This window comes from Psammomys obesus, unplaced genomic scaffold (genome assembly GCF_907164565.1).
Source record: "Psammomys obesus unplaced genomic scaffold, mPsaObe1.curated_primary_1811, whole genome shotgun sequence".
Taxonomy (NCBI): domain Eukaryota; kingdom Metazoa; phylum Chordata; class Mammalia; order Rodentia; family Muridae; genus Psammomys; species Psammomys obesus.
The window spans coordinates 12,969,158-13,102,529 of NW_026596125.1; the positions used below are offsets into that span (position 1 = coordinate 12,969,158).

Genomic DNA, 133,372 nt, shown 5'->3' on the forward strand with positions numbered 1-133,372 from the left:
GAAGGAAGGAAGGAAGGAAGGAAGGAAGGAAGGAAGGAAGGAAGGAAGGAAGAAATTAAAGACTTAAATAAATGGAAAGCCATTCTGTGGCTACAAATTTGAAGACTCAGTACAAACACCCCATGGGAAGGAACTGGGAGATGGCAAAGTTCCAAGCTGGTATACCTTATAAGTTCAATGCAAACTTACACCTGACTTCTTTGCAGTCATAAGCTGGTCCTGACATTGATGTGGAAATGCAAGTTGGAGTAAACACAGAGGACACCCACTTCCCACGTGTAAAGCTTAAGTGGAGGTGCTGGCTACCGGCACAGTGTGAACTGGCCTGGGGGTGGCTGCACAGATCCTCGGATCGATGCCATGCAGTGGGCAGCCAGAAATCAGCCTCACAGCTGGGGCAACTGCTTCTTCCGGGAGACAGGGCTCTCCAGGAAGGAAAGCACATCTTTTAACAAGCAAACTGGGCAACCTGGAGACTCAGGTGCTGAGGCCTGAAACCCTATCTAGCTTTGCACCATATGAAAAATTAACTCGGGTGATCAAAGCTCTCAGCGTAAGAGCTGGCTCAAGAAAACTCCACAAGAAAACACAGGGATAAGCTTGTGTTGCCAGCTGCATGGCCCCAGCACTTCGGAGGTGGAGGAAGGAAGAGTGGCCATTGGAGGCTAATCTATACAGCAGGCCCTGCTTCAGAAACCAGAAAAACAGAGGCTTAAGATTGCAAACATTAACAATATATCAGGCACTACCACTAACGTAGATATGATTACAGTGAACGGGAGTGGGCTATACACAGCGTAGATGCAGAGTCTATCCCATTTTCCATGAGTGTCCACGAGTTTGGATAAGTGTCTGCAGGGTCCTGCAATGGTCCTCCCCACCCCTGCATCCATGTGCCATGTCTGGGCAGGGAAGGAGCTACAGGAGGAGGAGTGGCAGCCAGAGCAAGGAGAGTGCAGGGGTAGAGGGTGATGCTGACGGACATGGGGTTTCGTCTGGGGTGAGGGGAAGTAGGACTACGTGGTGGTGGTGGCTCTGCAGCCTCCTGAGTATACTAAAATCCACCAAAAGGCACACATTAAGGCGTAACTTACACACATTTGGAGTGCCATCTCTTATTTTGCAACAGAAAAATTACATATTTGCCGCTCACTTATTAAAGCCTGTCTTAAAACTTTTTATTAAAAACATTTAAAATTGTTTTGGTTTTTTTTTTTGTTTTGTTTTGTTTTTTTAAACAAGATACTGTCATGTGGCCCCAGTTATACTCAGTTGGGCTCATCATGTGATCCAGGTTGGTCTTGAACCTGCTCTCATTCTGCTCCCTCTACTAAGATTACTGGTGTACACCAGCACACCTAGCCCACGGCCCACTTTTTAAAAAGAGCAAGTTCAGCATGAGATTGAGCAGAAGGCCCCGTGGTTTCGCACACGTCCCCTGCACAGCCTGGCACTGTCAACGTCCCAGCCAGGCTGCCCATTCCTTAAACCTGATGGCGTTCACGGACACACCATCGCCCACCAAAGTCTGAGGCTCGTGCTTGGTGCTCTAAAGTCTCTGAGCTTTGGTGACTGACAGCTGTCCTCCATCGGAACATTGCGGATGACAGTTTCACAGCCACAGGCCTGCTCTGTGCTTCATGCATTCCTGTGTCCCCTGACCCCTGGCAACCACGATGACTCCCCCACCGATCCAATAACCCTGCCTTTCCCAGGAGGCTGCATGGTTGGAGGCATGGTGTGGAGCCTTTTCAGACTGACACCTTTCACTTAGCGCCGTAAACACACGTTCCCTCCACCTCTTTTCACAGCCAAATAGCTCGTTTCTTTCAGAGCTGAGCACTACTCCATTTTCTGGATATGCCATGGTTTCTTTTCCAGCCCGTTTACTGATGGACACTTAGTTTTCTTCCAAGTTTGGACAATGAGGACTAAAGTTGCTATAAGCATGGGTATGCAAGCTTTCATGTGGACATAAATTTTTAGTTCATTTGAGAAAATAACCAAGAGAAGTGATTGCTGGTCTGTGATAAAAAGAATAATGTCTTACTTTTGCCAGAAACTGCCAGGTTGGGTGTAATGGCAAAGATAATGTAGCAGTCAAGTCGGTGTGGTGGTATATGCCTGCCATAGCTGTCATCTCAGCACTAGGGAGGCTGAGCCAGGAGGACCATGAGTTCAAAGCCAGCTTGGGTACATCAAAGACTTTGGGAAAAAAAAAGGCCGGGCATGGGGGCACACACCTTTAATCCCAGTACTTAGGGAGGCAAAGGCAGGTGAGTTCCAGGCCAGCCTGGTCTACAACTTGAGTCTAGGACAGCCAAGGCTACACAGAGAAGCCATGTCTTGAAAAAATTAAAAGAAAGAAAGAAAGAGAGAGAGAGAGAGAGAGAGAGAGAGAGAGAGAGAGAAAGAAAGAAAGAAAGAAAGAAAGAAAGAAAGAAAGAAAGAAAGAGAGAAAGAAAGAAAAAAGGCTTCAGAAAGCCCTTACTCATTTCTGGAAAAGCTGGTGACAACACAGCAGAACTGTAGGGCTCAAAGCCCAAATTTTACAGAAAACACTTGGGCATGGAAATTAGCTGAGGTCAAACAGTTGTTGGGGGAGGGGTAAAAATTTACTTGCTTTTAACTTTTTTTTTTGAGAACTTCATAGATAAACACTGCCTGTATATCAGTCCCACTTCTCCCTCTTCTCCCTCCAATTCCTCCCATGACCCCTCTAAGTTTATGACCTTTTCTTTTTTAATTTATACAGACACACACACACACACACACACACATACACATATGTATATAAAACCTGCTGAGCCCGTTCATATGCTGCTCACATGCATATGTGCCAGGCTGGCCACTTGGAATTGGACAGTTGTGTGGGAGCTTGTCTCTGGAGGAAACCGTTTCTCTCAGCAACCACTGATGACGTCAAACAGCTGTTTGAAGAGACAGCGGCCGAGCACTCCGTGTTTCCTGAGTTCTGGGTCAATGTGTGAAGTCGGTTGGGATTAAACATCAAACAAGGAAGATCTCCTCTTGAGATCCCAGCGGGACCTCAGAGGGTCACCGGACAGTGACCCTGCGGTTCTAAGGACGTGCTGAGCTTTGGGCCGGCAGCTAGGGAGTCATGTCACGTTCACACTTGCGACTTCAGTAGCTTCGATGCGCTGTTAATCACTGCAGCCTCCTCTCTGGCAGGAACCGTGGACACAGCTTGAGTCATCACTGGGTGCCTAGCCACGTGTGTATGACACATCCACAACGGGCTACAGCTTATACAGCAGTAGTGAGAAAACTGTGTACAAACAGGAAGTCATTCTAAGAGCCATCATCTAGCTAAAATGTAAGGAGTGGCCAGGCCCACCAGGCCTGCTGACTCGGCTGCTTGGGAGGCTGAGGCAGGAGAATTGTAAACATCAGATCAGACCAAGTTGAAAACCAGTCCGGGCAATTTGGTGACTCTGACTCAAAAAGTGGAACTGGAGAATGTAAATCAGTGATGAACCTGCCTATCGAGCAAGAGGCCCTGGGCTCAACTACTAGTCCCAAAAGACTTGTATCTGGAGGCTGGGAATTCGAGGGACAGGAGTGGGAGGGCTTGGGGCAGAGAGCTCAGAAACTGGAGTGATTGGCTGACCCTTCGAACGGACTGGGTGATCAGGCAGCGGGGAAAGGAGAGGGGCGTATTCCTGCTTGTGTACAGCTAGAGAAGAGAACCGTATGTACAGAATAAAGGAGGTAAGTCGGGAGAGCTGCTTGGCAAGTCCAAGCACAAGTTTCTTGGCCACGTTTGGCCTGAGCCACAGCAGGTGCTGGAAGTTGTTGTGAGTGAGTGGTGTGACCGCTGCTCTGGAGTGGAGGGAAATGAACATGTCCAGCTAGATAAGGCTCTAAGATCCTTCGCGCTGAGATTTGGAGTCTAGGCACTTGGAGGTAGCTCAGAAGGATGGCTGCTGTCTTGAGGAACTCAGCTCTCACAACAAGGTCAGGGCAAGGTCAGGGGTCACTGACTGTGAGAGCCCTGAGCCACCCATCCGAAAGGAGAGGGGAGGAGGCTCTCTCTGGGGACTTGCTGTGGGAAGTAATGTCTGTCTCAGCTGCCCTCCCTGGACTCACAGCGGCAGGGTGGCATGACAATGGAGGAAGTAAAACACCCTGACCCTGACTGGCCATGTTCTCACGAGAACACCAGGGTTCCCACAGGGAAGGGAGCGAGGGCAGACCTTGAACCTTGGGGAGGCTGAGGACACTTGAGACAGCATGTGTTGTATCGTTTCCCAAATGTACTCGACCACAGAACCACTGTGGGGAGCACGGGCACACTTCGAGAAATGCTGGGTAGCAAAGGTAAGTGAACACAATGAAATTCACAAGTGTGACACGAATCTGCTACCCAAACCGGGCCCGGTACACTTGTGTTGTTGTTTGGGTGGGTTTTTTCACCATGAATCATAAACTATTGATGGGCGGTGAAATCAATTTAGTGGGTCACAGGCAGCTCTGAAACAGAAGATGTGGATAGAACAGAAAGTGACAGGATGCCTGGGCTGTGGTAACAGTTGGCTCCCTCGGGGTTCAGGGGTCCAGGCCTGGAATCGGCGCGTCCAGGACAATCACTGACTTCAAGGCCAGCTTAAACTACATCGTGAGTTCAAGGCCAGGCAAGGCTACAAAGCCTGGCTTTTGGATTTTTGTTTGTTTGGTTGACTTGGTTTTTGTTTCTTTGGTTTTGGTTTTTGTGTTGTTGTGGTGGCAATTTTTAAAGTGGGGGTTGGGAAGGAAGATATTTTTCTTATTGTGGGCTATAATGGAAAAGTTGGAAAGACTCTGCCCTTGCTTGGAAAAATGTGCTTGTGTGCGCGTGTGCATGTGAGTGTGTGAGTGTGTATTTGTCAGGGGGAGTGGGGAGAGTCCTCCTTTTCCAAGTGTCCATGTGCCACTGTCTGCCATTGGTTTGGGACCTTCTTGTTGGTGGCAGGAGGACTGAGTAGACGTTAGGATTAGCAGTGTCACTGCACTGGACCCAGGGAGTGACGGACTCGCCTCCGCCTCTGCTGATGGTGTCCCCAGAAAAGCAACTGACCTTTCGTTCCTCTGTCCCTTGCTGTATGTTCTCCCTGATCAAAAGTCACTGCCTGGGCAAGACAGGATTGTGCAGCAAGGCAGGAGAACCCCAAATTCCTTAGTCCTCCCTGACTGTGGGGAACGTAGCTCCAGAGCCTTCGACCCTGAAAGCTCATTCTGACTTTGTGCTTGGTGTCATCCCATTAACAATTAGCTCTTCTTTCTCTGGTTTTTTTGTTTTAGGAAGTGAGGATCTCTTAAGCACCCAGGCAGCCTTCCTTGGGGTTATAAAGTGTGGCTTTGAATTTTGATTTGTTTTGTTCTATTTTTCAAGTACATTTTTAAACTACATTTTTTTTTTTTTATTTTGTGTGGCCTTGTGTGAGTATAGACAGGAGAGGCGACTGCCAGGAGGGAGTCGGTTTTCTACTTTTCCACATGGGGCTCAAGGGCTTTGAACTCAGGTTGTCCGGCCTGGGGACAAGCACCCTTACTGACCATGCCATTGTGCCAGCCTGGACCTTTCCTTTAAAAATACTTCGTAGAGGCAAAACCACCTCCTTGTGCTGGGCCCTCCTCCATGGGATGGGTGAATATTCTTCATTTAAACCTGGAGGAGTTTCATGCTGATTGACTGGACACAGCCCTGCAGAGCCTCCAGATCCTTCTGTGAAGCTGAGTGTTATAGCCATTTGCTGGGTGTGTGACTTTGGGTAGGTGGCCTCCTCCCTCTGTGCCTACCTACTCTCTCATCTGTCCAATAGAGACAATAAAATCTGCCTCACAGGGCAGTTGTGGGATATTAGAGGAGACAGCCTATTGAGACATTTATCACGGTCCCTGTACAAAGCCAAGAGCTCAGTGAATGTACTCACCTGTCCTTGCAAGGCTGTGTGGGCGGATAGTCCATCTGTGCACATGGACCACAGGTGATTGGGTCCAGCCCTCGACGTTCCTCAGGGAGCTCTGGGGCCTGGGGAGGCAGCTCAGCCGATAAAGTGCCTTGAGAGTGTGAGCACCTGACTTTGATGCCCCAAACCCAAAGAAAACTAACCACTTAGCATGCGCTCCGTCTCCAGCGCTAGGGAGACAGAGACAGCACGCACCATGTGTTCACATGGGCCCTTCTGTGTATGGAGAGTGACTATCCCCGGCCTGTGGCAGATGAACACAACCGCCTGTCCTTTCTCCATCCGAGGCAATACACACATCCATTTGGGAGAACCAAGCTCTTTATTCCCACACTCCCAGGGTCCCCTGAGTGTCCCCACACAGCACTCCCTGCCACTGTGGAATTCCTTCCTGCTGTGATGTGCTGTTTCCATCCCTGGCAATGCTTAGACTCCTCATTCCCTGGTTTCAAATGCTCCAGGTTCAGCGACATTTCTCACTGAACTGTCCATTTCCTCACCTAGACCCCAGGCCTCCTGTAGCCAGGGACTGTGTCTTGTTATGACAGATCTGGTCATAACACACAGCATTGTCATAACACAGACTGAGGCTCAGGAAAGGGCAGTGGGCAGCCGCAGAGCAGGGAGGGAGGTTCATCTGGCCGAATTCTGGGAACCTCTCAGGATCTGGGGGCCACAGCCAGCACACTGCTCCTAGGGCCTGCCTTCCTCACGACCCACTGACTAGGTCCACGCCCCTCTATCCCCTTGGGACACTCACACACCAAATGTGAGGGATTAACCAAGAGGCTTTTTGACTCTAACTATGAGCAGGAGGTCTGTAGCCTTTGTCCATGAGTCATGCTATCAGGAACTCTTAAGACCTTTGTTAAAAACAGTCCCGGGTTGCCTTTCCTCTACACTCAGTCAGCGGGGCCAAGGAATGTGCTTTTGAACAGGGAACTAATATAAATTAAAAGTTCAGAATTCAATTGTCCTGGTCCCACCTGCAGGTCCCTTCCCTAGATTCAAACTCAGGCTCCCAGCTTAGCAAAAGGGCAAACGTTGGACCAGTGATTACGAGACAGGAGACCGTGCATTGCCCACCAGCAGGGTGAGTTAGAAAAGACGAGCAGCATGCCTGACTCTTTCCTTAGCCTGCACCAGCTGGGATCTGAAACTGGAAGTCTGGGTTTTCCTGGGCATAGCAAGCCAAATCTTTGGCATTGTAACGTATAAAAACAATAAACTAAGCTTTGGGTATTCACCCGGAACTGGACCTCAAAAAGAGGCCTGAAGAGAGCCTAAATCTCTTGAAATAGAACCCACACTTCACACACACACACACACACACACACACACACACACACACACACACACGTACCTCTATGCTTCTCTGTTTTGAAATAACATAGAACAGTGACTAATGGCGTCAACTATGGAGTCAGGGTGGCCAGTGTGAAACCAGACTGCAGTTTCCAACGGCTCTGGCAGCCACGCAGCCAGCCTCCCAAGGTTGCTGTCTCAGTTACAGCAACCTTGAGCCGCACCCCAGACGACTGTCCCATCAGTACATGCAGAGGACCTAGAACATTTCTTACATTCTGGCCATGACAAATATTCCCAATTGCCAGCTAATAATAGCTTTAGGCATTAAAATAAGCAGGCAATACCTGGAACCTCCTACCTCCGTGTGCCCACTATCAAGAGGACAATGGAGGAAGATCCTGAGTTTGAGGCCAGCCTGGTTTTCGTGGTGAAACAACACAAACAAAATCCCCTCAAAACTCTTAGCAATCCAAATGGAAGTTATGAAATGACATTCTCTACAGCCCAAGGGGCTGGATGGTGGCTTGTTAAGCCTGGCCCCCTCGTCAAGGTCTGATGGCCTCTGTCATTTGAAGTGGCAGTGTGGTCCTGAGGGTGAGTAATTTTGCCTCTTTGAGCCTTTTAGGTCATCTGTAGAATGAGCGAAATCATGGTGCTTACTTTAGGAAACTTACATGAGGATTGATGGGGGGCTGTAGTGAGGGTGAGGGGATACAGTCCTTGACACAGAGCAGCCTCACTGGGGGTTCAGCAACTGCCGCTCCAGGAGAGACAGGACTGCAGGCTCCACCTTTTTCCCAAAAACCATCCCCCAGCCACCAAAGCAGCAGGGCCACATAATCTCCCTCTCTTCACCCACATGCTTCACTAAGGGCAGAGAGGGCTACAAGCAAGCAGGCAGGCAAGCACAGACTCCCCCCCTGCTGTGGGCCTCAGGGTATCAGAATCGCTGAACCTTCTCAGAAGTAGAACCAGAAATGAAAGCACACGTGTCCATCCTCCCCCGCCAGCATGTGGCCCTCCCTTCCCTTCCATGGCTCCTCCCAGCCCTGCTCCAGGTATCTCTGGGACATCAGGGCGGCTCCTAAGACAGCCCAGGTGCCTTGGAGCCCGTCAGAAGGTGCCAGAAAGTCTGACACAGTGTCTCAGGAAGGACGCACCTAAAAATAGAATCTCAAAATCTCAGGCCACCCAGGAGTTAGGAACCCTGAGAGGGCATCGGGAAGAGCAGCTCTCAGGCTTCTCTGGCTTGCGGCTTGCGCTAGGTAACCGCAGATTCTGAGGCCCTCCCTGGAGGCTCAGCGCCTGCTCAGAGGGCAAGCATGGGGACTGGAATACTGAGGAGCGTCTCAGGTAATTTCTATAGCCAGGCAAGTTACAGTATCTCTTGACTGCCTGGGAGAATGGGGACCTCATCATTGCTTCTGGAGGGTAGCAGGGAAGATGGAGTTAACGGTTAAGAATGCAGAGTTTGGATCCAGATGTGGGCAGGGGCCTTGGCTCTCCCAGCTGCTTGGTCAGCCACATTTATCCAGTTACTTACTGGTCTCTCCTCTGTGATGTGGGATGGTAATTAATTGCAGGCACCCCCTTCCCAGATGGTCAGTAGGCTTAACGATGGCGGCGCAGGTAAAAGTGCTTAGTGTGGGCTTGACACTGTCCTCAATAAATGACTGCTGCAAAAAGAGGAAAGTTGTCGCACAGTCTCTCCCGGGTTGAGTTGGCGTCTGTAGCCTGGGGTGTGTGTACTGGAAGCCATGGGCACTGCTTCCTCAGCCTCACATGAGCATCTCTCTCTGCCACGGTCCTCCCGGCATCTGGAGGCGGATATGACACCTCCCTTTTCACCACCACCACCACCCAGCACAGCAAAATATGCTCTCTCCCTTCTCCTGGACTGTGAGGATCCCTGAAGCAGGGCAGGAAGTCAAGCAGTAGTCAAAAGATAGGATGCCTCAGCCGCCATCCCAGACCATCCACAGTGTCCCAGAGGGCCCCATCACAGCGTATCTGAGCCCAAGGAGAGAACAGGTGAGCCAGTGGCACTCAGCAGCTCACTAGCATGAAACAGCAGTGAAGATGCTGGAGAGGAGGCAAGATGTGCATTGCTCCCTTGCAGACCCATGTGCTGCCTGAGTCAGCAGCTAGGAGGCCGTCCGAGACTGGCTGGCACCCTAGCCAAGGTCTTCTGCTGACCAGCCCCAGGCCCCTCCTTCCTTCCATGGAATGCATGCCCCACAAACTGGAGTGACTGCTCCCTGTCCTTCCCAGAGGAAAAGGGCCCCCTGAAAGTATCCTGTGGCCCAGCCATGCAGGATGATGGGACTTGGCCTGTCTTTAAGGCCACTTCCCTCACTGTGGTGACTGAGGGAGGGCTCAAGCCCTGGATGAGGCTGTCTTGGTCTACTGGCCTCTCCCATGGAGTTCCCACGAGCCTCCACTTGTTATCTGTGAAAAGGGAAGAAACTTTAGTATCCATTTCACATGGTTTCTGTGGTACAGCTATTGTGACAGTACCATGGCTAAGTGACCTACGTGAGCCGTGTGGAATGGGCGGTGCCTTTTTTTTTTTTTTTTTTTTTTTTGTCTTTTACTTTGTTCCCAGTAGTGACAGTAGCCACAGGCCAGGAGCCTGTTTCCACAGCTGTGAAATATTTAGTCTAAGTTCTGGGAGTCAGAGCATTCCAGAAGGGCTTCGTAGAGCCTACAGGCAGGCTGGAAAGACTGGAATAGCCACAGAAAGAGGTAAATGGTTCTGTTCCAAGGGTTGGGACTCTGCCACCAATGTGCTCAACCCTGAGCAGCTGATTATAGGAGAGAGTTGATAGGCTCTTTTTAGAGGTGCCCGTGCCACCTTTGTGATCCTGGGCTCTGTAACTGTTGCCCCGGGCAGGGGAAGGGCAGTATCCATGTCCTATTTTCTGCACTTGAGGTAGACACTTTGAAGGCCCATGGGGGCTGTCCTGAGGACAGAATCGGGTGTGTCCTTGAAGACTAAGAAGTTTTCTGGTATCCCAGAACTTGAGAGGGAATCCTTTCTCCTCCTGACAGGCATGTGTCAAGGATAGGAAATAGGCCAGAGTCAGGTTTCTGGTGTGTGGTCCTCCCAAGCTTTCCCAAGATTCCCCGCCCTTTGCCTTCTTCCTAAATCATTTATTGTACAGGGACAGTAGAGCTACCTGTGGCCAAAAGCACTTTTATTACTCTGCGTGTGTGTGAGTGTGTGTGCGCAGGTCATGTGGAGGTCAGAGGACAAGTTGTAGTGGTTGGTTCTCTCCTCCTATCGTATGTGTTCTGAATCTTGAACTTGGGTCATCAGTCTTGGCGGCAGGCACCCTTATCGCTCAGACCTCTCCTCAGCCTAGTGCACTGTTTTAAGCAGCTAACAAAGAACACCTTCTCCAGTCCACACTGCGCTTAGCAAGCGCAAGCTTTCTCACAGACAAAGCAGATAGGGAGTCCCAAGACAAAATGAGGAGCAGATCTCAGCCTGCTTTAGCCACTGGATTCGCTCCAACTTGCACAAAGGCCTAGATCCTGTCAACAAACAGGACATTCTTTGGAAGTCTACTGTCCTTCTTAGAGAGTAAGACACAATGACTCACCAATGATTTCTCCGTATTTAAGAATCCTTAAGCTCCGAGAAGCCTCCAGGTGTCAAGATGGGAACCCCAGCTCTGCTTCTGTAGACAAGGAACCTGAAGGGAAGTGACTCACCCAGAGGGCACCTGGGAGAATCTTAGCCTCCTTCACTCAGGAGGGGAAAACCCTGCCCCGTGGTTCGGAGTCAGCCAGACCCACTTGAAGTCACCCTTACGTGATGCCGCGCACAGCAGCGGAAGCTCCTGGCGGCACACTCATCTACAGAAAATAACACCTCTCTGCAGGGGTTTGTGAGGATGTAATTGCTGCCTGCACCCTGCCTGGTAGGTCATCACCCACTCATCCCCAAGCTCGGCCCTCCTCCTCCCTCACACAGTCCTTAGTCACTCCCCCTCTGCCTTGGCTCCCATAATATTTACATGTCTGCTTCAGAGTGTTTCTCTTTATTTTATTAGAGTGATTGATTTAAGCCAGTCCACTTCTTTCACTGTGAGCACTCAGAGAGACGGAGCATCAGGAAGGGCCACACTTCGCTCCTCGTCCTCCGGTTTCTGTTGGTCTGAGCCAGTCAGCTCAGAACAACACGTCAAAGGTCTGAGGCAAGAGCTCATGTTGGCCGAGATCGCATCACAAAATCAGTCGGAAGCATTAGGAAAAGAAACCTGTCCACTGGAGGCCTAATGCGCTCCTCTTGTCTTCAATTTCCCTTTTAAAATATGCGAGCGACCCACATAGCTTCCAGGGGCACAAGGGCAGAGAAGAGCCAGGTTAAGATTTAAACTTCAAAATAAATTATAGGCATTTTGCTCAGTGTTTCTTGACGTATAGGACCACAGGCACAAGTAATCCCTGGCAGCCTTGTTGACAAATAGTCCCTCCTCAGAAGCAGGATCAAGGGGTGGGGCCCAGGAATCTGCATGCTGTACATTTCAGACTAAAGAAAAGTCTGAGGAGAGATGGGTTGCATTTCTGGATGTGTAATTTAAAGTCCTGGATGAAAAAGGGACACTACTCTCCCCTTGGCCCTAGAAGCATCCTGCATTGAGCTTCCTCAGGTTTGTCTGCAAAGCAAATGGAGGCACAGACCACCTCCCTGCCCTCTCTCTTTCACACACGCACATGTGCACACATAGACGATAAACACAGAAACTCTTACATTATTGCTAGTTTTACAGGCCTGGGAGCTAGCTCACTTTCACGTGTGAAGACCTGAGTTTGGATCACCAGAAACCCCCATCAAAAGCTGGCTGTGGGGATGCTTGTTTGTGACATAGATAGGAGGATCCATGGACACTCAGGGTTGCCCTCTGACCTCCACGCCCACATGCATACATGTATGTGCATATACCCACATGTGCATGGAGATGGATGACCTGTCTTTCTCAAGAGGAATAAGCTCCTCACTTGCTGATGTAATTGAGAGATGCAAGAAGCCCTCCTTGCCTTCTAACTTCTCCCAGCATGTTGGCTTGCTCTGTTCTGGGCATGGAATTCTGTCATAGATGTTTCTGGTTGTTCTTTGGATTGTTTGTATATCCGGGGTCCTTAGAGGTGTCCCCTAAATTGCCAACTCAGCGCTGGTACAGCTTTAGGCTCCTGAAAGCCCAGGTTTTTATTTTCTTGCAGTGTGCGTGATTAGACTCAGAGCTATGCGAGCTCTGCCACTGAGCTGCATTCTCGGGGCCTTAAAGTTCAGCACTGAAATAACCACAACTCATTTCCTCACTAGTGTGAACTCATGTTCTTTTCACTTACATGGTTCTGAAAGCCGGACAGCATATGTCTCTCTCACTATCTATCTTTTCAATTTTTTTGGCCACATATTAACCAAACATGATTAAAAATCATAACAATGCTCATTACCCTAAAAAAACAAAACAAAAACCACTGTGCTTCTATTTTACAGTGCCTTCCCTGGCATATAAGATCCCACACAGGCGCGGTGAAGGCTGGGACACAGCTTTGCATGCTCACTTGTCGAAAGTTGTTCCCTGTGCACTTTTCCATGGACCTACCTAAACTTCACTATTGACCCTAATGTGAGGTAAAATAATAGCACACCGATTTGAGAAAGCACAGCGTACTCCACCAAGCTTTTTGTTGAGTGGCGGGGCAATTCCCAAGCCTTATCACGCTGTTAAATCTCTAAACAAGTAGCTTTTTTACTCTTGACCGATGCCTCAGTGATGGCTTTCCAAGAACACAGGGGAATGGAAGGCCCATCCATTCCCTTGGATTTTGATGTCCTCGCATGAAAGGGTCACCGCTGCAGTTTTTGTGCACACTTCATGCCTCCTGTGCCTTCCTTCAGCCCCTGTCCTCACCTGGTCCAACATGAGAGCCGCAGGCATGCCTTGACTGGCAATGCTGGAAAGCAGTCCTGGCTTTCTTATGGTCTTCCTAGAAAAGGGCTGACAATCCTCCCAGGAAATACCACAGCCCTTGAATGATTTGCTGCCAAAGCACATCAGGCAAGGTCTGTGGGGAGGACCTTCTCAGTTGTAGAGGAAGCTCTCCGTATGCAGGCTGGCTTCCATCATGCCGGGGCATGAGAATTGCTGTGAGAGTGATGAAGATGAAGCCCCGGTTGTGTACCAAAGAGCAAGCCTCTTATATCCGCAACAGCTTCCTTGGGGTTTGTACAGGGGGTAACACTGATTCTTAGGGACCCTGTAAAGCTATAGTAAAATTTAACAATGTAATATATGTGCAAACACATGGAACGGTACAAACAAGAACACGGCTTTCCAAGATTGCCATTTGACTCTCATCAGCTAACAGGAGAATGCTTCCTTTGTGCTTCGAATTGGGGGCCATGAGGAGTGTCCTCTTCAGTGCCAGGTGACCAAGCTTAGCAGCTACACACACATACACACACACACAGAGAGAGAGAGAGAGAGAGAGAGAGAGAGAGAGCGAGAGCCGTGATCTCAGTCATCATGTGAAAGAGAAAAGATAAAATTTGTGGGTGTCAAACTTTTCCCCCACCACCTATTTTATTCAACATTGTATGAGAGTTATTACTATTCCCATGGAAGAGAAATAACTTGTTAGTGTATGCTAGAGCTGAGATTTGGACTCAGTCTGTCTGACTCTAAGACCAGTGTTCTTGTTCTGACAACTTGCTTATCTATGTCCTTATTCAACACGGTCAGTAGGTCAGGAGACAGGCAGGAAGTGGAAGGAAAAGCTACATGAATCGCCTCCTATGAACATCAGCTAGCTGCTGGTGCCTAACAGGCCAGGTGGAAATGCAGAGGCTTAAACATGACACGTGCACTTAGCTCGCCAGGCTGTCTTTGACCTGCGGGTTCTTCTGGTCTGGAATAGCCCTGTGCATGCTCTTGTGGCCATCTGTGGTTGAGCTGTGGGTTGATTTGTTCATCTTGGCCAGGCTTTCTTACTTGTCTGGGACTGACTCAGCTATGCCTCACCTACTCTCTTATCATCCAGCAGGCTAGCCTGAGCTTGTCCTCAGAGCTGAGTACAGAGGTGGGCAAGACCTTCTGGTGCCTGAGCTCAGAAGCAGCCCATTGTTGCTCTTGCTGGTGAAGGAAAGAAGCATATTTCTGTTACACATGCTTGTCTTAAACTAAAACTTCTAATCCCCTTAATACTTCTATGGGGAGAAAATACCAAGAGCCCCGTATTTACAGACAGGGATATTGAGTTACAGATATTAGAAGTATTAGTATTACCCAAAGGGGCAGAACTGCTCGGTGGTGGGAGCATGATTAGAACCCAGAACCCACTCCCTCAACTACGAGTCCTTACAGTCAGGTGTGTGTGATAAAGCGCTGCTCGGGGACGGACAGCCAGGGAAACTGGGCCAGGTTACACAGCCCTGAGTGTCTGTCTGTATAACAGTAGCAGGTAGCCAAGTTAACCAATTCCTGTCACCTCCCTCTTGAAAGAGGATCCAAGAGAAGAGACGGAAAGGACCTTGAAGGGCGGCATGGTCTAGCCTGGGCCTCTGGCCCCACATCCCTGGAAATGTTTGCTTGTTTACATCTGCGTTTTCTAGAGAGGACTCAAGCTGAGACTTCCCATGACTGGCTCAGTGACAGAAAGCTGTTTGGAGAGATCTGGGAAGCCCTTGGACTTCAGAACCAAACTGCTTTGTCAGCTCAGCACTGTCACAAAAATAGCCCTCTTCAAGGAAGGCAGGTACTCCCTCCCAGCATTTCCCCCAGCCCTGCCTGGCCTCTAAAGAAAATGACACAGGCTGACTGCACGTGGGACAGGGATGTGGCTGGGAAAAGGGCTTTATGGGGACTCACCAGCAACAAAGGGAGGAAATGAATATGCAGTATTAGTAATTACACTGTACATGTCCCAATTTGTATTTCAATATGTCATTTCCATAATAAAACTGCTGAAGCGAGTAGCTAATGACACTGGCTCATGTCGGGGAGTTGGGGGAGGAGAGGGTGGACCCCCACCCCAATAACAAAATTGCCTTCAGTGAGGAACTCCTTCATGGCAGACTGGCTGTTTACAAGACAGGAGGGGAGGACGGCAGCCCAAGGCGTTTATGGAAAAAGGAGTCAGGCTTGACTGGCCAACTGCTGTAATGCCTGAGTTCCACAGCTGTGTGGAGTTATGCTCCAGGGTGAAGATACAGCCTGTGGGACCCCCAGACCAGATCAGAAGAAACAGAGGTGTGCTCTGGGCTCGGGGAACCCACACGGGAAGGTGTAAATTAGTGACAGAGTTATGCTGTCTGCTCTAAAGCCCACAAATCCACTACTGCAAACCTCCACACTTGTGCATAAGCGCTTCCCGCCCTCTCTCCTTTGTTCATCTGCATGTTTGGACTTCGAATTATATCAGGGTTAGTTCCAGGAACTAACTAACCCTGACCACACTTGCCAGCAACTCGTGCTCTCTTTGGGGGAGCCTGCTCTCCGAGGCTCTGGTTTGGCACCTCAACACTAACCACACCACAGGGTGATTGTTGGTTCCCTTGTCCTCTGACCTTTACCCCACCAGTGAGTCCCCTCAAAGTAAAAGAGGTCTTTCAGGGCCCCTCTGAGGGAGGAAGAAGAGCCACTAAGAAAACTTTCTCCACTTTCTTGGCCCCAGATATGGTCAGACTCATGCAGCTTCATCCAAAGCCCATTTCCCAGCTTTTAGGTGGAATAGAATGGAGCCCTCTGGAAAAATAACAGAATCAGTGTCTGGGCATGAGAAAAATAATAATAGTGCTGTCATAATTGCATGGTGCTTTACCAATTACACAGCCCTTTGTGGACACTGTCAACTGGTTCTCACCTCACAGCACTGTGAGGTGAGCGCACAGGTATTATAATGAAGCCAAGGCCCCAGGAGCAAGCCATCTGGACCTGCCCAGGTTCAGCTCTGTGCCAACATGTTGGGAACTGAGACTTGAACCCAGGTCTCTAGTTCCACTTCCAGGATCCTTTGCACTCGGAACCTGTCAGCTGCATATCTGTTGAGTGACACAGATCAGCGGCAGGCTCTGATGTCCCTGTCCCCAGGACCAATGAACCTGAGTTATCTCACTTGTTTTGGTTTTTTGTTTTATTTTGTTTTGTTTGGGTTTGTTGTTGTTTTGTTTTGGTTTTTTTTTTTGAGAAGCCAATAAAAAATATTAAAAACATCATAGACAAAAAGAACTTGGATTATCTGAAACTGGGGCTAGATGGATGGTCTTTTTTTTTTTTTTTTTTTTTTTTTTTTTTAAATACCCTCTAAAGAATTTTGATATTAGAGCTAGAAGTTTGGGGGTAGAATGAAGTTCGCTAGCTGGGAGGCCTGGAACACAAATATTTTCAGTTGGAGAATTTTACAACATAGTTCAATCTGTTAATTCCTCAAAATCTTGTTTTCCATCCACTGTCCTATCCACCCAACCAAAAATCAATTTAAGCTTTACCTTCATAAAGAGAATCAAGTCAAGGACCAAGGGACGATAATGAGAGTGTGGAACAAAATGCCATGTTTTCTCTGATATGCAGAACCTATCTTATACATTCACACACATGCACACACACACACATATACATGTACAAACATACATACGCACATGCATACACACATTTGGCACACACACACCCATGACATTAAAGCAGCAGGGAGCTATTTGCAGGAAGAAAGAAGAAAGACAAGTGTGAGCAAGGGATAATGTTTACATGCATAATATGTCATAATCAACCCGTTGTTTTGTATGCTAACTAAAAACAAAAGACAGAGGGAAAAGAGCTGATTCTGATGTACTGCTTGCCACAGCAGACACCATTCTAGGCACTCAATAGATTTCACTCATTTAATTATAAAGATAAATAGGGAGGGTTAGCACTATACCTGATACCATTTCTTCAACAGAAGAGCTTGAAGAAAAAAAAAAGCCAACCTCAATCAACAAGCACATAAGAGAATCTTCCTCCCGCCCCCCTCTTTTTCCCTGAGTCCCAGCTTCAGCGCTTTCTCAGCATCTCCACATCCTGGGCTGAGGGTTGTCGGGTTGGTAAGGAGCTTGCCACAAGTGTGAGCAGCAGAGTTTCATCCCCAGCACCGGAGTGAAAAGCTGGGCATGGCGGCCCATCATCTCTGTGCTGGGAAGGCAGAGGCAGGAAGATCTCCAGGCTCACTGGACAGCCCAGGCCCAAGGAGAGACCTGTCGCAAGACAGGAAGTGGTCAACTCCTGAGGAAAAACACCTGAGGTTGTCTTCTGGCAAGTTACCTCTGAAAGACGTGGGAGGCTCCCCTCCCCTCTCACGCCCACTCAACTCTTTGCACCTGGTTTTACTGTTTGTTCATGGGATGGCCAGTCCCCCAGTCCTCATGGGGGGGTGACCTCCTCCAAAAAGCTTGGCCCCTACTCATCTTTATGAGAAGAAAAGAGGGAGAATAAAAGAAGGGAGAAAAGGAGCTGCTGGGGGTTATATTTAAGGCAGAAACTAGACTGACAAATGCACTTGAGTGTACATAAAATTCCTTTGAAGCGTTCACATGAAACCAAGTAGCTAGGTGGTGGGGTCCAGGACTGGGGGCGTGTTTTGTGTCTCAGTACTAGAGACAGATCAATGGGCAAGATGGACACAGACTATTCTCCTCTGCACTATCTGAATTGTTGCATGTACTCATCCTCTTTCAAAATCAAAATGGCCTTCTTAAAGAGTAAAAGAGAGAGGAGAAGGAAGATGCAGCCACACTATTGAATGTTATGCCTTATTCAAAAGATGCACTTATTCAAAAGAAGGAACAAACACAAAGTTAAATTTTCATAGGCGAGAAAATGCAAATCACAATATGTATGTGCCACATTATTTTCTCTGTGTAAAAAGTGCACATCTTCAAAAATCCATATGTCTGTGTTTGCATAAATGAATGCAAACATATGAAGAAAAATCTGGAAAGATTGTGTGTGTGCGCCTGCTTGTGTGTGTCTCTCTGTGTGATAGGACACATGAGAATTGCACTTTTACACTATTTTATATGTTTATATCCTTTCAACTGATTATGTACAAAAATATTAACTTATTAGATTTGAGACCATATCTGCTCTCAAAGAGATGAGCTTCTTTGGGCCTTTGGCCCAGATTTGGATGGGATTACCAAATCTACTCAAAGACTACAAGTTCCTCTTCTTTGCAAGTAAGCAAGCCTGCTGGCTTTGAAACCCCAAGAACTCTGGACCCAAAGATAAGGCAGGAGGCTTCAGCAAGGCTGGTTGGGTGGGAGGGCCATGGAGGCTGAAACAAACCAGTGTTGATGCTGTCACCAGGGCCCTTGCTCCAGAAAGCAACAATGAAAAGATATTGGCAACTTTGACAGGGAGGAAATTGCTTTCTTCTGTAGGAAGGGGGAGTTCTATGTAGAGGACAAAGAGCCACTTGCCCTCACAAAATGCTTAATTAGAAGATAGGCCAGGAAGCAGTGGGCGGGGCATCACTTGTTGGGGGGGAGGTGTTGGGGGACTTTGCGCAGGCACACAAGCACACACGGTCTGTCTGCTGGGTTCTGTGCTCAGGGCTGACCAGGGCTGTGTGCCCCTGGAGAAGCAGTGTGGGAACAATTACAGTCAGGGCTGTCCTGGCCCCAGAAAACCTGCCAAAGCTGCCAGGACCCTAGTTTACTCCTGACTAACCTGGGACCCTAGTGGGAGAGAGGACTAGGTGAGGCCGCTGCTTAGTGACCTGCTGGTGAAGTGACTGTGATTTATCACTCAGGTAGTTTGCACAATGTTAAAGACATGCGTTCCTGGGCCAAATCCCATGGGTGAGATCCCAGGTCCTCTGCCTCTTAGGTGATCTCCTGAGCTCTGGTCTTGGTGTACCCGCTCAGCAAAATGAAGATGCAAATGCTGTCTCATTCACCTTCTAGACCCTTGCTGAGATTAATTGAGGTGATACCCATTCTCATCTGCCTGGCCCACAGTGGTCAATAGGCTCATAGTAGGGCTACTATCGATAACCCGATAAACATAAGAAAAGCGTGTCCAAGAAATTTCAAATTTCAAGTTTCACTGGACATTCTCTAGCTGTCTACTCCTGCTATATCGGAAGTGATACAGAGCGGGGCGTCTCTTCCTTCTGTGCCAGAAAAGAGAAGGCAGGGTGGGAAGAGGCTGGCCTTCACATCCTTGGCTACCCCCACTGTAGAGCTGAGACTCGAGACTGCCGTTTCCCCAGTTCAGGACAAACATTTCCACCTCTAGCTGTGGTTCTTGGACTCAGTGGCCAGCTGGAAATACGGAGTAAGTACCCACCTGCTCTACAGCCGTGGGCAGAACCCCCAGGTGGAGGGTGGCAGTCGTGTGGCCTCTTCAGGAGAACGTTAAAGCAGAGATGGTCTGTAGATATTGCTGGCCATACCCTGGAAGTCCAAAGTCTGTGTTTATCCTGGTGGGTTGGCACCACTCAAGCTTGGGTTCAGCTGTATTTAGGAATCACTTCCGCGCCGCCAGCTCATTGTTCCTAAAACCCGCTGTCTGCCATGGGGCAGTCGTTAGGAGGGATGGCTCGCCAAGTGTCAGCAGCAGATACTGCAGCTGGTCGGGTGATTGCCTGGTATACAGCAGGTCCTGGGTTTTATCCTTAGCGGTGTAAAAGTCAGGCACTGTGGCATTGTAACGCCAGCACTATCGAGGTGGAAGTAAGACTATCAAAAGTTCAGTTATCCTCAGCTACAGAGTGAGTTTGCGGCCAACCTGGGCTATGTGAGACCATGTCTCAGCAAGGTGGAGGGACACAGCACCTATCTACCTCACCTTCCTCAGACCTCACACGCAAAGTGCCAATTTCGATGTCAAAAGCTGCCTGCCTCAGCCATCTCCTCAGTCATCCATAAATGCTGTCAGAACCTTGAAGATTAGAACAACACCCACATGATGGAGACAGAGTGTGTACTGGGAAGAAGGATGGGAAATGGACAGGTTCCCGTACAGCTGGTGGGAACAAATGAACCACAGGACAATTGAACAAAATCACTCTCTAAAGATGTGCGTCAGCCTCTTCCTGACTGGCAATGTATTCTAAGGGAAAAATGGAGATTGTGGACAAGGATTTTACTACAGAATCTTTACTGTGACATTGTTTACAGCAGTTTTTACTGCGACATTGTTTACAGAAAAAAAAGCTGTTTGGAAACAATTTCAATATCTCTCCTTGAGAGACTGGTTGCATGAATGACCCTGCAACAATACAGTAGAATATCGTGTAGCACTACAGTATTGTTACCGAAAGTGGGGTGATGGCGATCAGTCTGTAAAGTCTCACATGTTCTCATTTTTTAAAATAGCCTTCTGCACATGCACATCCTCTGGGGGCCCAGAAAAGGCATTCTTTTAAGCAGAACACTGGGAGTGGATCTGTGGTGTGCATCGTGGCAATAACGGGCTTTTTCAATTTTATTTATTTATTTTATTGTATCTACATGTCTGTGTGTGTGTGTGTGTGTATGTGACAGCCTGGTGAAGCCAGTAATGAAAACGAGTAATTAGATCCCCTGGAGCTGGAGTTCAGGTGGTTGTGAGTCAACTTGTGAGATTGCTGGGAACCGAACTCAGGTTCTCCCGAAGAGAAGTAAGTGCTCTGACCTGTTGCACCATCTCTCTAGCCCTGGAAATAAGTTTCTGATTTTTAACTTTATTGTGGAAAAACGAGCAAAGCACAAACTAAGGACCCTAGGTGGGAAAAGAGTTGTGTTTTTGTGTCATATCAAGCAAAAATGTTACCAGTACTAATTAGGACTTGGATGATATTGGGGGAGGGGGAGAGTATGTCCCACATACCACATTGAGGATATGTGTGACAGAACTTGCTGTGCAGCCTGGCCTGCCCTCATATTTGTAATCCTTTTTGCTCTAGCGCCCAGGTGCTAGGATCACATCAGGATTGGGTAATTTTCATCATATTATTTTATTTTTTCATTTCTGTATTTCTTTTGTTTGGGGTGTGTGTGCAAGGTTTCTTTCTGTAGCCTTGGCTGTCCTGGACTCACTTGTAGACCAGGCTGGCCTCAAACTCACAGAGCTCTGCCTGCCTCTGCCTCCCAGATTTCTGGGATTACAGGTTCGAGCCTCCATGCCCAGCTCCCATTTCTGTATTTCTACAGTGATTGCTTTGATGGTTTTAAACATGTTTTTGTTGTTGTTGTGGTGGTGGTGGTTTTCTGTTTGTTTTGTTCTTGAGGACTAATTGAAAATTAAATTTGAGGCCACAGAACTGTGAGACCTGGAGGGAGGAGGTGGGTGAGAGGGCTCCAAACTCCAAATGCTTCCAAATGCTCTCCCTGCCGTCTCTCCGTGGTCGAAGCCCCAGCAAAGCCCATAGCTTTCTGACAACTTCTTTGGGCACATGCTAAATTACCACACATTGCTAAATCGTCTTTTCTGTGGTCTTATCTTCTTGGGGGATAGAGTGGACACATTCTGCATTATGTTACTGGGCAGATCTTGGCTCTGCCACAGGGCTGCTTATTATTATTATTATCATTATTATCATTATTATTATTATTATTATTATTATTATTATTATTATTATTATTCAATGAGGCTATTAAAAAAGAAAAGAAAAAAGGGAGGAAAAGGAGGAGAGTGGGGTGGAAAAAAGGAGGTTTGGGGGGAGAAGGAAGGAAAACAGAAGCAATAGTGCTCCAGAGAGCTGTGAGAGGGAGCAAGAGTTGGTGCTACAGGCCCCAGTACGCTGTGTGTATAGATACATCTAGACAGTTTATAACAATGATTCAATTTAGAATTTTTAAACTATCTCTGTGTAAAAGTGATACACATTCAGAAGAAACTGTCTTTCAAATTTTAAATTCTCTTCTTTTCCCAGGCCTGCACTGTGTGGTAAGACACTTAGCATGCTGAACTGTGGCAAGAGCTTCAGCTCACAGCTGCGCTGTGACAGGCCACGCACGCACCAGTGCCGTACCGATGCTAGCTGACGATGCTAGCTGTATCAGGTGTATAAACACATTTTTAGTGGACAACAACATCAATTTACAATGGAGATTATTAGGCTACAACCTCTCTCTCTCTCTCTCTCTCTTTCACACACACACACCCTGAGCCCCACGTGGTGGAAGGAAAGAACTGTCTTCTGTAAATTGTCTTCTGATCCCCACATGGGTGCCATGTAGTACACACACACAGTAAATACATACATACATACATGTATACATAAATACATAGATAAATATGTGAGAAAAATGGAACAAACTAATTCATTTGCTTTCTGGGGTGACTGATCTTGGAGACTTACAAGATCTCGTATCACTATGGGCTCACTTACTCATTCTGGTTTGTTGTTGTTGTTTTCTTTTCTCTTTTTGCTAGGTTCCTTGGGACTGTCTCTATAAAGAACCGTGTTGTGTAGAGATTGGCTTCATTTTATCTTGTCCTTTCTAGGTTTGTCCTGATTGTTTCCCCTTCTTGCCTGACTGCACTAGCCAGAACTTCTAGACGCAGCCTCAATTTTAGGACAAAGGCACTAGTCTGACTCTAGTTAGGTGTGGAAGATGCAGTTTATCAAGTTAAGAATGTTCTTGTTTTCTAAGAGCTTTGTTTTGTTCTCAGCAAAAACAGGTACCATATTTTGCCAAGTTTTTCTGAATGAATTGATAGGATCATGAGGTCTTTTTCTTAGCTCATTAACATTGTGTGTCCTGAGTTTTCAAACACTGAACCAACATCACATCTCTGGATAAACCGCTTGGTTGAGATTATAACTTGCTCGAGAGCGCTGACTCTTACACACTAATACTTCATAAAGGGCTCTGGCATGTGTGTACATGATGGAAATTGATGTGTAGATTTCTTTTTATGTGCTGCATTTAAGTTAGTTATCAGCACAGTCTTCATAAATGAATTGAGAAGCGTTTCTCTTCCGTTTTCTGAGATTGTTTAGAAATTGTGTTAATTTGTCTTCTTTCTTTATTTTATGCGAATGAGTATTTTGCTTACATGTCTGTCTGTGTACTACATTCATGCCTGGTGTTATCAGAGGCCAGAGTGGGTATTAGAACTGGAGTTTCAGATGGTTGTGAGCCTCTGTGTGTGTGTGTGGGGGGGGTGACAGGCAGACGACCTGGGACTCAAACATTTGTCCTCTGGGAAAGTAGCTCTTACCTATTGAGCCAACCTTCCAGCCCCATGCTTCTTTATAAGTTTTGTAAATTCTGTAGTGAAACTTGATTTCTTAGGAGCTCTTTAATTAATTCAGCTCACAATTCAATTTGCTTAATAGTTGACAGGAAATTTAAATTATTTTATATTGAGTGGCTTGTGGTTCTTGTATAAATGTCACATAGTCCCTTTATCTTGTGGATGTCTTCAGGGCCTGAGTAATATTCTCTGTTTCATTCCTGATATTGATAATACATGTGTCTCTCGCTTTTTCATTTGTTAACCTGCTAGAGATTTGTCAATTTTATTGACTATTTCAAAGAAATAGCTCTCTATTTCATTAATTTTTGTCTCTACTTTTTTGTTTTATGTTTTGTCGGTTTCTGACTCCCTTTCCTCTTGCTCTGAGTTTATTTTTGCCCTGCTTTTCCTGGGTTCCTGAAGAGAAGCTTAGATTGTTGACTTAGAATTTTTCTAATTTCCCCTGTGGGCTGGGCATCCCATTCACTGTTGCTTTAGCTTTTCTCCACAAATTTTGACATATTATATTTAAATTTAAATCAGCACTTCTTAATTTTCTTTGTAGTTTCCCTCTTTAATTCTAGATTACATAGGTGTGTGCTATTTAGTTTGTAAATGTTTGAAGATTTTCACTGTGCTTCAATTAATGACTTCTAGCTAGATTCTCTGATACCTAAGAATAGACTCCAGGACTTCAACGTTTTATATTTGTTGAGGCCCAGGACACGATCAGTACAGATACATTCTGTGGTCACTTGAAAACAATTAGGTCACATTGGTCATTGTGGCATCCAGGTCTTCTTTATTCTTGTTCATCTACTGTCCAGTTGTTCAGCTGGTTACTGAGACAAGGTCATCGAAAATTTCATTGTCTCCCAACTACAATTAAGGGTTTATGTATTTCTCTTCCCAGTTGGCTTTACACATTTGTTAGGTCTGCTGTTCAGAAAAAAAAAAAAAAATCATTTAGAACTACCACGTGCTCATCATATTGACTCTTTTATCATTGTATTACTTTACTCTTTCTGTGGCTTCTTTCTTATTGTTTGGCTTTTGGATTATTTTTTCTCCTCTACAGTCTACTTTACCTGATATTTATATAGCCATGCTACTTCCTTTTTACTAATGTTCACATAACACGCCTTTTAAAATATTATTTGCAGTCATGCTGTTATAGTCAAAGCGTGTTTCTTGTAGACAGAAGTAAAGTTAGTTTTTAGTAGTTTATTGAGTACGTCAGAAGGTGGCAACTGCCTAGGTAGTAGCTCTAATACAGTCTAAAAGCCAGTTATGTTTTGGTTTTGGTTTTGGTTTTTCTGAGACAGGGTTTCTCTGTGTACCCCTGGCTGTCCTGGAAATAGCTTTGTAGACCAGCCTGGCTTTGAACTCACAGAGATCCTCCTTCCTCTGAGTGAGTCACCACTGCCTAGCCCGCAAGTTGTGTCTTTAATCTACGTTGGCACTCTCTGTTAAAGATTGGTGAATTAGACCAAATATTGATATGTCATACTCAGGTCTGGTGTTTTAAGTTTTCCTTTGTTTTGTCCCTTTTCCTTCTTCCCCATGGGTTGTCGTGGTTATACTTTTAGAAACCTGTTTCAACTTCTCTATACTACTTATATTTTAAATGTTGTTTGTTGGGGAGTGTGTGTGCCACAGCATGATTTGTAGGTCAGAAGGTGAGTTGCTGGGCTCAGTTCTTCCGCCACAGGGGTTCCCGCGTCTCTAAGTCAGGTCTTCAGGCCTGGCAGCCAGCACCCCACTAACTCAGCTGCCTTGTCAGCCCCTCTGCTAGTTAAAGGGTGTATCTGTACAGATTCTTATTTTTATCTTTTAGACAGGGTTTCTCTGTGTAGCCCTGGCTGTCCTGGACCTGCTTTGTAGACCAGGCTGACCTTGAACTCTTAGAGATCTGCCTGCCTCTGCTTCCCCAGGAGCTGGGATTATGTCTGTACAGATACTTAAGAAGTTTTTAAGATTATTATATAAACATTAACCATCTAGTGATATAATTTTATCTGTTTATACATCAATGCTCCCCCTCTCTCTCATTCATAATTATCTCAGCCATTTTCTTCTCTGTTTAGAGCCCTGCCTGGTAGCCTGTTAATATTTACTTTCAATGCCGAACATAACTTAGGAAGCTCTGGAGAAAGACAGCCTTCTGTATTGACGTGCAATAGTTTTGCTTACTGTGTCCTTTCTTCCTGCCTGGAGCTTCAAGTCTCCTTTAATGCCTCCCCCCCCCCCCCACACACACACATTTAGCAACTTTTTAAGCCATTCTTTGGGTGTGGCTGCTAGTGACAGTCTTTGAAGTCTTTATCTGGGAATGTTTTGATTTTTTTCCCTTTATTCCTGAACAATGTTTTCACTGGGGATGAACCTTTCAGCACTTGAAGAAGACTGTGCTTTCTTTCTGGCCTTCAGTGGGTTCAGATAACAAGTGAAGCTGTCATTCAATTTATTTTCCCATATCAATGAAGCACCATTATTCTCTACTGCTTTCTAGATATTTTTCTTTGTATTTATTTTTTAGAATTTTAATTGAGGCAATGTTGGGATAGATTTCTTTGAATGAAGCCTGTGGGCTTTGCATTCGTTATTATTCTCATCACTGTGGCCATTATCAGATTTTTTTTTTTAAAGCAACTTATGAGAGAAAAGATCTAGTTGAGTTTGAGCGACAGACCTCAGTGACACAGGGAAGGCATGGATGTGGACAATGCTGTAGTGGCAGCTGCTTGCTCAATTTCAGCTGGTCAGGAAGCAGACGAAGTTAGTCCCGTCCGTCCGTAAACCACAAGGCCTGCCCCAGAGACCTACTTCCCCAACCAGGCCTCACCGCCCAAGAGTTGCATCACTTCCTAAGACAGCGCAGCAGCTGGAGACCAAGGATTGAAGCACACCAGCCTGTGGAGAACATTTCAGATCCAAAGTAACGCAGAGTTCACTCAGCGGCTACCACCTCCTCTCTCACCTCCTCTTCCGATTTATTATTATTTTTAATTATGTCTGTTAGTGTGTGCACATCAGTGCAGGCACCCACAGAGTCCAGGTGAAGGACTCTGAGGTGAGGGCTGGGAACTGAACTCTCTGGAAGAGCAGTAAGTATCCCTAACCATTCGGCCACCTGTCCAGCTCCTCCATCTTACTTTTTGAGGTCTCTCACTGAACCTGACGCTCACTGATTTGGCAAGACTAGCTGGCCAGCAAGCCCTAGGGGGCCTCCTGTTTCTGTCTCCCCAGTGCCACAGCTGGCTTTTTATGGGGGTCCATATGCCTGTCCAGCAAGCCCTTGACCATCTGGGCCAGCTCTACAGCCCTTGTCATTGGTCCTTCGTGTAGTTTTGAAGCCTTCCCCACCTTCCCCACCACCACCCCATCCCCATTTCTCTGTTATTGTGTTTATGAAGCTCTGATAATGTTGTTGTTGTTGTTTTCAGCCATTTTCTTCCAGTTGTTGAGTTTAGTAATTCCTATTGTTTTATCTCTGCTCACTGGTTCTCTCTCTGCCTCACCTCCACCCGTCCTGCTTGTAGTCCATCCACAGAACTTTCTCTTTTAGTTATTGTACCTTTTATTTCAAAATCTTCCGTTTGGCTCTTCATATTTTCTATTTCTTTCCTGACACTATTTTTTTTCATGTGTTTCCCACAATGAAACACCTTTTTTAAAATGGCTAGTTCCTTTTACATAGGTATTAGCATCTGTTTTTAAAACTGACAAATAAAAATTGTATGTACAATGATATGTTGAAACATATATTCTGCTAAATGACTAAGTGAAATAATACATGCATCACTCATATTCTTTTCTTTTGCAGCAAGGACACAAACTCTACCCTCTTAGCAACTCTCAAGTATACACTACATCATTATAAACCATAATTACTCTATTGTAAAATAGATCTTGACCTCCTCCTTTCTGAGATTTTGATTATTTGGCCAACATCTTCTCTAATTCTCCCTCTTCCTCTGTATGTATTGTTCCCTCCCCCTTTCATCAAGAGCTTCCTGATTCTTGGAGTAATGAATGATTTTTATACTGGTACTTGGGCATTTTCCTGCTATATTCTAAAGTCTTGAGTCTTATTTAAAACTCCCATTTCAAATAGCTTTTTCCGTTTATCATTGTGATAGAGAAATGGGAAGGAAATGCCTTGTTTCTGCAAAGCAAAGATCAGAGTTCAAGTTCCCTTGCTGGCCTCCATTGACAGCTGGGGAGAGGCTTAGTTAAACTAGCTGCAAAGGGTGTGGGAGAGGAGATGCCCTTGTGGAGAGGAGATGCCCTGTGTGGAGAGATGCCCTGTGTGGAGAGGAGATGCCCTGTGTGGAGAGATGATGCCCTGTGTGGAGAGATGATGCCCTGTGTGGAGAGATGCCCTGTGTGGAGAGGACCAACCCCCTGTGGCCTCTACTAGCTGCTGGAAAGGCATTTATTAGAGGGGGTGAGGGAGAAAAAGGGAGGAGGAGGAAGAAGAAGTAGTAGTAGAAAAAGAAAAAGAAGGAGGAGGAGAAGGAAGAGGAGGAGAAGGAAGAGGAGGGAGAGAAATCTCCCATCTTACTAGTCTCATTTTGTGTGTGTGTGTGTGTGTGTGTGTGTGTGTGTGTGTGTCTTTACATATGGGTATGTATGTGTGTGAATAATGCAGGGATGACTGTGGAGTTCACATAACAACTTCAGATATTGGTTCTTGCCCTTTACCTTATTTTTAGGCAGGGTCCCTTGTTTTTCACTGTGTGCACCAGCTAGAAGCTAAAGATTCCTAGGATCCTCCTGCCTCCACTCCTCATCTCTCTGCCCAGCTTCAGGTGGGCTTTGTGGATTTGAACTTAGACTCTTACACTTAAACAGCAAGTGTTTTACCCATGGAGCCATCTCCCCAGCCCGAGCTTGAAGGTCCTGGCCCCCTGTTCGTCCTCTCTGACATCAGTCTGGTATAGGCGTGGCTAGAAGCCTGTGTGGAGAATGGGCGGGGCTGCAGACTTCCTGCAGAGTTGGCTAGAGGAGAGTGATGGTTACCTCAGAGCTTTCTGTTTTCGTAGGCCGTGCCCTTCCTGCTCATTTAGCCTTTTTTGGTCTATAATTCCTGGTGTGTCTGGCATGCTAACTTCTTTATACCCATAACTAGAATATAGAAGGCAAAAATAAAATCCAGAGAAGCAGTACAGTGTTATTCTTCTGTCCCCAGCTCCCTGGCCCAGCTGAAGCTTCCTCTCTTTCTAAGATGTCTTAAGTGTGCTTTATATGTGATGTCCAAGGTTGGAAGAATAGATAAAAGGATGTTTATCTTATATTCCTGCAAGTAGGCGTTTTTTCTTCGCTGTTTTTGTTTACCTTTTAATCAAAGCACAGTCACACTGGAATGTTACTAATTCCAGTTTTTAGTCTAACTCACTAACATCTCTAAATGTTTAGAGTCAGTCTTTCCAGAGGCATAATAGGCCTAAACAGTTTGAGGACTCTTTCGAGGTAAATATCTTCTCACAGTAAAATTAACCCATGAAATGGTATGACATCTTGATAACACAAAGGGAGAAGAGGGCAGCTTTCCATTCACAATGGTTGCCTGGAAAACTACCATGACCAGCTGCCGGCCTTCTTTTGCCCATGCCAAACCTCTAATCAGTGGCTGCTGATGTCTCCCAAATTATCTGCAATCCCCACTTCATCTCTGTTTGAGCTCCAATTCCTCTGTTTGAGCCAAATTCCTCTTGGGTTTCTCTTATGAAAGTTGAATCAGAAATAAACCTCTGGATATTATCAGTCAAGGAGCCAGGGTTTCTTAGAGATGCCCTGCGCAGCTTCAAAGGGAGTACAGAACCACTCTGGCTGATGTCGTCTTGAGTCTTGATAGAGTTGGGAGTTTCCGAATATCCTTCAGGAAGAGTGTTGGTAATCCATGTCTTCTCTCTAAGCAACAGGAACATAGCCCCTCCATGAAGAGCATCCTAATGAAATGGTTTTCTTCATCAGAGGTGGGAGCAGCTGTTTCTCCAGCTCTGAACTCTGTTGGGGGAAACTGGAAACTCAACGAGGACTTTCCCATTGGTTCCTACTTTGTCCTAAGGTTCATCCTCATGCTGAACAAACATGGGCAAACTGCTGCCTGTTGCGATCGACAAAATATGGTCTTTTATTGCACTATTACTTCAGTCGTTTGGGGATTTGGAAGATGGGGTGGGGGTTAATAGAGACAGATGGCCAATACAATTATCACTAGAAAAACAGGTTTGTCCTTCAAAAATGACAACAGCAGTGGACTCTCAATGGCAGGTGAAATTTGAAAAAGGATTAGGAAAGGATTACTAACAGAAAAAGAACAGGTGCGTCCAGAGTGCTATGGTGATGGGGGCAGGGCTTCAACTTTTGAATGACACCTTCAAAACAGCCCTTTCATAGCTCAGTTCCATTTGTATCCAGGGAATTTGAAAATGGTCAGTATTGGGCTTTGGGTCATAGTATTTATATATTTCAGGGCAAAAGACAGGATGAGCATGGAAGTTTCTCCTCTATTCTCTGAAGAGAAAAGGTAACCTGAAGACTGTGTTGTACATTTTTAGCAAAACAGATGTCCATATATATCCGAAGAGAAGGTGGGAAACCCACAACTCTCAAAGCGCCCCACCCTGCGTGAACCCTGCTGTTCCATTTCAGAACCCTGGGAATAGGCAGAAAACACTCTTCAATTCTCCCGGGACAGCTGTGAAGTCAAGGCCAGAATTTCCACAGGAAAGTTGACTGCGGAACCATGAATGGAGCTGCTGGTTTGGCCTAAACCTGAGAGGTGGCAATGAGTCATGTCAGGTCAAAACCGGTTATGGCCCAGCTCACCACTGCTGGGCCCTTTCCTTTACTCTGTGAAAAGCCCTGTGATACCAGAGGTGGCCAATCATCTTGTTTTCTTCTCAAAGGCCTAAAGGTAGGCCCTAAGCCTACGCTGTGTTCAGCAGAGGGGCTTCCTGTGAGGCTCTAGGCTGTAGCCACATGCACAGAGAGCAGCCTCTGCCCTCCTTCTGCTACCAAGCCCCTCAGGGGCTTCCAGGAAACGTGGGCAAAGAAATAATAACTATTTACTGATTGCCTCATATGTAGTGAGCACTGTGCTAAGCATTTTAGAGACGTAATCGCACTTGATGTATCTGGGTCAAGACCTGTTTCGGGGCTGCTGAGAGGGTTCCGTGGATGAAGTGCTCACGCAAGTACAAGGACCTGAGTTCAGATACTCAGAACTCGTGGGAAGCCAGAGGAATCGGCACTCATCTCTAATCCTAGCACTTCTGGTGAGAAGGAAAGTAGAGACAGGAGGATTCCAAGAAGCTTTGGAGTCTACTAGCTTGGCAAACATGGCAACACACACGAGACCCTCTCCATCAGCGTGAAAGATGAAGACAACCTGAGGTTGTCCTCTGGCCCCCAAGTGCATGCCATTGCCCATCTACACACACACACACACACACACACACACACACACACACACACACACCAAATATATGCCCACAGAAAGATTTTTTTTTTTTAAGAAAAAGAAATTTATCTTTCTTCAATGTCCATTTCTTTATCTGTAGGGGTGTGATATTTATAGCCCATGGAACAATTTTAAGAGTGAAATAAATCGTGCACGGAGAACAGGCCCAGGAATATTTAAGGACTGCATGAATATCAGCTTTTACAAGTATAGATACCCCCTTTCCTCGCCTTAGGCTTCGTGTATGCTAGACAACTACACCAGCACGAGCCTGAATTACAGCATCTGTAAAACAATGTGGGCTCAGAGTGGTAGTGGAAGCCTGTAATCTCAGTACTGGGAAGGCAGGAAGATCAAGAACCTGATGCCAGTCTGGGCTACATAGTGAGAACCCATTTCAGAAACATTTCAGAAATGTGAGACCACACTGTGTGCATTTATTCTGCATTCAAAGGCGTTCATGTACAAAGGATGTAAGGTTAAAATTCACAATACAAAAAGACATTTTTGTCACCTTAGTTCAGTGTAGTTTTTAGGAATCTTAGTTCTTGCAGGGCATTGAAGACCCAGGAAGAGAGAAGCTGTCGATCCAGCCTCTGCCTTTGGAACTTTCTACCCAGTTCATCTGTAACAGTGATGCAATTAAATGTCAAAAGATTCCTGCATCTGTATGCCAACGTGTTATTGTCATGTGCCTGCCTGTCTGGCATGGGTGTTTTTAGAGTGTAGTTATATGGAAATATGCTCTGATTACACTCCTGACTTTTGCGGGTAGGTTGTAATTTCTGACCGCTGTTTTGACGTGACTCTTCAGCAAGACACATATATCTATGAGGCACTTGGGCCTTGGTGCATTAGGGTGATGCACAACTTTCCTTAATTTAACAGTTCTGAGGATGAAGGCATGGCTCAGTACTAGGGCATTTGCTCAGAGTGTGTAAGACCCTGAGTTTAGTCACCAGCACAGGAAACAATATTTTTAGCCCTTCTGACATATCATGCATTATGTCTTTCTTTCTTTCTTTTTTCTCTTTCTTTTTCCTTCCTTCCTTCCTTCCTTCCTTCCTTCCTTCCTTCCTTCCTTCCTTCCTTCCTTTGTTTCTTTCTTTCTTCTTCTTCTCCTTCTTTTCATCTTTGGTTTTGGTTTTGGTTTCTGAGATAGGGTTTCTCTGTGTAGCCCTGGCTGTCCTGGACTCACTCTGTAGACCAGGCTGGCCTGGAAACCACAGAGCTCCGCCTGCCTCTGCCTCCGAGTGCTGGGACTACAGGCGTGGGCCACTGCACTCAACCGCATTATGTCTTTGTAGTGCCGGGCAAATGTGATGCACAATGTACTGCTCCTACCTGGCTACTATGGAGACATACAAACGGCCCGTCAAGAGCAAGAAGAGGAAAAGGGAAAACATGGAGGAGTGCTTCCTCATTCCCTTTTGTGACTGTTCATTTCAGTTTTTGGAGGGACCCTGAAAACAAGAGAACTGTGTTTATGCTGTGTGTGTCATGTGTGTACTGTGTGTGTGAGGCAGAACAATGAGTCCTGTCAAGCGGGAGGTCTTGTCTGTCTGCTCACTGTTGTGACCCTATTCCTAAAATAAGCTTGGCACACGGAAGACTCACAGTGTCTTCTGGTGGCATGAATTAATGTGTATGCAGAATGCACGCTGATGAATCTGTTTTCCGAGATAAGCACGCTGACTTCAGAGCTCATTAGCTCTGTGCCCGTGGTCAGGAAAAGAAAAGAAGGGTGAGGACATTTTGCACACCTTCAGAGCAAAGGTGAAAGAGAAAACAGAGATGGGAAGACAGAAGGAGAAAATCAGGAGGGAGGAAGAAGAGAGAGGAGAGGGGAGAAAGAGAGAGAAGGTGAGGGAAAGGAGGAGGCAGCTATGGGGAAGATGATGGTTTATGCCTGTAATCCCAGTGCTTGGGAAGCTGAGGCAGGGGGATTATAACAAATTTGGGCCATCCTGGGTTATATAGAGTTATAGGCCAGTCTGAATTACAGAGTAAGACCCTGCTTCAACATATATACATATGTGTGTGTATACACACACACACACACACACACAGTTTGTTGGGAGTACAGGCAGCAGATTCCAGTGTGAAAGGCCAGTTTTCCATCGTTCCCAGCCCAATGGCTCGTGGCCCTGGGTCTTGAGCCTCCACATCTTGCAGGCTTCTCCTCCCACTATTGTCTTTCAAAAACAACCAGTGAGCAGGGCCTAGAATTCAGCTATTCTGGACAAGATGACGGGAGGCTCACAGGTCCAAGGCTAGGCCAGCCAGAATAGCTTTGACAGTTTCTCTCGAAATAAAAAAGTAAAAGAGCGTTGAGAATACAGTTCTGTGGAGGGAGCATTTATTTACTCGGCATGCGTGACACTCTAGGGTCGGTTCCCTGAACAGAACAAAACAAAAACAAATGAGAAACAGGCTTTTCCAGAGATAAGGCAGACTGGAGCTTAGCCGCAGCCTCTGTGCCTTTGTCTAGAACTTTGCCAGCCTTGTGTGGTCATTTTCTTCCTCTCATGCTGGTCCAAGGCCTGTTGGGCAGTGGCATTCCAGGCTGTAATTAACTAACAGAGTATATGTGGGGAGTGGAGGAAGTTATCTAACGAAACCCTGCTACCTCAACTGAGGACAGCAAGGCCCCAGAGGGCAACACTGTCCAGAACCACACAGTGGCACCCTGGAAGAACTGGCTCCCAGCCCTGGCCTCTAACTCTTGCTTCCATCTTTTTATTACTTTTGCTTATGTTTTCCCTAAAATCCATCGAGGACTCTCAGCCTGACACTACCCTGACATTCGCGCTTACTCGTCCACCTCCAAGCTTCCTTACTTTCCCTTTTTACAAGGCAAGCGTGGCTCTTCCCATTCTGCTGATGAAAACACAAAGACTCAGAGAAGTTAAATGACTCATGCAGGGTCACGTAGCCCATGTGTGGAAGAAGACCCGCCCTCTTTGCTAGCATCCATTTTCCGACCTAACGTATTTTTGTTATTTAGTTTTCGGCATAGGCTCTCTTTTAGTGAAAACATCTCTAGAAAGAATCATGTTTAAGCTAAAATTAACCACTGACACCTTACTGCAAAAACTGAGAATCTTTTGCAGAATTCATCTTCATGTGTGTGTCTGTGCACATCCATGCCCGTGCAGCTGCATGTGTGTGTGGAGGCCAGAGGGCAACCTTGAGTGCCATCTTCAGGGATGCCATACATTTTCTGTGACGCAGATCTCCCTTTGGCTGGAGGCCACCAGTTAGACCAGACAAGCCGGGTAGTGAAGGCGCACTCTTATCTCTACCTCACACCACTGGGAGCACAAGTGCATTCCACCACAACTGGCATCTTTCTGGACGCCGGGGCCCTAACTCAGCTCCCCTGGTTTTCAAAACAAGTACTTTATCACCTGAGCTATGTCCCCTGCCCTTTAAGTCATTTTTCTTTCAGTCCATTTTCATGTGTGTATGGTGTGGGTGTGGGGAGAGGACATGTGTGAGTACATGTGGAGGCTTTGGGTTGATGTAAAAAATCATCTTCAATCACTCTTCTGCCTTATTCATTGCCTTTCCATTGCTGTGAAGAGATACCATGACCAAGGAAAACATTTCATTGAGGATGGCTTACAGTTTCAGAGGTTCAGTCCATTATCATCATGGCAGGGAGCATGGCAGCCTGCAAGAAGATATGGTGCTGGAGAAGAAGCTGAGAACTCTACATCGGGATCCAAAGGCAGCCAGAGGAGACTACACTCTACACTTGGCAAAGCCTGAAAAACCCCCAAACCCCACCCCCACAGTGACCCACTTTCTCCAGCAAGGCCACACCTACTCCAATAAGGGCTACTCCAAATAGTACCGCGTCCTATGACCAGGCATTCAAACCATCGCATTCATGAAGGCCAGGGCTCTGAATCGAGTCAGAGCTTGTTATTATGGCTAGTCTCACTAGCCAGTTTGCTCTAGAGATCCTTTGTCTCTGCCTTTCAAGGCTGGAATTGCAGGTGGACCGCCATACCCAACCAGCATGTCAGGTGGGTTTTGGGGGTGTGAACTTCAGCACTAGGCTGCCTCTCCAGCTCCTGGACAAAGGAAGTGTGTAAATATTAACAGCCAGGCATGCTACCACAAGCCTTTAGTCCCGGCACTCAGGAGGGAAAGGCAGGAGGATCTCTGTGAGTTCAAGGCCAGTCTGGTCTACGTTAGCAAATTCAAGAACAGCCAGGGCAATATAGACTCTATCTCAAATGCTGCTCCCCAATATATAAGTATTAAAAAATTGGGGAGACACCTAGAACATTGAGATGTGAGAAAGGCTTCATGTGATTTCCAATTTTCTCTAGACTGCGTCTTGATTGCCTGGTAATTAGAAGAAAAAACAAACTTTTACATCAGGGCATCTTATTTCAGAGGAATCCCATCTTGTCCCCAGATCTGTTATACAACAGTAAAGAGAGACGACCACAGAGCCTCCATGCCTTTTGGTGAGGGAACCTCAACCATCTGGCTTCAATGGGTTTTTGGCTTCCCCACAAAGACAGCATTTAAGCATTTAAACTTTAATGTGAGTGGTACAGATTGTCAATGCTTCTTCTCGACGCATCGGAGCTGCAAAGCCATCCTGGCCAGGCAGGAAAGTACATCCGTTTCTTTGAGCGCCATGACCAAGCAAGGCCCTGCTCTATGTCATTCATGTTCTGTACTTAAGGGTGGGGGCTGGAGGAGGGAGGAACCCTTCTGGCCATTTGATGAACTCATACTCTGACACCTCCTGTAAGTACTGGACTCTGGATAGCAGGCACTCAGAGTTTGGCTGAACCAGGACCAGAGAAAGGAGCAGGTGACACCCAGTGAGCCATCATGTAGGACAGAAACTAGTTATCCTCTGCCCAGGTCTCTGCCCATAGCTGAGTTTGTTTGTGTGGTTGGGGGTGAGAGTGAGGAGCATGCCACAGGAGTAGCCAATGGCCAGTTAGTCTGCTAAACCAACAGGGGTGCAGAAACTCATGGCTGTCCTTCTTCCTATTATTTTGCGTGTGTATTCTAATTCCTAACCCTCTATTCCATGGAGTTCTCTTGACAGTCAAAGGCAAGATGAAGACTGCCGAAGAGGAGGAGCTAGCTCAGTTCATGGCCAGTGATTCATTTTCAAAGGCTAACATACACTGAGTATGAAAAGTGCAGCTGCGAGAATTCTGCAGATTATGACTCAGGTGACAGCACAGGGGACAGAAGTCTGAGTACAAAGACCACAGGGCAAAGAGCAGGGAGGGACCTGACTAAGACCTTCTGTCAAGGTACAAGGAAAAGCTTTGGCAGAAAAGTCTAGGGAGGGGAGAAAGGACAGGATTAAAGAGTCCAGGGGAGCCCAAGTGGTCCATGCCAGAGGACATCCATCGTAATGCAAGATTCAGAGTCTCTGCACCCTTCCTATCGCCTTCTCCATGATTAACCAGCCTCTGTGTACATAAAGGCATAATTACAGGCAAAACAACTCCTTTGAAGTAAGAGTATAGAATGTCTAGGGGAAGAGGGATAGAGAACAATCTCACTTTAACATGTAAATGAGGTTGATAGAAAAATACGACCAAACAAATAAAAATAAGCCCACCAAACGGGAGGCTGGGAAAGCAGGACCCAGGCTGAGCGGGCAGCCCACTACCCTGGGCCTACAGGAGTGTCCTGGTTGACCTTTTTAGGTATGTCTGCTTTTCTTTCCCAGTTCACTTCTTACCAGGGTAGCTGCGTCCATGTCCCCTACCTGTTCTCTGCAGATATTCTCAGCAAGTTTCCAGAGAGGCCTGTTTACTTCTGGAATCAAAGCCCCAGAGAGAGGAGGGGTTCCAAAGGGCTTGAATGGTTCCTCCTGGGAAGCAAAGCTAATCGGGAATGGAGCTGAGCTTGTAGCCCCGCATCCTGGATGCCTGTCCTGTATAAACCCTGAAATACCACTCTGTCTGCAGGGGCCAAACTTTATTAGAGAATCTGTTAATTGGCGGGTAGGAGGGAAAGGAGAGAGGGAGCAAGGCGATGCTAATATGATTTAACACTTGATGGGCTCTGAAAAAAACAATAAGGAAGGACTTCAGGCTTTTGCTTGGAGCGTTCATTGTCCCGCATACACGCTACCAAAGTGAGTATATGCAGCTAAACCTTATGCAAGACTCTGGGCGCACAACTGCAAAAAGACTGTGAAACAAAAAGGCATTTCTCCTGCCTCCACTGCGTCTCTTGTGGTGCCATTGTCTGATGCTAAGAACTCACATAATAACAAAAAACAATGCCCTCTCGAGGGGGGGAAACTTGATTTGGCACCAGCAGTGGTGTTTTCCATGGGAATGATGGTGGGGCCTGTGGCTGACTGTGGGAATAGTGCAAATCAGCACTTTTTTGTAGATTTTCTTCAAGCCATTGTTTGTTTTGGCTTTGGTCAGATCCGTGGCCCAGCCTGAAGATTCCCACTGGGTTTTCTAAAGCTCGCAGACCTATGAGGGGTGGAACAAGGATAAGTTACAAAGCACCCGTTCTCTACCCCAGCACTCATGTGTAGGGTGTCCGTCTCAGGAGATATGTACATACAGACATACATGTGTGTAGTCCCGTCCACATGCAACCCGTCCACCATTAAGGAATGAAAGAGAAACTCGGGCTAGCTGGCGCATTGTCTGACTATTATCTTTCATTTGGGGAAAAGGAGACCAGAGCTGTTTCTAAAAGGATCCGTTTTTGCGAAATGGCACTAAAAACAAAAACAAACAAACAAAAAACAAACAAACAAAAACTTGCTGGAAATGTGCCCACACAAGGCTTTCCTAAAGTCTGTAGAGATTTGTGGACTTTTGAACAGGAACAGTTCAGAGTCGGAAGGTTCTTAGAGAAACAAAGAGAAAAGTCAGTAATTGTTCTGGGAATGGGAAGTGAGCATTTAGCTCACAGCTTTTTAGAAGGTCCTCACTTTATTCTAGCAGAGTTTTGCAAAATCTGTCACAAAATGAAAAAAAAAAAAAAAACCAAAAAAAAAAAAGTATGAGGAAAAAAAAAGTATGTGGATGATTGCTATATCCTGATCCAAAATGTGAACGCATTTCTTTCTAAAAGCCAGATACTGCAGGTTCCTGTCATAGAACAAGCTAGTGCGCGTCTAAGTCTTTTTCTCTAGGTGTGTGAACGTGCAGCACACGCGCAGTTGTGACACAGACACGTGCATACTTGTGTTTTGTGTGTGGGGGGGTGTTGTTTTGTTTTGTTTTGTTTTGTGTTTTCAAGAAAGGGTTTCTCTCTGTAGCCCTGGCTGTCCTGGAACTCACTCTGTAGACCAGGCTGGCCTCAAACTCAGAGGCCTGCCTGCCTCTGCCTCCCAAGGGCTGGGACTAAAGGCGTGTACCTGGCAACACATGCATGCTTGTGCCACGACACACATGGAGCTGAGACAAGTTGTGTGAGAGGTTTCTCTCCTTCCGTTACGTGAATTCCAGGGATTGAAGTCAGGTCATGGGCTTGGCTGTAAGTGCCTTTACCCGCTGAGCCATCTCACCTGATGATATATATGCGTGTACATATATATTTACAGATTTTATTTTGTGTATGTATGTGCCACATGTGTGCAGGTGCCCAGGGCAGCAGTGTTGGACCCTTGGGGCTGGAGGTACGGGCAGTTGTGAGCGGCCTGATGTGGGTACTGAACCTGAGCGCTCTGCCAGAACAGCACATGCTCTCAGCTGCTGAGCTTCCCCGCCAGCCTCCAGTCTCTCTCTCTCTATATTTTCATCTATGAAAATGTTTTGTGTGTATTTGGGTGTTTTGCCTGCATGCGTGTCTGTGCACCACATATGTGCCTGGTTTTTGCAGAGGTCAGAAGAGGGTATCAGATGCTCCGGAACTTCAGTTAGACAGTTGCGAGCCACCATGTGGGTGGTGGGAACTGAACTTGGGTCGTCTGGAAGAGCAAGCGGAGCCACCTCTTCCCCTCTTCATTTATTTTTAACTATAGGCATGTGCCCCTTGGATGAAACCCAGGTCGTTGTGCAGGCTAGCTAGGTAGGTTGCTCTACCACTGAGCTATCTCCAGAGCTAGTTTACAGCATTTTTTAAAGTACACAAAGGCCTTCTTTCTTGCAGAGTCTATATGGGGGAGGGGCATATATACATGCTCTGTAAATGTTAAAGAGCATTTTGCAAGGAAAACATTCTTAATTTAAAAGTTTCCATTTTCAGTCTTTGTGACAAATGTTTACGGAGGTGTTTCTGGGCTAGTGACAATGTGACACAACTCCAGGGGGCAGCATTCTCTGAGTAACTGATCCCTCTAGAGGACAAGGCCAGGTCCTTTCACGAGGTGAGAGTCTGGATGGATTTGTTTTAGAGATGTTTTCCAGTGAAGTGCAGAAAAGTCTTGTTTATCTCATCCATTCTGACTTAGATTCAAGTTACATGAGCAATGGGGACCTGGATTCCAACTGAAAAAGGTCTCACAAAGGGCTGCGGATGTGGCCCAGCGTGAGAAAACTGCCCAGCGTGCACAAAGCTTTGATCTTCAGCGACAAAACAAAACAAAAATTCTTAGTGGTCCCAGCATGTGCTAGGTGTAGTTTTGACTTAGTCCACTCACGCATCGTATCAGGGGGTTCAGGGATGTGAACATTTTGGCCAGGGCGGGTTAGAGGATTTGATCTGCTCAGTCTGCGTTTAACAGCCAGAGAACCCTGAGCCTTCTTCATCGCGCTGAAGACGTTTCTCAGCTATCCAGGTGTCTCCCACACTCCCTCAGGCAGGCCTGGTGGCTCCCAGCAGCCGCAGTGAAACTGTTTCTGTGAGTAGGGATAAGGGTATGGGGTGTGGGAGTGGGGAGTGGGCGAGTGCCGGCTGGAGGGAGGGGGGAAGAGGTGGTTCCTAGGCTGCCGTTTCTATCTTTGGGCCACTCTGTCACATAAAAGGGAGCCAGCTGTGGAGACAACCTGCTGCGAGCTTTACACAGCTGGACTGAGGAGTGTGGAGAGACGCTCACATCTCCTCCTCCTTCCTGGATAATAACTTTGCATTTGAAGGGTGGCGAAGGAGTGGGTAAATCTGTCACCCGGACAGGGTGGTCTGGAGACTTCATCTGGCTATGTGAAGGTACACACAGGTGCGTGTGTGTTCGCGCACGCGCGCACGTTTATGTGTAAAATGTTTGTGGTGGGAAGAGTTGATGTTTCGATTCTTCCCGTCAGAATTGGGCTTTTATTGTTCGATTTTGAAATAAAGTCTTAATATTTAGCTCAGGCTAGCCTTGAACTCGAGATCTTCCTTTCTCAACCTACCGAGAACTGGGTTTTTATTTAAAAAAAAAAAAAAAAAAAAAAAGCCCAGCAGCTGTCATTTATTGGGGACCTACTATGTGCCAAGCATTGTGCTGAATTCTTTTTCTGTAAAGAAAAGTTGTTTTTATGTGGGTGCACTCAGAGACATCCGAGTATTTTTTCCACGCACGGTGCTCTCTACGCAGCTAGGATCTGCGGAGAGGCGGGGAAGGATGTTGGGATCGGCAGGGGCGGGCCCTGCCCCCCTCGTCTCCACCATTTATTTTGACCGGTCAGATGGCGACGTGCTCGCACTAGGACCCAGGCGCCACAGCGCCTTCGCCTGTCCTGTAGGTTCATTCAATCTCCTATACACACAGACCCACACCGCGAGAGCGACACACACACTCACACTCACACCCGCGCGCAGCGAGGCTCGGCGAGTCAGGCCCGCTCCCGTCGGCGGCGCCTCGTCGGCTCCCGCAGGCCGGCTCTCCCGGGGCCCCGCGGCCGGCCGCGCCGGCACCAGGACCGCTCGGCGGACCCCGCGCCTCCATGGGCAAACGCGGGCGGCCGCGCAAGGAGGCGCGCGGCGAGGGCGCGGGGCTGGTCCCCGGCGCACCCCCGGCCGTGCCCCCGGCCGCGCCCCAGCCCCCGGCGCAGCCCGAGGAGCCGGCGGGCGCCAAGCCCCGCTGCCCCTTCTCGGACATCTTCAACACCAGCGAGAACTCGATGGAGAAGCACATCAACACTTTTCTGCAGAACGTGCAGATTCTGCTCGAGGCGGCCAGCTACCTGGAGCAGATCGAGAAAGAAAACAAAAGTAAGTTTGGGGGGCCCCGGCTGCTCGCCGGCGCCCGGCTCTTTTTTTTTTCTCGCCCCCTTGGGAGACCCCTGTCGCCTGCCTGCTCCCCCCCACACGCACACGCGAACCCTCGGCAGTAAAGCCGATGACACCGGAGAAAGGACACGCACGCACGCACAAAGCTGCTAAAGATGTAACAAAGACGGCGAGGGGGAGAGGGGCCTGTGGGTGCCCGGTCTGTCGGTCTCGAGCAGGCCCGGAGGACGGCCTGGCCGAGGAGTGGGGGAGTGTTGTTGTTTGCTGACAACTGAGCCGCGGGGCTGCGAGCCCGGCTCGCCGAGGTCGCCTTTCTTCCTTTCTTTCTCTTTCCGGAGCCTTCTCGGGCGGACAAGTGTGTTTTGTTTTTGTTTTGTCGCTCGTTCCCGGTTGGGTGGGGATCAGGAGCGGAAAGTTGGAAGCCCTAAGCGGGAGCTCAGGGCTTGGGGGAGAAAACACAGCCCCACGCCGCAACAATAACAGCCGCCGCGGCCATCCACGCCGAGGGCTCGGCTCTTCCCCTGCGCCTGCCCTCACAGCGGCGCTGGGCGCAGGCCGGCGTGTCCGCGGACACCGTCCCCCGCGCCTCCTCGGCGCTGGATGCCACGGCCGCCGGTGCCCTCAGAGAAACAGGCCGGTGGAGCCGGGCAGCGCCGGCGGCTCTCCGGACCTGTGGTCCTGCGCGCGCCGGGGGGGAGGCTCGGCGCGGGGGGGGATGTGGTTAGCAGCAAACTTTAGGATTCCGCAGAAACAATAGTTGGGGAGGAAGGTGGGGGCTGTGTGTGCGTTTTCTTTATTTTCTGAGACATACACAAGGCGACAAGGCAAACGCCTTGGTGGGTTCCGTCCCCCCCCCCCCCGCGTCCCCGCCCCCCGCAGGCCGATTCTAGGAACCCCACCCGGACCTGGCTTCCTTACTGTATTTATTTGTTTCGTTTTTGTTCCTGCCTGTCCGGGCCCCCGGCTCTCGTCAGGCGTTGGACTCGGCACCCTAACGAGGGCACGCGTGTGTTGCGTCTCCAGCACCATCAGAATAATAGCTGTGAGAAGGCAGACCGGGCCGAGGGGGAGAAAGACTCACAGAGAAGAGAAGAGCGAGATGTGTAATCTGTCAGAACAAGTAGGAGATCAATGAGAGAGCGACAGACACCTGATTGCAACGTGTCAGATCTTGCAAGACCCCCCTCCCCCCCAACACAACAACAACCCTCGAAACGCAAAAACACCTTCACCAAATACGCCCGGGCCTTTAGGGTTAAAGTAGCCGAGCATTGGCAGCGCGATCGTGGGGACGTGGTAGGACCAAAACAAGGGTTCGCGTCGGGAGGTCCGCGCTGCGATCTTTTCTTTCTCTTGTCTCTTTGCTCCGAGTGCCGGCCTGGCTGGCGAGAGCCACCTCGCAGTCAGGCTGCGTCGCCCAGTCGCTGGGCGATTATTCACTGGGGTGTGTGCGGGGGGGTGCATTCGTCTGGAGAATAGTTTCTGAAAAGCCCAGGCTGGTAGGGAGCTGTGTGAAGAAGGTGGTTTTGTTTGGCGTGTTTGCTTTTGTTGCAGGGGGAGGGGCGCGATTTCTTCAGTCGTCCCCCTCCCGATCCCTTGTCTCCGGAGCCCGTCCCGAGGCCCCGACTCTGAGCTCGGGGGGTGCACCCAAAGAGGGCACCTTGGCAGTGTCGAGCGAGCCTGGCCCCCGCCCCCCGCAGCGAGGCGGCGGCGGGAGAGTCCCCAGCGTCTCGTGCCCCCCACCACTTCATGCCCGCGACAGTCGGAGAGCTGCCCGCCCCACCCCGCCCCCCGCGCCCTGGCCGCCTCCACCTCCTTGTTTACCCCGTGTCGGGGCTCCGGCGTGGCCACCAGTCACGTAAGCAGCGAGCCGGGCGCGCCCGGCCGGGCTGCCCCGCGCGGGGCGGGCCCGCGGTGGCCGAGCCGGGGCTCCCGAGGCCGGGGCAGTCGAGGGGCTTCCCCGGCCCCTCTCCCGGCGAGTCCGCCGCGCCGGCCCCGCAGAGGGGCTCGAGAGCCTCTGCACCCCAGTCAAAGTCAACTTCATGCGCGTAGCCAGCCCCGCGGCCCGCGGCCCCCCTCCTCCGGCCGGCTCCCCGCGGGAGTATTTTTAGCACTCTCGCGTCTTTTCGCCGCTGCTGTTTGGCTCGGAATGACGTGATGCCAACAGCCCCCAGATTTCCCCGAGAGCGTGCGGCGCTGCGCCGTGCCTGGCTCGGCGGCAGGGACTCGGCTCCAGGCCCTCGCTCCCTCCGCGACGGCTCACGCCGGGGGGGCGACTCTCCCGCAAACTCGAGGAGACCGCCCGGCGGGCCCTCGGGTCCCCCACCCTTCCCGACAGAAGTGCCCCACTCCGGCCACTTTGCTCGCGGCGCGGCCTGGCTCCCCCCAGGACGCAAACGCCGGGCCCTGCGTCTGTCTCGCTTTATTGGGGGCGCTTCTCGGCGCGGCCGGCGCTCGCCGTTGTTTTCTGCTCGCTGCACACAATGCCCGCGCGTCACGGCGGTCCGCGTGTGCACAGCAATAACGCGAGTCGGGGGGCGGGTCGTGCGTGCGCCGGGCTCGGGCACTGCGGGTCGCTCCGCGCGCGCGGGGCTTGTTTTGCTCCAGAGCTCTGCTTTCCGAAACGCTTACATCATTCGGTTGTGGGGGGGTGGATCTGGGCGTTCCGACAGCATTCCAGCATTCCCTTGCACCGGGCTCCTTGGGGGAAGTGAAGACCCTCCCCACCTGTGCTTTGTGGTTATTATGATGGGGGTGGGTGCGCAGGTTTTGTGTGTTGTGCGAGTCTTTTTTTTTTTTTTTTTTTTTTTTTTTAGGTCACTACTGCAAAGGGCATGGCTGGCCAGTTCAGGTGTACAACCTCCCCGCCTTCATTTCAGCGAGTTCCCCTGTAATCATTTGATCTCAGTTTCTCCGCCTCCTCCTCCTCCCCCTCCCAGCACTAAACACATGGTTTCCACATGGAGACAAACTTCTTTCCTCGGACTGGACTTGACCTAGCTGCATCGTCCAGCCAATCGGCAGCATCCGCCTCTTATGACGTCACGCGTTGCTGAGGCCGGAGGCTGGGAGGGGCGGGGCCAGGACGTGAGCCAGGAAATCACTAGGCTCTGTAGTGCAGCCAGCTGGTCCAGTCTTTTCTTAAAGGGACTCTCTTCTAGACAAGCGCCGGCCCTTTCGACTCCATTTCGGGTTCCCTGTGCTCTTCTTGAGATGTGCCGGTATCGTCTGATCACACGCTTGGTTTTCAGTGTTTGCAAAGCACTCAACTTGGCAGGAGCTTGGCTTATTTTCCACTGTAGCCAGAACTACTTTTTATTGCCTCTTTGAGGTTTCCGTACTGGGAGTGTTCAAGTTTTGGCCGCAGTTATGAATTATTTCCATTAGATGGGGTGATTTTCTTGAGGGAGGAGTTCAGACGGTTACTCAGTGTTGAGCATGCACTGAGTACATGGGAAGTAATTCCCTGCGTGATGCAGGTACCGTCTCCTGAAATGTCACCCGGTAGGGATCTATGAATCTCAAAAACGCCCAGAAATCTTTATTTATCATGTAGGCAGTGACCCTGTTACCACAGACTCAGAAACAGACCGCGGCACCATCACCTAAGTGTGTGTGCGATCCAGCCGAAGGGCGACTAAGGACTTACTAATTAGAAAAATGTTTATCCCTGCTTTGGCAAAGGTTGAAAACTTACAAAAAGAATTGTTATCCAAATAAAAACTGAAAGTTGGAGCCCGGAGAAACGTCTCAGCAGCTAAGAATGCACACTGCTTCTGCAGTGTTAGGTTCTCAGTAACTTGTTGGGCATCTGACAGCTGCCTGAAATTCAAGCTCCAAGGAGACCTAACACCTGTAGCTTCCGTGGGCGTTTACACAGATGCACATGTAGATGCACGTATAAATCCCCAAAGCAAAGACATCTCCTGCAAGTGGAAGGAGTTATGGCGGTGGCTGAGGCCTGGACGAGGACAGCCCCCAGTGTTGGGGCAGGTGCTCTGGAGGCAGCACCAGGCAGGGAAAGTGATTAGATGAGAACCATGGTTGACTCTCTGGAGCAGACTGGGTTTGAGGTAGGGTGTGTTCCTGGGGGGCGGGCAGGCCCTGAAGCAGCCTCTTCCTGTTGGTATAGGAAGTGTCAGCTGGAAGTTGCTGCTGTGTGGTGTCATTTGACCCCACCCTGCCTTCCTGACACAATCTCCTCTGCCTAGCCATGAAACCTCAACTCCAGTCCAGCAGGTCCACTGGCAACCAGGCTTCACCGTCATGCCCCTGTGCTTGACTCAGCCGAGGCCGCCCTCCTTTGCAGTCAGAGGGGCAGAGGTCCAAACTCCTGCTCTGTTGTTTGGACACAGTTCCTCAGCCTCCGAGACGGCATTTTGTCAGTGGGGCGTGGGAACACAATGAAGCCACCTCCCTTACACCATTGCAGACGGCTGGGTCACCAGTTTGAAACATTTCAAGCACCCAAAGCACAGTACATGCTCGATAAACAGTAACTTGTGGGGCTGGAGAGATAGGTCAGCAGTTAAGGATTGTACTGCTCTTGCAGAGGACCTGAGTTCTGTTTCTAGCACACACATCAGCATCAGCCAGTTCACAACTGCCTTGACTCTAGCTCCTGGCGATGCAACACCTTTTGGCCTCCTTGAGCACCTACATGCACTTGATACACACACATAATTTGCAGTAACTTACCTGAGCTTGACACTCTTCCACCTGTTTCCTGTGTGTTAACTTATCTTCGCAGGGAAAGTAACAATGACCTTGTATGTGTATGAGCATAGTATATATACACATTCAGTTGTGTGGTGTCTGTGTGTGTGTGTGTGTGTGTCTGTGCTTCTCTCCTGTGTGCCCTGTGGTGGCCAGAGGCAGTTTTTGAGACGGTCTCTTAATGAATTTGGAACTCACTGATTGGCTAGAATGGCTGGCCAGTGAACTCCTGGCATTTGCCTGTCTCTTTCCTGCCCTGCATTGGGGTCAGCGATGGACAGCAGTGCATCTGGTTTGTGCATGGGTGCTTGGGATCCCAAATGGGGTCCTCACAATTGATTGGCAGATGCTTTGCTCGGTGAACCATCTCCCCAGCCCACTTACTGAGGTCTAACAGATCAGGTCACCTACAGTATTTTGGTATGTATCATCTGTCCAGTGGGCACTTGCTGTAAATGGTCACTTCTGCCACATCTTGGCTATGGCACATGATCAGGACTTTAAGGAAGAAGCTGAATTGAGCTGTTGCAGCTATGGGGGGAGGGGGCACTCCATTAACTCCACAGTCGAAGCATCTGGTGCTCACACACATTCTGTCTCTAATTCAGACACTTTCTCACGGCACACCCAGGTATGGATCTTCATCTGGAGATGGCTGAGCAAAAGTCTCGAGGTGAAACAGGGAAATAGAGGGCGCAGCCAACAGTAGCTGTGGCACCTAGTCACATTGCATGATATTAGTGCTGCCTGCCATTTGCTGACAGTGGTTAGCATGCCACTAGCCAGGAGCTATCTTGCCGAGTCCACAGCCACCCTTACGGCACGTCTATTTTGCAGTGGTGGGGGTGGAGGTGGTGAGGGGTGGAGGTGGTGAGGCGCTGAGGAGCAGGGACGCTGGGTAGTTTCCCCAAAGGTCATGTGGCTAGTAGGTGGCAGAGCTGTTTGCCATCTGGGCCTCCAGCTTCAGAGCCCATATACCTTCGCCATATACACGTGTGCTCATCTTAAAGCCAAGGAATGAAGTCCAGACAGGCGAAGCGACTTGCTTAAGGTCACATGAAACAGGGCTGGTACTTGGAACACCCTGTTGATTTTCCAAAGTCTTCCTGTACAGACCTTGTTTAGAAAAGTGAGACTCAAGACAGAGTAGCCAGTCAGAGAAGGTTGGGATTTTGTTTTGTTTTGTTTTGTTTTTTTCCTTCAATTCTTGGTTATTCAACTATCCTGGCTTTAACTCGAGTTCAGGGCTCCCAGGAAACACTCCCCCCCTCCTGCTGCTGCCTTTCCCCAAGTCTGTTCCCTGGGCATGTTAAAGGGCTTGGGGCTGTTGCTATGGTGCTGAGGCCAACAGCAGGTTCATCAAATGCTGTCTTTTGCCCCCTCAAAAACAAAATAAAAAAACAAAAAACAAAACCAGCCGTAAAGAAGGGAATTGGCTACAAAGATTAAGATTTGCATCAGTCACTGTGGCTTATTCTGTTTTAGATCCCCCTGATACCCCGCCCCAGCCCCCATTCCTGCCACCACCACTTTCTATAAATACAGTTGGATAAATGTTGATTTAAACTGGGTTTCTGGAGGAGAAACACGTGCCTGCCCGGGCATGGTCTTCGCTTAGATACCACCAGTACCTCCTGCCTGACACACCTAACCCCACACAGCCCTAGCTTCCAAGTGACCTATTTTGGAGAGGTGAGTTGTGGGTTTTGTGGCTTTTCAGGGCTTTCCCCCCCCCCCCCCCCCCAGGGGAAAAAAGAAAAAAAAAAAAAAAAAGCAAAAAAGACAACAACTGAGTAAGAAATGAGAGGTTCTGAAGAATGAAGCAAGTGGTTTTTGGGAGGCAGGAATCCCATCCTTTTCTGCCCTCCATTTTCGGTTTAGTGTTTAAAGGGAGCAGGTGGGGAAGCAGCATCTTGACCACAGGAGCCCCAGCAGCCACAGCAAGGAGGCAGAGGCCCAGGGACCGCCAGCGGCTCTCCCGGTGACAGAGCCGAGCCACGACAAGGCCTTTCTGTGCCTTATTCTCATCTGTGTGATAGGAGAATGGGTCAGAGAGAGCCCCAAACAGCTTTTGTTTTACAGGTGCTCATGAATCAGTCGTTCTCAAGCCGGGTTCCTGGCCCAGGGTGTGTCTGGTTGTTGCAAAGGTCATTGCAACATTCCCAGCAGTCTTTCAAAATGAAGCCAATTCAACTTTGCTGTACTAAGAAAAATATTTTCTCTCATAGATGAGGGTGGTGGAGAAGGAGCCAAGAGTGGCGACAGCGATGACCGTTCTAAGCCTGAAATGAAGGAGGAATACCCAAGTCTTCCCAAGGACACTGGCTGGGATTCCAGGCTCAGAGAAAGAGAAGTGGGGGAGAGGGAAGAGAGAAAGGAGAGAGGAAGAGAGAGAGAGAGAGAGACTGGGGTAGCAGAGGTGGGCCTGCTCTCCGGTTCTTTCCTAAGCTCAGGGCAGCAACTACCTCTGACGCCATTTGTCTCTGATCAGCTGGCCAGAGGTTTTAACGTTGTTGACGTCTGACTTGATTTCTCTAGCCCACAGCAATGGACGCCTGCCACTGTGATCCTGAGCTAGAGGCTCAAGTGTTTGCTTCCTCATCTTGCAGGGTGCTGTGCTGGGCCCCTCACTTGTGAAACATTTTGAAAGTTCAGGTGATTCTCGCTTTAAGCAACACGTCTCCAGGAAGCACATATAAGCAGAATCCCTTTCAAAATGCTTTAGGCCAGAGAAATTCCCCTGAAAGGCCTTTGTGGCAGCTACTTTGATACACTGTGGGCCAGTAATCCTCCCGGAGTCAGCTACATGTATTAGCCCATTTATTTGTTAAACTGTTACGTACAGAGTTCATATTTGCTGTAAGGTTGGCATGGTGCTTAGTTCTAGAAGTCTAGTTGTCTTTATGGAATGTGTACTCTATTTCAGTGTCAGACTTTAACAATTGACTCCCCCCCCCCCCCAGAGTCTTATGTAGCCCAGGCTAGGCATGAAACTCACTGTGTGGCTGAAGATGACCTTGGACTTCTGATTCACCTGCCTTCACCTTCCAGTGCTGGGATTATAAGCATGCACCACCATGTTGGGCATATGCGGTGCTGGGATATCAAACAGGCTCCATGCATGGAAGGCACTCCTCCAACTGAGCTACATTTCCACTCAGAAATTCAGTTGTCTCACAGTGAATCCCAGCAGCTGACTTGAGATTTGTGTCTCTGGCTCTATCTCCCCAATATGGTCAGAGTAAAAACTCATCCTGAGGTTCCAAAAGGAGTGCCAGCCAGACATAGTGGCACACATCTTTGTTTCCAGCACTCAGGCGGCAGAGGCAGGAGGATCTCTGGATTTCAGGCTAGCCTAGTCTACAGAGTAAGTTCCAGGACAGCCATCACTACACAGAAACTCTTTAATGGGGGGGGGGGGTGCCTTCCTGCCTAGCCCTCCCAGCACCCAGCTGCATCCTAGCCCCCAACCAAACATTGAAAATTCTTTGTGTTTTCATGTTTGCCCTCCTAATTTCCACAGACATGATGTGCCCTTCTGCACTTGGAGGATGGTTTTTACCAGTCACTCTGCCCAGATACCATGCCCTTGGCCAACCAGGTCCAATGTCTCCTAAGTTAGAAAGATAAACATACTGTCCTGAGGGAGAAGGAGATTAGAATTCAAACTCAAATGAAAAAGGAGAGATTTGGACTATCTAGTATTTGAAATGTTTTACTTTGTATATTTGTTGTCATTACAAGGACACAGGAATGAAGATGGCTTGGCAGTTCCAATAGGCAGGCTATTGTATTAAAGTAGAGGGCAGGCTATGGAACTTTTAGCCACGGGTGGCAAACAGGAGCTGCTGCCGTCCTTGTTTTTCTCTCTTCAGGGGCCAGAGCTACAGAATGGCTCTCTGTGTAACCTCCCACGGCAGCCTGGCCATCCCTGTGGTACTTCTTAGTCCCCCTAAACTCTCAGTGCCTTGCATACAACTTTCGTTCATCCTTTTTACCAGCCACGAAATCTAGCTTAATGCAACAAGAAATATCCAACACAGCCAGGAGCCAAACTGTGCTTGGTGCTCAGAGAAGGAAGCGTGTCGGCTCTCCGGTTCATATTCCAGTTCAAATATTAGCCAACTAGAAACCAATACAGAGCTCTAGTCTGTCTCCTGGGAGTCTGATAACCAGTCCCCGAGAGAGCTGCTGACAAGTGCAGCCTCCTCTGTTTTCAGAGGAATGGCGCTAATGGCCCCCTTTCCCTGAGCATTTACTGTGTGCCAGCACAATGCTAAGTGCTCAGTATTAAATCCTCACAAACATCCAGTAGGCAGGTGCTGTAATCACCTCCATTTTTATATCTGCCCAGAGCTTTCCCAAGGCCACATGCTAACTACTGAGACCCCATCTTCCTCAGGGAGTTGGGAGAAGCCTCAGGGAGCTTGAAGTTACCAAGAGGCAAGAAATGGAGTCTGGAATGTTTGAGGTACAAGCTGAAGGCCCCAGGAAGATGGCTCCTTAGAGTCACTTCCACTCCCCCATTCACCCTAGGACGGGGAGAGCAGAAGCTTCCAGGGTGCCTACTACACCAACACAGAAGCCGTTCCCTGGAGGCTGACTGTCTGGGGTAGTTTTGCTTGCTTGCTTGTGCCACCATCCCTGCACCCTCTGAGAAACTCACCCGACCAGTAGGGCACCTGAGGCCCTACAGGCTGGCTGTCGGGCTGTGGGTCCACAGCCTGTCAGGCTCCAAGACTTTCTGGGACGCCCCAGCTTGTGGGGCAACTGGGCTGGCCAGTGCTTGGCGCCAAGGGCTTACGCAGAGGACGCAAAGGAGAAGGGCAGTGTGGATTTCTGAGGTCCCAGTTGTTGTAGAGACAGTGTGGACCTGACGGTTCCTGTCCTGAGAAGAGCTCTAGAAACGAGTGACGACGTTAAATAGAACTGGGCTCCTGTCACTCACTTGTGTGGAGCCCTTCCACAGTTTGTTTCCTGCCTCCTGTAGGGTAAGCTCCAAACTCCTCGCCACGACTTCCATCCTTGTTTTTTGGAGTGTAGTGATGTTCTGGGACGGGCGCTCTTGCTGCCCCACATCTTAGCTTCCCAAACTCCATCCCGCATCTGCTAAGTAAGAATCAGCCTTTGCTATGGCTCTTTATCATTTAACCCTTAGCACACTTACCACGGACTACAGTTGTTTTACCTGCTTACCATCAGTCTAGGTGGCTAGAATATATAAGTACCCTGAGAACAGGGAGCAAGCTTTGTTTTGTTCATTAGTGCTTAGCACTTGGTGGATGTCTAGGGGATATTTGCTGAATGATGAATTTTCTGGCTAGCTTTGAAAAAGAACATGGTTGAACCAGTTGTGGTGATTCACAGCTATAATCCCAGCACTGGGGGTGCTGGGGCAGGAAGATTTGGGATTTAAGGATAGCCTGGGATACATAGCAACTTTTAGGATAGCCCTGGCTACATAATGAGACCTTGTCTTGAGAAAAACCCCAAAACAAAACAAAAGCTGAGAGATACTGGTTAGACAGTGGTGCAGAATATAGTCTAGAATACTGCAGAAATTAGCATCCTTGGTTCCTGACCACTAAATGCAGTGGGAACCCCATTCTAACACATTCCCAAAGCCACCTAGAGGAAGAGGTTGAGACCACTGACCTAAACAGTTTTGCCTGGCCAAATATGCTGTGTGATGGCATGGGGTGGGGTGGTGTCCAAAGCTCGAGCTCTGAATCTAGTTGCTGCCCTGTGACCTTGAGAAAAATCTCTTACTCTTTCTGGGCCTCACCTGTAAAAGTCTCAGAGAAGTGCTGTGGGTTCAAGAGCTGACGGTAGAAGCAGCACAGTGCTTGCACCTGAATGAAAATGACCCCATAGACTCCTAGGGAGTGCCATGATGTCAAAGGATTAGGAGGTATGGTCCTGTTGGAGTGTGTGTGGTCTTGCTGAAGGAGGTTTAGCACTGGAGGTGGGCTTTGAGGTTTCAAATGCTCAAGCCAGGCCCATGTGTCAGTCTCTCTTCCTGCTGCTTGTGGATCCAGACGTAGAACTCTAGGCTATCTCTCCAGCACTATGTCTGCCTGCATGCCACCATGCTTCCTGCCTTGATGACAATGGACTAAACCTCTGAACTATAAGCCAGCTCCCAATTAAACGTTTTCCTTTGTAAGAGTGGCCATATCATGGTGTCTCTTCACAGCCACAGAACACTGACTGAGACACAGTTGCACGGCAGTGGTGAGTGGATTCATTATGCTCTAGGCTCTCTTGAGACTCCTGACATCCTAGAATCAAGGATGGAGCAGGAGGCGAGGGTGAGAGGACATCATCCATGTCTTCAGACAAGCTGAGCCGAAGACCTGAAGCAGAAGGGGCTAGGAGAATGATTTAGTGCTCAGGGCCTGCTGAGGCTTCACTAGTCAGAGCCACCAGGAAAGGGGTGGTGATATCAACTGAGGCAGGGGACAGGGACACTCCAAGCCAGCTCCTCAAAAGGGAGAAGAGGGTGAAGGGATCTGGGGTCATATCAAGACTGTAAGGCCCAGTCTTAGCAGTAAGTTGGCATCTGGCAGGTTTTTTTTAGTTCTTGGTTTAGTTTGGTTTTGAGACAGGGCCTCACTGTGTAGCCCTTCTGGCCTGGAACTGCTGTATAGTCCAGGCTGGCTTCAAATTTTAGAGATCTGCCTGTCTGTGCCTTCTGGAATTAATTCTGGAGTTAAAGGTGTATCACCAGACACTCATCTGTTTTTATTTTATTTTATTGTAATTATTACTTTGATGGCTGTAAAATCAAGTTGCTTCTAGCTGGGGTAGGGGCTAGTAGCAACCGCTGCTGCACAAGCCTGCCAGCCTCCGGAATCCCGGCACTCACGTGAGAGTCTGCACGTTTGTAACTCCAGCTCTGTGTGAGTGACTGCTGAGCGAGACATGAGGGTTGCTGGGTTTGTTCCCGCTCAGCTTGGCTGAAGAACAGCAAGGCCCAGGTTCATTGGGAGACCTTGTTTCACAGAGCAATAGATCAGGATACCAAAGTCCTCCTCCGACCTCCAAAAGGGCACGCATTCACAAGCACGTATGCAGACACAGACACAGACACAGACACACACACACATACATGAAGCTAATTAGAAAAAAATGGGAAAAATGATCTTTGCACGAGCAAAACCTGATAAATGTAACAATCAAATAGCTAAATAAAAAGGAGAAGAAAGAAAGCCTGGCATAGTGGCAGATGCGTGCAATCCCAGCACTTGGGGAGGTGGAGTCAGGAGGATCAAGGAGTTCAAGGTCATCCTTGGCTGCATAGTGACTTGAGGGCAGCCTGGGTTTGAGACAGCAACATTTAGACCCAGCCCTCAACACAAAATAAAAGTTACAATTTATTTATTTATTTTCGTGATGCTGGGGTTTGAGTCCAGGATCCTGAGGAAGGCAAAGGCAAGTTCTTATCATTGAGCCATACCCCAGCCTTTTGTAGTTTATTCCTGTTCTTGAGTACAGGTGAAAACTTCTAAACAAAATATAAATGTATAGGTTTGAAGCAAAACTCTGGAGAAAAAAAAAAAAAACATCCCATGGTTGGCCAGGTCGGATGTGCAGGCTTGGCTGACATCATGAGATCTACCAGCATAAATGACTACAAAAACAAATGACAGGAGAATATGTGACACCAGAGACAACCATGAGATCTCGAGAAAAGGACTCAGGAAACATTCTTATACAGAGCGTAGTACAGCAGAGACCTAGGGAAGGAGCTGTTTCACTGGAGAGGGACCTTGGGGCTGGGTCTGAGCTTGCAGTCATCACCACAAGAGAAGCAGCTGACAGAGAAACCTTCTTTTAGGCAGAAATGAACCCTGAAGAGAAAAACAAAGCAGATTTGGGATGCTTTTGGACCCTTTAAGAATGTGACTTAATCGTGACATTTAAAGATTGAGGTTGGGCCCCCATAGGCCTAAAGATCAGAAAATTTACTCCACATTAGTGTGTGTGTGTCCGTTTTCCTCTCTTTTAAACATGAGTCATTCTGAAAAGAAAATTCTAGAGATGAGAAGGGAAGCGTACAGCTTAAGACCTGGGTTTCAACCCTTTTCCCATCAGTGTACCAGCTTTGTGGCTTTTGGAGTGTGATACACTTCTGAGCCTGGATATCCTGAACTGAAAAAATAGACACTTGGACTGAGAAGTCAGTGTAATGACTGAAACCCCCTAGACACAAACCATGAAGCATTTTGGGGGAGCATTCACTTGGCACCACTCCAGCAAACTCCTCTTGGTTCCTTACCACCTGCCCATGGCGCCCCCCACCAGGCAGGCCCAGAGTTGAGGGGTGAGCAAGCCACTTAGAAGTGCACATTAACCGAATCCTGCAATGCAGACTTCTTGGATGCAAGTACATGCAAACAAATAAAAAAATAAAAATTAGGAAGGGAACATTTGAGAGATCAGTAAACCGTTATAATCGCTGAAATAGGCAGCTGTAATAAGGGCCATTTAACAAAATGTAAAAAGCCCTTTTCTAAAGCAAGAGATGGGTCAGGATGGAAGTCAAGTGCAGCTGTTTGAGCCTTTGCCGGTGCTCTGATCTCACTAGAAAAACTGGAGTTAAAAGCAATAAACTTCCAGATTCAGCGATCTGGGATTACCCACCGCCTCCTCTGCCGCCACCCCCTCCCTGTTCTCTCCCTTCTCCCCAGCCTGGGCACCTGGGTCGCTTGGTGCGTTTCCATGTGGTTGGGAAGTCAGCAGGCAACCCTGGCGACTGGAGCCCTGGGAGACGGCAGCCACCTCTCGGGTTTAGCATTACGTCATCCCTTTAGACCCAAATTTATCTCGGCTGTACACAGCCCCGCAGCCGAACTGCCGCTGACTTGAGAGCTTACGTACGAAGTTAGACTAGGCTGACTCACCCGGCAGAGCCAAGGTTTTCGGTGCCTCTTCACGTCTCTGGGCCCTGGAGGAAGAGGAGGGGAAGAGGCTACTATCTTCCTGTGGCAGCGGGGTGGGGGCGTGAAGATAGGTAACTGTTAATGCAGTTGATTTCTAGGACCTCGGAACTCATGCCTCCCTGTCCAAACCTTGCTTATCTGAAAGCCTTAAAGAAAGCTGTGCCTACATGGTAAGCACTTTGCAGATTCGGAACCCGAACAACCCCGGTGTCCCCAACAACAATGACTGGATTTGTAACTGAGCTTCACGGAACTTTCCTCCTCTCTCCATCTCACCTGTCTGTAGATAAGCTATGCTAACCAGCCACCATGTATGCGTTTGCAATGCGTCCCTAGGGAATTTACAAATACTAAACTGCACCAGCGAGCGAAGGGGCGGGAAGGACCCTGACGAGTGGAGAGCCTGACCTGCTTTTTCAGAGACATGCCCCCAGCCACTCTCGATTGCGATAGAGATGGGGGACTTCTGCAGTTTCCAAACGGAGAAGGACAGAGAAACAAAGACAGAGACAGACAGATGGACTTTCTTTAGAGAGAGGGTGGACCCGGAGACTGGGAACAGCCCAGTTCTTGCTTTCCTGTTTTCCTAACAACGTTTGTAGTGCAAATTGGCTTCATCTGAACACAAGCAAAGCCTTGGTTGTGTCTGCCCCCTCCCCAACACAGAGCTGGGGGTGGGGTGCGGTGGATGGCAGCCTGTTCAATTGGGAATGGAGGTTCTGTACATGTGTCATGTACATGTGTCAGCCAACTGTCACCATTGCCGGCGCTCTCCCATGTGTGCACGTGGCTGTTTGGTGACTTCATCTTCTCTTGGCTCGGGCTCCAGGCTTATTCAGGTGAGGTCACCCGTGACATCTATGCAGCCTTTTCCTGCTAACCTACCATGGGCTCTATAATTTGACCAATGGAATCAAAGCCATTTTCAATTCATGGACATTTTCAGGTTTTACAACATTTTTTGATTGCATGCTATCCAGGTTTACCTGTGACTGGGTACATCAGACCATCACTTGGTATAAAAGTGACTTAAATTCTCAGAGCCCTTGGAATTTGTAGTTGAACACTCTAAGGGGTTCTGCAAGTGGCAAAAAAAAAAACAAAAAAAAACCAAACGAACTTTTAAATGCAATCTTTTCTTTCGTCCTCAACTAACAGGTGTTCTGAGTGAATGATAATTGGTTTTGTTGTTGTTTTGAGAAAAGGTCTCTCCGTGTAATCCTGGCTGCCCTGGAGCTCACTGTAGCGACCAAAACTCATAGAAAACTTGCCTGCCTCTGCCTCCTTGAGTGCTGGGATTAAAGGTGTGATGCACCATACGTAGTAGAGTGAATTATATAAGAAGAAGAAAAAGAAAGAAAAAAAAACAGATTTTTTTTTTCCTACCTCTATCCAGCAATGTTCTTGGCTGGAAGGAGGGTGGCTGTTACCAGTGCACAGCTGGAAAATCCATATGACCTACTCAACAGCTGAAAAAGCACAGTCCTCCTTCAAAGTCTAGACCGGTTCCCCGCCCCCCACCACGGTGGCTTGTGAATGCTTCTTCTTTTGGGTCTCCCTGAAATTGGTGAATAGCCATTTCTTAAAAGTTGTGCCAACTGTGCTATTTAACAGGGCTGGCAGAATTTTGTAGCCTGTGACCTCACTGGAGAGATTGTTCATTTTGCAGAAGAAAAAAAGAGAAACCAAGGAGAGGAGAGAGGATGTTAAAATGCAGCACAAAAGCCCATAACGTTTGTAAGAGGTTAACCGATCCATCCCAAGATGTATTTTTACAGTAGCCAATAACATGGCCACAGGAAGGGAGCACTATCTCCTCACCAAGAGCTCTGTTAGTTTGGAAGTCCACCAGCAGGTGAATGTAATGAGCGTGAGACAGGCTATGGCCAGTTTCCACAGCTTTCAACTTGCTCCTAGAGGATGCGGCACTTGCAGCCATCTTGTCTCTTGTCTTTTCTTCTCTCAGACAGTTTCAGGCCACGGTACTTTTTTGTCCCAGGGGACATGTGGCAATATCTGGAGGTATTTTGGTTGTCATGCCGAAGGGGTGGTGGTGTGCTACTGGCATCTGGTGGGTAAAGGGCAGAGATGTTGCTGAGCATTCAACAATGCATGGAACAGAACCCAGCTCCACGGAGGAGCCATCAGGTCCAAAGAGTCAATAATGCCAAGGCTAAGGCATCCCTTAGAAGAGGGACTTGGAAAGAAGGTGGCGGTTGAGAGCAGTGAGTGGCTGCTTTTTAGTGTGTTTCCTGCTTTTTTACTGGCCCTGTTGTCAGTTGCCTTTCAAGAGAGGAGAGGAGAGGAGGTGCAATCCTCATCATAGCTTTCATTCATTGAGTGCCTAGAATGCAGTGAGTGATGGAATTATTCCACTTAGACATCACATTGAGGCTTACTAAATATATGTTTCCTGGGAACGAGGTCCATGTCTGTTTTTCTCAGAACCATATACATAAAGTCTGCTTCAGTGCCTGGCATGCTTCTGGCCTCAACAGCATGCATAAAGGGAAGGATTAAATCCATTTTATATAGGAGGGAAGGGAAGCTTGAAAGGGTCCACACAGCCAGAGCTCCGATTTGAACTGACATCAGTATGAATCCAATACCAAATCTTCACGTCCTTTTTTGTATCATCAGAACAGGTATTCTGTCTAAAACACTAATGACACACCGAGGAAGAATACAATTCGAAAAGAAAAGAAGTTAGAAAACTTTTTGTCAGTGTCGCAGATGAGAAGAATGGATCAAATGGGCGTCCTTTCTGATTCTTATTAACTGATGTCATGTTTCTGAACAGCGATTTTTTCATTCAAGTGTATTTGTGACGCTGTCCTTGCAGATAGTTACTTTCCACTTTTAGAGGGTGAGGAAACTGAGGCACTGGAGTTCCACGAGAAAACAGTAGCAGTAATGAATGTTCTAGGCCCGGAGCACCAGCTAAGAAATGAGTCTTCTTGGGAGGAGACCCAAAATCAACCAAATCTTTTCGTCAGAAGCAAAGTCATTTAAGTTCTTAAGTTTTTCCATCCTTGGAATGGGAAAAGAAAGCCAAGGAGAGACTACATCTCCCAGAGGCCGTCGTGGAGTCCTCCAAGCGCAGGCGCACTGAGGCGGCCCCTGTCCCTGGACGCCAGACGTGCAGTGGCGGAGGCGGGACTACATTTCCCAGGGGGCAGCGGAACAGGCGGGCGGGGGCGGGCCTTGCCGCTGCTCCGGTCCCTCCCCCGTGCTCGCGCGGAGAAGTAAACAAACCGCGCGCGGGCTGCAGGCGGAGGGGCGGGCGCGGCGGGTACGGCTGGGGCGGCGGAGAGCGCGCCGAGCCTGGGCCGAGCTGGCCCGCCCGCCCGCCGCACATGTCCCGGGGCGTCGTGGGACAGTAGCCGTCTGTGGCGCCTCCTGTCGGCCGGGGGCGGGAGCGCGGAGCCCATGGAGCGGGTGCGGATGATTAACGTGCAGCGCCTGCTGGAGGCCGCGGAGTTTTTGGAGCGCAGGGAGCGAGGTAACGGCTGGGCGCCGTGGCTTCGACCGCCGCCTCGGGCTCCACGCGGGGAGTGCGGCGCGGCTGGTGAGGGGAGGTGCGCGCGTGTGTGGCGGTGCGTGCACCGGTGAGGGGAGGCGCGCGCCCGCGAGGTGCGCGGCGCGGCCGGAGAGGTGGGCGCGCCGGGAGGGAGCTTGCTCGGGAGTGCAGGTGAGTTCCCGAGTGGAGGCGTGTGAGGAGCGAGCGGGCGACGACAGGCGTGTGTGCGTGCGTGAGTGTGGTGTGAGCGGCAGCTTGGGCCGAGGAGAGGGGCTCCGTGGGGGGGGACGGTGGCTCCAGGCTGCGAGGGAAGGACCCGGGAGCCGTGGACTCGAGGCGGGTGGCGGGCGGAGAGGCGGAGGGCCGGACCCAGAGCTCTTGCAACTTGAGACGGCTGTGGAGAGGGGGTGGGAGCTGGGCCGTGTGGGTGCAGGAGGCGGGGCCTGTGCGAACTTGGGGCGGGGATGGGGAGGGTAATGCCTGCGGGCTGAATTGCCGAGGGAGGGGCGCCCTACTACTGTGAGCATCGGGGGTGCAGTGAGTTGGGATCCCTTGGAGGTGGAGGTCGGCGGAGGAATGGAGAGACTGGGGTGTTGGAGTGTGGAGAGCAGGAGAGAGGGGGTCCTAAAGACTTTGCGATCAAAAGAGCTGGGGCGCGCAAAACTGTCGAGGCTACAGAGGCACCGGAGAGGTGACGATGGTTAAACGAGGGGGGGGGGGGTTCTTTTTTAAGGCAGGTGAAATCTTTTGAAGAGCATGGGTAACTGGTGTTAGAAATTAGGATTTTACAAAAGAATTCTTTGTGCTGGAGAGAGGGCTCAGCGTTAAGTGTCCTTGCTGATGTTACGGGGACCCAGGGTCGGTTCCCAGCACCCATGTTGGGCCACTCTGCGTCCTGTAGCTCCACCTCGAGGAGATCTGTCGTTTCTCCTGGCTTCCCAGAAAACCTGCATACATGTGGTGCACATACACAGACTCCTGCACACTTATGTACACGTAAAAATAATTAAATCTTAAGAAAAAGAATTTGAGGATAAAAAGGTTTTGGAGAGGAAGGAGAAACTTGGTTTAGAAGAGGTATCAAAATACACTCTTGCCGGTGGGTTGGGTCTGTTTGTCACTAGATTGCTACCCAGGGAATGGATTTTTTCCCCCTACGGTAGGGTCTTGTGATGTAACCCAAGCTGGCCTTGGATTCAGGATCTTTTTGTCTCAGTCTCCTGAGTGTTGGAATTAAAGGGATGGATGTACCAACCTTGCTAAACACTGGAATCTTATCCTCTAACCAGAGAGTAGGAACATTTTACTTTTTCTGCTTTCAAAACATGTGTTTCTACAAAGACCGTGGATCTGTGGCTCCATGCCTTTGGGTGTCTGTATTCTTCTTACACCTTTTTTCTTTTCTTACTGTTTTTAGAGTGTGAACATGGCTACGCCTCATCGTACCCCTCCATGCCGAGCCCCCGGCTACAGCATTCAAAGCCCCCAAGGAGGTTGAGCCGGGCACAGAAACACAGCAGTGGGAGCAGCAACACCAGCACTGCCAACAGGTAGCAGGATGGGAGGTTAGGGAACAGGAGTGAAGAGGAGTACTGTTGTTTTCCCCCAATACCAATTCCAGAGCACCACTGACCTGGGGATTTCCTCTTTAAAAGTGAGATACAGAAGCCTTACCCTGGCTTTGTGTGGAAGAAAGGAATGTAATCCTAAAAAGTCAACTAAAGTAGAGCTTGCTGTGGTTGTTACAGTGTTCCCCTCATCAACCTAGGGGACATAAATTGAGACTTAGCCACAAGCGAAGAGTAATTTCAGACCAGCTTTCATTTTCTTCTTCCCAAGCTTATGATAGTCCAAGAAGAATTTTTTAAAAAATCAGAAATAGCCCTGGTGAGGTACAAATGAGAATTAAACGCTTTATTAAAGAAATAAAAATATTTAGGTGTGAGCCTGGTCCATTTGTTTAAGGGCCATGCTGTGTGTAACGTTTGAATCTTGTTTACTGGATAGAGGTTGGTTAGAACAGAAATAAAGGAGACGCCTATCCTCCAGGACAGATTTCTTTTCCAGAATATGCTTGTTTAGAGGAGCTGAGACCTAACTGACTTCCCCTTTTGGTATCCTCTGGCTGAGTCTTTAGTATTTTGGTTCCAAAAAAGCCAGGAAATCTGAAGACTTTGTGTCAATATGCAGTTTTCAAGAAACTTTTCTTAAGAGAAGGCTGTTTTTCCATGGATAAGAGGAAGTTAATGGGATCTTCCTTTCTCATCCTGTAAACAGTGTCTAGAAAATAAAAAGAGTGATGCATTTGCCTGGGCTTGATTGGGTAACTACAGATCGAGCAGGGTGGCTTGGGTCGAGGAGGCTGGGGACAGAGTAGCATCTAAGCAGGGAACCCTAGGCTCCCTGGTTGCAAATCATGAAATTGAATCTTGCCACTCTATGTTTTGACATCGCTGAGAAAAAACTGAATTAATTTTCCCCCCTTTGTTTGCACATTTAGAGCTGTGTGTCTTCTCGAGACTGTTTGGTATTTTTTAAACTTAATTTTTAAATTATAAAAATAGCCTCAGGAGGGTGAGGTTGGGAGGGGAAGAGACAGGGAGCTACAGGTGGGATACAAAGTGAATAAACTGTAATTAATTAAAAAAAATAGCCTCAAGTCTAATATGCTGTATTTATGAGTCTGGATGATCTCCTGTGGTATGATGTGTGTGTATGTCATGTGCATATATGTACTTTCAGATATATACATAGAAAAAATATACACTTAAAAATATGTATTTGCTTATCTGTAATTTTCCAGGCTACACTGCTAGGAGTTAAGATATATTCAGGAATTTATCTCTTGATCCATATGTAGATTTGTCATAGTTACTTTCTGTTCCTGTGACAGACACCAAGGCAACTTACAGAAGAGTGTATTGGGAACCTCCTTACATTTCAAAGGGTGACCCCATGACCATGGTGGGGAGCACGGTGCAGGAGCCGGGAGCTTACATCTAGTCTATAAGCACAAGGCAGAGAAAGACAGATCCTAACTGAGATGGAGTGGGCTTTTGAAACCTTCAAGCTTGCCCACAAGCTTGAAGACCACACCTCCTGATCCTTCCCAAACAGGTCCACCAACTGGGACCAAGCACTGAAATATATGTGCCCACAAAATTTAAACAAAAAAGTAAAAGGGCTTTTTTTTTTTTTTAATGTATGTGGAAAGAGTGTCATTTAGGTATGACAGGAGTCTACTGAGCGCATTTGAAAGACTGTAAGTAGCAGTGTTTTCAAAGCAAAGACTCATGACCAAACCTTTGGCAGAGTACAGGGAATCATAAGAAAGAAGAGGAGTTAGTCTGATGGGGAAAGGATAAGAGCTCCACAAGGACCAAATATATCTGGGCACAGGGTCTTTTCTGAGACTGACATTCAACCAAGGACCATGTATGGATATAACCTATAACCTCTGCTCAGATGTAGCCTGTGGTAGCTCAGTAACCAATTGGTTTCCCATAGTGAGGGGAACAAGGACTATTTCTAACAGGAACTCAATGACTGGCTCTTTGGCCTCCCCACCCCCCAAGGGAGGAGCAGTCCTGTTAGGCCACAGAGGAGAGCTTTGCAGCCAGTCCTGAAGATACCTGATAAAACAGGATCAGATGAATGGGGAGGAGGTCCCCCCCATCAGTGGACTTGGAAAGGGGCAGGGTGGAGAGGAGGGAGGGAGGGAGGGACTGGGAGGGAAAGAGGGATCGGGACACGGCTGGGATACAGAGTTAATAAAATGTAACTGATAAGAAAAAAATAAAATTCAAAAAGAAAAGAAAAGAAAAAAAAAAGAGTGTCATTTAGGAAACTGGATTGGGTTCTGTCATGTTACAAGTGTTTGAATCCCTGTCCTCTGGAAGTCAGATATCTGGCCTCATTACACTTTAGTCCCTTAATGTTTTCATGTGTAAAATAAAAAGCTGTATTAGGTCTTCATAGGGTTCCTTTCTCTCCTGAGTCCTGTATTGACAGTTTTTGGACCTGATTACTGTATCTGCCCACCATTGTACATGTGGCATTTTTACCAACATCTCATGGTTAGCAGAGACATTAATAAGACATGCATTTCTAGATTTTACTGATTATAATTCATTACTTGAAGATTTTCATCCCTTATTTTTTTCTTTCTTTTTTGGCTTTTGTTGTTGTTGTTGTTGTTTCCAAGACAGCCTTGGTTGTTTCTGGAACTCTAGACCAGGCAGGCCTCAGACTCACAGAGACCCGCCTGCCTCTGTCTTCCAAGTGCTGGGATTAAAGGTGTGTGCCCCCACCGCTTGGCCATCCCTTGTGTTCTTACACTTAACACTGAGCTAACTTGGGGTTGACTGAGATTTTTGTTCATGTTACTGTTATAGGATTCTTGTATATTATGTGAAAGCCACAGTGTTAATTGTTAATTATTGTGTTTTAGTATAACTTATCAGATATATTGTAAAACTATAAGCATTTCTAGTTTCTGATAAATATCCAAGGAAAGATATGTACTATGGACTACCTAAAACTGCAAAAGGCATTTTTTTATGAGAATTTAAATAACAAGCAAATGAGAAAAAGAAATTGATTTTAGAATATATTATGTTATTATAGGTCCAGGCCTATGTAGGTTAGGCTGAGGTCTATGACAGAGAACTAGTTTATTAAAGCAAAATAATAGAAATTACTTCTTCTTAGCCATTTATTTAATATTTCTGATCCATGAAAATAGGGGCACTGAATGTAAATTCCTAGTGCCAGGTATTTTAGAAATGGTGTTTTTGTCAGAGGTCACTGTAAGTTTTCTGTCATATTCAAACTTAATATTAGATTGAATAGATTTTTATTTATATTGGTTACATAAAATAGTGTGTAGAAATGTCAATTTCTTCATCATCTCAGAGAATGGAACATACCTGTGATAGTATTTCCTGATCAGGTATCTGTGTAGAAGTTGTTGTCCCTTTTTTATATCTTAAACATTGATAACCTTCTCTTTTTTTCTCTTTTCTTGTGTTGCTAGCTAAGTACCCCACTACTGAGCTCTGCCCCAGCCCAACACTGATGTCTTATGTTAGCAGTGCTGTGACACCATATATCATGAAGCAATCAGTGTTTTTTGATAGTGTAGCATCTTAAAGATACAGTGGCTGTCTTTCCCCTGATGTTCTCAGGTATACTGTAATAATATTCTCAATACAAATGTTATTCAAGAATTTATGTTAGGAGTTATTTGACTTCTTCCCCCTAAGTCTCAAAATCATATTTTTTACAAAAGTACAAAAAAATGAAGGATGTAATGTGATATAAATATGTACTTTGCAAATGCTAGTAATTTTATCTGACAGTTGGGAGAGGGGACCTATAATATATAATTATTTTTTAAGTACATGCTTGGTTTTACTGTAATCTTGGTCACAGCTTTTTGGCACACTTCCAAAATTTGAGCTTGTTAAGATGTTACCGCTGGTAGAGACACTTGTTGCAGGAGACATCTGTCTCCTTGGGAGCAACAAAGCTCAGAATCTCAACACCACTGTTTTGTCTCATAACTGGAAAAAAAAAAACAACCCTCAAGATCTGTCAATTTAGAACTAGTAAATGAGCCACCGCTTCAGTGTCACTCTGGTGTATTCCTGAGTAGTTCTCAACTGTCTTCTTTTTTCTTGACTTTACTAGAAATGTAGTCCCATCCTTCATCTCAGCAGAACAAGTATGGTAACCTCCTCCCTGGTATACTTGAGCTACCGTCCTCTTTCAGTGCCTTTACCGGATCATGTTTCCTTCTACTCCAAGGCCATGTGTATGCTGTTCCCTGTTGGCAATCATTTTCCTCCCTCCTTGCCAAATTATCTCTTGTCTACCAGCACTGTGTCTTCAGTGTAGTTACAGCGTCCTCAGGGAAACCATTCTTCACCTGCCATGGTACAGCAGGTCTCTCTGAGACGGCGTTTCATGTTGTGTAAGCTGGCATCAAATTGGTTTGAGGTCAAGGCTGTCCTTGAACTCCTGATCCCCTTACCTTCATCTACCAGGTGCTGAGATTACAGGCATGGGCCAAGGTGCTTAATAATAGATCAGATCTTTATATCTATTCCATGGTATCCCTGCTTTTCTTTTATAATGCTATCAAAAGAACTGTCAATATTAGCAAAAATGTTGGTCTGAGACACATAAGCCATTGCATTGTTTTAGGGCCATCTGGAAAGAAGCCACTAACCAGTTCCTGCTTGGACTTCATTTATTGTCATGTGGATATTCAGGAATACCAAAACACCAGTAGAATTCCAGCTCCAACTGCTAAGATAAAGGAAATTAAAAACAACAGAAAAAAAAATAGATTTTCTTGTGTTTATAGGGTTTGGTTTAACATTCTTTAAACACAAAGATAGAAGGAATTATTGTATTTTCTGTTTTCAGCTTTATCTCCCTTCTGACTGTATTCAGAAGTTTGTAGCTTTTGAGGGAAGAGTACGAGGATGATTTTTCTGGTTTGTGTTTGTTTGTTTTGAGATAGGATCTCATTAAGTAGCTCTGGCTAACCTGAAACTCTGTTGATCACATTGGCTTCCAAATCAGAGAGTTGCCCTGCCTCTCTAACTGAGGATTAAAGGTGTGTGGCAGTGTGCCCAGCACTTAAAAAAAAAAAAAGATTTATTTTTTAATGTGTATTTTTAGAAATGTAGGTGTTTTGCTGCATGTACATCTTGTGTTCCACATGTATGCAATGCCCATGGAGGCCAGATGAGGGCGTCAGATTCCCTGGAACGGAAGCCACCATGTGGGCCAGCACGTACTTTTAAAGGATAGTTATGGATAATAACTTGAGTGTTTTATCTTTAAGAATATTCCTGATGTTTGCTTAATTGTATGGAGACTTGTGAAATTTCTAGTTTTTAGAGTTTTCATATTAAAAATAATTTCTGGATCTTTATGCTGTAGAAAACTCAAAGTTTTAAGACAAAAATGCAAATTATTAGCAGTGAAATTGTTAGTGATGTTAACACCCTTCAGTACTGTTTGCACATTCAGTAACAAAATGGATCCTTGAAATGTGTCTTCCAAAAGAGTCAAATAAAAAACTCTCAAGAATTATGTGTCTTACACTAAACATACTAGGATTTCCACTCAGTGCTTCATTGAGGCCTCAGTTTGCTCTTAGGTTTTGAAGACTTAAAAGATCACTTCTTGTAGGTCAATAGACAACTGCTTCTCCCTATTTAAAGAGATACTTTGTTTTTGTTTTGTTTTGTTTTTTACCAAATAGTAAATTTATGACGTTGAAGATTACATCTTAAAAAGGTAATTCTAGGTTTCATCTGATATAGTTCTTTGCTTTAAATCACATGCGGCCAAGAGATGGTGTAAAGGGATTTGCTTAAGGCTTAGCTATGTCACAGGTAGTGATTAACTTTAATAATGGGGGAATGGTGCCTCCCCTAGACATGCTGTTACGTAAAAAGCTCAGTACCAGGTTTAGGCTACTTCTTGAGTTGTTGGTCAGTGAGGTTCATAGATTCCCCAACATTTCATGCTACTACCTTTGCTCTTGGTTACCCTCCAAACCTTGATTGTTAGACCTTGTTGTTGAAGACACCACATTCTTGAGACATGGAACATGGAGAAATCAAACAGGTATTAACGTAAAAGCATCTCTACTGTGTAACTTTCATACAAGGTTCATCAGATGCTACCAGGGAGGAAAAGTTAGCAACAATCTTACGGAGCTGTGAATCTGTGAGCCGCAGTAACGGCTGGTACACTATGCCCACCTGTAAAGTAGTGGCACATACGCTGTGGGGGTAACCAAACACTCATTGGGTTTCAGGCCTTCCACAAAACAGAGCCTGGGCCTGTTGCTGTTACCTGTGGCTGGGTAAGTCACAGACCCTCAGAGAGAATCTAGTACTGTTCTACTATCTGATACCATATTAAACTGCCCTCTGAGATTAACACATATTTCAGCCCTCATCAAAGATGCTTCTTTTTATAGTAGATGGTGATTAATAAGGAAACCCACAACTGTTAATATACAGAGAACAAAGAGACTGGAGTACTCAGCTTTAACTGGAACATCTGTGTCACATCCCTTCCCCTGAGGCTCAGTCGCCATCACAGAAAGGATGGGCAGAAAGATTCTAAGAGCCAGTGGTAGTGGACATCTGCAGGTAACATGGAAAACTCACTTTGGCCTGAACTGCATGCGTAAGACCTGCACAGGATCAGGCCAGCCGAAATCTCGGAACGATGGGGGAGGGGATCGGAAGTCCCACTCCTCTCTGAGGAGCTGTCAACCCTGCTAGGAGAAGGAACCTGTTTCCTTCAGGGATTCTGTCTCTGAGAGGCCACCCATACTCTAGTAGATGGCCCCAGACCCATGCACATACAGGTAGCAGTAAATTGAGTTGGTGGACATTAAATTTAAAAAAGTAAAACACATGAAGTTGTGAGGGAAAAGTGAGGGGAGAGCAGTGAAACTGGTGAGGAGGGAATGGAGGTAGGTTTGGTCAGAAGACATTGTATGCATGTATAAATATTAAAGTGTTTTTTAAATAGCAAGCTGTTTCAAGACGTGTCCATCTTTGTAGCCTGATAGAGGGAACTGTGATCTGAAGAAAGCTTTCTCACTTCTTGATTTCTCCTTAAAAATGAGGCAGCATTGTCTCCCTCCTTTTTGATATACTTCTTTGTCATTTTTATCTGGTGAAGTTAGTTTTCCAAATATTAGTCTAATCAAAGATTAACTTGATAGTATGGTTGACAAACTGTATTTCCAGGTACTGCTTTTAGTTTGTTACAGAGCTAATGTAATTTAAGTATTATAGAACTTCTCTCTCCCCTGTCTCTCATTTCTTGGTTATACACATTATTTTATTTTGATTTCGTACTGTCCTAGCTTGGTTTCTGTTGCTGTGATAAAACACTTATGACCAAAAGCAACATGGAAAGGAAAGAGTTAGATTGACTTACAGTTCATGATCAGGGAAGTCAAGACAGGAGACTGGAGGCAGGAACTGAATCAGAGACCGTGGAGGAGCACTTGCTCAACTCACTTTTCTGTACCACTCAGAATGACCTGCTTAAGGTTGACACTACTTACAGAGGGCTTGGCCCTTACACATCAGTCACGGATGAAGAAAATTCCCCACTGACTTGCCTGCAGGCCCGTCTCATGGAGGCTTTATCTGAGGTTCCCTCTTCCTGGATGACCCCAGTCTGTGTCAAGTTGGCAAAAACAAAGTAACTAACGAGCACATGCACATTTCCCTCTCCCCTTCGCATGGGTAGGTATAATTGTGTATATACATAGACACACTGTACTTCTGTTCTCAGGAAATTTACTGTCTAATGAAAGAAATAAGCATGAGAATATATTATTTCAGAATATGATGAGCTTCATATAGGAAAAACAGAATCCAGTGAGGTTTATTTTTTTTATTTTTATTTATTTATTTTTTTTGATGGTTGAAAAAGTCAGTGGACTCTTTATTATTTTGGGGGTGTGCTCAGGAGCTCTTGGTGGGGCGGGTCTGTTTCCTCTTCACCACCACAGGCTCCTGGCTTCGCAGGATAGCACTGGCCCTGCGGATGGCAGCCATTCTCAGATCAGGGCGGTACTTGTTCTTTCGGATCATGTGCCTGATGTTACTGAGAGTAGCCCGAGCATTCTTGTTGATGGTGGTTCTCACATAAGAAGTGGTGGGCTTTCGCTGACCGGATCTGCGTTTCATGACCACCATGACCCCTTTGCCATCGGCCGCGGGCTCCACTCCCACAGTCTTGCGATGAACAGATTATTGGGCTTGGTGCTGTATGTCTGCTTGTTCCGCTTGATCAGGAAACTGGAGCAGTTCCGAACGGCCATCCATTGCAAATGGGTGGACATGTCGACGGCTCCTCACTCTATGGCGGCCAGAGACAGAAAAGGCTCCAGTGAGGTTTATAAAGAGGACTTGATTATTGATCCCCTGAGGGAGAGCCTCATATTCTGAACCTATTATAACCTTGCTCTTACTTATTCTGAATATTTTAAAAATTTAGTCTTTTTAAAGTTTTCATACAAGGATATATTGTATGTTGAATTCCCTCCCCTTCTCTGCCCCCCCCTCCTTTCCCTCCCCATTCTGTTAATACCCTGTTTCAGTGACACTGGACAGTTTGGTTTCACTCCTGCTCTTGTCCTTTAGAGTGGTTTTGTGTGTCTCTGCATGTATTTATGTATTTATATATACAGTGTGCAGCAGCTGCAAGAGGGAGAGCATACTTGTCTTTCTGGAACTTGCTTAGTTCAATTGCTGTCATTTCTGCAGCTGCATCTATTTTCCTATAAAACATTGTCACGTTTTCTGTGACATCGAAAGCCATTGTAGGCTGTTCTGCTTTGTGGATGTAGTAGTTTATTAAGCCTTTTGATGACATTCAAACAGCCTGAGGGTCTTTTTGTCATTCCAAGCAGGGCTGAATTGTGCTCTACCTTTATTATTTCATGCTTGTGATAAGCATGAAGACTTAGAGTTGTATGTCAAAGGGTGCATTCGTGTGGGCACAGGTGCATGCCAATATTCCCAGCACTGGGAAGGCTGAGGCAGGGGAACTGTGAATTTTAGGCCAGCTTTGGCTACAAAGTAAAACCCGATCTCAAAAAGAAAAAAGGAAAACAAAACAACAACAAAAAACAAACCAAAATAGGTAGACCCCATCTTATAAAAATAGCAGTAATTTTCACTTGCATGTAAAATGCTAGCTCTGTTTTCTAAGGTCTGTAACGTAGGTGTCCTCTCAGGTAATTGTATGAAGTGGATTATTTTCTTCTTTTAAGGAAATTGGACTTGCATTTCAGCCAACTTCCTAGGTAGAACTAGAGGATGAATCAAAGACCTTAGATTTGTTTCTCTAGGATTACCAAAGCCATTTTAGTACTAATTTACTTGAAAATTAAGATTCAGCAGCCTAAACCTGATTTGTACATGCCAACATTCTGCCTTTCGTCAGATGCCAGAATTGTGGTCCATGGTGTCTGTGATCTCTCTCAGCAGTGCTGTTTTAACCTTTTATAGTTTCTGCTGTTTTGTTTTCAGTGAGTCGAATTTGTTAAAGCTGTGGATTATCTTGCCTTCTGAATTTAATTAATGAACCAAACTAGTAAATCCTTGAAGATGCTCTAATAAGAGAAATTTCAAGGTCGTGTTTAGCAAATTTGCCTTGATTTTAAGAAGATGTGAGTTTTCAGGTGTGTGCTTTTTGGCCCCACCATTGTCCTGCACCACATAAAATTAAGTGTTCTTTGACCTTTACGGAAACTGACCGATGTGTTCTCGTTGATGCTTACTTTCTGTAGTGTTTGGTCTTCCTCTGTGGCCCAGGCTGTTTTTGAACTTGAAGTGATCCTTCTGCCTCAGCCTTCCACATGCTGGGATGACAGGCCAGCAGTATTATCTCTTCAGCATCTGCATGCTGCCCAGTCAGTTGTCCTCTGAAGACAGTGTCTGAGCTTTGTTTTTGTTGCCGTGATGAAATACTCTTGACAGAATCAGCTTGGAGAAAGGGTGTATCCTGACTCATAGTTCCAAGGTATAGCCTGTCGGAGCATAAAAGGCATCACAGTGGGGCGTTCTGGCAGCTGAGCCCATGGCCACCATCACCAGGAAGTGAGGGATGAGCACGTGTGTGTATACTAGTGCTTAGTCTCCATTCTTACACAGTTCACGAACACCGTTCTCAGCAGTGCTGCCCACATTCAGTGTGGCTCTCTGCCTCAGTTAACGAAAGCCTCCACAGGTGTGCACACAGGCCACCCTGATCTGCAAGTCTCCCTTTCCCAGGTGACCTGCATTCAGTGAAGATGACATTCAGAAGCAACCCTCGATGGCAGACTAGTCCTGAAGATAGTATTGTAAGATAAATAGTTGACTCGTTCTTCTGTGAGATCAGTGTTAACTGGGGATATTAACATTAAAAAATCAAGTATTTTATGAAATTCATTATCATAATGTTTAATCCTGGGATTCTTTGCAGAAGTCATGATTTACCTTTATAAACTGTAAATACTTCATAGTGTATGGCACTTACCTAACAATGTAAATGTTGGTTATTTCCTCTTTAAAAGACTTGTATATTACTCTCTCTCTCTCTCTCTCTCTCTCTCTCTTTCTTTTTTTCTAAGAGATGGTCTCACTATGTAGCTCTGGCTGTCCTGAAACTCTTTATGTAGCCCAGGCTGGCCTCGAACTCAGAGATCCACCTGCCTCTGCTGGGCGCTGGGATCACAGGCGAGTGCTACTGTGCCCGGCTCGGTTGGTTGTTCTTATATGTGGGGTCTTTTTCTTGTTTCTGTGTGTGTACTACACGAATGCCTGATGCCAGAGAGGTGTCTCATCCCCTGGAGTTGGAGTCACAGAGGTCTATGAGCCATCATGTAGGTGCTGAGAACTGAACCCAGGTCCTCTGCAAGAGCTGCAAATGCTCTTAACCACTGGGTCGTTTCTCCAGACCCTGAAGTTATTTTCTTTTCCTTTCCTCCTTCCTTTTCTCTCCCCTCCACACTTGAGACAGAGTCTGTGATTGGTTTGTTAGTGAGTCCTGCCTTATTTACTTTTTTGCAAAGGTCAGTGTAAAATGAGTTTAGTGATAGGAGTGCTTTGTATTTTTAGAGTATTTATATTCCCAGTGTAGATACTCACTAACATTAAATGTTGTATATATGAACAAGCTCACAGAAATCATTGTTTTTGGTGAGATGTTGACACATCATTGAGGCATTTGGGGAAATGTAGGCTTAATTGATTGCTTTATGTGAAAGAAATCTAGAAATGTTTTAAAAAGTCTAATTTTTGTTTAATTTTTAGCATGTGTCCTCATTGGGGAAAGTTTGTTTTGTTTTTTTGTCCCCTCCCCCCTTTTCAAACATTTGAAATCTGAGGCAGAGACAGGAATATTCTTGGGGCTTGCTGGCAAGCCAGTCAGGCCACATCACTACATTCCACAGTCGGTGGTAGACCTTGCCTCAAAAAACTGAAGTTGAAAGGTGATTGAGGAAGCCACCCCTGTCAACCTCTAGTTTATATTCGCGCGCTCACACACGCGAGCGTACGCGCGCGCGCGCGCGCGCACACACACACACACACACACACACACACACGTTCTCGCAACAGGGAGAGCACTGGAAGTCTGAGACCCACGTTAACCAGAAACAGCTGAGTGTAGTACTTGAGTCATTACTGTGGCAAAACGCCTGCGGAAGAATTTATTTTGGCTCACAGTTTGAGGTGTCCATCGTAGTGGGGAAATGGAGCTGGCCCTGAGCAGTGAGTTGTGTGTCTGCAGTTACGAAGCACAGAGATGAATGGTTGATGTTTCTTGCCTTCACCTGTGTTGAAGACCAGCCATGTATTGGTACCACGTATATTTAGGATGGGTTGGCCTGCCTCAGTAGACTGTTCTAGGTAATCCCTCTAGATGTGCCTGGGGATTTATCTCCAATGATTCTCGAGTCTGGCAAGGTGACAGTGTCAACCACCACACTGAGTTTCTTGTCTCCTTTAACCTTCCAACAAAATATCTACTAAATACCCATATGTGTCTCATGTTGTTGACCATTTTCACAAGGGTAAAACCCAAGTATTAATGATAAAGTGTAAGAAGAATGAGGCACAGTCCTTGGAGATGAAGAGTTCTTACCTGTTCACTCTGAACGGTGCTAGTGTTTCATTCAAAGTCCCCAAAAAGCTGGAAGCAGTTGTCATGTCCCCCAGCGAATCAGTGGGGTAGAAGAGGGCTAACAGTGTGGGGATAGTTGCTCCGTTGGTTGTGGGTTTTGATATTAAGGAAAAACATGTTTTGAGACCTTTCCCCCAGAAGTTTACAGAATTCAAAATTTATTGTCTTTGGTGTCTTTTACAGCCTTATTCTCAAAAAATTAGGTGTATCTTTGGTGGAAACATAGAAAAAAAACTTTTAAAAAAGTAAAAACTGGGCGTGGTACATAAAAACCAGTAAAGAGTAATAATATAGGTATGCTTTAAAAGTTTTGATTTGGTTTGGTTTTTGAAGACAGGGTTTCTCTGTCCATCCCTCGCTGTCCTGGAACTCACTCTGTAGACGAGGTTGTCCTGGAACTCACAGAGATCCACCTGCCTCTGCCTCCCCAGCGCTGAGATTAAAGGCTTGCACCACCACCACCTGGCTACTTTGAAGTTTTGCTTCACTGATTCCCACAGTTTTCCTTGTCAACCCTTTTTGGGTTTAGACTTCAGAGACACCCTCACCCTACTCTGATGTGTGTGTTACAAACTCTAAGTTTTGACTTAGATACTCATTCGGCTTCATAGATTATGTTTACCTTATTGTGTGAGAGCAACATTCACTAGGACTTGGAGGCTTAGAAAGCAAATGGCACAGACACCTAATTGAAGGTTTGCTCGTTGGCTGGCCAGGGTCTGTCTTTGTCTTCCCTGGTTTGGTAATGGGGTTCTGTTTTTTGTTTCGTTTTTTTGTTTTCTTGGCAATGATTCTTTTGAGTCAAACGAAACCATTTTATGCATGTTCAGTACCAAACTGCACCCTAAACACTGAAAAGTTAATGTGTTAGAGTTACACTGTAGTCAGAAAATGCGGAGATGTACTTGAGAGAGTAGTGCCCATTCATATATGGGATACATAGATTGTCTTTCTTAAAGAGATGTTACTAATAAAGATTACCCATGATTCAGTGCTAATTCAAGCAGTGTCTTTCTGTCCTTGGAAGTTGATTGGGCAGAGAGGAGGTGTCTGAAAGGGAGACAGTGCTTCCTTCCACACACACTGGTGTGTGCCTTCAGTTGTGTTCTGTTAGGAGAGCATCAGCCAACCGAGTGGTCTACTCAGAACATCTGTACCTGTGGAGAACGTGCAGTTCATGTTTCATGACACGTTGGACACAGGTTGTTAAGGGTTGTTTGGGAGTGTGCTTGTGTGCAGTAGCGTCATTTATTCATTTATTACTAGTGTCACTTGAAGCAGTATTTTCTCCATCTCATACTGCTGACCCTTGTACCATCTGCATAGTTGGCTAATGACCAGGTGGCTTTGGTCACTTGTCTTTCAGTCTCTCTTCTCCTTGTTACGATTATTTGTTTATTTCCAGGTGGATTTCATGGGTTACTGAACCCCTGTCAAATTGTCTCATGTAGTATATTTAACAGTGTTTAGAGCAGTATATTTTTAGTCTTGTTAAAAAATAAAATGACTCGGTCTAGAGAGATGATTCAGAGGCAAACGGTAGATGTTCCTCCAGAGTGCCAGGGTTTTAGTCCCAGTGCCAGTGTAGCGGCTCACAACTCCCTGGACTTCAGTTCCTCGAGATCTAATGCCCTTTCCAGCTTATGAAGGCACCAGGCACACAGATGGTACGGTCTGTAATTTTAGCATTTGCGAGGCTGAGGCAGGCTGATCAGGAGTTTCAGGCCAGGCTGGGCAGCATAATGGGACTTTGCCTCAAAACAGTTAGAAACTAATCTTTCCTGAGCACTTAACATGTATGTGCCGGACGCTTTTGCATGGTTCTTATTTTTGTTCTCTAGTTCTCAGTACAACCTAGCAGGGCATGATGACAGTTTGAGTTTTACGACTTAGGAAACTGAACCAAGTTAAGTAACCTGCCCCAAAGTTACACAGCTAGAGTGAGTGGCGGAGGTGACACCAAACACAGGACTTTTGTTGTCTGGCACTGTGGCTCTGTGTGACTTCTGTGCATTAGTGATCCCTGGTGTTGCCTTGGACCTCACAACTCTGCTTGTTGACCTACTGCAGTTGAAATAATCCCTTTAGTGGGTTCCAGACTTTACAGAAACCAAGTATGTCCAGATTTATAGAAACCAAATAAACCCCAGATCAAAGGCTACCTCTCCCCCAGATTTTCTCAGTAGCCGCATGAGGAGGTAAACCCTGTCATCTTTGCACTCCCGTGACCGTTTATGTTTCTCTATATGAACTTATTTTACCTTCAGTTACAATGACTTCTACATGTGTGTGAATTTACCAGCCTGAAACTTTTGTTCCTTGTAGTAAGTCAGTGTTGGACACGGAGAACATTCAGTATCTGCTCTCTTATATTGTGTGTAAAAGCTAAACAAAATAGGAGTAAACATGAGAAGAACAAGGCAGTATGGAAATCATTAGTGTGCGTGACCATTTTGTTTCTTGTTATTTGAGAATCTTGTTACATTCTGGGGTGGTATAACTAGGTGGTGTGTCAGTGCGTTTCCTACCTCAGTGAAAAGGTTCAGAGTCTTAGCTTTTTTTTTTTTTTTTTTTTTTTTTTTTTTTTTTTTTTTAATAAGACAAATAATAAATCTGTTCAGGAGAGGCAGAAGGGACCTGCTGTTTTAATTTTGTTCACAGCAGTGGGTCCGATTATGCCCTTTTGGTCCTAGCTTTTTGTAATAGGCTCAATATAATGTTGGAATTCCACCATTGATTATCATTGAATGTATTATCCCTTGCATTTATTGCTGTCAGTGGGATTGCCAGATAGTTTAGAATGCATTTATGGTAAACTGGCATCTACTCTTCCACAAATACATTGTTGCTTTGATCGTGTACTGTGGAATTTCATGTGGAGATTGTTACTGATTCTTGTGTTCCTAGCTGTCCGTTTTATTTTTAGAGAAAGGCAGCTAAACCCAAATTTGCTTACCAGGAGGGCACCAGAAGTCTCACCATTGATTTTTGAAGGATTTTTGAAAAGTTAAAGTTTTAAAATATGCCTGTGGGAGCCACTGAGATGGCTTTTGCTGTTTGAGTCTAGCGACCTGAGCCCACATATTGGTGGATGGAGAATCTCCTCCACAAAGTAGTTCTGACCTCCATGTGCACCGTGCATGGCACGTGTGCCGTATTAATAGTGAGTAAATAATTAAATATGCATTTTCCTTTTTAGCTTTTCTGCCTGAGTATTTCACACAAACAAACGATCAAAAACCCAAAACTTTTAATAAACACTTAGTGATAGACATTTTGTTATAATTTGTTGAGTTTTAAGCTCCAAGTAGTTAAGCTACACGTTCTATATTTTTATACTTTCTTTTGCCTGAATTGTACATGTATTTGCTGCTCATTTGGCTGAACTCTTAAGTCATCATAAGATTCTTTTTTCCTTGTTTTGAGGGAAGTGCTTTTGTTAAGATAATCTCTTTACGGGGCTGGATAGATGGCTCAGAGGTGAAGAGCACTGGCTGCTCTTCCAGAGGTCCTGTGTTCAATTCCCAGCAGCCACATGGTGGCTCACACCCATCGATAAGGAGATCTAATGCCCTCTCTGGCCTTCAGGCATTCATGCAGTCAGAGCAGTATATACATAAATCCATAAATAAATAAATAAATAAATAAATCTTTAAAAAAAGATAATCTCTTTAAAATGAGTGTTAATCTTTTCTATTCTGTGGAACTTTATGAAACTGCCTGTAAAGCAAATGGTAGACAGATAGTAACTCAGTTCTCTGGCTGTTAAACTCAAGACAAGTAATTCCCACAAATTGTGGGGTTCACAAAAATATTTATTAAGGTTTGTGAATCTAGCATGAAATATCCATGGTCGGGGGGGATAAAATTACATCAGTCAGTAATGTTATATTCTGAAAGCATTTGACATTAACAGGGATATGTAAAATGATACATGGGGGGTTTGCAGCTCAGCTGGAGAGTACTTGTTTAGGATACATGAGATTGTGGGTTCAGTCCTAGCACCACATAAAATCAGGTGTGGTTGAACACGCCTCTAATCTCAGCACGTGGGGTATGGAGGCAGGAGAGCCATAAGTTTAAGGTGATTGTCAGCTACCCCGTGAGTTTGATGTTCATGAACTGCATGAATCCCATGCGCTTGTGTGCACACACATGCCCTGTAAAATGATCAGAACTAAGGGAACTGCTGTAACACAGTGCTGATACTTGCCAACTAGCGCATTGTATTTTGCTGTTTCGTATAAACTTATTAGCCATTTTAACAGTTATTTGAGGCAAGTACGACTACTCATGTCAGATGAATGAGGTCATCGAAGTGTACGGTTGTATTGTTAAATTCACTGGTTGTGATAACACTACTAATAAAGCTGATACGCCTTTCTGTAGCCTTAGTAACAAACTTGGCTAATGCTCTTTTTTTCTTCTTCTTTTAGATCTACACACAATGAGTTGGAAAAGAACCGGTGAGTCAGTGATGAGGTGTAGCTTTCATTTCTTTGAAAGAGACTTACTACTTTATGTGAGAAATTAAAGTGATGGATAGTGTGTATATAGTTATTTTCTTTTTAAGATGTATAGCTTATCATGATTGTGATACATTGTATTTTCTGAAAAAAGATTTAATAAATAAACGTGTTAACTAAGCTCATTTGAATTTGCATGTATAGGATGGCTTCCTTTCTGTCTCTGAGAGCAGGTTAACTGTGATAGGTCCATGGCTTAAAAACATGGTCTTACTAAAGGATTAGGTCCTGGATTAGGTAATAAGTGTGACATACGAGTGCATTGAATCTTTGCAGTTTGCTTATTTGTTTATTTATTCATTCACTCAGCAAGTGCTTGTCAGTTATGGACTATAATATCTTGCTGACAGATATACTGAGTAGTCTGCATAGAAAACAGGAATGTTTAAGGTCATTTTTGTCCTTAAGGAACTCAGGTTTTATCGGGGAGAAAGTGTTAGGTACGGTAATGGAAAAGCAGAGGGGACTTATTGAAAGATCATGTTGGGAGGCCACTTAATTCTCCTTTGAAGAGAGTCTTGGCAGGCCCTGAGAGGATGGTGAGTGAGCACTGTATGCTCAGAAAACTGTAAGAGGCTCAGTGTGAGTGTAAAGGATTGTAGCATGCCCGAGGCACTGGGTTCTGTCACTAGCATTGCGATAAAATAAAAACTTAGAGAACAGAGTGCCAGGCATGGCATCAAACACCTGAACATCCCCACCTTTGGGAATCCAAGGCATAGGAGGATTTTGAGTTTAAGGTTAATCTGGACTACATAATAAGTTCAAGACCAGCCTGGCCTTTTCAAAACCAGAGCCTGTCTCAAAACCAAAACGGATTGGAGAGCTGGCAAAGCAGGTAAGAGTATTTGCTGTTCTCACAGAAGACCCAGGTTCAGTTGCCAGCATCCATGTAGTAGCCCACAACCACCCATCACTCCAGTTTCAGGGGAGCCGATGCCCTCTTCTGACCTCCCTGGGCACCAGGCACACCCAAGATGCCTATGCACGCATGCAGACAAAACACTCAAACAAATAAAATAGTACAACAAGAAACAACAAGAAAATTAGAAAGTATCCTGGGCCACATGGGCTAAATGCTGATAAGCACGTGGATTTTATAATTATTTCATCTGTATGGATGTGGCTCTTGGTAGGCCTCCTTTAGAATAAAGCTTTTCACTAACAAGGAAAGAGACTCCTTAGTACGGGTGGGTAAGAACTTTTAAAGTCTCTGAGTAAATTTTATTTATTAATGCATGTCATCTCTGACTTAGAGCATACAAATATGGAGATGGTGTTTATCTCTCACAGTATCACTTTGCTGCACCCTGGGAGCTATTTAATTGTGACACAGAGGTTGTGTGCTAGGACCTTACTTAAGGCATGACCCATGGCCATCTGCTGCTGCACAGAAGCTCACGGGCAGTCTTTCTTTTTCTTAGGCCATTTCTTCTCTTCCCTTTTCATGTTGTTTGTCTACTTGTTTTCTCTTCCTCCATTCTCTGAGGCATTGCTGAAAGTTGATATACTAACCTTTCCAAGACACATTCTTCGAAAGGATTTTTATAGTTGGTAATAAAGTTCTACTTTAGCAGCATGTATAAGAGAGCCAGTGCCTGAAGAAAAGTTGGATTTGATAACCTGTATTCTTCTGGGACATTTCCAGCTTGTGGTCTAGCAAGACACAGGGAGATTTCAGAGGGGGGATGTTTAAAGGGACGACAGCATAAGAATGTCTAAAAGTTTAGCCTAGATTGTTGCTGCAGTATCATCTAATAGTTATTATTTTCAGTGCAGGTTTGTATCTACACTGTGGTCAGCCTGGATTTTATATCTTTTAAGGAAGGTAGTAGAATTCTGGCTTTAGTTGCCATTGGCCTGAGAACATGATCTTACCGAGAAAAGTAACTCAGTATCAAAGCAGCAGTTCAGTTTGTCTTCCTCCAGAAAAGGCATTCTTAGAGTAATTTGTATCCCTGAAATGTTGCCACTTTTATATATATTATATTCATGTCAGGAAAAATGTTTTCTTTTTAGTTCATGCTAAAATCTTGACATAAAGCTCTTAGAGTTAGTGGTTTTTTTGCTGAGCAAGTGCAGTGAGCCTAATAGTAGTTTGTATACAATATCAGTGAGTAGCAGAGAAATTCCAGCTGGTTCTCTTGACAGCCTGGGTTCTGGCCCTGCAGGGACAGTAGCTAACAAATATTGAAGCTCTTACTCCTAGATCGCAAAGCACAGTGGTGGAGACCTGGAAGCAGGGACATGCGTAGTGCCCTGTTCAAACCTGTCATTACCCATATGCCTGTAACTCATAAGGGGCTTTCAGTAGTTTCACACACATTTTTGGATGTCTCGGGAGCTGGTTTCCTCCTAGCACCATGGTGGGCGTGCTGAGCTGTGCAGAGCCTGTGTTACTTGTGTCCTCTCCCTGTGTGTCATCCCCACACAGGCCCTAGTGGAGGGGAAGCAGGGCACAGGCAGAGGCTCTGTGTTCTTCAGGAACCTGTGTGAATTATCTCATGGTATACTTAACGAGTCTTTAAAATTGAGATACTGAGAATTTACTTTGTCGGTTGGCTTATGAGTTTGGTCCTTTGGCAGAAAAGAAACTATTCAGTACAGATTTGGGGGCCACCTCTCTGGTTTTTCATTTTCTTAATTCAAGTTACTAGTGATGTTTTCAACAGAGTCAACAATTCTAACAGGGCTTTAATGGTCAAGAACCTTGGTGCTGACTGAAGGGGAGGCCATTCAACCTTAGTAGTTGCCAGTTCACTGAAACACAAGGCTTGCCCTTATTACAGCTTTGGCAAAGCTGGGAGGGCCAAATGAGGACACTGGAGTAAGAATGCTTTGTTAAGCAGAGGGAGGATGACTGTGATAAAAGAGAACTAAATCCCGTGGATGGTAATAGGTACCCTCCATATAGAAAGACGTTCACATCCCCCCGAGGGAAGAATGAAGTTAAAATTTATGGAGTCCTTACTGTGTTCCCATCACACAGGCTGTTCTATGACTCCAGAAGGTAGGAAAACAGAAACTGTGGGTCATAGTGTTATTGAAAACTTGCCATTTTGGCATCACAGTCACAATATGAAACAAGGTGGATGTGAACGTAAAACAGCCCCAACCATGATCTTGTCCAGTCGTAAATATGCTATGTTTAATATCAGTCTTTTTCTTCAGTGATGATTAATAAATACCGGGCATTGTGATACAGAAGGTTTTATTCTATATCCTTAAAGTTAAAGCCATCATGGCTTGGTATTTATAGTTCTCATCTTTTAGCAATGGGATCAAGGTTAGTGACCAGCTACTGTCTGGAAAGGGGCACGGCTGATATTTTCAGACCGAAAACTGAAGCCCATTAGTAACATGGGCTTTAGTGATCCACTATGAAAAGAAGAGAGAAAGAAACCACCAAAGTACGTTTCATGAAATAAGGATAAATATTGAATTGTAAAAACAGCTTACACGCAGTTATGATGTTAAAATGCTGTATGTTGTAGTAAAAATGCTGCTAGATCACCAAGAAGAAAGTGTGTTGACCTGTGAAGCATCAAGAGAATGGTCAGTGTGACTAGATGTACAGAGGCAGGAAGGTAGCACTGTGAGTTATGTCCTTGGGCCACCGAGATGGCTCAGTGGTTACAAGTGCTTCCCACACACCAACGTGACGATGTGCACACAAGCCCAGGACCCCACAGTGGAAGGACAGCACTTTCTCTCCCAGACTTATCCCTCTGACCTTCATATGTGCACTGTGGTGCATGTGCCCACACACTCTCACACATACAATGTACAAGTGCACACACAATTCTAATAAGTTTTGAAAGTAAATTAGGTCGGCCATATTGAGTGGCGGAATAGCAAATTCTATCAAATTAGTAATAACTAATAAGACCAGAAAAGTAGTTTCGGAATAGTCTTTGTTTTGTTGGCAGTGATATTTGAGGCTTTTGTTTGCTTTTGTAGTATTGGGAATTGAACCTGAGGGTCTTGGGCTAGGTAACTGTGCCACAGAAGTAATTACTCAACCCAGAGGATTTGGGGTTTTGTAGGGAAGCTGTGGCATGATCCAGCATGGGTGGGGGAGGAGCTCTACCAGCTGGCGATGTGTGCTTAAAATCCCTGCTTAGAAGGTAGAGACAGAAGAGCCACAACTTGAAGGCCAGCCTCGGGGATATGAGACCAATTAGGAATAAATAATAAAGTAAAACGCAGCTACAGAAGAAGGGAGACCAGTTTGTGTGCTTTTGAGGTGGTCTGTGAAGTAAAAGGAAACAAGAGCCAGCCCTGGGTGGTCTGGGAACAGAAGAGGAGAGGAGAGGATGAGAAATGCTCTAAGGAATAATACGCTTTATTAACTGCTATCCTCAGTCTTTTTGTTCACAGAGCAGCAAATGTAGTCTTCCCCAAGCATATGTTATATGATGACAGTCTCTGAGCAGTCCTTCAACTGCTTCTAATTATGTTCTGTAAAACCTGTGGCCTGCAAGTCTCACTGCTCTGTCCCAGGCTCCTGTGGTCCAGCTGATGTGCCCCACCACCGCCCCACAAAAGCACCGTGCTTGATTCTTGCTGCGTCTTCTGTTACGAAGCTTTTCCTTTAGTTCTTAATCATTATGTAGTTCTCAGTCCTCAGGGCATCTTCTCAGTGCTAGAATAGCATCTGTCGTGTGTGAGGTCCTGGGCTCAAACATGCGCACACTGTCTGATCTACTCAGTCAGTATATCAAGTTATTGTTAATAATGAAAACTGAGGAATATATGAAGTACTGCTGAGAGCTCAGCAGGAGTAACAATGTCATAGGGGATATTGATAACTTAATGAACTATTGACATGTAAACAAGTTATATGAGAAAAGTTTCTAAATGTGAACATTTTAAGGGGTTTTTACATGGCAAGGAATAAGTCACTTTCTGGATGTTTAGTGCCTCTCTGTGCATTGTGGGGTTCTGTAAAACATAAACAAGGCTCGACCATAGATAAAAGGAACCAATTTCCTTGATAAAGTTTATGCTCTGTGAGAGCTTATTCATTTTTTTATTCTATTATTGCACATGATTAAGTATTTTTATGAGAAAACCTGCATATATATTATGTATATATTAGAAGAATTAAAATCTGAGAAATAAGTTTAACTTTTGTCTTAATTTTTGAGACAGAGTCTCACTGTGTACCACTGGCTGGCCTGGAACTCACAAAGATTCACTTGCCTCTGACTCCTTCTTGTTGGGATTAAGGGCATATTAGAATTTTTGATGTTATGTTTATCACAAGTGTTCAGTTATGATAATGAGTGAGGGTTTGTTTTTTTTTTTTTTTCAGACTCTGTTACGTCCCCATGGACTTTTAAATAAACTTGATTTTTCTTTTAGCACTGGCCCTCTTTATACATGCTGTTAAATTAGAATTTTATTTCTAGAGATCATAGATGAGGACATTTCAACAAAGTGATTGTTTAGCTCTACCTTCATCATCTGACTGTTTAGGATTTCTTGATGGGAGAAGAATTTTATACTTGGTTTTAGCTGGAAGTTTGGTATGCTTATATGATATTTGTTTGTTTTTTTAAAGACTGTATAATTCTATGCAGAGCAAACACGTTCTGGAAAAAATGTGAACACTTGCTTAATTTATTTATTTATTGGGTTTTCGAGGCAGGGTTTCTCTGTGTAGCCCTGGCTGTCCTGGACTCACTTGATAGAGCAGGCTGGCCTTGAACTCACAGAGATCCACCTGCCTCCGCCTCCTGGATGGGAGGAGTAAAGGCTGTGCCAACACTGTCCGGCATGAACACTTGTTTTATTAGGAATAAAAACAGAAACTGGCTAGGCAGAATTTTCAGTAATGCCTCAACTAATAGTATTTGAAGCAAAATTAAAAGTGTGTTTCTGTAACTTTTATCATGATTACCTCACAAAGCAAGATCATATCTGTGCCCGTAAATGTGTGAGGAGGTACATGAACAGAAAAAGACACGTCACGTTGGCACTCCTGCTAATAAGGAATGCCACGTTGGCTTTATTTTTGGTTGGAGTCCTTAATTGTGAACCTGAAGCCCCTCTCTTTGACTGTATGCTCCTCCAGGCTGATGAGTGACAAAGGTGTGGTAGAGGACTTTCTAACCCTCAGCTAGAGCTGACTCAAGCTATCTTCCAGGCACGTCTAAAACATGTTTTCTGCAGAGCCCTTCTTGATTATACACAGTGACCTCTAAACTCCTGGAAGTCACTGTTATGTCGCCCATATGACTGTAATCTGTAGTACTTTATATCTTTAGAGAGCACATGTATTCCTTCTGGACTGAACACTCCCGTGAGAGCACAGCTTCTGCAATTGCCACACAGAACCTTGCACTTGGTTTCCAGGTGCCCGGGGAGCTCAGAATTCTGTGTGGCAGGTTACATCTTTCATTAGGTTAAGAGAAAAGAGTTAAATGCAGAGTCAAATTTAGCTGTGCCCCCTCCTTCCTTGCTCCTCCTCTTCATGAATCCTGCCACTTCAAGATGGAAAATATTTTAGGAAGACACAAAGTGAGACATGTGCAACCCTGCAAACATCTCCCCCTTCCAAAGAAAATAGTTTTGTTCTGCGCTCCTGCTTCAGAGAGAACAGTTTGTCCCCATAGGATATTCGAGGTAATGTGACCCACTTAGGAAATATGTGATTGACTGTTTCATAATGGGACCTCAGCTCAAGCAGCTGTATCATGGGACAATGACTCTTGAGTGGGATGGTTTTACAGATGCTGTGGTTCGTTTCTCTCACGTTCCAGTTGATAGGGCTGATCGAGTACTCAGTTATTTGACTTTTCAATAAATGGCATAAGAAGCCAAGATTTCTCTTTTTTGCTATATATAAAAAAAAAAAAACAAAAAAAAAAACTACATACACACTCATTCACATTATTTTAGTCTTTGGAGACAAGTTCTATTATGTGACATAGGTTGGGCTTAAAGTCATTATTTACCCTAACAGCAGTTTAGAGATTGACTCATTTAAAAATTGGTGCATTAATTTGTGTAAGATGAATTGGTGAGATGGGAAGATAGCTCGGTGTGTTAGATCCTTTGCTGTTCCTCCAGAGGACCTGAGTTCTGTTCCCAGAACACAAGTCACATGACTCGCAACTGCCTGTGACTCCAGCTTTAGAGAGATTAGTTGCTTTTTTGGTCTCGTCTCTCTGGACACCAGCACTCATGTGCACATACTGCCACACAAATACACATAATTAAAATACTATCTTTTGAAAAATAAATTGGCATTTATCCATAATTAACTTTTTTAAGTTGACCATGTTTAAAATAATTTGTTTAATATTTTTTTGTGCGTTGTGTGAGAGAATCAAATCCCCTGAAACTGGAGTTTGAGTTGTGTATTGTGTTGTGTATGGGTGCTGGGAATTGAACCCAGGTCCTCTGGAAGAGCAGCTGGTGCTCTTAATCGCTGAGCTATCTCTCTAGCTCCTGATTTTTAAATTTTTAATTGGATGCTAGAGAGATGGCTCTGCAGGTAGCAAGCCTGGCAGGCTGAGTTCAGTCCCCAGGGTCCACATGGTAGAAGGAGAACACCAGCTTCCCCAGCATGGCCTCCACATGCAAGCTATGTCACATGCTTGTTCACACACATAAATAAATGTAATAAAAATCTATTTTAATTAGCCTTAGAATTTACCATACTAAAATAATGAAATTCCTGTTGTTTGAAAATCATCAGGGAAGTGGGTGGCAAGATGGCTCAGCAGCTAAAAGCACTTCATGGTTGTCACAGTTGCACAGCTCTTAACCCCTGAGCCATCTGTGTGTGTGCATGTGTGTGTGCGCGAATGCCAAGGAGCTTCAGGGATCCTCTTGTCTGTCTTTGCCTACCTCTTCCTGTGAGGCTGGAGTCACAGGCATCTGCCACCAGGCCCAGCACTTCCATGGCTTCTAGGGATCAGTTCAGTGTCTTGGTTAGGCAATGGACATTTCTGCCATCTTCCAGCCACACTGATGTTCAAAACATTTTGTCACTGTGTGTGCATGCCTGTCACAGTGGACATGTGGAGAACAACTTTCAGGAGTTGGCTCTATTTTTCCACCAAGGATTTGGAGATTAAACTCAGGTCATCAAATGAATAAGGTAGAAAATGTTAGATGAGAACACGGAGACCCTCCCCTGGCCTTCACACATGCACGCGTGCGGGTGGGCGCGCGCACACGCACACGCACACATGAAGGCTTCACTTTCGAGTACTTTGATCCTAAAGTGATTATAGCAAGTCCGGTTCATTTAAATGATCTTAAACTACATGAGAAACATACACATGGATTTTTTTTTTTTTTTTTTTTTGCCAAAACCATGACTAAAATTCAGAAAACTTTAAAGCCTAAAGGAGAAACTTCACTTTTTTTTTTTTTTTAATAAAAGGGTAGTCCTACTTAATACAATGTATGTTAACTATAAAGGGTCTTATTGCCGCAAATAAAAACAGATTTATTTAAATGCATTTTTAAACAAAGCTTTTGGGCTTTATGAGAGGATGGGTGGGTATGTGTAATGTTTGGGTCGTAGCCAGATAGGAAGCTGAGCTCTATCCAGTGGTTGGTGCCACTGACAAGCACCAAACTCTTGGGCATTTGGATTGTTGCTGTGACTAGAATTGTAATGTCTATGGGTCTTTAAACTTGTTGGTTTGTTGTAGTCTAGCACAGTTCACAATTATTCCTTTATAGAACAACATATTTTGCAAAGCCATAAAAAAAATTCACTCTTTTCCAATTAGGTTTCTTTTTCAATTATAAATTTCACCTTTGCAGGTCAAACAGAACATAGGTTAGGTTAGGCTGAGGGACTCATGAAGGCTCTTCTCTTTCTAGAGCAGCTGGACACTCCATCCCAGAAGCTCCCCCAGAAGCACCTACAATTTATTGCTGAATGTTACTGAGTCATGTGAGGAGGAACATGGTTTTCCTTGATTACAATGTTAAATTCCTGTGTTTTAAAAGAAAAACTGAATACATAAATACTGTGTATTATCTTCTACCATTTCAAAGGATCCTGCATGCATCTTTGAAGATAAGAGATGCTGGTGACCCCCAGTGCTGTTTCAGGATTTTGATCTTACAGTACTTGCAAGGAAATATAGACAGATTTGGTAGACGTACTCTTCAAACCTTATTGACTTCTTTAGTTGGAACAATAGTTTTCATTTCTTGCTGTTTCGGTATGTGTAGAGCAGAGAGCCATATCATCTCCCATGATGAACAGCAAGGCTTTTTGCTGGCAGTGGTAACAGAATGGAACAACCTTTGCTCAGGTTGGCTTTTTCTTTTTCTCAAATTCATGGAATTAACATGAATTTTTCTGTGTTGTTATTCAGAGCTATTGATGTAATCAAAGTGTACAATTATTTGTCATTTGAAAGTGAATAAAACCAAGGAAAATCTTATTTATAAGGCAAACTGTACAGAAAATTAACAACATTCAGCTGAGAATGAAGTAACACAAAGTGAATGGTGGAGTTTTCATCCTTCTCTCATTGTACATTCCCTGAGCCTTTCCAGAAGAGTTAAACAAGATTCAGACAAATGTAAATAAGAAGCAAGTCAAAATACAGTATTAGGACAGTATGTGTTGAATCAGGTACTTTGACTCAAATCTTTCAGGGAATGGTTAGTTTGTTGAATACATTCCTCTTTTAAGAATTTTTTTTTTTTTAATACTGAAGTTCTTAAGGCACATTAGTCTTCTACTTGCTTTAGAATGATTTGTCGGTCAGTCCCTAATAGAATGCTGAAAAACCAAAGAAGTTCTCCAGACCCATGCCAGACGTTCTGCTACGTTAGGCTGTCCCCAAAAGAATTCATAAATTACTCCTCATTTGGGCTCTTTGTGACTAGGAGACACACACACCAGTGACATAGGATAATGAAAAACAAAACTCACATAGTTAAATAATTCAGAAATCAGACAGTATATCAAAATATCAGTTATATATCATTACTAAGACAGTGGCATATCTTACATTGTGTGAATTTTATTTTTTCACAACTTCCAAATGGCAGGTTAATGTTTGAGAAGCAAACACATTGGCCAACATTTGTTCTGTATTATCCTTTTCCTGCCCCAAATTTCACCACCTCTTCTCTCCCCTAAACAAAACCACAACATTTTGATTCAGGGAAAATTGTGATAAAATGGAACTTTAAAAATAATCCCTAGCTAGCTTGACTGAGTTGGCAAGTGTCCAGCAGTGTCAAACCATTTGCCATCTGCTAAGAGTAAGCATGGTTCCCGCTGCTGATCGCTCAGCTCTCCGTCCTAGGTTATTCTTTCTCAGGGCAAACTGAATATTCACATTCTAGGGATGCATTAATTCCCAGGCTTGCTCTTGTTCATTAATAAAGCGTGTGTTTCCTCTTATATTTATAGACCCCTCAAAATGAGCTGTTAACACTGACACATTTTGAGAAGTGTGGCCATTTTTAAGGACACAGGTTTCTATTGTCATTTCTAGCTTCTAAGCAGTTATGTTATAAAGCAGTCTTCAAGGTTGGTTGGGCTGTGTAGAATCACTGATCTCAAGATCAGTAACAATTTCATTTCTCTGTTATTCTGAACAGCGATTTGATACCATAAAAGTTGTATCCAACTCTAGCTTGGAGTGGTGTTGTGAGAATTAGACATAAGTTGTGTAGAAGAGATTTGATTCTGGTATATGTTTTGTGTAGGGAAATAAGACAGTGTCTCGTGGCAACTTATCACTGTGTCTCATGTCTGATTGGCCAGCATGTAGGAAGTTTGTTTTGGTTTCAAAATGTCCTTTACCCCATGGTTGCTGGCAGGGTACGATACTGTTGACATCACTGTGTTTCAAATAGAAGATTAACAAGTAGCTACTGTTGTGAGTGCAGATCGCTTTCCCAGTCCCTGTGAGAGAATGCTTTTTCCTTTGGACAGTAATACTTCTCAGCCCCTTGGTACCATTAAATCAGCCAGTGGGGGCTGCCAGAAAAGGGATGAACACCAACAAAGGGCCAAAGAATGGAAAACTGTTAATAAAGCAGAAATCTTTAATCTGTTTCCAAACTGATGTGAAAGATAATTAAAAAAAAAAAAAAAGTCTCCCACCCACAGCTGAGTTTTGACAGTTGTCCAGGTCCAGAGCCTGATCTCTCCAGAGAGGAGTATCCTTTCCCTCCACCCAAATCCCTGGAGAGTTGCCAAAAGAAAATAAGCTATTTTGTATTTAGAACAAATTGCCACTGTTTTCTCCAGTGATGTAGCCCTATTTCCCAGACTTTGAAACCTGGAATACAGAAAGTTCTTGTGTGACTGGAGAAATATGCTGAATGAATGATGAGGCTAGTTTTTGTTTTTGTTTAAAGGAAAAAAACAACAAACAACAACCCCAAATCCTTATAAACAGATAAGAGGGATGCATGCATAGAAATAGGGTTAGCACAGGTGTGCACAAGCAAGCCGGTACGTTAAGTCGCTCTGATGGTTCCTGGTTGGGGTTCCAGTGAAGAGCATTTGCTTCTAGAACAAGATTATTTTTTCTAAGTTTTGTTTTAAAAACTTCAGTGCAATATTAAAAAGCAGTACAGCCAGATAGGGCGGCAATCAACAGACCGAAGGGAAGGAACCAGAGGACCGAGATCTGTTACCTCACCTGTTGCCCAGAGGCTGGGGTCAGGCTTGGCCGAGGGCACAGGTGGTGGGGCGAAGAAGCACCACGAGGATGAAAAGGCAGAACAAACATGTAAGCTACATCTGGCTGAACTGAAGAAGGCTTGGGGGCCACAGAAAGCGCCCCTGTCTTTTGTTTTTCAAAAATGTCCTTGTTTGGGGAGAAAGGGTGGCCCCTGGTAAATGAGCCAGCCAAGTCCTGGAGAGGAGATGAACTAAGGTAGGGTGAAAAAGGGGGAGTGAATGGGGAGAAGTCTGTTAGGAAGTAGAACAAGATCTTAATGGCTGTTTTTCCGAATGAGGCAGGCTGTCTAACGTGAAGCCTTGAGCCAGGCCTGGTGGCTCAAGTCTGTACAAGGAGCTCCTTCGAGGTAGTGGCAGAGATGGTGAGATGAGGGCCAGCCGTAGCTGCGTGAGATTCCCAGTTAAAAAAAAAAAAAAAAAGTAATTTATTTTTAGAGATGAATACAGAGCATTAAAAAAAAAAAAAAAGTTTGAGTTTTCCCTGCTAGCCTTGTGAACCCCCTGTAAAGTAAGTTCAAGACATCCAGGGCTGTGTAGAGAGACCCTGTCTCAAACAAAACAAAACATTAAAAAAAAAAAAAGGACAAGATTTAAGCTATTGTTACTGTTTTTCTCCTTTGTATCACTTAATAGAGTTTTTAGACTTTCCTCTTATACCTGGGTTTCTGACCTATTTGTTTTCTATTTTCTCCTTCATGGTTGCCTTCCTGCCATTATATTCATAACTGTTACTACTACTTGAACTTAAAATTCTTTTTCAGACGTGTTTGTTTTTATCTGTGTGTGTGAGGGTTTTGCTTGCATGTTTGTGCACACATGCATGCCTGGTGCCCATTAGAGCAATGCTCTGAACACGTAAGCCCTCTCTCCAGCCCTTGAACTTAAAATCTTAAAGGTAAAAATTAATTTCTACTTTCTAGATGATACAAAGTCAGAAACTTTGAAATTAAGCTGCCCTCCTATTTCTATGCATGCATCCCTCTTACCTGTTTATAAGGATTTGGGGTTGTTGTTGTTGTTGTTGTTGTTTTCCTTTAAACAAAAACAAAAACTAGCTTCATCATTTATTCAGCATATTTCTCCAGTCACACAAGAACTTTCTGTATTCCAGGTTTCAAAAGTAAACTTCAACAAATTTTAATTTCTAAATTTCATTTGCCAGTGTTTTGGTAACTCATTATCTCTGAAATACTTTGATAAAGTTATTCTGTTCATTAGTGCAGTTTTGAGAGAGACAGAGAGAGACAGGAGAGAAAGAATATGAATTTGGGTGCTCATGGTAATCAGAAGGGAGGGCATTGACTCCCATAGAGTTGGAATTAAGGGAACTATTCCAGTGGAGGTGCTGGGATCAGAACCAGTCTTCTAATAGAGCAGTAAGCCCTGCTAACTGCTGAACATCTCACCAGCCTGTCATGAGTACCTTTCTTTTGTTTTGTTTTTGAGACAGGGTTTCTTAATGTAACAGCCCTGGTTGTCTTGGAACTTACTTTGTAGACCAGGCTGGCCTCAAACTCACAGAGATCTGCTCACCTCTGCTTCCTAAGTGCTGGGATTACAGGAGTGCGCCCCCACGCCCAGCTCCACTTTACTGTTTATTTAAAAAGACTTCAAGTCTAGTTAGGAGTTAAGTTGAAGCTTGTCAGTTTTCATTTCTTTGGTAGATCACACCATAACATATATTGGTAATTATATTTGCATCAGTCAGAATAACGCAGTGTTCACGGTGGTGGCCCCACAGATATTGTCCTAGCATTTAATTATACCGTTTAGAGGCTCTAGAATTGATTATTAGATCAACTTTGACAAATCAAGGCATTCCAGATGCATATACCAGAAATTATATTTCTTTTCCCTTCTATGTACTCATTGTTTAATATTGGAAAATTTGAAATAATAAAAAGTATATAAATTTAAACTCAAGTAGAATATAATATGATTGGGTTGGAAAGATGGTTTCATTGCTAAGAGCATTTGCTGCTCTCTTGCAGAGGACTGGAGTTTAGTTTCCAGCATTAATATGCTTTAGATCACCCGATGGTCTGTAACTCCAGACCCAGGAAATCCAGTGCCGTCTTCTGGCCTGTCTGGGCATCGCACACACATGTGGTGCACTTACATACGTGCAGGCAGTGTACGTACACAGTACATGTTTTCAAGAAATCCACTGTAAAAATAAATAGCACTAATTACCTGAAGGCATGCGTAAAGGAAAGTCTTACAGGGGAAACATTAATGTGACTGAGGTGACAATAACAGGTAACTAGGTGTGGTGGCACACACCTAGAATCTCGACATTCAGGAGACTGGGCTTTAGAGAGGTAACCTGGTTTATAGAGCAAGATTTAAAAACAAAATAATCACATGCTCACATATGCACAGTCATGGACAAAGGTGGACGCATGTTTGGATGTGGACGGCATGGATGAGGGTGTGAATAACGGGAAATGTGGCTGGAGAGGTGGGAAATAGAGAGCAGAGTTACCTCTTCAAAGGGGCACAGATGGCTCCTGGCAACTTCAAAAAATCTCGGAAGCATGAGGGGCCTTCCTGCTCACTGGTGGTTATTGTTTCTGACTGGCTGACACTTGATGTTCTTTCTGCCTCTGAATTATAAAGGCTGAGTGATAGTCCAGTCTACATACACAGACCTTTCCTTCTTGCCTGTCATTTCTCATAGCCTCTTACCCCTGATTCCCTGTCTATTTTGTCTCATCTCCAAATCTTGGAGATACATAATCACAGCCATGAATCAGAAATGACATTCTTTTATGGGTTTTCTATCTTACTTTCTTTTTTAATTTTATGTATATGAATATCTCTGTATCTCTGAATGTCAGAAGAAGGGCATCACGTCACATAGATGGTTGTGAGCCATCATGTGGTTGCTGGGAATTGAACTCAGGACCTTTGGAAGAGCAGACAGTTCTCTTAACCGCTGAGCCATCTCTGCAGCCTCATTTATTTAGTATTATGTCTGCTTATTTATATATAAAATAATGTTTTTCCAGATTTTGGGGGGGAGAAAAATATGACTTCTGGAAGATACCATTATTAACCTTGGGTCTTCAGATGCTCTCTGGCTCAATGACGCATGCCTCCGCTGTACACAGCCTACCTTCTGCACTACTTAGATTTATTGGAAGCAAGTGGCTTTTTAAGACTTCCCAGTGGGTATAGTGGTACCCTTAGGGGTAGGAGGACAGAAGGGTCATGAAGTTGTTTGTGAGTGTGTGTGTTTACAACCTCATTATGATACTTCTTGATTTTTAATATGGTTATTTTACAGTTACCAACTGAGAAGAATATGAAATAAAAGCAGGGATTTTTTTTTATTTGGTTTTTTTTTTGTTTTGTTTTTGTTTTTTTGTTTGAGAAGTATTAAGAAGGTCCCAGATCTTTTGTTTTTCTGTTGCCGTTGAACCTTATGCTTACCATAGTCAAGTCTCACTCTAGGAAAATGCCACTTGCCCGGTTACAGCTGTGAGCTGTGGGCGAAAACATAGTCCCAGATACTGGTTTATAGGAGCAGCTTGTCTAGCTTCTTTGTTGATAAACAGGATAAGGTGAACAGAATATGATCATATATGTTTTCATAAATAAAATTCATGAGCAGAAAGCAGTGTGCTTGATTTTTTAAAGTAAGAGACAGATTTTTGTCTATCTTTAGACATTCTCTCCATTAAATTGTAGAGAAACCGGTATATAGAATGTGTAGCATAGCAGCTAGCTACTGCCATGTGCAGGAGTATGTAGGGAGTGAGAACTGGCAGGCAGCCAGCAGAGCTTGAAGAATGTGGCTCATGGGAGAACTCCCTGCCCATTGCGTAATACAGCACAGAGGAAAATACAAGCACTGTCCCTATCACTTCACTTGTTTTTCATTTTGATTTAGTTACTTGGCAAAGTCTTAGTATCCCGTAGTGGAAGAATGAAGGGCTGGGCCTCCAAGGGCATCAGCCAGTGCTGTTTGTGGGGCAGGCAGGGTTAGAGTTCTCATTGTTGGGCAGGGGGATTAGAGTTTCCAGAGAGGGCTGGAAAAACACCAGGATTGGAAAACACTATGGTGTGATGTTTAGTTTTGTTTCTCTTTTTCTGAAAGGGAATTCTTTCTTCCAGCAACTGTATGTGCTTTTAATTGATGTACTACCCTTCAAAGTATCCTAATTTGAAGAAAGTCTCTTTCTTCCCTGTTTTGTGATACACTGTTTAGTGGTGAAGTTTACAGGGCTTGAAATAAAGAACATTGGTTTCTTCAGGGAAAAATGATCCGAACCAACCAAAATGCAGACAGATGTCAACTATTTCTCCCCTTCAGGGTCTTGACCATTTTGAAGATGTGGACAACTTTATAGGACCTTTCTCATAGAGTTGTTGGCTAGGAATTGCTACTTGAAAAATCTCATTTTAAAACAGACTTCAAAGTGTCTTTGAAAATAAGAGTACATTTGTATCTCTTTATCCTTTAGTTCTCCATTTTAGCAAGCAGAAGGATTTTCTTCCAACCTCAGCCCCTTGTTGCAGTATTGGTTCCTAACCTGGATGTACTGTCATTCATGGTAACTTACAACAGATTTTAACATTATAGTCTGGAGCTAACCATGTGTTACAGAGTATCCATGTGTTAAATAAAAGTTAAGTAAATGCTAATCAGGAAATTAACATTTTTAAAAAACCATTTTCCATTAAGTCTAATTCCATCAATTTTATAATGTGATATGCAGGGCTGTACATACCTTTTGCAAAAACTTATTCTGGATATCAGTTCTTCTTAGAGACTTGAAAAACATTATTATGTATTTGATTTTTTTTTTTCCTCAGTGAGTATGGATTTTCAGATCAAACCAGACCTTCTGTGTCTCTTTTGGCCCATGATCTGGCAATGCTTAACAGGTTTCCTAGTCACCGGTCACATGAGAATGGAGGCAGGAAAAGAGCAGATGGCACCAAAAGATAGGCCAGTCTTGGCCATCGGTGGTTCAGCCTGCAGTCTGGTTACCAACAGAGACATGGGGTAAAGGGCACGTAGGGGCAGCGTGCTGAGGAGAATGGGCACGCGGCTCTTTAGGAATTTGCTGTTCAGAGAGAACTTGGAGGAGGAGGTGATTCAGCTTCCGTTTCCAGCAGGGTGTCCACTGCCCTTAGAAGGAGGTGGCCTGTGAACATGAGTGGGATTCTGGAACGGCAGCTCTGCACAGGCAGCTGGCAGCCCTCATACACCTTCATGACTTTCTTTCCAAATGTCTTGTTTCACTTTGAAGTACAAAAACTAGAGGTGCCACTTCCCCGGGAATGAGTGAGGTGCACTGCTCACCCTTCACCCAGAGGCTTCTTTTGGAGGACCCTGGCTGGTGGCCCTGTGGTGTGCTCTCCTGGTGCACACTGGATCGTGGAATATGTTTATAATTACTAGACTGAAGAAATGCCCACAGTGGCTAAGAGAAAAGCTTTTACAGAATGGAAGGAATCTTGCCTTCCCTATCCACTTTAGGCTTTAAACTTTTGACTCTTGGTTAATTAATAAATTTAGGTTTTACACTGAAACTGAACATAGTTGGTACTTCTTTATAGAATGCCACCTCAGCTATTTTCTCTTGTATGAAAGAAATGGAGGTATTTTTAATCGTACAGGGTTTGTTTTGTATGGATTTTTGTTGTTGTTTAGCTGTTTTCATACCTGGGGATTGAGCCTGGGCCTGGTGCAGGATTGGTGGTCATTTTACCCTGGTCTCCAGCCCATAATCTCAGCTAAAAGATCATTTGCTGTGTGCACCACATTTCTGGAGTTGAGTGATTTGAACAGAATTGGCAGAACTGTTCCTCTGTTCTTAATTTTTCTAGTTGCTTTCTTTACTTTTGGAGAAGGCTGAGTTCAGAGCAGAGCCTCTGATTATTAAGAAAACCGCCAGCCTCGCTGTGGCCCTCAAGCCATGAAATACGAAGGGAGTTGTTAGACAGATAGCACAGTGGTCCTAGTGAAGATTTGAAAGGTGTTTTTACCTTGTGTGCAGTTTTCATTTTGATCCTCTTGTGCTTAGCGAGAGGAACCTGATCATGTAGCGTGCCTCATGTGAGAGGTTTAGGTAGTTAGCACAGCAGAGCAACTTTAAACTTGTTAAATATGGAGAGATGCAAACATTCCTTTATCTACGTTAACTATATCCAGCTTCAGCCTAGAGTCAAGTATTAGGCTTGAGATGATGGTTCAGGAAAAAGATTTGAGATTCTCTTCAGTTGTGCCTGGGTCTGTGGATGTTGAAACAGTCCTGACGTCAGCCAGACCTCTGACCTCACTACACTTCATCATCCTTGCTTGTCAGTGACGTAATTGGCCACTTACCACCTGCTACCCCTCTTTCAAATTGCTACATTTGAAAATTTCACTTGACATCATTTCTCATGTATAAGGCCTAGTGAGCTAGTGAAACTATTTTAGTCCCTTTGAGAAGAGAATGGGGGGCTTGCTTTACTCCTGATACAGTTGAAATTCTTACAGAAAATTCAGTTAGAGCTTTGAAGTAGTCCACACCCTACACACTGAACTGCTGTGCGTGGTAAAGCACAGGCTTTACCGTGGAGAGGAGTGTTTTAATGTCTCCATTACGTACATGGCCATAGTCGGAGAAGGGAAGTCCATGAGGCTCACTGGTAGCATTTCCAGGAAGAATTCTGATTTTCCCAGAGAATTTGAGATTTTTGAGTAAATAATTCTGTCGCTGTTTAGGGTTGGTCACAAGAATGGAAGAGGAGGAGGAAAGCTAATGAGCGGTAGCCCACTTAGAATAACAGTGGGGGCTTGAGTGTCGGACCCACTTGCCTCACGCTACTTAGGCACACAGTTTTGTTGTGTGCATTGTGCTGGGTCATATGAGATTGCCGCTTCTTAGAAGGACTGAAATGTTTGAAGATAGGAAGTTCCTGTGGCTCCACCTCTTAGGTAAACATTCAGCCCTCTAGGACGGCTGCAATTACAGAGCAGCGCGGGTATATGTATCTGTAATTAAAAGGTGGGAGGAAACAGGAACCTTGGTGCATTTTATATCTCCTTGTGCCGTAGCTGGAACCCTACTCTAGCCTGATTTTAGGCATTCAGAAATCAAGTTCAGTTGCGTGAGTATCCCTTTTTACCTTGACGGCACAGTAGGAAGATTATGGAGCAGGCTAGAGAACACACTGACAGATTTCCATGGGGGTGATATATAAAGGGACTTGTCTGCAGAGCGCAGGAGTGGTGGGCGTGGGGTGTGGACACCCCTACACGTGTGAGTACTTTGAGGACTTGGGGGTGAAGCACAGCTATTAGCTAATAGTTGGAAGTTGCGATCTTTAGACTGTGTGTTTCTAGTGGATATCCAGGCTGTGCTGATTGGATAATGTCTTTCTCAGACGAGCTCACCTGCGCCTGTGTTTAGAACGCTTGAAAGTTCTGATCCCGCTGGGCCCAGACTGCACCAGGCATACAACACTCGGTTTGCTCAACAAAGCCAAAGCACACATCAAGGTGAGAATCTTCACTACCAGGTTTGCCCCAGTCTCTGGGCCCTGGTTTAATCATTACCAACGATTCCTGCTTGTTGTATACAGCTCACTGGACCATCCTCTTTGCTAACTGACCTCCAGAGAAACGTTTGTGAAATCATGCCAGCTGATCCGATGGAGCAGCATAACATGATTAAATGAACTTATTTTTTTTGATAGTGTGGCTGTTTAGGCCTAAGAATGCTAGGGAAATAACAAGAACCTTCTGATACCCAGATGGAAGGCAGTTGTGCCCTCTTGTGGAGATGACGTTATTTGGCCGTATCTCTCAGTATTTTTCCATCAAATACCACACTGCAGGAGGTTTCTCTTTGTGGAGATTACCTCATAGACTTTTACAGTTCCCAAGTAATGTAGCATTCATACACAAAAAAAGACAAGTATTTTTGTGTTTAAAAAATATGAGTGCTTATTTGTACTTATATAAAAAGGTACGTAGATATCCATATGTAATGTGTGTATGTATGTATGATGTAATATGTAATGTGTATATCCATATTTTCTCTGCCAAACAAAAATGTTAGGCAAAATTCAGTTTTATTGATTTAGACTGGACTACAAATGTAAGCAAAATTTCATTATTTTAGAAACTTGAAGAAGCTGAAAGGAAGAGCCAGCACCAGCTTGAGAACCTGGAACGAGAACAGAGATTTTTAAAGCGGCGACTGGAACAGCTGCAGGGTCCTCAGGAGATGGAGCGAATACGAATGGACAGCATTGGATCAACTATCTCTTCAGATCGCTCTGATTCAGAGCGAGGTAGGCAGCGTCTCTTTTCGAAGGAAATACTGAGTCTCTCTGGAATTAAGGGGAAGGCTGGCAGACACTGCATTTGCTCTCTTGTTAGCTAGCAGCGTAAGATTCTAGGTTTTGTTGTTTTGGTGCTAGAGACCAAAGCTGGCCTGTAGCATCTGCAAGGTCAGCATGAGCAGACTCTCCGGTAAGCAACACTCCTGACTTCCATCATTGTGTGGCAGTGCCTTTGTGAACTACAGTTTTTTCATGCATGTATATAGAAATACTTTTAGACTTACAGAAAAGTTTTGTTTAAAAAATGCAGGGTTCTTGCTGGATATTGATAGCACACTCAGGGAGGCAGAGGCAGGCAGATCTCTGAGTTCAAGGCCAGCCTGGTCTACAGAGTGAGTTCCAGGATAGCCAGGGATACACAGAGAAACCTTCTGTCTTGAAAAGCCAAAACAAAAAGAAAAAGAAAATACAGAATTCTTATTAGCCTTCACTCAAGTTTCCCTTACACTGCACTTACTGAAGCCAAGGTGTGAGCACTGGCATGATGCTGCTGTAAAGCATTATCCAGATCTTCTTAGTTTTGCTACTAGTATCTTTTGAAGTACTTTGAATACTGCCCGTCTCTTTGTATAGCATTCCTCAGTTTGAAATTATTCATAGTGTTTTCAGTGTATTAGCTTGAGGGTACACACTCGGCTTAAGAAATGGCCCAGAAAGGATGTTGAGCCCTACACTTCATTGTCAGGGACAGACACTGCTGTCTTAGTGTTTGTGATACTAATTTTTTTCCCATGTGTTCTAGAACATTTGCCTTTTAGAAAATTAACAAAAAAGTTTTAAAAGGTTTAGATTTTATTGATCTGTTCATCTTTAGCTGCTGCCACCTCAGCCCTACACCATAAACTCCCAGAATTGAGTAATGATGAGCTTTAACCTGACATCTGGGAAGTAGAGTTCATGAATTTTTTTTTTTTTTTTTTTTTTTTTCAAGACAGGGTTTCACTGTGTAGCCTTGGCTGTCCTGGACTCGATTTGTAGACCAGGCTGGCCTGGACCTCACAGTGATCAACCTGCCTCTGCCTTCCAGACGGCTGGAATTACAGGCGAGTGCCACAACACCTGGCTTGAGCTCATAAAATCTTGAGAATTTTTGAATATTCGACAGGTAACTTTTTGTAAAAAGACTTTTTGTTTTCTCTTCTTAATGGAAACTTCCCTACATACTCAGAGGTACAGTAATGAAAATATTCAAACTCCTGTGTGTGTAGCCATCAGTGATAACTACTGTCAACATTCTGCCATTTTTTTAAATTTATTTTTTGTACAGTAGTGTTTTGCCTGCATGTGTGAGGGGGTCATATCCCCTGAAACAGGAGTTATAGACAGTTGTGAGCTGCCATGTAGATGCTGGGAGTTGAACGTGGGACCTCTGGAAGAGCAGCCAGTGCTCTTAACTGCTGAGCCATCTCTCCAGCCCCTACCTTTTTTCTTTTTTTTAATGATTGAATGTAAAACATTGGGCTTTGAGGAAGAATATTGAAAAGCTCTGAGTGAGTTTTTAATTCTACTTTATGAGGGAAAAAAACAATATTTGACTGCCTTTTGATTTTGAAATGTGTATTGCTATATACTATTGGTGAGTGTGGTCAGGGCTATGTGCCACTAATTTCAGGCTGTATTTGAGGGCTGTGTACTTGCTTGTCTTAAAGCATTTGATTCAATTCCAAGCATCACATACAAATCCACCCTACACAAATACACACACACAGACATACGGGAGATGGCTTGAAGCTATATTTGATGAAAGAAAATCAAACACAAATCCCTCAAACTTACTTTATGGTTGACTTTAGTTACTAAATAATCAGAATTCGTGATGAAGTGTAGAAATCTGTAAGTTCATCTTTAGAGTAATGCCACCAAAAATTTAGATGCATAAACATAAATTTTCTATCTTTATTTCTCCTCTACCCACCTCTTTAAAGTAACCCTGATTAATAAACAGTACTGTGAATTAGTCTTTGGTTTAATATAAAACAGATGTTGTTAAACCACTTGGGTAGGGATCTTTTAATATTAAGTACTAATTCCCAGATAGGCCAAGTGCTTTTAATGGGAGGTCCAGACAGACTGGCGTCAAAGGGTTTTAGTAAACTTGCTGCCTAAATCAAGACCACTGCTGTATACCAGAATTCCCCTTTGCAGAAGATTCGTTTCCCAGAGATCACTGATAAACTCATTGAATACCCTTTTAACTTCTAAAAGTGCACATACAGATTATTGATGGTCCTTTTTTTTTCTTTCTTCCTTTTGGCAGAGGAGATTGAAGTGGATGTTGAAAGCACAGAGTTCTCCCATGGAGAAGTGGACAATATAAGTACCACCAGCATCAGTGACATTGATGACCACAGCAGCCTGCAGAGTGTTGGGAGTGACGAGGGTTACTCCAGTGCCAGTGTCAAACTGTCCTTCACTTCCTAGAACCCAGCATGGCATAACAGTGCAGGGCGAGATAGTCACTGGGCCAATTCAATACTGTCTCTTACATTGGGTTCATGATGCAGTCTCTTCTTTAAAATTAAAACTATACTTGAACAAAAGGGTCAGAAGACCTATATTTAAGCAAATACTTAACAAAAAAAGTGGGGTGGAGCCTCCCCAGTAGAACAAATATTCATATACTGGAAAGATACAGTTTCTAAGAGCAGCAGAAAACGTGTGTGTGATTATCTTGCATTGACTTAAAAGAGACAGTGGAGACTCCATTCTCCTTTTCTAGTCTGCTCATGCTATGTTGAGCAGACATTTAAGGATTGGGTTATAAACCCTTCCTGAGCTTCTTGGCCCTGGAAACAAAATCAGACTTAGAGTAAGGAAAAGACAGGATAATCAGGCATTAATCTTGAATAGCTAAAGAGCAATTAAAACTCAGCCTCAGTTTATCATGGAGCCTGTGGATGATCAATTCTTTTAAAAAATGAATTTTTAAAAAGCTCATTTCGTGCTCTACAAAAGGAGGGACTCCCATGAAGCCTTTTGAAAGAGATCACCATGCAGCTCAGCTTTCTGTTGGATTCCATGCTCAGCCAGCTAACCTTACCTGCATTGTTAGCACTAGGGCACCCAGCCACCCGCTCGCCACCCTTCAGCAATAGGGGCAGCCCATGCATGACAGCCTGTATCACAGGAGGAAAAGCTCCATGTGCCTCTGTCTGCGGATCTGAAGAGTTGTGCACGCATTATAGCAGGCCAAGGTCTGAGCCACAGCAGCATTTTTATTTGAGATTTTGATAACTGTTTTTATGTGTTGAAAACCAAAATGACATCTTTTTAAAGCTTGTCCATAAGTAAACATAGATGTCTTTTATAGTGGAAAAAAAAAAACACGTGGGGAAAAATTGTCTATTTTGATGCAGCATTTGATAACGATAAAACACCTCACACCTCACTCTTTATAGTGCACAAAATGAATGAGGTCTGGGCTGGGTAGACAAAGGTCAATGCTGTTTTTGTTTTCTTTTAGGATCATTCCCTTTTACCAGCTTTTAACCATCTGATATCCATAGTAGGCAACCTATCCTAGTAACATAGTTAAGTTCAGCACTTGTCTCATTTAATGTAAAGATTTGCATTTTCTACAGGCAGTTTCCTCCCTCACCAACCCACTGTGCAGGTGCTATTGTTGCTCTTATGAATATCTTCAGAAATGTTACCTTCTAAGCGAACTTTCTAGCCTGCACTTTGATGTCATGTGTCCCTTTGTCTTTCAAACTCTTGAGGTTTCCCTCTGGGCCTATGCTTTGCCCTAGGAAGCCCTACTGGAGACCTTACCCTCAGCTGTTTGGACTTTGTATTCTTTAAATAATTTAACTACCCTTAATTACTTAAAAAAAAAAAAAAGCTTTATGATTTTCATAACTTATTGCTGATTTTAATGGGTTGTTAATTTCAGTCCTGTAGTTTTATTTTATGTTTAGATAGGGCTGGGCAAGGAAAAAGAAAATAAAAACAACCATATTTAGCAGTGCAGTTGAGTTGTGTGTGTTACTGTCAGAGCCGTTTTTTCTATACATGAAATGTCATGGGCATGCATACGCCTCAGCACACACACTACCTGGGGTATTCTTTCTGTGCCTCCAAAAGTACTTCCTCCTTGCCTGTGCTGATAAAGTTCTTTGAAGTAATGGGTGTGAAACACTGTATGCCTCTAGGTACAAAGCATGAAACCTGCTACTCTTCAGGTGCAGAGGACGTGATGGAAAAAACCCCTGTGGTTTCCCTTACAGTCACTCCCAGCCAGGTAATTTGTGCCCTGTGTACTCGCTGCCTTTGAGCTTGCTCCTAAAGTGTGTCCTTACCGTGGAAAGTAAATGGAAGCCACTGAAGTGGCTTCAGTTTTCTTCCTTTTCTCTTTGGTTTAGTTTTTTGAGACAGGGTTTCTCTGTGTAGCCCTGGTTATCCTGGAACTCGCTTTGTAGACCAGGCTAGCCTTGAACTCAGAGATCCACTTGTCTCTGCCTCCTGAGTGCTGGAATTAAAGGTACGTGCCACCACACCAGGCTAGAGCTTTTTTCTGTTCCCATGGATGACAGGACTAGAATTTGGAACTTTATATGCTCCCATTTTGTGTAGATACAGTACGATGGACTGCGAAGCCTTCGTTACAAACCTGCTGCACATAAATCAACTAGATATCCCGACACTACTTCTTTCCCAGGCTTGTTCTTCATGTGATGAGGACAAAACTTACACAAGAAATAAAAAGCAGGGCATGGTGGTGCACACCTTTAATCCCAGCGCTCCAGGGGGCAGAGGTAGGTGTGAGTTCAAAGTCAGCCTGGTCTACAAAGTGAGTCCAGGACAGCCAAGACTAGTCTTGAAAAACAAAACAAAAATAAATAAAAATAAAATCCCAAGACAAAACCAAAGTAATACTCCCAACATACCTACTAAAAACAGCCTAACATATTTTACCCTCAGTCCCAATTTGGTACACTCTGGGGCAAATGCCTTATTTCCAAAAAACCCATTTGCTACTACAGTTACTAATTGACTGTCTTGGTCTTGAAACGTCAGGGTTTAAACCAATATATGTAAATGATTTTCATGCTCTTAGAAAGCTGTAGTGCTAAAAAGAAAACCAAAGGGTAATAATGTGCACGTGTGTGGGTATGTGCACTTGTGTTTGTGAGCCAAACAACTTTGGCCATCATTCTTTAGGCACCATCTATCTTAGTTTTTGAGACTGGGCCCCTCATTGGCCTAGAACTTGCCTTACAGGCAAGGCTGGCAGCCCCAGGAATTCTTGGTGCTGGGTTTGCAAGCACTCACCTATGCATGCGTCTGCATCTGTGTGCCTAGTGCCCACAGCCCAGAACAGGATGTTAGGTTCTGTGGAGCCAGAGTTACAGACGAATGGGAACCACCGTGATAATGCGGGGATTAAACTCCAATCCTCTGGAAGAACATCCAGTGTTCCTAACAGCTTAACCATCATCATCTCCAATTTACTGTTTTATTTTTTAATTATTATTTAATTAATTTTTTGAGTCAGGGTCTCACTATTGGCTCTCCTGGAACTTGCTATTGACCAGTCTGGACCAGAACTCAAGAGATCCACCTGCCTCTACCTCAAAGCACTAGGATTAAAGACTGGCTCCCTGACTTTAAAAAAATTACATGGGTCCTTATGCTTGCAAGGGAAATAGTTTAGCAACTAAACAATCTTTCCAGCCCTAATTTCAAATTTTAGTTATTTGGACTTTTACCGAAAAGTCACGTTTCTTAAATGTTGGGAACACACATAAAACTTGAACTTGTATTTACTTCAGGTGATCTGTCTCAGCCTCCAAGTAGATGACTCTAGACTGTACCTCACCTGGCTTAAGTTTTTTATGTTAAATGCTTTTTAAAAGAAAGGCTATGTAAGATTAATTTATCATGTTTTACTGCTCATCTGTTTTTTTTTTAAACCTAACCCGAGGCTGACTATACTCTACAGTGAAAATGACCACTGCCTCACTAAATGTGCCTAGTTAATTAGTGACATGCTTGGCTATAAAAGAAACCTTAACTGCCGCCTTGGCCTATGCAACATCTCTAACAGTAAAGTGCTTTTCTTGCCTTTTCTGTCTTATGATGCTACAGGTTGAACCTGAGGCTTTTACTCCCACCAAAGACACCAGTGTAGTTATGCCGTTCCAAGGACATTAACTACCTACCAATTTTACTTGGTTGTGGTTGTTGTACGTTTTCTCAGCCATAGTTTATTAACAGTGGCACAAGCAAGACACTACACTTTTATAAACACTGCCAACTGAACTGGTTAAAATACTTGCCTGGCATGTACAAATAGCTGGGCTTCATCCCCACCATCCCATAAACTGGCTGGGATGATGCAGGCCTGTAAATCCCAGCACTTGAGAGGAGGTGGCAGGATAGTCAAGTCATTTTTTTGAGACCAGCCTGAGCTACATGGTACCCTAGCTCAACAAAAAAAAATTTACTTTGGAGTTTATCATGGACAATGCTTAAAAACTGCGCTGCTCAGGCAGTAACTGGGCACTTTAGGTGTTCATACCAGACATAAAAAGTTTACTGTTTAACAATGTAGCCCAAGCCATAAAGTGTGTCTGAGATACATATTAAAGATAGCTTGAGGTTATAAGTGAATATGTCATCACTCTTTGTAAGTCATGTCAAACAAACCCAAATGCTTTTGGAGGAACAAATTCCGGGCAGAAGCAAGGTATGTTTCTCTTTCCTCCTTCCTGCTACTCCTGAGCCATTAAAAACTGGACAATTACCATCTCTTAAAGAATAGCGTAGCTGCAGATCTTGGGGTTCAACTCCAAATTCCCTCAATACAGGAGACAAATATTTCCTCCAAGTCTGAATTATTTTTCTTGGGTCAGAAATTCACTCCATTTTAGGCTGGGTATGGTGGCAAAGCCTTTAATCACAGCACTTGAAAGGCAGAGGCAGGTGGATTCCAAGGCCAGCCTGGTTGCTAAACAGCCAGGGAACACAGGATATACAGAAACCTTGTGTGTGTGTGGGGGGGGGGGGGGGTGTTACTGTCTAAAGTAAATAGTAAATAGAGCTGGGGGTGGGGGGACCACATTTTGTTTCACCAAAAAAAGAAAATGAACTAGCAAAAATGATAATCATGATTTTGGGTGCCAAGCTGAAAAAGTGGCTCTTGAAAACAGCCCCTTTTAATGAGTTTAACCACAGCTCATTTAGCTATGTTCTTAAACTGTTAGGAAACAAAATTCCAGTGACTTATACTTGGGTTCATAAAATTAACTGTTAAAGTGCACAGTAGATAGGGCTAGCTACCAGTGTTGACTGTGGGAACTAAATGACTAAAATTTGATACTGTTAACTAATTTGTCAACCAAGACATACCTACTATTCTCAGAACTGCACTGGTATTTACAAAAGATCCACCTTTGTAACTACAGAAGCCAAGAAGGCAACTGGACAACCTCACAGAAGTGAAACCCTGTCTTTATTGAAAACTTTTTGGCTAGACCAATTTTTACAATGTCTCACCTGTAGTATCAGTTTCAGAATCACTTTTGTCTACACCTGTGCACATACTTGTGCATGCACTCGTGTGTGTGTGTGTGTGTGTGTGTATGTGTTTGCTTTTTTAAACAGGAACTTGGTTCTTAGGGTTCTTTTTTAAAACTACTGCATTGCCTGTTGTGCCCTCCCTCCCCATTATAAAAATTCAGTTTATTTTGCAACTAAAAACTACCCAAGAAATAAAGAATGTTTACACTTACTGTTGGATTTATAGATTAGTACGTACCAGTGACTGCTCTGTAGTACAAATAATTTGAGCAGATACTTGTAGAACCACTGTAAGGATTTAAAACAAATAGAAAACCTTATTGGTTTAAATACTTTTTCCTTTTTAATATTTCAGTTACTATCCAAGCTAGGCCAAATTAAACTTTGGATACATTTTTAGCTAATTTACAACATTCTTCACCTCTGAAAGGTCTGGTTTTAAGTTATAAAATCCTAACTTACTGACACAAGTCATAAGAAGGTTATCTCTCCTTTGTTACCTAATGCGTATCCCTTGGTATTTTCAAAAGGAAAAAACCTCAGCACTCAACATTAAAACCACATCACACTAGACAAACGCTTTTAAATCTTGTAGAATAATTTGGTGCCTTTTGGCTTGATGCCTAATCTTCATAAAACCACCACTAAATGCACTCTCTTCAGAAATCAAAGCTATTATATATTTAATCTACAACACAGTTTGCAACTAAGGATGCACACCAGATGCAGTGTTTGTAACTGACTTACCTTGGTTTGGGTAAGATCCAGACAGAAATTGTTTACTTTTTATTATGAACATTATCCCTTTCCTATTAAGTATGTTCTAGAGTAAAAGAACCAGTAGCAGTATTATGCACTGCACTAGTTAAGGAAACCAGAATTCACTGTCATTCCACAGTGAATGGCAGACATCACTATAGTTTCAGCCATGTCCGATACTGTCCCTCTTAAAGTCAGGAGACAAACAGCAGTCTGGTTCTACAGTCTTTGTTCTTCTAGCATGCTCTATATAGTCTTGCTACATGTTAATTAGAACAGCATTTGCTAGCTGTGATTAAAACTAAATTTTTGGTCACTAATGTTTGGGCTAGTAGGTAAACTTCAAAAGTCAATGAAGCTTTGAGAAGATACTTGTAACCATTTCTAGTTAGAAATCAGCATTCAATCTTTGTTTTGTATCAAAACATAGTTCACCCAGGGTTTCTATTTAATTTTAGAATAGAGAGAGAGCTTAACTACTTTTTATGAAGTAGTCTTAGTATGAAGCATCTTTTCAACGTTGGCACCTAAGGACAGGTCCTCACCTCTGAGTCCTTTCAGTTTAGTCCAAGGAAACCAACATCAGTGTTAACACTAAGATATCCTCAAGGGCCACATGTAGATCTGACACAAGCTGCTCATCTTATACTGTGCACCACTTTTCAGAATAATATGTAAGATGTGTAGGGATAACGTTAGAACAGAGATTGAGGGAATGCCCAACCAATGCCTGGCCCAACCAAAAACCTACCCTATGGGAGAGTGGCAAACCCTGACACTATGAATGAGTCTGCTAAACTTGCAGACATGAGCCTGACAGAGTTATCCTCTGACTACTAACCAGCAGAGCCTCAAAACACATGTCGAGACCCACAGCCAAAGGTCAGGTGATGAGTAGTCTTGTGGAAAATAGGAGGAAAGAGAAAATGACCTGCAAGTGACAGGAGTTCTACAAGAAGACCAACAGAGCCAACTAACCAGGGCCCAGAGAGTCCTATGGAGAGTGAAGCACCAACCAAGGACCATGCATGAACTGGACCTAGGCCCCCTACAAAGATGTAGCAGATGGGCAGCTTAGGCTTCATGTGGGTCCTCAGGTAAGGGAAGTAGGGAATGCATGGACTCACTTGCCAGCTTTTTGATCACTTACCCCAGCGGGACTGCCTTGTCAGACCACAGGAGATGATGAAATGCTCAGTCCTGATGCAACTTGGAAGAGCTGGGGTAGAATGGGAAAGGGAGCTTCCCTTTTCTGAGGAAATAGGTTAATGGGGAGGGAGTGAAGGTGGGACTGGGAGGAGAGGAGGGATGGGGCTACAACCAGGATGTAAAGTGAATAAATAAAAATTTTTTAAAAAATCACTTCTATTTCTTTTTTAAGACAAAGCCCTTAAGAAAAATAAATACAAAAGGTGGCCCACTCTTTAAGCAGAATGGTCTCAATTACAACAGAACTGTCTAAAGCAACAGGTAAAGTACTAACATACCAAGACCATTTTTTGGGCCATAGCCCAAGTAGCCCCTTTTCTATTGTAACCCATGCCTTTCTTTTTGTCCTACATATTGATGAAGAAAACCCCAACCTTCTGGGTTAGGGAATGAAAAGATTTTACCTTATCACTATCCTAAAAAATTCAATTTACCAGGACAAAATTTATGATTCAATTTCTTATACACAGTGAAGTAATTCATAAGAACTTATGAAACATCAGACTCAGCATTCTCTTCTAGGTAGTTCTGTGTACAAGCTTACTACATTAAAGTTGGCATAGACTCTGCCCCTTTGTTAACACACTGAAGATTTTAAAAACACTTTATTTATTAAAGTTAAACATACAAAACTGAAATTAACACACACCCTAAAAATTGTCGTCTTCCAATACGGAAGACCCCTTTTTTTCTGTGTTTTTGGCTTAAACTCAACTTGGGATAACTGTGGTGCTTACTTATACCAACAAATGCTGGTAACTTGATCTAGTTAATAGAAGTTACAAACTCAGCTACATGAACATAATATACAGGGAAATTATGGTCAGATTAATGCACAAGAAATACAGGAAAATCTAATCATGGAACATTCAGTACTCTTGTTCATTAATTTAGCCTTGGTTTTTGTTTTTTGTTTTTTGTTTTTTTTTACAAAAATAGTATCTACATTGTATACAGGGCTATACAGCTTTTTTGTTTTCCCATATAAACATTACTCATCCCAAATATGGTACCACTATCACAAGTGAAAAAAATCAAAGGAAAAACAAAACACCAAATAAACACCAGAGAAGGGGAGCACATCCTAAACATGGTTTGTCTGTTTTTTAATATAAAATTCAAATTCAATGACAAAAAGTACAAGATGAGTCGATTGTAGAGGTAACCTAATAGGCCCAGGAAACAATTAATTCAAGGAAAAAAAACCCTCAAAATAAACTTTGCTGTTTATAAATTAACCTATACTTGGGTTTGTCTGGACAATGGCCAGGTTATAAAACTGAAGAGGCTCTCTAGCCGACTGGCATTTCGCCTCGATGTTCTAATGATCTGGAATTAAGTCAAGTGCAAAGCATCTGAAAATTCCAAGTCAGGCCTTACAAATGTCTACACATCAGTTAAACAGGGGCTGAAAGTCAGTAGGTCATCTAAGTGCTGGGGTAAGCAGCGTTTACCTAGAGAAGTTGCCGTGTTCAACAGAGGGAACTGTGGTGTAATAATGAAAGGTTAAATGATAGGAGTTATCAAAGGTCTTCAAGTTTCAATCTACCAAAGCCAAACAACGACAACAATGTATCTTCCTTACTCATCTAACAAATAATTTACCTTTAGAAAAATATAAGGATAAAAAGGTAAATGTAAAGCCCTGCAGAGATGAAATCCAACAGTTTTTCTGATTATTGAGGCATCAAATGCCTGACATTGTATTTAGATGTATCTTGATACTGTGTCATAGGCTTGTCAGCAATTCCACAAGTTCCAACTCCAACTTTGCCTGTTACGCTTTCTGGCGAAGCAAAAATACTCCTCTTTACCTGGAAACAAAGCCAAACCATTTCTGATCAGTATCTCAAACTTTAATGTGAAAATAGAATAAAGTTCCAATTTTCACAAAAGGCACAGCTTTTGTAGAAAATATCACTACATACTACTAGTAGAAAGCTTGCTTGTCTCAAAATGTTAGGTTCTCATTCTCAAACCCTATTTAAAGCGTGAGCGGTCTAGTGTGGCGTGAGAAGCTCTGGCTGTGATGAGTTTATGTGAGCCTGCTGTGGTATAGGCACTGGAATGGAAGGAAGAACTACTCAGCAGCAGCCACGTCTTGTGAAGTGGCTGCCTTGACAGCAATAAAAAGATAAAACTACGGGGTAACATCACAGGTCACCCTTATTCTGAGTCTCTCAATTCTAGTTATTTCCTACCCAAGAAAACTTAAAAGCTTTTTTAAATACTCAGAATAAAAGTATGTTTACAAAAAAAAAAAAAAAAAAAAAAAAAAAAAGGCAGTGTTCAGTTCAGTGTCTTTTCAGAATGGTTTGAGGATACCATACAGTCTTAAAATTCTTGACATAAAGTTTTATTGCAAAAAGTGACTAATGACTACTGAGAAGGACTGAAAATCCAATTGGTTAAAATCATGTCCTTTGGGGCTGGAGAGATGGCTCAGTGGTTAAACGCACATCTGTTCTTCTAAAGGTCCTGTGTTCAATTCCCAGCAACCATATGGTGGTTCATAACCATCTATAATGTGATCTGATGGCCTCTTCTGGCATGCAGGTGTACATGCAGATAAAAGCACTCATATACATAAAAATAATTAAATATTTTTTTACAATCACATCCTTTGGAAATTTTACACCTCCTTTTTTCATTTTGAAGTCATTTTGCTGTATTTTCAGACTTACAAAGTGATGAAAGATGTACCAACCTGGCCTTTTTTGTTTTTAGAGTAAGCCCGGTTGTTGAACTGTTGCCATTTCACCTTCTGGTCCTCTCGTTCCTGCTCAAGCTCTTTTATTCTCTGTGCTTTTTTCAAAGCTTTTTTCTTTTTATATTCACGCTGCTGGGCAATCATTTCTTTTCTGTGTGAAAACCCAGATGTAAATGTCAATTATTAAGGTTTAAAAGATGACTTCCCTGTTAAACAGTGTAAAAACAAAACTCACATATTTATTAACAAAAACACAACTTTTCATTAAAAATCAACACCAACATCTAGGTACGGTATAGCACGCTTGTAATTCTAAATGGAAACAGGAGGATCAGAAGTTCAAAGTCTTTCTTGCCAAGCTAGATGTCAGTCTGGGACACACATCGGAGTGTCTTAAATAAAGAAAAACAGGGCTGTAGAGAGATGACTCAGAATGTAAAGCAATGGCCACCAAGCCAAGCCTCGTGAGCTAACATGAGCTTGACCCTGGGATCCACAAGATGGAAGAAGAACAAACTCCTTCACGTTGTCCTCTGACCTCCACTTATGTCACAGTACATATGTGAATCCACAGAGTAAACATGTAAAATAAGCAATGCCACTCACAGAGTACTATTAATAATAGACATGTTCTTCTATAATGAAGGTAGATATAGCTCAGTGGTAGAACACTTGTTAAGCATGCCATGACCATGGACTCTGCCCAGAAATGACAACGAAAGTTTCTGTGCATATATACTTAGCTCTACTACAATGGAAAACAAATCTTTCAATGACTTTCGATTTTTTTACACAGCTTTTGCTGGTTGTACTTTAGGAATATTAATATTCAATACATGTGATGGAGCGCACCTATAGTCCTACTACTTGTGAGATAGACGGAGATAGATCAGGAATTTAAGTTGTACCTCTAGCCTAGGCCACATGAAAGTCATTCTTTAAAAAGAAAAAAAAAGCTAAACCTTTATCAATTTCTAAAAATACAGTTAACACGTACAATGTATGCAAAAACTTGGGGAAATTGTATGAAGTGATTTAATGATGATAAAACAATTTCATCAAAATTGGAGGAAGACAGCAACCAAAACTGGAAGAATGACACAACCAATATTCTCAGTGAGATCAGCAAAAACCTGGGCTTCCAAAAAATAAGATTATAAGTAGAACCACAGCCTAAGCTACCAATAATCTGTTTCCTAACAGCAACTAATACAATAAAAGGTTTTTTAAGAGAACAAATCCTGATTGCCCTCTACCAAAAAGCCAAACTGAAGCTAAGTGGGTTTTGTTTTTAATACAGAAAGCAGAAGTGAAACAAGAAATTAGATGAAACAAGGTTTTACCATCTGACTTTCTTAATCAGGAAGTTTAAATGTTATTTTAACAAGTGGTATTTTTCTAAATTCAACTACATGTATGTAGCAACTTAAATTTTGGACATTGTTACAAGATTTTGTTAATTCTGTACCACCTTTTTTTTTTTTTTAAATCAGAAGTGTTGCTGCCCAAAGTGTTACTTTGCTAGCTCTTGTTTTAATCATTAGTTTAGATGTCATTTTCCCAAGGAAACTACTGGTAACTACAGTGCCCCTTTATTATCCTCTTAAAACTCTATGTCCCTTCCCAATTTCCGCACTTGACAGTTTATGTTCTCCCCACCCTGAACCTTTTGTGGTACCAGGAATTTATACTTATTAGGCAAAGGCTCCACACCTAATCTACACCCCTGGCCCTAGCACACTTGCCCAACTATGTGTTCTTTTCTGAATACAGATTCAGCAGGAGTATGGCTCATGATGGTGTCTAGTTTTAGAACCTGATGTGTCTGTGACCCTTGCATGTAACCTGAGTACTCAAAAGACCAAGGTAAGAATGAGAAGTCCAAGCTAGCTTGAGTCATATAGTGAGAGTCTGGCTGTCTTGAGAGAAACAAAGTCACTTACTTTGACATGGGCTTGTTGCCACTGTCCTCTTTTGCCTTCCTTCCTTCTTCTACAGGCTTGAGGTTCAACAATGGAGTGACTTCGGCATTGCCATAACCAGCAAAGGTGATTGCAGCGGTGCCATTTTCTTCATCTATCTCCTCAATCTCCGCTTCATAACACCTGTAAAGATATCATGGCTGTAAGCAGGTGAGTAAAGATTTAATACTCAGCCTATAAGACTTATACTGCAGTGATTCAATTATCATGTCTCTAAACTAAACTCTGCATTCAAATGGCCCTTTGGGCAAAAATAATACGAGAGATTTAAAGTTAGGTACCTGATAATCAAAAGTCCTAATTAAATTTTACCAGAAAAATCTTACACATCTACTTACTGTATTAAATCTCTTTGAGAAAAGCTAATTCTTAAATGATTAATTTCAATGTATGCACTTGAGTACAATGAGATTACTAGTTATTTACTTTTCAATTTGAGGAGAAAACAATTCAGATCATTTTAGAAAACAGCCATTCATCTTTCTTTCCTTTAGGATCCTAATCTCTCTTCTCCCCAAAACTTAACTAAACCTAAAATTAAGTTGTGTTAATGACAACCACTATGACTTACACTAGTTTTTTATAAGTCACGTTACCTACACAGATGGTTAAAACAGTGTAGTCCAAACTGAATAAAAGCATCTTACCATGTATCTTATTAATTCATGTTATAGTTAGAGGGTTGTTTTTCTACACTTACTGTCCATCTTCACTCCAGATTGCCATACACTTGTCCCCTACTTTCCATGAATGAGTGGGCTGAGCAGAAGCAAAACTGTCTGAACTTGTAAGAGTTTCTGAAGGTTGAGTTGACAGAAGATCTTTGGTCAATTCTATAACTTCCTAAAAAAGAAAACAAAAGCCATAACACTTGTAATTTAATACTTTCAACTACTTTCTTTTGGTTCTTAGTAATAATGCTTGTATCACGAAGCAGTTACATATGTTGTATATACAGTTCCTAGTGCTATTGAGAATACTGTTTCTATGTCCCATACAGACTAAGGAAGAGCATTTATATACTAATAAACAGTGCAGCTGTGATGTAAGCCTATGCAGACATCTTCAAGTTAACTGTAAATACTATCGGAAATAAAAGTAGGTATGTTTCAGCCATGTCAGACTTCTAAGTGCATTTTGTGACTGAACAGATTTCTCCACAGATGAGAAATAGAGACTGAGTTTGACTCAAGGTCACTTTCACAACTGCCATGTATATTTCATGCAACTACAATTTTATACAGCATTACTTGGCAGAAATATCAACTGTGTACCCAATATACCTCCCCTTTAAAGTCCCCAAAACATGGAAATAGTCTCATTAGCACACACACACAAAAAAGTTCCTCCTTATACACATTTCTACTAAAATACTATATAAAGCATAAATAATTCAGTAAATTTTCACCCCTTTAAAGTGCTAATCATCAAGTTAGATTTAAAATAGCCTACCCCTACTTAACAATTACAGTAGCACATCTTCACTTTAAAGAAAAAAATAAAAGTAACACGGGCAGGCAGTGCCTCTGTGTGTGGCAGACTATTTTTCTAATTCAGGCTTCTTTATCAGTTTGACTCAATGGTGAGTTAGGAACAGTTAAAAACTTTAAACGGGTACTTAACTACTTATCTGCTACTTTCTTACTGTAATGAAAATGTACTCTATTCACTGTCTGATTTTTACAGAACTTGTCTACTGGCTTCCCACAATGCTGCATTTAAAACATCATAGTCTATGTTTGGGGACAAATATAGGAAAATTAAACTCTTAATTTCTTCAGGCACCCACTGAGGTTTAGTAATAGTTGTTTTGATTCAGTAGCCAAGAAGGGTTAAATATTACCTCTCCTGAAGGTTCTACATCTTCCTGGCTACTTCTGAAAACCTAGTATTTGTGCCTTAAAAAAAATTTTTTTAAGTACCTGGAGAAGGGTCAGTTTCATTTTTGTGAATTATAACAAAATAGATTTGAGTTGAAATTTTCATTTAAAAAAAATCTCTATAATAGGGTCAGTTTTGTGAATTAAAAAAAAAACAAATTTGAGTTGAAAATTTAATTTAAAAAGATCTCTAAGTTTTGCCAAGTAGACACATTTTTTTTTTCCTTTTGTAAGTCATTGGATGCATGGCTTCATATTCATTAGTTCTGCAGCACTAAAGACTGAACCTAGTCTTGTGCAAACCACGCAAGTCTCCTACTTACTGTTAAACCTACAGCCCTCAAATATTTTTCAATTAAACAATTCTATGTAAATAAAGCAGGAGAGTTTCCAATAAATGTAAATTAGCCAATTCTGTTCTCTGTTAACCATCTTCAGAGACAGGAATATAAGCCAATAGGCCTGATTCAAGAGCCCACTCTCTTTATCATTGCATCTCCTTCCAGGGTTCATGTATTTAAAGCACAAGCATGCATTCTGTCTATGTAAGGAGTCTAGATTTAGCACCTTTTCTACTATGACAGAACACTTCCCCATCACATTCATAAGAAAATATATTCACAAGTTCTAAAAAAGCTGTGTATAATTTTCAAAGCCCTGTGCCAATATGGCCCTTTTTATAAACAACAACAAAATCCAGGGCATCTACTCCTAATGTCCTGTAACTCTATCATTTTACATGACCCTCCCAGTAATTTATGAAGAACCTTCTCAATTTTTGTCTTCACATGTGTATATGGACCAAAATATTAGAAAAACTATTTTATGTATGAGGGGGTTCTTGAAGGTACATACCATTAATTACTTTTCCTCCCCCAAGTCTGAGTTCTGAAACTGCTCCTTCATTGACAGATGGGCAGCAGTTACAGTAATCGGCAAATCCAGGAAGCATCAGGTGTTGTGATCTACATATCAGCAGGTCAAAGGGGGTGCACTCAAGCACTCTGCTTACTGAAGGAAGGCGTTTCGGGGATGCAGAGAGCCACTGTAATATATGAGACAAGTGACTTGACCCCTGCCTCCTTTAGAACCAGTTTATTCAGCAATACAGCCTAATAAATTGACTATTTTGTGATTATAGACTGCCAGGGGAACTAATGAGCTAGCTGATTTTACTATACCTACTTTCTCTTCTAAGTGAAAAAAACGTAGCACATAGTTAGGACTTGAAAAGATTAATTTGTTGCCTGAATTTATTATTCTATAGGGAAGGCAGAAACATGGAAACCTTACTGGAAAAATAAACGTAAGAAATTAGAAGCCATTATGATGGCCCCCCAAAAAGAGAGTGAAAAAGCCACAATCTTAATAATAAATCTAATCAGGATTTAAATCTAGTGGCACAAGACATTTATGCCTCCCAACACGATCAGTGGGTAGAGGGGAGATCCACACCAAAACAGAAGATACTCTCTAGCCTCAATGCAAACACATTGAGCACATATCAATACTTGGTTGGGAGCAAATACCCAAATACTTCTCATAATTTTACCTAATTTTAAAAGATGATTTCCATTTTCTAATAGTTTTCAGTTCACAGCATACCTAGTAACCAAAACCAAACTTCTCATAATAGAAAAAAAAAAAAAAAAATGATGAAGACTGGCCAAAACTATCACTATTTATGGTAGTTAGTAATTCAGCTCATAAATCTGCACCATCCAGTATTTAATCAACTGCAGTTATTTAAAATAAAATTAAGAAGTAGCTCCTCAGACACCTCAGCCGCATCTCAATTTCCCAGCGGCTCCATGTGGCCAGTGGCTATGGCAGAAACAGCAGACACAGAACATGGTCCCCATCACAGAAGCACGTCCTACCAGACAGCGCTGGTCTAACTGGCTACAGAAGATGCGTTTGTAAACATAGGACATCAAAGTCATTAATGCTTTCTTTTTTTTTTTTTTTTTTTTTGTTTGTTTTTTTTTTTTTGGAGACAAGGTCTCACTTGACACCCTGGCTGGCCTGGAATTCTCAAACACACAGAAATCTGCCTGCCTCTGCCTGATTTGTTTGTGCTTTGTTCATTTTTTTTTTCCAGTGCTCAGAACTGAATTGTAGGGCCTACTGTATTCTCTAAGCAGTTATATTGCCAGCCTCCAGATCATTATTAACTGAAGACTTTTAGGTAAATACTGTGTCAACCACAAGGGTTTCTCCCTATTATACTTTGTATTATAGATTTATATCAAGATAGGTGACCCCATACTCCAAGATAATTTACCTTAGAAACAAGACTCCCAACTCCCCCTCTACCATTTCTACATAGACCTCTCTTCCTCCTGCTCAGGAAGCACATAGAAATGTTTTTTTAAGTCAGTACAAGTAGACCGGGGCGGGTTAATGTGTTTGTTACTTCACCTTCAGTATGCACTCAGCACAGGTGAACAAATCCAAAAAGCAGGCAGGAAACAAACACCTGGGTTGTTTACAGAAGACCTGTGAGTGGGAGACAGTTTCCTAAACTTGTCTTCCTACTGAACGGGCACATGCACTCCATAGCCTGGCTTCCAGACACTGAAGGAGAACCTTATTCAAAGCAAAATTATCCTACATATTTTGTTTTTAAAAATATCATATAATTTATTGTAAGTATAAAATCTGTGTTTGAAAATGTCTAACTCATTTTAAATTACAGATAAGATCTTTCAGAATCCCAAATCTATTAAGCCCTTTTCAAGGAAGCTATATTTAAACTTTGGTGAGTGGAGGATGTTTTTTTGTTTTGTTTTTTTGAGGTAGGGGCTCACTAGGTAGCCCTAGATGGCTTAGAACTCCACCTCTGCTGGGATTAAAGGTGCACACAGTTGCCAAAGTTTAATGATGTTAGTGACCATCAAAAAAGATAGAATGACTGTTTAGATGGGACACAGGACAAGCAGAGATTATCAAAGCACACTGAAAATGACTAAAGGACCAGGCTCAGAATTTTAAGTTTTTTTGTTGTTGTTTTGTTTTTCAAGACAGGGTTTCTCTGTGTAGCCTTGGCTGTCCTGGACTCACTTTGTAGCCCAGGCTGACCTTGAACTGCCTTGCCTCTTGCCTCCCAGAGTGTTGGAATTAACAGCATGCACCACCACACCCGGCCTTAAGAACACTCTTAAGATGAAATTATTTGTCTATAACATGTATAAATTACATTTAGTACTTTTCTTAACCTGTGTTCTGAGAAGCAACAGATATTTCTGTTTGTCCTAAGACTCCAGTGTGTCCTTACGTGTTTCAGTCTTTTAAATCCTCGAAGGAAAGGTTAAACCTCCTTTTAATACTAATTCAACAAGGCTCAACAACTACAAAGCCTAATCTTAAATTCAAATACCTGTGTAACATCCACACAGACAGAATGTTACCTCTTAACACATTTTCATGATGTATTTTTAAACAGTATTCCCCATTAGCCTTGAAAAAGGCCACATCTCGTTTCTAACTAATCTTGTGTCAAGATCTTAATTAGGTTTTACACACTTCTCCTTTAATAGGGTTACTTTTGAACTAAGTTTTCTTGTTAAGCCTTTTAAAAATAAAAACATTCCCTTTCAAGGTTTCTTCTCATGAAATCCTTATAAGCACACACAAGATTCACAAAACCGTGAGTGTTTCATTCACTTTGATCTACACCAAATACAGGAGGCAAATTCAGAAGCCTCAGTGCCTATATAAAGGTGTATATGGATACTCAAGTGGGAACACCTTCCTCACAGATGCTTTCAATGCCTATGGATTCTCAACAATACAGCATTTTAAAAAGACAAACATTCTTTTCCACCATCATTAACTCCAACTGTCCACCTATGCTTACTTGCAAATCCTTCTTCAATTTCAGCAGATCTTCATTTTCTCCGTTTCCAGATAGAGCAGCTTCTACTTGCTGGAGTTGAGCTTTGTAGCTAGCCAACTGTTTTGCTAGATCCTCTGACATCTGAAGAAAATAAAAATGAAGGACCATACAAACTGGGTCAAATATCAAATTACAAAAATGTTTCTCAACCCGCCTAATCACTTTTACTCCCCAAATACAAGTTTTATTCATCATCATTTGTACTTTCTTCAAATTTAGCTAATCCACAAACTTCAAGGCAATAAATTCTTAAGATTACAAACATGTCAGCTAGATTCCACACAAAAAGATTCCCCAAAAAGCATGCAAAAAAAAAAAATAAATAAAATAAAAAAAAATAAAAAAAAAAAAAAGCCAAGTGTGGTCGTGAACGATTTTAATCCCAGCACTCAGGAGGCAGAGGTTAGGTCTAGCTCTGTGAATTTGGGGCAGTCTGGTCTGCAAAGCAAGTCAGGACAACAGCCAGGGCTACACAAGAGAAACCCTGTCTCGAAAAAAAAAAGAAAAAAGAAAAAGAAAAGAAAGAAAACCGATTTTCCTTTATAGGAAGTGTAGCTCAACAATAAAGGCTGTAACATACATCTTAAAAGTCAAACCCGGCAGTGGTGTTGTACGTCTTTAATCCCAGCACTTGGGAGGCAGAGGCAGGCGATCTCTTGAGTTGGAGGCCAGCCTGGTCTACAGACTGAGTACCGGGACAGCCAGAGCTACACAGAAAAACCCTGTCTCGAAAACAAAAGCCGAAAAGGTCAAAATCAGAAACGTTAGCACAGACAAGTACTTCCAAAGTCAGACAAAACCTCTTTTGGCTAACTGCACAAGTTCCTTTCCTACTACCCAACTGAAAGTGTACGTAGTTCCTCAGAACACAAATACTCTTCACTTATAGGTGATCTTAGAAACCTGCTTTTCGCCAAATCCAGCTCAACGTCCTAAAAAGTGAAAATACAGATAAACCCTCCCTTAAAGTGTACGCAAACATACGGGTCCTCTGAGGACCCTCTCCGGAACATTCCGGGCCACCGGAAGCCTGGAATCCGGGCAGACCCTTCCAATCTGAAGGGTTCAAACAAGTCAGCTCTTCTCCCAGTCACCAGCTCTCCAAAGCCCGCCATAACTCTGTCGACCATTTCCGACTAGGAAAACCAAACCCTCGGCTTCCACAGAACCTGCGGAGCCCCACGTCCTCACCGGGGACCTCGTAGGAACGGCGCGGGCGCCTCCCCCACCCGGCGGGCTCCCGGGACGTCCACGTTCGCCGCCTCGGCCTGGAAGCCCCCTCGCAGGCCAGGGCCGCCCGCCACGGGTGAGAGGGCAGCTGGCTCCTCGCCCGGCCAGGGCCGGGACCCGCTGTGGGGCCGGCGCCCTGTCTTCGGGCCTCCGTCTCAACTCCAGCCCGAGGCCCGGCGAGGCCTGACCCTCCCTCAGAGGCTAGTTACCTTGGGCGGGGTTGGGGACGGGACGGCGGGCAGGGGTCGGGGAAGCGAGCCGAGCGGCGGCAGGAGCAGCGGCGGCACGGAAAATATCCACGACAAGGAGAAGATTCGGTCGGAAAAGGAAAAACTCCTCCGGCGGCGAGGGGGGAGGGGAGAAAAGCCGGGCTAAGGCAAGAGGAAAAGACAAGGCGAGCGAGATCTCGCGAGACATACATACTCTCGCGAAATGGCGCTTGAGTCACGTGATTCGCGGCGTCCTCTAAGCTGCCAGCGTTTGCGCACTCCGAAGGCGGGGGTGGGTGTGGTCTAATAGGCAGGAAGTGACCTGCTTGGGCTGCGCCAGCGGTAACGTGCGGGTTTCTCTTACGTCAGTTCCGCCTTGTGGTGGGAGCGGCCAGTGACCCTCTGTTGTGGGCGTTGCCCTCACGTTCCCTGGGCGTAAACTCGCGAGTCTTTCGTGTCAGCAGTGATGAGAAAGATGGAGAATGGGTTGAGCGAGAAAGTTCACGCCGCCCCGGCACCGGGGAGGCAGAGGCTGTTGGATCCTCTGAGGCCAGTCTGGCCTGAATAGCAAGTTCCACACCAGCCAAGGCTCCATAGAGAGACCTTGGAAGTCGAGAGAAGGGAAGTTTTGTTTTGTTGTGTAGAAAATAAATGTAGCCAGTAAAGGTAGATGGAGTGATCGAGTGGGAAAAGTGACCATTTGGGATGCTTACACATTACCCATAGAAGCTTCCTTTCACCACCATACTGTGGTGAAAGGAAGTAGGAAAAGGGCGATTGTTTCCAGAGTTAGGATGTTCACACAAGTATGAAGTATCGTATCCCACAGGGAATAAATAATTACAATGAAAAGTTGGCATTCACCTAATTATCTAGTAATCAGCTTCAGCGTCACTAATTGTGAGACAACCGTACTTTATGCACTTCTTAACCTAGTGAATGTCAGCCTGAATGACTGACACCTATAACGGAATATAATCAAGGCTTCCAGTTTAAAAGAAATGCAAGCATAAAGAAAGATGTAAATGGCCAAGAGCAAAGAACCGCAGATGCAGAATGTAGGATGCTCTTTTGATTTAAATTATTCAAAAGAGTAATGTAGTTTTAATGAGAAATATCTCCTATCGCCTTGGACTTTTGAACTCTTGTTCCCCAGTGCTGTTTGAAGAGGTTTAGAGGTACTCTCTGGCTGGAGAAGTATGCCACTGGGGCAGGTTTTGAGAGTTTAAAGACTCACATGTCATTTCTAGTTTGAGCTTCCTGCTTTGTGCTTGCGGACTATGATGCCAGCTCTCAACAACCGCTCAAGCCACCATGCCAGCCTGTCGCCTCTGCCCTGACATTATGGACTCACACTCCAGGACCATAAGCCAAAAATAAAATCTTTAAGTTGCCTTGGTCATGATCTTTTATCTCAGCAACAAAAAAAAAGAAGTAATGTTAAAGGTAGTGAGGACTGTTCTAGATTAGGAGCTAAAAAGATGGGCATGGTAGTTGAGAGTGGTGGCTCACACCTGTAACCCCAGCATTCAGGGAGGCATTCCGGTCTACAAAGTGAGTCCAGAACAGCCAAAGCTACACAAGAAAAACCTGTCTTGAAAAACGGGGGGGAAAAGATGGGTGTGGTGGTGCATGTATGTAATCTTAGTACACCAGAGGTAGGAGAATCAACTTAAATTTGAAGACTGCTAGGACTGATGTGTTCCAGGCCTGCCAGGGCTACATAACAGGAGCCTCTCTAAAGAACTAAACAAAAAGAAAAATAATAATGTGCTGTGTAAATTTTGATTGGATCTTGATTTTAAAAAATATGGCTATTAAAGTTGTGGACAAGCCAGGCAGTGATGGTGTGCCTTTTATCCTGTTATACCTGTCAGAGGTAGGCAGATCTCTGTGAGTTTGAAATTAGTCTAGTCTACAGAGTGAGTTCCAGGACAGTAAAAGCTACACAGAGAAACCCTGTCTCGAAAAACCATAATAATAATGATAATAAATTGTGAATAGGCCAGGCTGTTGATGTTAACACACAGGTGGTGTGTGTACTGGCAAACACAAGGTCCTAGCACTTTCCCAACACACACACATAGACAATATTAGATGGTGCTAGGATTACAGTTACTTAGGGGAAAGGTCCATGCTTAGATATTTAAGATACCTTCAAACGGTATGGTCAAAATACTATATTATATAGCTGGGTGTGGCAGCACATACCTATAACTTGGTCAAGTTATGAGGATAAGGAAATTGAGGCTAGCCTCAGGTATGTGGTGAGTTCAAAGTTAGCCTAGGCAACATGAGACTCCCTTAAACAAAAATTATACACTATTCAGATATATGAACATACAAATATATGCTCATATATATTTCATGTGAGTATTCACATGAAATTAAAAAGGAGACGGCTTACAGATAATGAATTAAATGGAGACTATGTAATAGTTCATGAGACTGACCTCTTAACTTTTTTGTATATTTGATAATTTTCAAAATGAAAATATGGGGGAAAGTATTCATAGCCTGGCTAGAATAGATTTTGAATGATTTCGTGTGTGTGTGTGTGTGTGTGTGTGTGTATTGGTAATGATGGAAGAAGAATGGAGGGGAAACTGGGCAATTGCTTGGTAGAGATCACATCCAAAGGCCTTCTAGGTTTGTGTGATCTGGCTGGCAAGAGATCACAGCCAAAGATCTTTTAGGTCTGTGTGATTCGGCTGGAATATAAACACTCCTTTAATTCAGGAGACAGGCAAGCAAATCTGAGTTCAGCGCCAGCCTGGTATAGAGTAATTTTCAGTGAAAGAAAAGCTTAGGTCCAGGCATGGTGGCACAAGCCTTTAATCCTAAGCAGTGAAGGTAAAGTTAGTTTGCAAAAGGAAACATCTGTGTTTGAAAGTGATGTCTGAGTGGCAGAAAATGTGAAAATCAGAGATTTGACAGAATAGGATACACCCAACTTTCATGAGAGAGGTCAGGGAAGCTACTTAAGGGGCAATGCAAAGGGAGAGAGGAGGCAGTTTTACCAAGACAGTAATAGAGACAGGTTGCAGAGAGAGAACTCAGGTGAAGACTGAATGAGCCAGAGAATGAGAAAGAACCAGGAGATTAGAACAGATTGCTTGATTTAGCTGGAAGTTAAACAGAGTAATTCAGAGGCCAACAGAAAAACCAGATTGAATCAGTCAGCTGGGAGAGGAGTTTGACACAGAACAGCTACATTGAACCAGCCATCCCAGAGCTCAGTAAGAACAAAAAAGGGTGAGAGTACTAAGCAGTAAGTCTCAGAGGCTGAAAACATTCTAGGCCTAAGTTAGACTGAAGCTAGAAACTTCCAAGACTAAGCCTAGATTAGCATATGGAGGCAGTAAGCCTTCAAGACAACAATTACCTCAGGAGAATAAAAGTTCCTTTTACAACAGACAGAAAGTGAGATTACAAGTGTATATGTGGTCCTCACAGTCAAAGACAGCAGAAAAGGTGGCAGGATAGATGTGCCAGTGAAGGCAATGGTCACCAGAAGCTCTTTGAAGGCTAGGAAGAAAAGTATGAATACTTGGTGGAGGGAGTTACTTAAGATGGTCTTTGACTTTCTTTTTAGCCTTAATTTTTTATTTTATGTACACAGGTGTTCTGCCTACATGTGTCTATACCACATGTGTGCCGTGCTCAGAGGTGCCAGAGATGATGGATCTCCTGGGACTAGAGTTACATGTTACATGTGGCCATCTTGTGGGTGCTGGGAATCAAACCCCCGTACTGTGGAAGAGCAATCAGTGCTCCTAACTGCTGAGCCACGTCTCCAACTCTTTAAGATGTCTTTGAAAGTGGAGTTACAGGCCCTGAAGACAAGGCTTACCCTCCAGTTAAGAGCTTTAGCTGCTCCTGTAGAGGACCCAGGTTCAATTCCCAGCAACCACATGGCAGCTCACAACTGTCTATAACTCCAGTTCCAGGAGATCTAATACTCTCACCACAGACATACAAGCAAAACACCAATGCACATTTTTTTAAAAAGGTGAGTTACTGTATTTCTCTGTATCATAGCTCCTGGGAGTATTCTCTTTGCCAGTGGGCATTTCCCATGTCCATATACAGGAAGCTTATAGCCTCCTTCTCTTAGAGCAAAGAGGGAAGGGAAAGATACTTCCCTTCATTTTACTGCACAGTGTATAACAGAACAACTTTTTTTTAAAAAGGATTATTGCTCCAATAAAGCACAGGTGACAGTGGGCATATGCTCCCACACATAGAAAGAGAAAAGGGAGCCATTTGACTTTTTTGCATGTGTGTATAGTGCTTTTGTTTGTGACTGTGTGTGTGTCCATCTGTCCCTGCATAAGGGGTGATGCCCATACAGCACAGCACACATGTGGAGACCAGAGGAGGGCCTCACCTTCCCCTTTGAGACAGTTTTTATTCACGGCTGTAAGTACCAGGCTTCCTGGCTGGTTCATTAACTTGCAGAGATCTTCCTGTCTTGGTCTCCACTGTTGCTAGCGAAGCATTAGGAGTGCAGATTTGCTGCCCTGCCCAGTTTTTGCAGGGGTTCCAGGGATTGGAGTTCTGGTCCTTGTCCATGACAAATGATTTACCCACTAAGCCAGCAGTTCTCGGCCTGTAGGTCACATACCAGATATCCTGAATATCAGATATTTACATTATGATTCATAACAGTAGCAAAATTACAGTTATGGAAGAGCAACGAAAATAATTATAGGTTGGGGCTCACCACAACATGAGGAACTGTATTAAAGGGTCCCAGCATTAGGAAAGTTGAGAACCACTGAACTAAGCAATCTCACAAGACCATAGCAACTCCTAGTTTTACAAAAAAGCAAAATGAGCTTCAGAGTTTCAAGCTTTCAAGACCAGTAGCCCATAATTTGATGTGGCCATATATTTTACTGTAAATAAAACAATTACTAGATATGTTAATATTTTAAAATTCCACTAGATGGCAGTCAGGATCCAGGCCTTATCTGATACCTGAGTTTTGTTGTGGTTTGTTTGTTTTTTTAACAAAACAGCAATGAAGCCCTGGTGTAGCAACATTGCCAAAGGGAAATTTTGGGAAGATGGTGGAAGGGAAAATAAAGAAGCATACTAACTATAACTAGAATGGCTAGTGCTAACCAAAAACGAGCAACTAAACGGTGCGTGACTGCGCACTCTGCACTCAGCTCGGCACCGTTGAATGCGCTGTGATCCTTCAACACATTTTGTGAATTATTTCATTAAACCTTTCAGACCACCAGTTATGGTTGACAGCTTTGGGTTGTTAACATGTGCCTCACTTAAGACCCTAATACATTTAGTAGATGCTTTCACAGTACATTCTTATCTTTTGTAACTGCTGCTCCTGAGAGGCTCTCTGTGGTCCTGGTGGGCTTTTCACTCATATGTCTAAGGTCATTGGAGAGTGAGCTCGGGGGACAGGGAGTAGTTGCTCTGGGAGCCCTAGGGCTAGCCCCCATCCACCCTAATCCTGTGAAGGTCCTGACTCTGAAGGAGAGTTTGGGCAGAAGATGAGGGTATGCACCACAGGAAGCAAGAAGGCCATTCCTGGGTTTGATGTCTCTGATGTAAGTTTTGTCACAGAAGCTACCCACATTAGAAACAGTGAAAGCTTGGAGCTGGAGAGATGGCCCAGCAGTCAAGAGCCATATCTCTCTTGGACAGGACCTGAGTTGAGTTCCCCTGCATCCATGTCAGGCAACTAGAAACCATCTATAACTCCCTGACACCTTTTTATGGCCTGCCTGCTCAGGCACTGGCACTCAATACCCTAATTCATATAATTAAAAAAGAAACTGTGAAAGACACCCCTCTCGCCATCTTTCCCTTGAGTTACAGTTGAGGGGGCATGGCTATGCGCTTCCTGCAGACGATGCTCTTTGCTTCACCACAGTCTCTGGTCAGTGGCCGACTGTAGAAGAGCTTGCTTATGCAGAAGCATCTTAGCTGTGAAGATTAAGCATTTTCTCCGTTGAAGAATTTTCTTATTTTTAAACATAATTAGTGATTACCATTTTTGCTTTGTTTTGTTCTCTTGAGATGGGGCCTTAATGTGTAGCCCTGGCTGGCCTGGAACTCACTATGTAGACCAAGCTGGCTTCAAACTCCAGAGATTCTCCTGCCTCTGCCTCCTGAATGCTGGGATTAAAGACATGTACCATCGTGTCCAGTCTATGACTGGTGATTATTTATTCCAGAACACCAAAAGTCATGAGAGTGAGTTTTATGTTTTAGAAGGGGTGAGGAGCAGTAAACATTTTCCCCAAACAGCATCTTTACAGGTAATAAATGTACCATTTATTTAAGAGATTTTTAAACTTTCGTCTGGCTTTAGCTTACCTTTTATCTTGTTATCACTGATACTTTTTACTGATTTTTCAGTTTCAGCTGGAGAGATTGTCCCCACAACTCTAGTGAGCCCTAAAAGTCTCTTGCATGCATTCCTTTTCCTTTTCTGCACAGTAGGCCATCAGCACTTCATGCCTGTCCTGATGTTGTAACGTAAGAATGGGAATCCCGACTGTGTCCCCCACATTTGTCTATCAGATTGGCCTTCTGGAAACATCAGTTCTAGACATGCTTGCACCCATTAGGCACCCACTCGCGAGCCCAGAACATAGGACAACAGTGATGTGACTGCAGACTTAACACACACAAGCAGCATACTCCATGTGCAGACCTGTCTTCCTCCTTTGCCTCTTACTACCTTTCTCTGATGTATGCTCTACCTCACCTGCCTTTTCCCAGTCTGCCTGAAAGAATATCCTGAAATTCAGATGGGCAAGGCAGCCAGTGCACCGAGCTTCAAAGCTAGAGTTCCCACTTGTGCTCCCTGGGGATTTAGGCCTCATGCATGGGACAGTCATCCCCCTGCCTCCCCTTAGCCCCTGGCAAGGTTTGCTTGGCACTAGTGGAGACTCAGTAACCTATCTGCTTGGAATGAGAACTATTCTTGGGAACACGAAGGAACAGCAAACATATTTCACAATAGTGAATATTCTAAAGATCCCTTGTAATTAGCCTTAGATATCCCTAACACTAAAAAAATACCAGACCTATAGTAAGATAGAGAAAGGTAATGTTTTGGGCATCTTCATGACAACCTCTGGTTGATCCTACTTACAGCTTGTCTCTTGGCAGGCAGTTGGAAGTGGTTTTACAATTGTGTGTATACTGGAAAGGACATGGACTGGAAAAATGAGGACCGCAGGAGCAGCTTGATCACGAGTCACTTAGTCAGCACATCTTTAGTTTATTTTTCCGTGTTAGTGACTGTATGTCTAAGATTGATACTCTCTCCATAGGTCAAAGTAGGGCCAATTAACCTGCCACCCAGCAGGACAAACTCCATGGGACAGGAAGTGATGTAAGTGCCTGGTGGTCTTGCGTTCATAGGAAGCCATGCTCATTTGCTGTCTTTTGTTGTGACTTGTAAAGTGACCAGGGTCACGTCACTTTACTTCTTTGTGTCCCATAAGATAGAAAAATATGAAAATGACACATTGTCCTATATTCTCATGAGTTGAAAATGTAGTAACTGCTTCTAGCAGTCAGTCTATAAGCCCAGATGTCATGGCTTTTGTTGTTGCTGTTGTTCCTGATGAGCTATTTTTTTCTTTTGTGCATTGTTCTTAGATATATATTGTTACTTTAAAATATTATTATATAATATGTAATATAACAATATCTTAAGACATTTTATAAAATATTGCAAATAATATATAATAATATTTTAAGACAGTGTCACTATATACCCTAAGCTAGTCTTGAATTTTTCGCCCTCAGTCTCCTGAGTGCTAGAATTATAGGCATGGGCCACCACCCAAGACAACCTAGACTCTATTTGATAATCAAAGAAACACGTGTTAGCATTCTTGCCTGCTTCAGAACAGCATGTGATGGAGCCTTTAGTCCCAGCATAGATACCCCTCTCCCTAGCGGAAAGCACTTCAGCAGAGAGATGATAGCCTCAACAGGCCTGTTTCCTCGGCAATGCTGCCTTGCTGCCACCTCTAAGACCGTGATTCTTGAGTTTATAGAAAGGCTTTTTCGTCTTCCAGGATGGACCTAGTCCATAGACAATTACTCATTTCTACCCCCATCTCTCTCCTCTGAGTTTCTAGGTCAGCACAACAGGGCTGACTTTTGTTATTTCTCTGCCGGTAAATTCCTGTAAGATGGAATTCCACATACAAAATCCTATCTTATTTACCCTACCCCCACCCCAGTACCACGGACCCTGTCTGCTCCCACGTGTAGGCATCTGGGGTGAAACAGGACGCTCAGAACTCCCGCTGTCTCATACACATTGCCCTCCCTTCTTGCTTTCCACAGAAAGGAGTGGTCAGTGTGCAAAGAATTTCTGCAGCTACTCTTCCCCTCCAGCACCCATCTAAAATTATGCCAATTCATCCTTGAAAATGTAGGAAAAAATGTGACTGGTATGTTTTAGATGCCCCCACCAAAGCTTATGTTGAGTTTTCATTCCCGTGGTAAGCAGTAAGGAGGCGGGTCCAGGTGGATCACAGCAGGTGCTTGGAATGGCAGGTTTCTATCCTCAGGAAGTAATGACGTCATGAGTGACGGCTCCACTTGGTCTGTTGTAGAAGCCAGTTTAGCTCTCTCTGTTGGCTGGGCCCTTCTCACCACGTGATGTCCAGAGTCACATCAGGGTTCTGCAGAATCCCACCAGCAAGAAGACCTGACTCAGACCTTGAAGTTGGACCTCCCACCCCCCAGCATTATGAGTTTAGCAGATCGTCACCCTTCATAAACTAACCAGTCTGGATTATTGAGTTAGGTAGCAGCAAAAAACAGACTGAGCTAATGATTATATTGGACTTCCATTAACATATACAACCAAAGATGTCAATAAAAAGTCATTAAAGAGGACTGGAGTGATGGTTCAGCATGTATGTATAGCCCGGCCAGGGTGGTGCACACCTTTAATCCCAGCACTCGGGAGGCAGAGGCAGGCAGGTCTCTGTGGGTTTGAGGCCAGCCTGCTCTACAGAGCAAGTTGTAAGACAGCTAGGGCTACAAAGAGAAACCCTGTCTCAGAAGAGAAGGAGAAGATGGAGGAGGAAGAGGAGGAGGAGGAGGAGGAGGAGGAGGAGGAGGAGGAGGAGGAGGAGGGGGGGGGGGGAGAAAGAAACTGTTTCCCTAAATTGTAGGGAACTGCACCCCTCCAGCAGATGCTTCCTTGCCAGAGAGTGATGTCATCTGTACTACCCTGAAGACCATGTCTCTTCTCCAGGGCCTGTGATTTGGAGGACAGAAGGTTCCTGTTGGTCTGGAGATGGCCTACAGGACATAGGCTTGAGTAGCCCTGACTGTGCAGCAAACAGATTGAGCCTTCTCTCCTTCTTTGTCTCTCAGAGCCAAAAGTTGAGCTGAGATTATCACTTCCACTCTTGTCTCTGCTCAGCCTATTCTCCCGGCTTCAGCCTTGACTCCCCTCCTGTCCTTCCTTCCAGCCTCTGACCCTACGTCTCTGTTGGCTGCTGCTTCATATCCCACTATGGTCTAGTTTCTTCTGCCACAGCACCAAAATAAATGTCATACTCAATGTCATACTTTGACATACTTTTTTCTTTTTTTTATTATTTTTGTCATTGATTACAGTTTATTCACTTTATATCCCAGCTGTAGCTCCCTTCCAGTCCCCTACTCCCTTCCTCTTCTCCTCCCTTGCCCTTTCCCTAGTCCACTGATAGGGGAAGTCCTCCTCCCTTCCCTCTGACCCTAGTCTATCAGGTCTCATCAGGACTGGCTGCATTGTCTTACTCTGTGGCCCAGTAAGGCTGCACCCCCCCTCAGGGAGAGGTGATCTTCTGAATCTTTTACATCTCCCATATGGATATGGCTCTTGTGACATTAATCTCTCCTAGACCTTAGCTGTGGGGCTTCCATCTATAAGAACTTGTTCCTCCCTCACCAAGATGTGTTCTGTGTGTGTGTGTGTGTGTGTGTGTGTGTATGTGTGTGTGTGTGTGTCTGTGTCCATGTCCATCTGTCTGTCTCTGCTGTTTCTCTTCCCATCCCCCTTTTTCTTAGGCATGGTATATGTTTTCGTGGCTGGCCTGAAACTTGCTATATAGACCAGGGTGGCCTAGCACTCACAGAGATGGGCCTTGAGCATGCTGACATTAGAACTGTGTACCACCAAACCCAGCTTTTTTCACTCTTAGTTCAAGCAGCTTCCATGTTCATTTAATTGAAAAAAAAAATTACTGAACACCTACTCCAGACTCTGCTCTTTTCTCAGCACTGGGGCACAGCATTGAAAAGGCAATGCTTCAGAGATCTTACACTTCACAAGGGGAGAAGTTTTAAAAGCAGATCTGTAATTTTTAGCAAATAAGTGTCAGAGAAAAATGAAAGAGTAAAGAGAGAGATTGTGGAAAGGGAATAATAGATTATGTTCATTTTATAGCAAATAGTCAGGAAAGTATAAAAAAATGACCGAGGGTAAGACCTGAGTAAGAATTATGAGCCAGGTGGCTGCTGGTGAAGGCCAGTCTGTACAGAAAGGTCAGCCGGTGCAAGGCTGGGAAGTCAAATCACTAGTTCCTGATAGGTCAAGTCTGAAAAGGCCTAGGCGCACATGGAAATATCAAGATACACGAGGGAGATGATAGACAGAGTAACAGACAGACAGACAGACAAATAGATACTTGAGGAAGAGCATGTTTGCTGGAAGTGGGAGTAGGAAAGAGATAATCCAAGATTTAGCTTAATTCTGGCTAGATTAAGTATCAGGTAGCCACTACAGGTCAAATAGAAATATTAAGTATGTACTTGAATTTATTCTGCAAATATTGATTAAGAACCTGGGCTCCCATAACAGTAGAGTGCCTCACATTGTTTTAAATGTTATCTACTGATAACAATGATGAACTCAGAGGAGAAAAGAGTCTACAGAAATCAAAGAGTAAACAGACAGGACTTGGTGAGTTGGCACTTGAGGGGAAAGGCCAAACCAGGTCTGGAGCAGAAATGGCTGCTGAGGTCCAGATAGGCAAAAAAGTGGATGGACAAGGAGTTGAACAGGACTAAGCTGAGCCAAAGCTTCAGAAACAGTCTGGGAGTCTTTGGTTCTTGATGGACACACCAGGTATATCAGGTGTTGGGTTGGTGCGGAATCTGCCATTGCAGTGTTTGGTGACCTTTTGGGGCCCAGGTGAGAGGTTACATCCTTTCCTTGGTCTGCAATGTCCAGTCAGTTTGCTCATATGGTTTTAAGGTTCTCGTGGTGTGCCCGGGAATCAGTTCATCTGGCGGCTCCCTTTCTAGTCCCAGGAATGACTCACTTATCAGCTGTGACTGAATGGCGGTGCTGTGTGCAGTGTGCGATGCACTGAGGCTTTCTTCCTTGAAGTGAAATCCAAAGCTGCTTACAAGATAGAGCTTGTTAGGGCAAGGCACAGCCTGAAGCCACTGTGTGTCCAAAACGGGGTAACGAAGAGAAGGGTATCAGCTGACCCAACATTAACTGTTCATTAAACAAATGACTTGGAGCTTTCCAGAAGAATGTAATGGAGACTGTAGTCTATATATTAGTCATACAGTGGAGATCACAATCCCAAATCACTGCACAGTCATAGGAAAAAAACACACAAAAACCCTGCGACACAGATCCATCCAAGAGAAAAGCAAACTAATGGAAACTGACTCTTAGATGATGCACAAGTTGAAATTAGTTATCTTAAGATGACTGCAGTAACTTTGCTCAAGAACAGGAACAAAACTGTTTTCATCATGACTGAACAAGGGAATCTTAGCAGAAGATCAAAAACTGAAAAAATAAAAAGAAATTCTAGAGGCAAAAATAGACTTGAAAAAGCAATTCCCACTTTTCTTAGCAATGTGTAACTGACCATTCCTCTTTGCATTTTAATTTCTTATTTGAGATTATAATATAATTGCAATATTCATCTATTCCCCTTTCTCCCTTCAAGCATCACCATGTGCCCTTTCCTGCTCTCCTTCAAGCTCATGGCCTCATTTCACATTAACCTTTGCAATTTATACCACTTTCTGTTGAACAGTGTTCATGCCTATAATTTCTGTTCTTCGGTCCTTGCTTCTAATTTTAGAAATAAAGGAATCAACTTGATGAGCTTCAAAGAAAATTGAGGTTGGCAGATGGAAGAGTTGTTGAATTTGAAACCACAATAGTGGAGGCTAAAGAGATGGTCAGTGCTTAAGAGCACTGACCGCCCTTCTGGAGGTCCTGAGTTCAATTCTCAGCAACCACACAACAGCTCATAACCATCCGTACTTACTGAGAACCTAGAGTCACATGTTTGTTAACAGTCAGCTCCTATTGGTTTAGCTTTTCTGCAGATAGATAACAATGATGAACTCTGTAGGAGAAAATAGTTGCCCTCTCTGGTATGGAGGAGAAGATGAAAGTGGACACTCATATACATAAATATAAATAAATATCTGAAAACACATTAATGATCAGAACTGAAGATAAGAGATAATTTGACCAAAAGAAAAATAATAGCACCTCAGTGACCTCTGGGTATCAAAATCTTAAACACGTGTTAGTTGCAATCCATAATGAGGAGAAAAATAATAGTTTTGTTTTTAATTAATGATAGAGCCTGAAAAATTTCCCAGCTTGGTAAGAGACATAAAATTAGACTCAAGAATCTTACTAAATGCTAAGCAAGATAAACATGTTGGAAACTCTACTTTGACACATTTTGCTGAAACCATTGAAAGCAAAAGAAGCTAAAGACCTTTAAGCACATATCAAAAGTGAAGCTGGAGCCGGGTGTAGCTCGGTGGTAGAACTATTGCCTAGCTTATGTGAGGTCCTAGGTCCAATCCTTGGTACTGTCAGAGGAGAAAAGGGGATTGATTGTCCTGCCACCCCACAACCCCTTTGTCTGTCTTTTCTCAATAAGGTGCCCCCTCCCGTGCTCTCCAAGCAGGTACACCTGGAACACCCCTAGTCTTCTTCTCTTTTCTTCCTCAGTAGACCCAGCTCCAACAGCTGCTGCTGAAATTCACTCCCTTACTATCTGTGGCATGGGAGCCTCCTAATTTGTCACCCTGTTCTAACCTCCTTCCTGCCAGAATGGTTCTCTTAAGCCCCAATTTTGATCCTGTCGTTTTTCAACCTTGTTCTGCGGTTCTTCTGACCCCATCCCTTCAGAAATCAAGTTTCAGCAGCTTAACATGCCATGGAAGTGTCTTCCAGCCCTGGGCCCTGCCTGTGTTCCCAGCCACACTGCTTTGGAATGAGCTGAAGGAGCAACCTCTGTGGAATTTTTGATGTTGATCAGGTTTGGGTTTTTTTTTCCCCCTTTGTTTTTCTGACTAATTTGTACTCAGCTCAAGAGCCATGTCATTTTGGAGAATGTCCCTGAATGTGTCACCCTGGAACTGTATGTCCTCTCTGCTCCTCAGTGAGACTGTGACACCCCATGACACCTCATTCCTCATTCCTGCTGTGTAAGGTGTTCCATTGTCCTCTCCAAACATGGCAAATAGAGGGGATGGGGTTTGTTGAATGTATGAATGCCCGAGTGAGACAGAGCTGGAACTGGCCGCCTGTAGGGAGACTGTCTGTTTCTTAGCCACTAAGTTCCAGATAAAAACATCCAGGTGGGAAGATGAGAAAAGAACCTGGGCTGGCAGTCTAGAGAGCAGAGCCTTGCACATGTGCCTAGGAATTCCTGTGACTTCTTCCTTTCTTTCTCATGGTCCTTCCAGACAACAGCCGTCTCTTCCAGAGGCTATGCACATGGTCCTTAACATGAAATACATGCAGATGGTTTCTTCTTGGGTCAGAAGCTAATTGTCACCTTAGTGCTCTCTGCAGTTTTCTTTGGACTAGCTCAGAGTTCTTACTTCAAAGATAACACAAGCAAGGCTCTTGAAATCTGGGAGAAGCACTGCTTCTCCTGAGCGGTGGTTCTCAACCTTCATAATGCTTCAACCCTTTAATACAGTTCCTCATGTTATGGTGACCCCCACCCACAAAATTATTTTTGTAGCTACTTCATAACTATAATTTTGCTGTTATGAATCATAATGTAAATAGCTGTGTTTCTGACAGTCTTAGACAAATCCTGTGAAAGGGTCATTTTACACACATACCCGAGGTCACGACCCACAGGTTGAGAACCACTTCTCTGGAGTCCAGCCCACACCATACGTGGAGTGTGTGTTGTCAATCCCTCTCTTGTTTGGTTGCAGGGAGACTCCTTCATGGTTCACTAACCTGCAGTTTGTTAGCAGCAGCAATAGCATCAACAAAGCTAAGACAAGGAAGCAAGCCAGTTGCCAAGAACAGTGAGTATTTGTGGAGCTCAAAAAATCAATATCTGTCCACATATTCCTATGAATGGGGTCATCCATCAAAGTGAGTGGGCAACATTTGTCCAGCCTGGCTGGCTGATCCAGGGCCAGATGAATCCCTTTCTATGTTATCAGTGAAGCTGGTCCCTGCCTGGTGCTTGGCATGTGCCCTCACTGAAGGACTCTCTGCTCTGAGTCTTCAGTGATTGAATCCTAAAATGGAATCCAATCACCAGCCAATGCACCAACTTCTCGTCCTCTTGGGTCTTCCCAGCAGCCTTCCTAACCACTTCTGTAACTTCTGGTTTTGACTGTTTATCTTCGTTGGCTTTGAGGAAGAATGGCCATGCCATCTTGTCTGAGAAGATAATCGGGTAGCGTGCAGAGGTGACCTCAAAGGGTTTTTCCACTCTGTGGATGGGATTTTAGAAACAGGAGTGTGTGAAAGCCCCCGTGTTGCTTTTTAAAATCCCCTTGTGCTCAAAGAGGAAGCTTCGAGAACAATCCAGCAAAGCGTGAGGAATCTCAGAGAATGCTGATTCCTGGGGCTCTGGAGATGAACCTCAATTTCTGTAGCTGTTGGTTCAAAATGAGCAAACTTCCCTTTCCCACAAACTAATATGCCAGTGAGCCAGAGATCAGCTTGTCCTCTGACAAAGATGACACACGAATGTGACAAATGTTCCTTCTCTTCCCTCCCCGCTCATGCTGTGCCCTTCTGGCTCCCCCCCCCCCCCCCCCCCCGCCTTCTAAAGGCTTACTCATCTTCTGAGGCCCCGCTGTCTCCCAAGCTCCTTCCTCCATATTTGCCCAGTGGGGAGCTTTTCCTGTGAACTCCTCGGACATCTGTCAACATTTCTTCATTGACATTTACTGTCGATCTTCGGGGACTATGCTCTCATTTGCACACTCATTGGATGGTGCCTCTTAGCTGGCAGCGAGGTGTGCAACGCTGGCTAGGCAGCCGAACCTACCGGCTCTTCAAAACTCCAAATGCCCAAGGACTCATCACTCTGGAGAACCACTACTGGTAATTAGGGGAGAGCCACTGAGAGAGAGGGGAGAGCCACTGAGAGAGAGGGG

The 133,372-nt window shown here is 44.4% G+C and overlaps 2 protein-coding genes and 1 pseudogene across 6 annotated transcripts; 1 reads left to right on the forward strand and 2 right to left on the reverse strand.

Annotated features, from left to right (window-relative positions):
* The first annotated feature begins 40,611 nt into the window (after window positions 1–40,611).
* Window positions 40,612–100,529, forward strand: Mxi1 (MAX interactor 1, dimerization protein). Of its 3 annotated transcripts, none has more exons than XM_055591593.1 (6): window positions 40,612–41,069; window positions 59,686–59,818; window positions 76,433–76,462; window positions 95,598–95,712; window positions 96,338–96,509; window positions 98,818–100,529. In XM_055591593.1, exons 1-6 carry the CDS (start codon window positions 40,802–40,804, stop codon window positions 98,979–98,981), a joined length of 882 nt encoding a protein of 293 aa, XP_055447568.1. In that variant the 5' UTR covers window positions 40,612–40,801; the 3' UTR covers window positions 98,982–100,529. The 3 variants fall into 3 exon arrangements, with proteins under 3 accessions (XP_055447568.1, XP_055447569.1, XP_055447570.1); XM_055591594.1 differs by lacking the exon at window positions 40,612–41,069 and adding an exon at window positions 55,569–55,587; XM_055591595.1 differs by lacking the exon at window positions 40,612–41,069 and adding an exon at window positions 58,035–58,250.
* On the reverse strand, window positions 67,739–68,189 carry LOC129665081 (60S ribosomal protein L28-like; annotated as a pseudogene).
* Window positions 100,530–107,131: 6,602 nt separating the features above from the next.
* On the reverse strand, window positions 107,132–118,177 carry Smndc1 (survival motor neuron domain containing 1). 3 transcript variants are annotated; one of them, XM_055591732.1, is made up of 6 exons: window positions 117,959–118,177; window positions 116,481–116,600; window positions 111,442–111,584; window positions 110,703–110,864; window positions 108,757–108,910; window positions 107,132–107,863 (listed from the first exon to the last, which is right to left on the reverse strand). In XM_055591732.1, exons 2-6 carry the CDS (start codon window positions 116,598–116,600, stop codon window positions 107,726–107,728), a joined length of 717 nt encoding a protein of 238 aa, XP_055447707.1. In that variant the 5' UTR covers window positions 117,959–118,177; the 3' UTR covers window positions 107,132–107,725. The 3 variants fall into 3 exon arrangements, with proteins under 3 accessions (XP_055447707.1, XP_055447708.1, XP_055447709.1); XM_055591733.1 differs by lacking the exon at window positions 117,959–118,177 and adding an exon at window positions 117,711–117,896; XM_055591734.1 differs by lacking the exon at window positions 117,959–118,177 and adding an exon at window positions 113,477–113,666 and having other exon boundaries at window positions 116,481–116,553.
* Window positions 118,178–133,372: the final 15,195 nt, after the last annotated feature.

What these genes read in the sequence shown, in the direction of transcription:
- Mxi1 (XM_055591593.1), top strand. Translation starts at nt 40,802, where the DNA reads ATGGGCAAACGCGGGCGGCCGCGCAAGGAGGCGCGCGGCGAGGGCGCG. An exon ending in AACACCAGCACTGCCAACAG is followed by an intron (nt 59,819 to 76,432) that starts GTAGCAGGATGG and finishes TTCTTCTTTTAG; the next exon opens with ATCTACACACAATGAGTTGG. An exon ending in AAGCCAAAGCACACATCAAG is followed by an intron (nt 95,713 to 96,337) that starts GTGAGAATCTTC and finishes TCATTATTTTAG; the next exon opens with AAACTTGAAGAAGCTGAAAG.
- Smndc1 (XM_055591732.1), bottom strand. Translation starts at nt 116,600, where the DNA reads ATGTCAGAGGATCTAGCAAAACAGTTGGCTAGCTACAAAGCTCAACTC. An exon ending in AATTGAAGAAGGATTTGCAA is followed by an intron (nt 111,585 to 116,480) that starts GTAAGCATAGGT and finishes TTTCTTTTTTAG; the next exon opens with GAAGTTATAGAATTGACCAA. An exon ending in CTAAAAACAAAAAAGGCCAG is followed by an intron (nt 107,864 to 108,756) that starts GTTGGTACATCT and finishes CTTTGTTTCCAG; the next exon opens with GTAAAGAGGAGTATTTTTGC.